The 144179-nt window shown below is 43.7% G+C and overlaps 3 protein-coding genes, 1 long non-coding RNA gene and 1 pseudogene across 6 annotated transcripts in view; 1 reads left to right on the top strand and 4 right to left on the bottom strand.

Moving 5' to 3' along the window:
* Positions 1-14143, top strand: part of LOC110522744 (potassium voltage-gated channel subfamily KQT member 1-like) — a 276958-nt gene extending 262815 nt beyond the window's left edge. The window contains exon 19 of the mRNA XM_036969009.1: positions 13376-14143. Coding sequence (XP_036824904.1) covers positions 13376-13552 — 177 coding nt within the window. The 3' untranslated portion in view covers positions 13553-14143. The remainder of the gene's footprint in view (positions 1-13375) is intronic.
* Positions 14144-30798: 16655 nt separating this feature from the next.
* Positions 30799-36816, bottom strand: cdkn1bb (cyclin-dependent kinase inhibitor 1Bb). Its single transcript, XM_021598926.2, has 3 exons — positions 34718-36816; positions 34185-34302; positions 30799-33313 (listed from the first exon to the last, which is right to left on the bottom strand). The coding sequence occupies exons 1-2, from the start codon at positions 35169-35171 to the stop codon at positions 34196-34198; spliced, it is 561 nt and encodes a 186-aa protein (XP_021454601.1). The 5' UTR covers positions 35172-36816; the 3' UTR covers positions 30799-33313; positions 34185-34195.
* A 4-nt stretch (positions 36817-36820) lies between these two features.
* Positions 36821-43630, bottom strand: LOC110521396 (annotated as a pseudogene).
* An 8164-nt stretch (positions 43631-51794) lies between these two features.
* LOC110521393 (peroxisome proliferator-activated receptor alpha) lies at positions 51795-118069 on the bottom strand. 3 transcript variants are annotated; one of them, XM_021598925.2, is made up of 7 exons: positions 117911-118069; positions 88172-88420; positions 84319-84476; positions 79870-80008; positions 72247-72446; positions 53356-53812; positions 51795-53134 (listed from the first exon to the last, which is right to left on the bottom strand). In XM_021598925.2, the coding sequence occupies exons 2-7, from the start codon at positions 88410-88412 to the stop codon at positions 52890-52892; spliced, it is 1440 nt and encodes a 479-aa protein (XP_021454600.1). In that variant the 5' UTR covers positions 88413-88420; positions 117911-118069; the 3' UTR covers positions 51795-52889. The 3 variants fall into 3 exon arrangements, with proteins under 3 accessions (XP_021454600.1, XP_036824433.1, XP_036824434.1); XM_036968538.1 differs by having other exon boundaries at positions 117916-118069; XM_036968539.1 differs by lacking the exons at positions 84319-84476; positions 88172-88420; positions 117911-118069 and adding an exon at positions 80158-80858.
* An 8188-nt stretch (positions 118070-126257) lies between these two features.
* LOC118945780 lies at positions 126258-137851 on the bottom strand. The gene is made up of 2 exons (XR_005040879.1): positions 137167-137851; positions 126258-127596 (listed from the first exon to the last, which is right to left on the bottom strand). It is a non-coding gene; the product is annotated as an uncharacterized LOC118945780 (long non-coding RNA).
* Between the last annotated feature and the right edge of the window lie 6328 nt (positions 137852-144179).

Genomic DNA, 144179 nt, shown 5'->3' with positions numbered 1-144179 from the left:
TCAAACATGACTGGAAAAGTCACGTTTAGTGTGTGTATTTACATCGAATGTGTCATCAAAAATGGAATGAGACGGAATTCACGACACAAGCGGTTCACAAAATGTTTCGTGTTAGGCTGTAAAAATGGATTTTATCAAACAAAAGACCATTCATTGTGTAACAATGAGCTTTGGGATTGCAAACAGAGGAAGATCGTCAAAGGTAAACAATTTATTTTATTGCAGTTTGTGATTTTGTTACGCCTGTGCTGGTTGAAATAGTTGTTTTTTATGGGGCTCTATCCTCAGATAATCGCATCATATTCTTTCGCAGTAAATCCTTTTTTAAATCTGACAACGCAGTTGGATTAGCAAGATTCTAGGCTTTCGATACATGTGAGACACTTGTATTTTCATGAATGTTTAATATGACTATTTATGTAGCGATCACCGTATGTTGTCGAATTTCATCCCGCTAACGGGTTCGGTGCGCAGAGGTTAAACATTATCCACTACCTTTAGCCACCGTCAGTGAAACCCACATATATTTATAATTGTCACTTTAGTGTAAGTTTCCTTTCATTTTGTATAATTGCATTACATAATTAGTTAACCTTTCTTTCTTCTGCCACATTCGTGTGGTTGTTCCTGAGGATCGCTAGCAATAGTGGATCATATTAGGCTAACGTATTACAACTTGTGAAATAATTTGGGACTTGTAGCCTATTTGAATCATTATGGAACACAGACCATACTTACCTGGCGCACAGTTCACAGCGACTGGACTGTCGTCATCAAAGTTCCATGATTAGTGAGGATTGTTAGGGTAGATTTGAAGGACTACTGTTCAATCCCTGTTGTCCACTTTTCTCTCCTTCCAATATTTCATGGATTGAACAATTGAATATGGCAGCTTTTCAGGATCAACATTTTTGATTCTCCAATATAATTTGTTTATAACGGCTCTCCAGACCTGTTTTTTTATTATCCAGAAATACTTTCCTAACCCTAAATAATATACAAGATCAGAGTATTTTTTTATCTACCAATATGTGTTTTAAAGAAGATGAATATGTGTGTATTTAGGCCTACATGGCTTTTTGTCATTGATCCCTAATATTCGGAACTGTTCTATCTATTTATTCTAGTAAATCAGTCAAGAACATTAAAATGAAAGGTACACCAAATTTAAAGTGATGGCTTTAGATTATTGTACTGAAAAGCCTATTGAATGAAAACGCCACAAGAAAATCTGTTGGCCTCGCAAGTGGGAGCGTTTTCAGGTTTAATTAAATGTAATCAGCGCGTGCAAGGGAACCACGCCTACAAAGCCCGTTATGCATCTGCATAAGGTAAGTCGTGCATAAAAAAGGCGCAGATTTCCTAAGTCTGAATCGGGCCATAACAGACTCTCATTCAGTGATGCAGACTTACAAGTCGACATGCATCCACATTACTGTGAGAACAACAACAACATGAAGCGTTCCCTAACACACCACCACCTCATCAGTCAGAACACGTCTCATAATTCACCTCTTCATCCAGCTACTAGCCTGTTTATTCCACCGCATGTATTTGGTGTTCAGTAACATTTTGCCGTCTCTCACATCCCACAAGGTAAAAAAATGGACCACCACCGTGACTTGAAAGCCATCTAACTTCTCTCTCCATCTGAATTTACTCTACATGAAAGTCTTAACTGTTCCCACACATTCCCTCTCAAAGCTCCTCCATCATGTCTGAACAGGGTGATCAGTAAATAAAGTAAAATGCCCCTGTCCCTCTGTGCACCCTGTGTATGGGCCCTGATGGCACAGACCTGGGGACTAGGAAAAGGGCACTCCCAACAACAGAGTGCTACGGTCGGTGGAGAGAGGAGAGGGATGAGGGGTAGAGAGAGAGAGGCCACCCTCCCAGTATGGAAGGTGATTGTACCTCCTTGTGAAAGTAGCTCTGAAACGCTCTGAAACAAAAGCAGCTTTGAGAGCACGCCCACTCAGCAAAGGAGATTAGGTGGTGGCGAGTGCCTGCTCCCCCCCCCCCCCCCCGGAAAGGCTTTGGTTACAGTGTAATGGCACGTGGCAAAGGCCTTGATATTTATCATGTGCGTCAGGTGCTCTCGCTTGATTTCCTGTTCTTTTAAGCACCCCCCAGCACCAAATCCCTCTGCTCAAACACTACACCACCCTCCCTCCCCTCTCCCTCCCCCCACTTTCTCCTTTTTACAAATACAAAGAACATATTGTAACTGCCAATGTTAAACTGTATCCATTTATCTTGGCAGGGGTCGGCCGGCTCTGTGAATCTGAGCTGTACTCCTTTGGCTTCCAGTTGGTCGTAGTTACTGCTTGGTTGGTCCTTTGATTGATTGGTTGGTTGGTTAGTGAATTGGATCTGTGAACACACACATTTGTTTAGGATCCTTTCTCTCCTGCACTGGACTCAAATAAACACACAAAACATGCAGATGCATTGCTCAAGTCAAAATACAACCCTTGACACAAGTCTTCTGAATCTCACACACACGTACAGTACACACACACTTTACCCAGATTGTACCAGCTTTTTAACAAAACACAACACACTATCAACATACACACACACATGCACACACTTCAAATATACAAGTGATGAGATATGAGTATCTGAAAAATCTCATGACAAACAATCTCCCAGTCAACACACAGAAAGGAGGAAGAACTAACTCCAAGCCAGACAAACGCTGGGCTAGGTCTGCTTTGATGTGAATCTGTCTGTTCTCCCTCCCTCCTCCCTCCATCACCCCCTCCTCCCTCTGTCTCCTCAGGCCCTTTCTGTCCTATGCTCCGAGAGAGAAGCAGACATCAGAAAACAGCCCGTCCTCTCTCTCTCTCTCTCTCTCTCTCTCTCTCTCTCTCTCTCTCTCTCTCTCTCTCTCTCTCTGTGTGTATGCTGAGGGAGAAGGCAGATGTCTAGGAGGTAATATGGTACACTAGATCCCATAGGTTATCTGAGGCTTCATATGTGCTCGGCCTCTCTCCTCGCTCCATTGCTCTTCTCAAGGCCCAACCCTGGGAGGCTGGGAGGCTGGGAGGTGGGAGGCGGGGAGATGGGGGAGGTAAGGCTTGGTCAGGGGCTGTGGTCGGGGAAACTGCACACAATGAGGAGGCAGCTAGGGCAGTGTAGGCCTGGGCAGAAGCTCCCTCAGGGCCGTGCCGAGCTTACCTGACCTGACCTTGTGTTGTTGTTCTTTACAGGAAGCTCCACTGACATTCCCTCGGCTTCAGACCCAGGGTCGAGATATATATATATATATATATATAGAGAGAGAGAGAGGGAGGAGGGAGGGGGGGGGCACCGGCTGTTGGATGGGGCTGGCTAGGCTGATACGCAGGGGCTCCAGTCAAGGGTCACCAGAGGGAAAATAAATGTCACGTATATCATGATGGGCACTGATTGTGACGTGTGGAAATGTTTTCTTTTGCCCATTGTCTCCCACCATTTTGTCCCTCCTCTCTCCTCGTTGTCAATTGCAATGGAGAGCTACAGCAGTTCAATGATGGGAATCTTGTTTTTGAATGAAGCTGACTCCTATTAGATGCCAAGGAATTCCTGGAGATGGTTGTTTCCCCCTTGCAGTCTTCTCCTCTCTATTTGACTGTCAGAGTCACAGAGAGAGGTTGGACAGTGAGAGAGAGAGAGAAAGAGAGAAAGAGCGAGAGAGAAAGAAATAAATAAAGGAGAGAAAGAAAGAGAAGAGAGTGAAAAAGAAAGGCAGAGAGGGTGAGTGGGAGAGAAAAAGAGAGTGGATATTGTGGTTTCATTCATCTGGTATATATTCAGTGAGTTATCTGCTCACTTAGCCAAGACCCCAATATATATGACACCCTTGTTCCTGTTCAGTCCTGTGTTTTACTCCTGAATAAGAGCCTACTTTATGATTTCACCTAATAACACTGACATAATGTGGCTTTTCAGACACACACATGGCCTTTATTTAGACTCAAATTTAACCATCCTATTAGACGAGGCGGACCAGTCTTTTAGTGTCCAGTCTGTGAGTAGAGAACTGACCTGAGGACGTATGTTAGATGGGCTAATTAACTGTAGCAACAGCTACTATCCTTTTAGACTATTTTTGTCTCTTGTTTATTTTTGTTTACTAGTGTTTAGTAGGGTGGCTAGGGTCACACATGAGAATGATTTGGATAAACTGAGTCCCAAGTCATTGTGACAAGCCTGAGCTCTGGACTGGACTGATTCGCTGTTATTGTTGTTGTTGTTGTCTTCCCAGTGACAAACAAGCACAAACAAACAGAGAAAGGGGTGTTTGGCGTTCAGCACTGTTTAGCGACTGGGTTAGGCTGCCCTGCAGATAATACAGCTGGTCCCAGGGGAGGGCGGAAGGTAAGCTAGGAATGGAAGGGTGTTCCTCTGTTAACAGCCATTGTGTCCTGGTCCCCTGTCTCCAGTCAGTCCCCACCAAGCCCATGTTCCCACCACTGTTATACCCCTGTGAGGAGACACTTTGGGACAGACAGGGATGCAGAGGGAGGGTTGGGCCACGATGTTTCTCAGAACAGTGTTTTACCTACCTCTGCTTAGGCTTGGCGGGGTGGGCTCCCAGTCTAGCTCTGTTGTCCCCCACCTGCACACGTTTAGCCCCGCTTGATTTCAGTTGAACTTTCAACTGAAAATTGTTGTGTTTTTCAGGCTACTGTGTTATCCTAAGGGCCTTGGTGCCCCGCCCTAGAAAAATAAATTGTGCCACATAGAATGAGTGGGATAGGCTGTTTGTGGTCATGTGTTGTTTGGGAGGGTGGGGTGTTGGGGAAAGTTGAGGCTGTCCCTGTATCACCTGTCCCTGTATCATATGTCTTTTGACACAAGGAGGTTGACAGCATCATCATTAGCTGTCCCCCCCTCCATTGATCCGGTGGAGCTAGGGTTGGGGTTATGGTTGTAGTTGAGACTAGGGTTGGGGTTATGGTTGTAGTTGAGACTAGGGTTGGGGTTATAGTTGTAGTTGAGACTAGGGTTGGGGTTATGGTTGTAGTTGAGACTAGGGTTAGGGTTGTGGTTGTAGTTGAGACTAGGGTTAGGGTTATGGTTGTAGTTGAGGCTAGGGTTTTGCTTATGGTTGTAGTTGAGGCTGGGGTTGGGGTTATGGTTGTAGGTGTAGTTGAGACTAAAGTTAGGGTCATGGTTGTATCTGAGACTTGGTTTGGGGTTATGGTTGTAGTTGTAGTTGAGACTAGGGTTAGGGTTGTGGTTGTAGTTGAGACTAGGGTTTGGGTTATGGTTATGATTGTAGTTGGGGTTATGGTTGTAGTTGTAGTTGAGACTAGGGTTAGGGTTATGGTTATGATTGTAGTTGAGGCTAGGGTTGGGGTTATGGTTGTAGTTGAGGCTAGGGTTGGGGATATGGTTGTAGTTGAGGCGAGGGTTAGGGTCATGGTTGTCGTTGAGACTAGGGTTAGGGTTATGGTTGTAGTTGTAGTTGAGACTAGGGTTATGGTTGTAGTTGAGGCTAGGGTTAGGGTCATGGTTGTAGTTGTAGTTGAGTCTAGGGTTATGGTTGTAGTTGAGGTTAGGGTTAGGGTTAGGGTTGTAGTTGTAGTTGAGACTAGGGTTAGAGTTATGGTTGTAGTCGAGACTAGGGTTGGGGTTATGGTTGTAGTTGAGACTAGGGTTAGGGTTATGGTTGTAGTTGAGGCTAGGGTTGGAGTTATGGTTGTAGTTGAGACTAGGGTTGGGGTTATGGTTGTAGTTGAGACTAGGGTTAGAGTTATGGTTGTAGTTGAGACTAGGATTGGGGTTATGGTTGTAGTTGTAGTTGAGTCTAGGGTTATGGTTGTAGTTGAGGTTAGGGTTAGGGTTGTAGTTGTAGTTGAGACTTGGGTTGGGGTTATGGTTATAGTTGAGACTAGGGTTAGGGTTATTGTTGTAGTTGAGACTAGGGTTGGGGTTATGGTTGTAGTTGAGACTAGGGTTAGAGTTATGGTTGTAGTTGAGAGTAGTGTTGGGGTTATGGTTGTAGTTGAGGCGAAGGTTGGGGTTATGGTTGTAGTTGAGACGAGGGTTAGGGTTATGGTTGTAGTTGTAGTTGAGACTAGGGTTAGGGTCTTGGTTGTAGTTGAGACTAGGGTTAGGGTTATGGTTGTAGTTGAGGCTAGGGTTAGGGTTATGGTTGTAGTTGTAGTTGAGTCTAGGGTTATGGTTGTAGTTGAGGTTAGGGTTAGGGTTGTAGTTGTAGTTGAGACTAGGGTTAGGGTTATGGTTGTAGTTGAGGCTAGGGTTGGAGTTATGGTTGTAGTTGAGACTAGGGTTGGGGTTATGGTTGTAGTTGAGACTAGGGTTAGAGTTATGGTTGTAGTTGAGACTTGGGTTGGGGTTATGGTTATAGTTGAGACTAGGGTTGGGGTTATTGTTGTAGTTGAGACTAGGGTTGGGGTTATGGTTGTAGTTGAGACTAGGGTTAGAGTTATGGTTGTAGTTGAGAGTAGTGTTGGGGTTATGGTTGTAGTTGAGGCGAAGGTTGGGGTTATGGTTGTAGTTAAGACGAGGGTTAGGGTTATGGTTGTAGTTGTAGTTGAGACTAGGGTTAGTGTCTTGGTTGTAGTTGAGACTAGGGTTAGGGTTATGGTTGTAGTTGAGGCTAGGGTTAGGGTTATGGTTGTAGTTGTAGTTGAGACTAGGGTTAGGGTCATGGTTGTAGTTGAGACTAGGGTTAGAGTTATGGTTGTAGTTGAGACTAGGGTTATGGTTGTAGTTGAGACTAGGGTTCGGGTTATGGTTGTAGTTGAGACTAGGGTTAGGGTTATGGCTGTAGTTGAGACTATGGTTAGGGTTATGGTTGTAGTTGTAGTTGAGTCTAGGGTTAGGGTTATTGTTGTAGTTGTAGTTGAGACTAGGGTTAGGGTTATGGTTGTAGTTGAGGCTAGGGTTAGGGTTATGGTTGTAGTTGTAGTTGAAACTAGGGTTGGGGTTATGGTTGTAGTTGTAGTTGAGACTAGGGTTAGGGTTATGGTTCGAGTTGAGGCTAGGGTTAGAGTTATGGTTGTAGTTGTAGTTGAGACTAGGGTTAGAGTTATGGTTGTAGTTGAGACTAGGGTTAGAGTTATGGTTGTAGTTGAGACTAGGGTTGGGGTTATGGTTGTAGTTGAGACTAGGGTTGGGGTCATGGTTGTAGTTGAGACTAGGGTTAGGTTGTAGTTGAGACTAGGGTTATGGTTATGGTTGTAGTTGAGGCTAGAGTTGGGGTTATGGTTGTAGTTGAGTCTAGGGTTGGGTTCATGGTTGTAGTTGAGACTAGGGTTATGGTTATGGTTGTAGTTGAGACTAGGGTTGGGGTAATGGTTTTAGTTGAGACTTGGGTTAGAGTTATGTTTGTAGTTGAGACTAGGGTTGGGGTTATGATTGTAGTTGAGACTAGGGTTATGGTTATGGTTGTAGTTGAGACTAGGGTTAGAGTTATGGTTGTAGTTGAGACTAGGGTTGGGGTTATGGTTGTAGTTGAAACTAGGGTTAGAGTTTTGGTTGTAGTTGAGACTAGGGTAATGTTAAACCAGGATGGGTACATGAAGCTAGGGTTAGAGCCCTGTAAAAGGAGGAAAAACACTGTAATGAGAAAGGCTTGTCCCTAAACCTAACCTTAACCCTAACTCCAACCCTAACCTTGTTCAGAGCTCTTACCTTAACCCTAACCCTTACCTTGTTCAAGATTCTAACCCTGTTCAGAGCTCTTACCTTAGCCCTAACCCTAACCTTGTTCAAGATTCTAACCCTGTTCAGAGCTCTTACCTGGGGTTATGGTTGTAGTTGAGACTAGGGTTAGGGTTATGGTTGTAGTTGAGGCTAGGGTTGGAGTTATGGTTGTAGTTGAGACTAGGGTTGGGGTTATGGTTGTAGTTGAGACTAGGGTTAGAGTTATGGTTGTAGTTGAGACTAGGATTGGGGTTATGGTTGTAGTTGTAGTTGAGTCTAGGGTTATGGTTGTAGTTGAGGTTAGGGTTAGGGTTGTAGTTGTAGTTGAGACTTGGGTTGGGGTTATGGTTATAGTTGAGACTAGGGTTAGGGTTATTGTTGTAGTTGAGACTAGGGTTGGGGTTATGGTTGTAGTTGAGACTAGGGTTAGAGTTATGGTTGTAGTTGAGAGTAGTGTTGGGGTTATGGTTGTAGTTGAGGCGAAGGTTGGGGTTATGGTTGTAGTTGAGACGAGGGTTAGGGTTATGGTTGTAGTTGTAGTTGAGACTAGGGTTAGGGTCTTGGTTGTAGTTGAGACTAGGGTTAGGGTTATGGTTGTAGTTGAGGCTAGGGTTAGGGTTATGGTTGTAGTTGTAGTTGAGTCTAGGGTTATGGTTGTAGTTGAGGTTAGGGTTAGGGTTGTAGTTGTAGTTGAGACTAGGGTTAGGGTTATGGTTGTAGTTGAGGCTAGGGTTGGAGTTATGGTTGTAGTTGAGACTAGGGTTGGGGTTATGGTTGTAGTTGAGACTAGGGTTAGAGTTATGGTTGTAGTTGAGACTTGGGTTGGGGTTATGGTTATAGTTGAGACTAGGGTTGGGGTTATTGTTGTAGTTGAGACTAGGGTTGGGGTTATGGTTGTAGTTGAGACTAGGGTTAGAGTTATGGTTGTAGTTGAGAGTAGTGTTGGGGTTATGGTTGTAGTTGAGGCGAAGGTTGGGGTTATGGTTGTAGTTAAGACGAGGGTTAGGGTTATGGTTGTAGTTGTAGTTGAGACTAGGGTTAGTGTCTTGGTTGTAGTTGAGACTAGGGTTAGGGTTATGGTTGTAGTTGAGGCTAGGGTTAGGGTTATGGTTGTAGTTGTAGTTGAGACTAGGGTTAGGGTCATGGTTGTAGTTGAGACTAGGGTTAGAGTTATGGTTGTAGTTGAGACTAGGGTTATGGTTGTAGTTGAGACTAGGGTTCGGGTTATGGTTGTAGTTGAGACTAGGGTTAGGGTTATGGCTGTAGTTGAGACTATGGTTAGGGTTATGGTTGTAGTTGTAGTTGAGTCTAGGGTTAGGGTTATTGTTGTAGTTGTAGTTGAGACTAGGGTTAGGGTTATGGTTGTAGTTGAGGCTAGGGTTAGGGTTATGGTTGTAGTTGTAGTTGAAACTAGGGTTGGGGTTATGGTTGTAGTTGTAGTTGAGACTAGGGTTAGGGTTATGGTTCGAGTTGAGGCTAGGGTTAGAGTTATGGTTGTAGTTGTAGTTGAGACTAGGGTTAGAGTTATGGTTGTAGTTGAGACTAGGGTTAGAGTTATGGTTGTAGTTGAGACTAGGGTTGGGGTTATGGTTGTAGTTGAGACTAGGGTTAGGGTTATGGTTGTAGTTGAGACTAGGGTTGGGGTCATGGTTGTAGTTGAGACTAGGGTTAGGTTGTAGTTGAGACTAGGGTTATGGTTATGGTTGTAGTTGAGGCTAGAGTTGGGGTTATGGTTGTAGTTGAGTCTAGGGTTGGGTTCATGGTTGTAGTTGAGACTAGGGTTATGGTTATGGTTGTAGTTGAGACTAGGGTTGGGGTAATGGTTTTAGTTGAGACTTGGGTTAGAGTTATGTTTGTAGTTGAGACTAGGGTTGGGGTTATGATTGTAGTTGAGACTAGGGTTATGGTTATGGTTGTAGTTGAGACTAGGGTTAGAGTTATGGTTGTAGTTGAGACTAGGGTTGGGGTTATGGTTGTAGTTGAAACTAGGGTTAGAGTTTTGGTTGTAGTTGAGACTAGGGTAATGTTAAACCAGGATGGGTACATGAAGCTAGGGTTAGAGCCCTGTAAAAGGAGGAAAAACACTGTAATGAGAAAGGCTTGTCCCTAAACCTAACCTTAACCCTAACTCCAACCCTAACCTTGTTCAGAGCTCTTACCTTAACCCTAACCCTTACCTTGTTCAAGATTCTAACCCTGTTCAGAGCTCTTACCTTAGCCCTAACCCTAACCTTGTTCAAGATTCTAACCCTGTTCAGAGCTCTTACCTTAGCCCTAACCCTAACCTTGTTCAAGATTCTAACCCTGTTCAGAGCTCTTACCTTAGCCCTAACCTTAACCTTGTTCAAGATTCTAACCCTGTTCAGCCCAAAGAAATTAAATGGTTTCCTGATCCATGCTAAAAACCACAGGAATGCTGATAAGTAGATTACTGCTGGCATGTTTATTACACTGTTATACACTACTTTGCCAAAAGACACTACACACCTGCTCGTCAAACATCTAATTCCAAAATCATGGGCATTAATATGGAGTTGGTCCCCCTTTGCTGCTATATCAGCCTCCACTCTTCTGGGAAGGCTTTCCACTAGATGATGGGACATTGCTGCGGGGACTTGCATCCATTCAGCCACAAGAGCATTAGTGAGTTCGGGCACTGATGTTGGTCGATTAGGCCTAGCTCGCAGTCGGCGTTCCAATTCATCCCAAAGGTGTTCGGTGGGGTTGAGGTCATGGCTCTGAGCAGGCCAGTCAAGTTCTTCCACACCGATCTTGACAAACCATTTCTGTATGGACCTCACTTTGTGCACAGGGGCGTTGTCAAACTGAAACAGGAAAGAGCCTTCCCCAAACTGTCCCCAAACTGTTGCCACAAAGTTGGAAGCACAGAATCGTCTAGAATGTCATTGTATGCTGTAGCATTAATATTTCCCTCCACTGGAACTAAGGGGCCTAGCCCAAAACATGAAAAACAGCCCCAAACCATTATTCCTCCTCCACCAAACTTTGCAGTTGGCACTATGCATTGGGGCAGGTAGCGTTCTGCTGGCATCCACCAAACACAGATTGGTCTGAGATATTGAAGTGAGATTCATCACTCGCCAACGGCAGTGAACTTTACACCACTCCAGACGACGCTTGGCATTGCACTTGTTGATCTTAGGCTTGTGTGCGTCTGCTCGGGCATGGAAACCCATTTCAGGGTCCCGTTGGTAGAGCACGGTGCTTGCAACGCCAGGGTTGAGGGTCCTATTCCCACGGGGGACCAGTATGAAAAGGTAGGCACTCACTACTGTAAGTCGCTCTGGATAAGAGCATCTGCTAAATGACCAAAATGTAAATAATGCTCCCGACGAACAGTTCTTCTGCTGACCTTGCTTCCAGAGGCAGTTGGAACTTGGTAGTGAGTGTTGCAAACGAGGACATATGACAGCACTTGGCAGTCCTGTTCTGTGAGCTTGTGTGGTCTACCACTTTGCGGCTGAGCCATTGTTGCTCCTAGACGTTTCCACTTCATAATAACAGCACTTACAGTTGACCGGGTCAGCTCTAGCGGGGCAGAAATTTGACGATTTGACATGTTGGAAAGGTGTCATCCTATGACGGTGCCACGTTGAAAGTCACTGAGCTCTTTACTAAGGCCATTCTATTGCCAATGTTTGTCTACGGAGATTGCATGGCAGTGTGCTCTATTCACCTGTTAGCAACGGGTGTGGCTGAAATAGCCGAATCCACTCATTTGAAGGGGTGTCCACATACTTTTGTATATATAGTGTATGTTCCTCCCCCTGACCAGGCAGCGAGTACTCCGTTTTCTTAAAACAGCTATTTATGTCATGAAAAACCTTGTAGTCTAATCCAGGGCTTGTTCTAACTATGAGTCTATGATACCTGTGAGTCATTGGTATGGAGTGATCTTATTTGATGTAATTGAATAGGCTTCATCCATGGTTTCATATCTCAAGAACAATGACTGATGCTCAATGTCCTGTTGTACTGTAAAATTGTCATGGCCACTCTCACTAAAAGAGGGAGGAGCCCAATCCTCAACACACAAACATACCAGTGGATTCTGCGATGTGAATGTCAGACAAAATACTGCAGTTCCTCAGTATCAGTTATGACTGGAATGAACGTTGGCAAATGTCTGTCTGTCTGTCTGTCTGTCTGTCTGTCTGTCTGTCTGTCTGTCTGTCTGTCTGTCTGTCTGTCTGCCTGCCTGCCTGTCTGCCTGTCTGCCTGCCTGCCTGCCTGTCTGCCTGTCTGTTGTGTGAGATGCCATGGGTCTTTCATGAACTATGATGTACACATAACCTCTCCAACTTTATCGGAATCCATTACCATTACCACTTATCTCAATGATTATTACATTTACAAATCAGGTTAACAAGATAAGTTAAGCCAAAGATAATTAATTCCTGAAAGTATAACTACATAACTTCAATGTCAAGGCAGAGGGCAGGACGATAACTATTTGATGTTTAGAAAGGTGTGTGCGCGCAAGCGTGTGTGTCTGTGTGTCGGCAGACAGCCTGGCTTGTTTACCTTTGCCATACAGGGCGTGTGCGCTGATCTGTACACACAGGGGTTAGAAATACTAAGGAGGTTCCCTGCTTGAGATGCCTTTGTCTGTTGGGTGACAGACACACCTGTGTTTACAGTTGAGTCCCTGGTGTGCGTGTGCATGCGTTTGTGCGTGTGCATGCGTTTGTGTGTGCACATGCGTTCATGTGTTTGCGTGCGTGTGTGTGCATGCATTTGTGCGTGTGCATGCATGTGTGTGTGTATGCATGCGTTCGTGCTTGTGCAAGCGTGTGTGCATGCGTTCATGTGTGTGCATGTGTGTGTGCATGCGTTCGTGCGTGTGCATGCGTGTGTGTGTGCATGCGTTCGTGCGTGTGCATGCGTGTGTGTGTGTGTGTGTGTGCATGTGTGTGTGTGTGTATGCGTGTGTTCTTAAAGCCCTCCCTCCTACTCCTGAATCATTGCGCCGGGCTAGCTGCTTTAATGAGTGGCTTCTGCAGGTATACCATGACAGACAGACAAACATGTTATTATACACTAGAGGTCTGTCATTGGGATGGGGCCATATTATAATAATAATAATAATAATAATACATTTTATTTTAAGCGCTTTTCACCAAACCCAAAGTCACATAAGTATATAAAAGAATAAGGACAGACTAATCAGGAAGTGAACTAGAGGGAGGATAAAAGTTAAGATGACAAATAATCCGGATAAGCCTGTGTGAAGAGGTGTATCTTTAGTGTGGACTTGAAAATGTGTATTCGGTATTGGAGGCCTGGCAGACAAAAGAAAGGCTGAAACTCAGTGACACTGCTCAAATGCTTCACCCATTTAAATGTCCTCACTGACTGACTTTAGTCTTGCACATATAATTACTACAGCAGTATATCTCTACAGTCACGAATGTATATAACATGTTTCAAGTTTCAAGTTGTACTAGTCGTATGTACAGGAGACACATGGTATAGACCGTCCGATGAAATGCTTACTTGCAGGTTCCTTCTCGACAATGCAACAACAATAAGAAATAGTAAAAAATAAGAATAGGAACATAAAGTAAATGGCTCAGTAGAATAGACATTTTAACATGGTCCTCCCTGTTGTTTGTGAAATGTCCTCACTATAGTCACCCATCTATAACCTAAAACATGTACCTTTGTTTGCTGTGTGTTGTATAAATAGATGGACCAGATGAGCCATAAGATGGAGGCGGTGCTGAAGATCTTGGTGGACCAGTACAAACCCAAGGCAGAGCTGCTCCAGAGGGCCCCAGCCCCTCCACTCCCAGCCCCCTACAGTTCTCGCATCAGCATCATGAGGCGTCAGAACATGGGCGTCAGCTTGGACGAGGGACGGTGATGTCACAGTGGGCAGAAAGGCGCCAGGGATGGAACCACCAGGGACTAGTATGACCAACCGTGAGATATCAGTTGCAATGAGAAGATCAATCATTTTTAAATTCATTGTCAGCTGCTTGACCAGGAGGGCACAGACTCCAATAAAGAAAAGGGTGCACTCTTTTTACCTTATTAAAAAGATGGTGTCATTTGGCTACTTTTGCCCTCTGTTTTATAATCCCCAAAACCTTTACATCACTGTCTTTGACCGCTGACCTTAGAGAGAGAACGTGAACAACTCAGCTCCTGCTTCTGTTCTCCTCTGCTGAAGAGGCATGCTTGTCTGAAAGTGAGGGCTATAGAGAACTATGAGAGGGGACATGGCAGCAGTTTACTAACAGCTAGAGATGTACGGTGATGCCGTGCATCCTCCCTCCCCCCATCATGGTGAATGGGCATACGGGGTCCTCTTCTTCAGAAGCTTCTTTCTCCCTCTTTAATATCAGCACTATGAAAACATACCACACTCTTCTTTCTTTTTTTAATTTTACCCCCTTTTCTCCCCAATTTTGTGGTACCCAGGTGTTAGTAGTTACTATCTTGTCTCATCGCTACAACTCCCGTACGGGCTCGGGAGAGACAACCCGGCCCGCCACAGGAGTCGCTAGTGCGTGATGAGACAAGGATATCCCTACCGGCCAAACCCTCCCTAACCCGGATGACGCTGGGCCAATTGTGCGTCGCCCCATGGACCTCCCGGTCGCAGCCGGCTGCGACAGAGCCTGGGCTCAAACCCAGAGTCTCTGGTGGCACAGCTAGTACTGCAATGCAGTGCCCTAGACCACTGCGCCACCCGGGAGGCCCTAAAACATACTAGAGTCTTAGAAAAAAAGGTGCTATCTAGAAGCTTAAAGGGTTCTTCGACTGTGCCCATAGGAGAACCCCTTGAAAAAACATTTTTGGTTCTAAGTAGAACCCTTTTAGTTCCAGGTAGAACCAAAAAGGGTTCTCCTATGGGGACAGCCGAAGAATGCTTTTGGAACATTTTTTTCCAAGAGTGTACTGAAACTTCCACAGCATACATTGTAGCGAAAGCATACATCAATTCCTTTTTGTTTTATAAGATTAGCCTGACACTTTCACTCCTCAGCACATTATCACGTAAGATATGAGAATGTATTCAACTGTGTTCATTCAGTGAGGCACATCCAAGCACTAAAATATTATTTCCAAGCAAACCATCACACTAATGATATTATTTGGAGATTGTGCAGTCAAAGTGCTAAAGCACTTGCTAAAGGGTACAGCACAGAGAATGAGGAGACCAGCAAAGATCAAATCCTGATCTTGGCACCATTCAAACCAAAATACAGCACCACTATTTCTATATAGCCACCAATTCATCTCACCTTACTGTATTTAGTTGCTGGCGTATGTTTGTTAGTAGTAATCGGGTGACATAGAGAAGGACCAGGAGATGATCTGCTGGCTTTGCCCAGGGTCTGCCTCTGTTAGTGGCTGGGCCTAGGCTGCTAGAGCAGAGAATAGTGGTGAAACAGCTCTGCAGGAACTAATCTGCCGCTGATTTACGGCTATGGTTAAGCTAATAAAAATAGCAGAACAGTCGTGACAAGGCAGAACTCAGTATTACAGAAATACAGTGAGGGAAAGAACAGTACGGAGAGTTATGGTAAGAAGTTAAAGTTGACTCAACACCCTGTGCCAAGATTTTCACTAGGATATTCCAATGAACCACTTCACCCCACCACCCATCCCACTCAATGCTAAAACACTTTCATTTTCCCTCTTTGGACTTAAACTACAGTGTGCAATTTGTAATTAATTTGCCCCATTAGAGCACAAATTATTTATCTGTCTATTGCTAATTAAGTGCTGAATTCCTGGTAAGGGGAGTTAACAATGTATGTGAGTTGACTAATGAAAAGGACACTGGAAAATGTGTACAATTTAAACAGTAGGCTTTGAATGGCTCACTCCATAATTCAGTGTGAAGGGTCTGAAATATCAGGTTACCTCTAAGAGAGAGAGAGAGAGAGAGAGAGAGAGGGACGTACCAAGCTTCAGCTTCAGCTTTGACTTTAAAGCCCTTTAAAGCGTTGAATATAATTAATGTCTCTCTTTTTGTTCTCACTCCATGTATTTGTCGTACGGCCAGGACCCAGCTGGGTTTAGCCAGTTGAAAATAGAAAACAATAACTAAGCTATGTGTGCAATCCCTTCCATAATTATAGTGTGCACATTCCTCGAAAGATGGCAACACAAAGGAGGGGTGAAATGAGAGAGAGAGGGGAGGAAGAGAAAAACACTGAACAAAAATATAAACGCAACATGCAACGATTTTACCACAGTCACAGTTCATATAAGAAAATCTGTCAATTTAAATAAATAAATCAGGCCCCAATTTATAGATTTCACATGACAGGGCAGGGGCACAGTCATGGGTGGGCCTGATAGGGAATAGGCCCAGCCACTTGGGAGCTAGACCTACCCTCTGAGGTGCCAGGCCCAGCCAATCAGAATGAGTTTTCCCCACAAAAGGGCTGTATTACAGACAGAAATACTTATCAGTTCCATCAGCTGTCCGGGTGGCTGGTCTCAGACGGTCCCGCAGGTGAAGAAACTGGATGTGAAGGATGTGAAGGTCCTGGGCTGACATGGTTACACGTGGTCTGCGGCTGTGAGCCGGTTGGACATACAGCCAAATTCTCTTATGGTAGATAAATTAACATTAAATTCTATGGCAACAGTTCTGGTGGACACTCCTGCAGTCAGCATGCCAATTGCACACTCCCCCAAAACTTGTGTTGTGTGACAAAACTGCACATTTAGAGTGGCCTTTTATTGTCCCCAGCACAAGGTGCACCTGTGTAATCGTGCTGTTTAATCAGCTTCTTGATATGCCACACCTGTCCGGGTGGCTGGTCTCAGACAATCCCGCAGGTGAAGGAGCAGATTATTTTGGCAAAGGAGATATGCTCGCTAACAGGGATGTAAACAAATTTGTGCACAACATTTTAGAGAAATAAGCTTTTTGTGCGTATAGAACATTTCTGGGATCTTTTATTTCAGCTCATGAAACATGAGACCAACACTGAGTGCGTTTATATTTTTGTTCAGTATGTTTTATTATTTTGCCGTGGTTGAAGATTTGGAATATGTATTTTATATAACAGGCTGCTTTTTAAAGCCAGTTTCTTTGAGATAAGTGCTTCACATACTGGCTGTCTGACCATTCTCCTGTACAGTTGTATAAGAGTTGTAAATAGCAACATTGACTTCTATTTATTATCATGTGGAACGAATGATCAATCTGGGAATACTCCTGGTCTGCAGAGTGATGATGAGAAATAAAGAGAAGTGTTGTAAAATGGATTGGAATGACTGTAAATTATATTCACAACCCTCTGTAAATCTGGTGTAAATAAAAATCCATTTCATTTTCTGGGCTCTCCTTGGGCTCAGTGTGTCTTGATTACCAGTTAGTCTATAATTTCCTTTCCTTGGATTCAACTCTTCTCTCTTGGCTGTCTGTTCGATTTGCAGGCCACATCAGGTCAAGGTAAGCCATATCCTCTCAATCCCACAAAGTTTAGAATTCTTCAATTCAGAATTTTTTTACACTGCAATCAGGGGACAGAGAAAAATAAATATTTTTGTTGTTGTTGCTGTGCATACTTTGAACTTCAATATTCCATAACCATTGAGGAGCGAGGGAGGCATGTGGGAGAAAGACAGAGAGACAGCGAGAGAGAGAGACAGAGAGAAAGAAAGAGAATACGTCTCAAATTACCACTCAATTATATTTCCCTTCAAAGGCCAAGAAATACTGGGGATGTCCCAAAAACAGCACGGCCAGAGCGGGGAGAGAGAGGTCTCTAGGGAGGGGTGGATAGAGGGGAGAAGGGCAGGAGAAGGCTGACTGGGAGGGGGTGGAGGGAGTAGAGGAGCAGCCCAGAGCCATTTTCAATTACCCAGAGAGCCTTGTCTCCACAGCCCAGCCATGGTGTTATGCTGCCTTTGTCCTCCCCTGGTTTATATCACGGTCTCCCCCTGGTCTAGTTGCTGTTTACTGAGCCAGCTCAGCTCTATACCACTGAGATCCTGCTACTTCACTTTCATCTCTGACTCCCCACTTCAAACGAGGGTTTGATGTCAGAAGAACACAAGAGCAAGAACACAAGCTAAAAGGGAACATCAAGAGAGAGCCAGGAAGAAAGTTGAATAGAATGTAGCTCTGTGTGGTCAGTGAGACATGCTAGTCAATACCTCCATATATACCCTATACCCTCATATATACCCTATGCCTCCATATATACCTTATACCCCATATACTGTATACCCTATACCCTCATATACACCATATACACTCACATACCCCCATATATACCCTTATATACAGTGCATTCGGAAAGTATTCAGACTCCTTCCCTTTTTCCACATTTGTTTTCACTTTCCGAATGCACAGTACACCCTATACCCCCATATATACCCTATACTCCCATATACCCCATATATACCCTATACCCTCATATATACCGTATTCCCTCATATATACCCTATATGTCACGTTCTGACCATAGTTCTGTTATTTTATTATTTGTTTTAGTATGGTCAGGGCGTGAGTTGGGGTGGGCAGTCTATGTGTGTTTGCCTATGTTGGTTTTTGTGTTCGGCCTAGTATGGTTCTCAATCAGAGACAGGTGTCGTTAGTTGTCGCTGATTGAGAATCATACTTAGGTAGCCTGGGTTTCACTTTTGGTTTGTGGGTGTTTGTTTCCGTGTGAGTGTTTGGGCCACACGGTACTGTTTCGGTTTTGTATATTTCACGTTTATTATTTTGTTCCAGTGTTCAGTTGTGTTTTTGAATAAATGAATATGGACACTTACCACGCTGCGTTTTGGTCCGATATATACCCCAAACCCTCATTTATACCCTATACCTCAATATATACCATATTCCCTCATATAAAACCTATACCCTATATATACCCTAAACCCTCATACAGCGAGGGAAAAAGTATTTGATCCCCTGCTGATTTTGTATGTTTGCCCACTGACAAAGAAATGATCAGTCCATCATTTTAATGGTAGGTTTATTTGAACAGTGAGAGAGAGAATAACAACAACAAAAATCCAGAAAAACGCATGTCAAAAATGTTATAAATTGATTTGCATTTTATTGAGGGAAATAAGTATTATATACCTCATATATACCCTATACCCCCAGTCAAAAGTTTTAGAACACCTAATCATTCAACGGTTTTTCTTTATTTTTACTATTTTCTACATTGTAGAATAATAGTAAAGACATCAAAACTATGAAATAACACATATGGAATCATGTAGTAACCATATAGTAACCATAAAAACTATTCAAAATATATGTTATATTTGAGATTCTTCAAAAAGCCACCCTTTGCCTTGATGACAGCTGGATGATGCCTTAAATGCTTTTCCAACAGTCTTGAAGGAGTTCTCACATATGCTGAGCACTTGTTGGCTGCTTTTCCTTCACTCTGTGGTCCGACTCATCCAAAACCATCTCAATTTGGTTGAGGTCGGGGGACTGTGGAGGCCAGGTCATCTGATGCAGCATTCTATCACTCTCCTTCTTGGTAAAATAGCCCTTACGCAGCCTGGGAGTGTGTTTGGTCATTGTCCTGTTGAAAAACAGGAAGAAAGAGAGCTACGCAGCAGGTTTTCATCAAGGATCACTCTGTATTTGCTCCATTCATCTTTGCCTCGATCCTGACTAGTCTCCCAGTCCCTGCCACTGAAAAACATACCCACAACATGATTCTGCCACCACAATGCTTCACCATAGGGGGGTAACAGGTTTCCTCTAGACCTGACACTTGGCATTCAGGCCAAAGAGTTTAATCTTGGTTTTATCAGACCAGAGAATCTTGTTTCTCATGGTCTGAGAGTTTTTAGATGCCTTTTTGAAAACTCCAGGCTTCCGTCTGGCCACTCTACCATAAAGGCCTGATTGGTGGAGTGCTACAGAGATTGGTTGTCCTTCTGGAAAGTTCTCCCATCTCCACAAAGGAACTCGGGAGCTCTTTCAGAGTGGCCATCGGGTTCTTGGTCACCTCCCTGACCAAGGCCCTTCTCCCCCGATTGCTCCATTTGGCTGGGCAGCCAGCTCTAGGAAGAGTCTTGGTGGTTCCAAACTTCTTCCATTTAAGAATGATGGAGGCCACAGTGTTCTTGTCGACCTTCAATGCTGTAGAAATGTTTTGGTACCCTTCCCCCGATCTGTGCCTCGACACAATCCTGTTTCGGAGGTCTACGGACAATTCCTTCGACCTCATGGCTTGTTTTTTTCTCTGACATGCACTGTCAACTGTGGGACCTTATATAGACAGATCATGTCCAATCAATTGAATTTACCACAGGTGGACTCAATGAACCTGAGGTCAGTTACAAGTCTCATAGCAAAGGATCTGAATACTTGTGTAAATAAGGTATTTCTGTTTTTTATTTGCAATCAATTTGCAAAAATACGAAAAACCTGTTTTCGCTTTGTCATTATGGGGTATTGTGTGTAGATTAATGAGATGTATTTTTATTTAATTCATTTTAGAATGAGGCTGTAACGTAACAAAATGTGGAAAAAGTCAAGGGGTCTGAATACTTTCTGAAGGCACTGTATATACACTATACCCTCTTATACACTACCGTTTGGGGTCACTTAGAAATGTCCTTGTTTTTGAAAGGATAGCACATTTTTGGGGTCACTTAGAAATGTCCTTGTTTTTGAAAGGATGTTTTTTGTCCATTAAAATACATCAAATTATATCAAATTGATCAGAAATACAGTGTAGACATTGTTAATGTTGTAAATGACTATTGTAGCTGGAAAAGGCAGAATACAGACGCCCATCATCAGCAACCATCACTCCTGTGTTCCAATGGCACATTGTGTTAGCTAATCCAAGTTTATCATTTTAAATGGCGAATTGATCATTAGAAAACCCTTTTGCAACTATATTAGCACAGCTGAAAACTGTTGTTCTGATCATTAGACTAGTTGAGTATCTGAAACATCAGCATTTGTGGGTTCGATTACAGGCTCAAAATGGCCAGAAACAAAGACCTTTCTTCTGAAACTCATCAATCTATTCTTGTTCTGAGAAATGAAGGCTATTCCATGCGAAAAATTGCCAAGAAACTGAAGATCTCGTACAACGCTGTGTACTGCTCCCTTCACAGAATAGCGCAAACTGGTTCTAATTAGAATAGAAAGAGGAGTGGGAGGCCCCGGTACACAACTGAGCGAGAGGACAAGTACATTAGAGTGTCTAGTTTGAGAAACATCTTAATCTTTTAAGCCTCTTCACTGTTGACGTTGAGAATGGTGTTTTGACTTTTAAAATGCTAAACTTGGATTAGCTAACACAACATGATATTGGAACACAAGAGTAATAGTTGCTGATAATGGCCTCTGTACGCCTATGTAGATATTCTGTTAAAAATCAGCCGTTAACAATGTCAACACTGTATTTCTGATCAGTTTGATGTTATTTTAATGGACCAAAAAAAAATTATTTCAAAAACAAGGACGTTTCTAAGTGACCCCAAACTTTTGAACGGTAGTGTATACTCTATAGCCCATATATACACTTTACCCTCTAGCCTGTAAAACTCTCTTTCGTATCGTCTGAGATCCCCAAAGATTGGAAAGCTGCAGTGGTCATCCCCCTCTTGAAAGTGGGAGACACTCTAATCCCAAACGGTTACAGACCTATATCTATCCTACCTGCCTTTCTGAGGTCTTCGAAAGCCAAGTTAACAAACAGATCACCGGCCATTTCAAATCCCACCGTACCTTCTCCGCTATGCAATCTGGTTTCCAAGTTGGTCATGGGTGCACCTCAGCCACGCTCAAGGTCCTAAATGACATCAAAACCGCCATCGATAAAAGACAATACTGTGCAGCCGTATTCATTGACCTGGCCAAGGCTTTCGGCTCTGTCAATCGTCGTATTCTTATCGGCAGACTCAACAGCCAGAGTTCAGTGTGTCAAATTGGAGGGCCTGTTGTCCGGACCTCTGGCAGTCTATATGGGGGTGCCACAGGGTTCAATTCTTGGGCCGACTCGTTTCTCTGTAAACATCAATGATGTCCCTCTTGCTCAATGATGTCGCTCTTCAACCTATTGCTACCCGCACCTGCCCGCCCGTCTAGCATCCCTACTCTGGAGGTCTCTGACTTAGAATATGTGGACAACTACAAATACCTAGGTGTCTGGTTAGACTGTAAACTCTCCTTCCAGACTCACATTAAGCATCTCCAAACCCAAATTAAATCTAGAATCAGCTTCCTATTTCGCAACAAAGCATCCTTCACTCATGCTGCCAAACATACCCTCGTAAAACTGACTATCATACCGATCCTTGACTTCGGCGATGCCATTTACAAAATAGCATCCAATACTCTGCTCAGCAAATTGGATGCAGTCTATCACAGTGCCATCCGTTTTGTCACCAAAGCCCCATATACCACCTACCACTGCGACCTGCATGCTCTCGTTGGCTGGCCCTCGCTTCAGATTTGTCGCCAAACCCACTGGCTCCAGGTCATCTATACGTCTTTGCTAGGTAAAGCCCCGCCTTATCTCAGCTCACTGGTCACCATAGCAGCACCCATCCGTAGCACGCGCTCCAGCAGGTATATTTCACTGGTCAACCCCAAAGCCAACTCATCTTTGGCTGCCTTTCCTTACAGTTATCTGCTGCCAATGACTGAAACAAATTGCAAAAATCACTTAAGCTGGAGACTCACATCTCCCTCACTAACTTTAAGCATCAGCTGTCAGAGCAGCTTACAGATCATTGCATCTGTACATAGCCCATCTGTAAATAGCCCACCCAACTACCTCATCCCAATATTTTTTTTCTTCTCCTTTGCACCCCAGTATCTCTACTTGCACATTCATCTTCTGCACATCTATCACTCCAGTGTTTAATTGATAAATTGTAGTTATTTCACCACTATGGCCTATTTACTGCCCTACCTCCCTAATCTTACTTCATTTGCACACACTGTATATAGACTTTTCTATTGTGTTATTGACTGTACATTTGTTTTTTCCATGTGTAACTGTGTTGTTGTTTGTGTCGCACTGCTTTGCTTTATCTTGGCCAGGTCGCAGTTGTAAATGAGAAATTGTTCTCAACTGGCCTGATTAAATAAATAAAAATGTATACCCTATACCCCATATATACCCTATACCCTCATATATACCCTATACCCCATATATACCCTTTACCCTCGTATGTACCCTATACCCTCATATATACCCTCTAACCCATATTCATGATGGAATGTTACAGAATCTGAGAAAGCTACTGTATATCTATATCTATGGGTTGTCACGTGAAGTATACTGTGAAGATTCACCACTCCCAGCTACCAAGTAGACTTTGCATTCCTTGTATTCCCAAACATTCCTTTACCAATTGTTTTTATTCTTGTGTAGTCATGTAGTCTTCACTAACATTAGATTGTAGGTGAGATCTCCTTATGCATGTTAGGCTGGACTGAGAACAGTGGAGACATGCAATATGTTTTTTAAGTCTACCGGGAGGAGGGGCTTTGCAGCACCCTAAGGGGCCACGATAGCCCACAGTGAGGCCCCAGCAGGGCCACCTGTCTGGTAGGCAGGCATTATGGAGGCCCATCAATGCCATATGAAAGCAGATACCAGAGAACAGGTGTGTGTGTGTGTGTGTGTGTGTGTGTGTGTGTGTGTGTGTGTGTGTGTGTGTGTGTGTGTGTGTGTGTGTGTGTGTGTGTGTGTGTGTGTGTGTGTGTGTGTGTGTGTGTGTGTGTGTGTGTGTGTGTGTGTGTGTGTGTGTGTGTGTGTGTGTGTGTGTGTGTGTGTGTGTGTGTGTGTGTGTGTGTGTGTGTGTGTGTGTGAGAGAGTGCGTGTGTGTGCGCCTGCATGTGTGTAGGAGAGAGACACAGACAGTGTCAGCAGCAGCTGATGTTTGACACTCCATCGAGAGTCCCTAAATAGTGGAGGGGAACAGTTGGGTTAGAGACAGTTGGTTTTCTTGCTACTGATTGTAGTAGTAGTTAGTGTTGAAGCATAATTCTAAATCCCCTCACCCAAGGGCTCCTTCAAAATATATAAATGTCACATAAAACCAGTGCAGGACAATGTGCTTCATGAAAAAGCAAGTAAAGGGGAATAAAAATGGCATACACCGTTCAGGAATATGTGTAACATAGTAATGTGTAAAGCAGGCCGCAGTAAGTACTGTCCTCAGGGAACCTGGCCTTTGACCCACTACAACTTAAAAAGAGGCCTCCCTCGCCCCAGCCTCCTTCTGCTGAGCACAGGATAATGGTTTTCCATGTAATCATTTACAAGAGGAACCGATACAGTGCATGAGCTTTGACCTCTGCTGTGGTTGGTATAGCTAGTTGCTACATCACCCCTGGGAGACAAATCACCAAGAGGTTAAAGGGTTAGTTTGGCCCTCTGTGACCTTCGCCCTCTGAGATTTCCTTCGGCCATATGTCTGGTGTTCGTCCTTCCCAGTAACCAGGGTAAGTTCAACAACAACAACAACAACAATCAGATCTCAAGATCCCTCTGCAACGTCCCACGCTGCTCTGCTTCATGTCCAGGCCAGGGCATGCAGGCCGGCCACAATAACCCCACCCAAGACTGGCCAAGTAAGCCAACAGCAGCTGCCGAGGAGAAGGAGGTGCAGGAGAAGGAGAGGTCCGGGGTAGTGTACACATGCTATGTAAAGAGGGCAGTGGACAGAGAGGCTGTCCGTTGCTTATCTAGGTTACAGCAGGGGCGCAACTTTCACTGGGGACGTCTCCCCAGTTTTATCAATGGAATGTGATACAAAACGAGGCAACGGTGTGCTTTAGGACCATGCGGGTGGCTCAGAACAGTCGGATAGGCTTTTTTGAGTGTTAATCCGACTGGATTTAAATATATATATATATATATATATATATATATCTGAGTCAAGGGTTTTTCTTTATTTTTACTGTTATCTACATTGTAGAATAATAGTGAAGACATAAAAACTATGAAATAACACATATGGAATCACATGTTAACCAAAAAATGTGTTAAACAGATTCTTCAAAGTAGCCACCATTTGCCTTGATGACAGCGTTGCACACTCTTGGCATTATCTCAACCAGCTTCATGAGGTAGTCACCTGCAATGCATTTCAATTAACATGTGTTCCTTCTTAATGCGTTTGAGCCAATCAGTTGTGTTGTGACAAGGTAGGGATGGTGTAAGGAAGATAGCCCTATTTGATTAAATATATTATGTCCCCCCCACTTCTAAAACCAAAGTTGCGCCCCTGGTTACAGTATTGGGGACTTTTCCTCCAGACAGCCTGAGATTCCTGGCTGGAACTGGAAGGACTTCAGTGGTGTGGTGGGGTTTGGCCAGCCAGAACAGTATGTGAGGCTTGGAGGACAGCTGCAGCTAGGAGCTTCAGTGGAGTCAGAGACTGAGCAGGGCCAGAGAGGAGAGGAAGGGACAGGGAGCCATAGGCTAGGAGGAGGCATGGCGTTATGTCACACACAACACATTCTGATACAATAGCCAAGAAATATACAAGGGTTATTCTGCAAGCTTTACCTCCATGTTTCCATGTCCCTCCCATTATGTAAAATTACTAAGAAGGCATAAGTATTGATGCATACAGGTTGCTGCCAACACATAACAGAGTGAATATTGAAGTACTTGTGGCCAATGGAGATAAGTCCACACACAGAAAGAGAGGAGTGTGTTCTATTTTTCTCATCATGCTGTGTGTTTGAGAACATGTTCATTCCTCCCTACAGCAGCCATGTTCTCTGGACCCCACTAAGCCAGGATTCAGGCCTGCTGAGGCTCCTAGGGACACAAAGATGCAAGAGACCCGCATGTATAAGAAAAGCCTTCTTCTGAGTGCTGCAGATGTGTGTCATAAACCTCTACTATCTTTTGAAGTGCTGCCTGGTAGCCTTGGGAAGGCCTCAGTTATAGCCTGAATCAGCTAGAGTCATTGGCTGCTTGATTGATCAAAGGAACACTCAAGTGTTTAAATGCAGTTTCAAGAAATGCTGATTTATTTTAATTGTGACACAAAACAGATTGGCTGTGGTGTTTAGGGGGGAAGAGAGAGAGTGGCATTTTAGTGTGCCTTGGCCCTTCTTCCTCTATGGATGTGCCAGATGTGAGATAATTTATTTATTGGTGTCTCTAGCTCCGTTTATACCTGGTTCTAACATGCGTCCTTCGTCCTGACATTGTACTGATCTTGTACATTTCTACTTATAATATCTGATCACAATCTTACCCCAAAGCGTATTTTAATCGTCTACACCTGTCAAAATTTGTGGGCACAATCAGAATGTGGATAAGATCAGAACAAAGGACATGTTAGAACCAGGTGTAAACAGGGCTTCTGTTTCATTATGACATGTTCAACGCTTACTGGATTACTATGATTATGTTCCTTATCCTCATATATAGTAATGTATTTATTTATACATCTCAATCTTATTGAAATGTTCTTTTCACTGTTCATTTTTTTTGTATTCCACAATCAACTTTCTATCTGGGACAATAATGTAACAACCATCATTACTACTACTACTCCTCCTACTACTACTACCACTATGACAACCACTACTATTACAATGACTACAACTACTACTACCATTACTATGACTACTACTACTACTATAACTATGACTACTACTACTATTACTATGACTACTACAACTATTACAATGACTACTACTACTACTACCATTACTATGACTACTACTACTAATATTACTATGAATACTACTACTATTACTATGACTACTAGTACCACTACTACTACTATGACTACTACTACTATTACTATGACTACTACTACTACTTCTACTACTACTATTACTACTACAACTACTACTACTACTATTACTATGACTACTACTACTACTTCTACTACTACCACTATGACAACCACTACTATTACAATGACTACAACTACTACTACCATTACTATGACTACTACTACTACTATAACTATGACTACTACTACTATTACTATGACTACTACAACTATTACAATGACTACTACTACTACTACCATTACTATGACTACTACTACTAATATTACTATGAATACTACTACTATTACTATGACTACTAGTACCACTACTACTACTATGACTACTACTACTATTACTATGACTACTACTACTACTTCTACTACTACTATTACTACTACAACTACTACTACTACTATTACTATGACTACTACTACTATTACTATGACGACTACTACTACTACTATGACTACTACTACTACTATGACTACTACTACTACTATGACTGCTATTACTACTACTACTATGACTACTACTACTGCTATGACTACTACTACTACTATGACTAATATTATTACTACACGATGACTACTACTACTACTACTATGACTACTATTACTACTATGACTACTTCTACTACTATGACTACTATTACTACTACTACTACTGTGACTTCTATTACTACTACAACTACTAATACTACTAATATTACTATTACTACTATGATTACCACTACTATGACTACTACTATGACTACTACTACTCCTCCTCCTACTACGTCTACTATAAATATTATGACTATGACTACTACTACTACTATGACCACTACTACTACTATGCCTACTACTACTACTACTATGACTACTATTACTACTATGACTACTGCTACTATGACTACTATTATTACTACTACTACTATGACTACTATTACTACTGGTACTATGACTACTATGACTACTCCTCCTTCCTACTACTACTAATATGACTACTACTACTACTATGACTACTACTACTACTATGACTACTACTACTACTATGACTCCTCCTCCTACTACGACTATGACTACTACTATTACTCCTCCTCCTCCTACTACTATGACTAATATTACTAATATTACTACTACTTCTACTACTACTATGACTACTACTCCTCCTTCTACTACTATTACTACTATAACTATTACTTCTCCTCCTACTACTACTACTACTGCTATGACTACTACTACTATGACTACTATTACTACTACTGCTGTGTAATAGCATTTGACTGACAGGAATGATTGCCACATACACTTCTTTAGAATGTTGCTGCGTTTTGCATCATTGTGGTGAAGTGATGTCACACACCACCACACTCTGTCTCATCATCATGCCCAATAAACGACAGACCAGCTAAGCATGTCAACTCTGATTACATTTAACCTCTGTCATATTTATCTTCAACAAACAGCTGTATACAGCATAGTAATACACAGTGGTTGAACCTCTTATTGCTTCAGTAGCGTGGACATTTTTCAAAATGTGAACAGTACACCCTCCACCCACCCCACCTACTGCTGAACAAATAGTTCCTTTGACTACAACCTGTTGAAATATCTCTGCCCTGTATATGTACTGTAGAACAGCTGGTTGTATCAGGTGTGGTCCTTCTCTCTAGCAGTCATCTGCAGGTCTTCACCCCTGATGATATCCATGAGCTTGCAACTTCATTAGCTTTTAGCTCCCTCCAATCCCTGTCTGTCAGAACTCTGTTGCCTATCTGCACTTCACAGATGTTTGAGAGGCTCTCCTTTCCGGCCAACAGCATTTGAATGCATCCGTAAGACATTCCTGACGAGATTAGGCCAGGTACCACAGACAGACAGACATACTGGTCATGGGGTAGGAGGTATGTAGGAGAGGGCCTAACTTGTTTTCGCGTTCTATCTGAGAGTTTGAGCAGATTTGCGGCGATAACAGATAAAGGCTATTTGATGAAGCGGCAGGTGCGCTATTTTAATGAGCATTATGACCTACCCATTGCTCCCCCCAAAGCCAAACATGCCACAGACGCATCTGTACATCTACCATTTGATGCTATACAGCGTCTCATTTCTACACAGCATACATCCCTGTCTGCCTGCCCCTCTCTCTCTCTCGCTCTCCAATCACTCATTTCCAACAACTGATTTGTCATTATTGTGCTCTGTGTTTCAGAGAAAAGGGAACACACGCACGTGTTTGCAGGCGCTCTTCCTTCGTAGGAAATTGTGCCAGCGAATTGGGTTATGACGTTGGTTGTGGCCAGTTCAGGAAACATGGGGAGGAACCAGTGGTTTTATATTAAGTGCTGGGGTGGTTAACAGGAAAAGATAACCTGTTGATGTTGATATAGCTAGGAAGTGTGATTGTCTGTCTAGCTTGGTACATATAACACTGAGACAAAGACATTTTCTCAATTTCTGATACACTGGATGTCTGCTATTTACCCAACTTCATAGTTGTGGTGGTCAAAGTGAATAAGAATAAAGTTTTAAAAAATATGTGTTGTTTTGTGTGTGAATTTAAAACATTTCAAGAAGATAGCAAAGCTGAAAGTTAGGACTTACAAATTGACTATATTATTTGGCCTCCACGGCTCTGGGTATATGAAAGGTGGCAGCCAGTTGACAGCAGTTCAGATACAATATATTTGGACTCATCAGGTATGGCTCATTGGATGACTGTCTTTGTCTAAACTTAAAACCTTGTTTGTCAAACCACAGATAATAACAATGTAATAACAGTGTAAGCTACTTTTATGTTGAACATTTCCAGTCCAGCCTTTGATTGGGCCTCTGGAGAATAGCCAGGATCAACTGCAAGGTCAAACTTACCATTTAGATGGATAGAAATGTATTATACAGAAATTATAGAATTCCAATTATACAATTTATTGCTGGTAAGCTTTATAAAAAAACAGGGGCTCCTGTTTTAAATGAACCAACCAATTAGTGTAATAAATGTTTTCCACCTATAACCCCACATTGAGCTTGACCAATATCCATGTCAATATGACTTAATGACACAAACCACCCCCAACGGTACTCTCAGTGTGGTATTCTCAAACTGCAGACACCACTTCCTTTTCCCCCTTCATCCACTCCAGTGTTTCAGCCGGCAGGCCCTTTGTCTGAATGGGAGCCCCAGACACAACAGTGCTGAGCGCCCGCACCTCACAATGGCCCTCTGCACAAAGCCAAACACACAGGGACAATGGGCCCAGCTCTGAGTGGGGGGTAAACAGCAGAGCTAAGGTTACCCACCTGCACACTTCAGAATGAATCAGGAGCCCCCTAAGAGCTGCTGCAGGTGTCTTCCTGTTGCATCCTGCTTCCTGGTGCTCGAAGGCTGTAGTGGGGTGAGGAGAGGAGGTTAGGCCTTCATGGTGCTTGAAGGCTGTAGTGGGATGAGGAGAGGAGGTTAGGCCTTCATGGTGCTCGAAGGCTGTAGTGGGGTGAGGAGAGGAGGTTAGGCCTTCATGGTGCTCGAAGGCTGTAGTGGGGTGAGGAGAGGAGGTTAGGCCTTCATGGTGCTCGAAGGCTGTAGTGGGGTGAGGAAAGGAGGTTAGGCCTTCATGGTGCTCGAAGGCTGTAGTGGGGTGAGGAGAGGAGGTTAGGCCTTCATGGTGCTCGAAGGCTGTAGTGGGATGAGGAGAGGAGGGAGCCCTTTACCAACTCAACACTAAATATTCTCTTTAAAAATACATCTTTGGTGTGTGTGTGTCTGTGTGCGCGCATGCTCACACGCAAGACAAGGCCTGAGTAATTCCAGACTAATGGATTGAATTGACCCCTTCACAAAGTCAAGATTATATATTGCCTTGGGATTGATCTGATGAAATTTGGTAGTGAAAGTGTGCATCTTAACAAATGCATGAAAAATGATGCAATAGATAAGTCAGAGAAAGACACAATGTAATTCAGCAGTGAACATGTTTTTATGGCTCTGCTTTGGTGCTAATCTTTACAGTGAAAAATAATAATAATAATTGCTGCTACAGAATTCCTATATGTAGCTGACCGCTATTTGTGTAGGCGAATATGTTGGTAAAAAAAAAAGTATGGTTAAAAAAAAAACGTATAGTTGTACAAAATAGTAGGCCTATAAATTGTTGCAGACAACTCTCCAAATGAGGCTGGAATTGTATTTGAAGTAGCCCAGTAAAACGTGTGACAAAACATAATTCTGGTGTAAAAATTTGAATAAATATACACCATTGTGCCTTAATGATAAAAACATTAGTAAATTATTTTTAGTTTCAACTCATTAGCAAATATACTAAAACATAAGGCAAGTGAACAATCTACATCAAAATATTGTTTGCATAGCTTTGATCTATAAAGAAATCAATCAAATGAAACTATATCATAGAGTTGTTTTATTAAAAATGCTCATTACAGTATCAGGGATATATTTCTACATCCTTTTTTCTATAATTAATTCAAACTACAGTTAAATCATCTATATGCATGCAATTACAGTATTTGTTGGATGTAGGCTACACTAGCGCATTCTCTGTGACCAAATATAACAACATTCATGCAGTGACTAACCTTATATAATTTCAACTGTGGACCTGTGGGGAGTTTTTTTTCACCGCTAGAAACAATTGCAGTTCAAACCTTCCATAAGACAAATGTAACTGGCTGCAACAGTGGTGTGCTTTACTTAGACATAACCGGATTGGAGGAGCCAAACGTCAATCACCAGGCATTTTTCAAAATACTTCACGATTTCATCATATTGGGAGTGCCACTGCGTAGACGGCGGCATATTTGGTCAACAGTGCTATAGTGGATTAACACAGGCTAAACTATTTTAAAATGGACTGATTTTGCAACCATAGAAGCAATAACATCGTTTGTATTTACCGGACCCTATTACGTGCTACTTCAAGCTTGAAACATGCGTAATGTGCCAAATGGTACCGAATGCGCACGGGTTAGTTCCAGTTTGTCCGCGAGCCGAAGAGGATACACCACATTGATATAAAAAAAATGACATCAATTACTGAAATACTGTATCTACTCCTAACTGCTGTGAAAAGCACTAGAACTACAATAACTGTTTTTAAAGTTAAATCTCTTCATGCTTTTATTCCAGGATGATAATGTATAAACTCCCAACCTAAAAGCAGTGGGTATGAAGAGAACCGAGGTATGACAATCTCATCAATCTATTAAACTGAAATTTAAGGCCGTTTTGCCTGGAGTCCTGAGAGGCATTTTTACTTGTGATTCACCAGTGGGCTATATAGGAACATACCTCATATACGATTCCTCCCGCCCCATGAGAGCACATGCAGGTTCTGTGCAATTTATAGTATGAAACATCAAGTTATGAAGGCCACGGATATGGATTATGTATTAGCTGAATCGAAATACATTAAAATCGTTATGCTGTATACTTGCTGAGAGAAAGAGTGTGACCGTGTGCAGGCTGAAGAGGTTCCTTTCAACAGTGCAAACATGACCAACAAATCACATAACGATTTATCTTCTGTTTTAATTGATTGCAAGACATCTTAATCACACATTGAAAAATGCACATAAAATATTTTAAATCAGGCTCAGGTTGCAACCTTTTTCGATAAAATAAAAACTACCAAAAATATGCTTACAAAAAAATATATGTAAATGCCACTTTGGATAACCTTGATCAAAACCCCATTTTATTCTACATAAAAAAGCTTGACATAAATAAGTTAGTATAATTTCTCAGTGTTTTTACAAAGTTATGTACACTTAATAGATTTACACGGGCAGTGACTACTTTGAGACAATTCTTAGCCTCTGAACAAAGGCTGATTGAAACTGGGCGAAATTAAAGTTATTTTAGAAACTACATTTGCATGATCTGCACTAACAATGTCTGGGAGAAGGGGGAGATTAACAAATTAAATTATCTTTCTGTATCAAACAGGAGTACAATGCCAAGGCAACCTGATGGTGAAAGCGTCGACAGACGTATTGAAGCAACCATGTATTTGGTATTGTAGGACATTTCAAACATAAAAAGGCCTAATTGTTTAAAAAAATATTAAGAACCGTTAAACACGAGTATGAAGTTGATTAATACTACCAGTACAGTTAACAGATATTTTATCCTTCAGCAAATTAGTACCCTATACCACTTCAGAAAAATAAATTAGCTACACTTTGTTTTTTAAATGGTGAAGAGGAAGACTTGTAAAAAAATTTAAAAAAAAAAAAGATTCCAGAATTTAAGTGACCGACATAGGACTACAGATCTTCAACAAAATACAATAAATATTGGCTGACTTCACATATTACTTTTTTAGTCATAACAGAAATGTATCATTATTTGAGGCATTGTTTTCGTGGGGTGGCTGAGAACCCACGTTGTGTGACACTTAAATGACCCAAAATACAAGGCTACACATTATGTACCATCAATCTCTCCCTACATACAGATGACCTATGAGGATACTTCGATGAGGAACAATTATTTAATCCAATCATTTTTTAAATGGATCAGGATTTATAAACAGCATTTAGGAAACAAAACTACACCGCAATTCTTCAAGTCAAATTCATGCCTTTTACATCGTTTTTTTCCCCTCCCCAATCATAATATGTTTTATGTGCTACATATGAAAATAAATATATACACAGGTAGTTAAAAAAAGAAAAGAAAAAAAAGAGCAAAAAAGGAAATAAAACCTAATTGCACACTGCTACATCGACTGCTTTTAGAGGCAGTAACTTTATGAGTGCCAGAACTTTAGTGTTTATATTCAGTGCTTGCACAGCGTCCCCATCCTTAGGGAGAATTGATATGTTTCCTTTTCTTTGTAGTTCCTCTTCAAAATCACCGAACACTTAGGTTTCCATGACAAAAAGGGGAAATACATTTTCAGCTCTGCAGAGAGAAATAAAAACAAAGTTGTGAGACCAATGCTAATTTACACCAGTAAACATGACCACATACAAATGCATCAAAACCATTCCTGGCCATTTCTTTTTGCAGACAAACATAGATGTGGCAACATGTAATAGCTTTGACATGACAAAACAATGCTAAGAACAGGCTAATGCTAGTCAAAGACACCCTACTGACTCATTCAAAGCAGCAGAATACTTTCATTTTCCAAAATTATAAATTATATCCATAGCTACACACACACACTTCATTGCAAATTACAGTAAACATTTAGGCCTATTCAAAAACGTGCATACTGTGCTTTCATTCACTAGAACGGACAGATGTTTTGATAGGGGACTAGCGTGCATAGTGCACTGCTGAGGAGACCGGCCCCTTCTCCCTCTCACGAGGGCAGTGGTTGCTGACGTGTTACTATAGTGTTGTTCTGAGGACTTGTTTACAGTTTCGTTGGAAAATGAACCTCACCGTGGCAGTGGTTGTAGTAATGTCGCCTATATTTTGTGTAGCCTTTTGGACTTTAACCCTTTACTAGACCGCACTGAACGTCACAACGATATAGTTAAGCACACATTTCGAGCTTCAATAAAACAAATAGCTACTTAGTTGGCAATTGCGCATAGGTTACAAGGTGGGAAAATCACAACTGCTCAACACGTTATTTAAACAACACGTCTGAAATGCTTACAAGAATACCAACGTGATGTGTTCAGCTTCACCGAACCTAACAGTTTACAAACTGCTTTATGTAGGCAATAAAAAAATATATTGGGTTATTTGGGAAAATAAGTCCACACCAGTATAACATATCTCACTAAAGCCAGACAAAAGTAGCAGATAACTATCTCACCTTTGTCATCTTCACGTTTGAGTCCTGGGACTGGCTTTCCTGGGTGTGTATTCTAAGCCTGGGCAAGGAGTAACTTCATTCGAACTACTGTGTGACCTTTTATTTTGGGACGAGGGGTCTGGAAGAGAAAGACAATTTTAATAAGAATATAGGTTCAAATGTTATTCTCGAAAATGAAATATTGTGAATAGTCCACTCTACGTCATTTAAATGAGTAAGACAATTTAGGCTGTTACATTCCTCTATCTATAGTGATTTGCCTTATCAGGTCTTATCTTTACAACTTGACTTGCTTACTGAAAACATTAATGAAAACGATTAGAATGGTTGTATCGCTTTTCTTTAGAATAACTGATAAGTGGGCACATCTATTTGGTAACTAGGCCTACAGTCTTCTACAATTTTACGTCGAGTCTGGCTGATACAAATTACATAGCTGAATAGGCCAGCACGTCAAACTGTAGGCAGAAAGACAAAGTAGCCAGACTGATGATTATCTATAATTTACATAATTCATAAAGGCGTAGGCCTACATTCATGGCAGGCTGGTCTTTTTCTCCGCCCGGTGCACTGCTCTTTACTCTCCATTTGGCTCTCTGACCTCTCCGTGTTGTCGGAGGGCTGCCGTGGAGTCACCATCACACAACTATGATTCCCATTTAGATCCATAGTGTTATTCCCAGAGGGGCAAACGTCTTTCACTGATCGTTGCGTTCTGGTGTAGAAATTTGGAATGTCTTTACAATCCATTAATTCCCATTTGAATCTCCCGTTCGATAGAGGTGTGTGGCTTGAAAAATCGAAGTTCCACTTCGCTGAGGCCGCCGCTTCCATCTCTTGCAAATGTCCCTTTAAATCCCGCCTTAACTCTTCGCGATCCGGCGAGCCGAAAATTATTCTGCAGGCTGACGGTTTGGGGTGATCCGCCAACCGAGCATCCGTCCTTTCCAACGTCGGGCTCCCATTTGAAAGTCGAACATCTGACATTTTCGGAGAATCAATTAACGTCCAAATAGAACACTTAAAAATTCGTATTTCCTCCTTTCTCACCGCGATCCAAAACAAGCGTAAAACGAATGATCAACACTTTTATGCCATGCATAGGTCTGGATAGAAACGGTAATTTCCAATATGGCAATGCGAGCTAAAGTAGTCAGATCATCAAAACAATGTGCAGTAACTGAAGCCACTCCTGTCAATTTATTCTCGTAGTAAGAGAGAAGAAATAACAGACAAACCTTTTCAGTACCCAATATGGCGATTGAGGGGAGGCTGACTGGGGAAAAAACTGATTGACACAGAGAACTATTTAAAACGAAGAAGGGAATTCATTGGTTAAAAAAACGTAAGCCCGCCCAATTCTCTTAAGGCGATCATATCATGCACGTTACAAAGGCTTTGCAACATTGTCACATTTCTATACATGTTACTTTGTAACGGCTATAGCCATAATCACTATAGGTATCTACCATTTTAGCTATGGATGTAAATAAAATAAAGGGCCATTATAAGGAAACTTAGTGTATGCATTATTCATTTGTTTATGTTGAGAAAATATTTTAATATCAGTGGTCTCGATCTTCATGTCATAGTTTTTTTGCACCAAAATAGAACAATAAATATAGAGAGGGAAATCTAATTTTATTTGAAAATTATAGTCGTTTTTCAATAAAAGTGGAATTGTAATACCACCTTAATGATTTGAAACATTTGAAAATACACAAGCCAGTGTGAAGCATTTTGTCGTTGGAGTAGGTTATCATTGTCATGAATCTGTCAACCATTTAAAAGGCTAATAAAATCTTAACATTTTCATTATTTTGCATGGAGGTGACCAGTTTTTTCTCTCTATGATACAGATGTGAATATTGACTTATCTGAGCTCAGTCAAGGTCACCAGTGTACACCCCAGCAAAAGGAGGGATGGTATTAAGAGTAGTGGCAAGCATTTCTCACTGGGAAAACAATATTTTCTGCAGGATAACGCAATTAGACAATTTACAATTTATTATCAAACATCAATTAATAACTACTTAAATTATAACTCATTGGCCATTTGCAATAGAACGACTACAGTAAGAGTGAATCATTTTTTATAAATGTGACAACACTACACATCTTGTCCACATGTTTTTAATTACCTATTGCTTTTGCCCGTTTTAAAATGTCAAAATATTCATCTATTTTAGCTGTAAGATATTTTGCAATTTAAATTTAATTCCTGGATGTAACTAGGGTCTTATGAATCAAGCTTTGGTACAGGGTGTCTGAAGGAGCTTTTACTCAGTTCTGATTTAAAGGGAAGACTGCACTGACCCCTTGTTGTGAAATTAGGTATTAGGCAAATCGGTTATCTAATATCTAACGATCACAAAAATAAAACCGTTTACATACACAGTACGTAACATACAACTAACAAGACAAAAGCCTTTCACCAAATATATGTTATATATTACAGCATCATTGAATCCACACACATATAGTGCACTAAATCCTCTCCTAGATATCAGCAGGGATATATTGAAACAATGCAGGTCTATTTCCAATATCCAGCTCTCTTCACCTAAGTCTCCCAGCTTGCTGTCCTACCTCCAGTACACAAACAGTGCATATAAGTGATATGGTCCGAGCTCCACTCACAGATTGAGCCACCTGATGACATGGAAGTTATTTTTTCCCACTCTGAGGAGAGACAGTACATTGGTCAGGATGTGCTGGCCAGGGATGAGTACCTGTTCTGCGTTGTCTGTCTTACTGTGGTTGATCCATACAGTTCCTTCTGAAACCATGCGATACCTGCAGCACAACACAGAGACAACCCATCACAGAGACAACATAAAAACATCACAACACAGAGACAACACAACACAGAGACAACACAACACAGAGACAACATCACAGAGACAACATCACAGAGACAACATCACAGAGACAGCACAACACAGAGACAACACAACACAGAGACAACATCACAGAGACAACATCACAGAGACAGCACAACACAGAGACAACACAACACAGAGACAACATCACAGAGACAACATCACAGAGACAACATCACAGAGACAACACAACACAGAGACAACACAACACAGAGACAACATCACAGAGACAGCACAACACAGAGACAACACAACACAGAGACAACATCACAGAGACAACATCACAGAGACAGCACAACACAGAGACAACACAACACAGAGACAACATCACAGAGACAACATCACAGAGACAGCACAACACAGAAAAACAGTTAACACATTTTGATACGTTACGGCCTTAATCAAAAATGTATTAAATAAAAAAAAATCCTCAATCTACACACAATACCCCATAATGACAAAGCGAAATCAGTTTTTTAGAAAATGTTACTAATTTATTCAAAATAATAAACATAATTTATTTAACCTTTATTTAACTAGGCAAGTCAGTTAAGATCAAATTATTATTTTCAATGACGGCCTAGGAACAGTGGGTTAACTGCCTAGTTCAGGGGCAGAACGACAGAGTTTTACCTTGTCAGCTCAGGGATTAGATCTTGCAACCTTTCGGTTACTAGTCCAACACTCAGACCACTAGGCTGCCTGCCGCCCAAAATAATAATAATAAAAGTCTGACATAAGTATTCAGACCCTTCGCTATGAGACTCGAAATTGAGCTCAGGTGCATCCTGTTTCCATTGATCATCCTTGAGATGTTTCTACAACTTGATTGGAGTCCACCTGTGATAAATTCAATTGATTGGACATGATTTGGAAAGGCACACAACTGTCTATATAAAGGTCCCACAGTTGACAGTTCAAAAACCAAGCCATGAGGTTGACGGAATTGTGCGAAGAGGTCCTAGACAGGATTGTGTCGAGGCACAGATCTGGGGAAGGGTACCAAAAACAATTCTGCAGCAAGAACACAGTGCCTCCATCATTCTTAAATGGAAGAAGTTTGTAACCACCAAGACTCTTCCTAGAGCTGGCTGCCTGGCCAAACTGAGCAATTGGGGGAGAAAGGCCTTGGTCAGGGAGGTGACCAAGAACCCGATGGTCACTGACAGAGCTCCAGAGTTTCTCTGTGGAGATGGGAGAACCTTCCAGAAGGACAACCATATCTGCAGCACTCCACTAATCAGATATTTATGGTTGAGTGGCCAGACAGAAGCCATTCCTCAGTAAAAGGCACATGACTGCCCGCTTGGAGTTTGCCAAAAGGCACCTAAAGGACTCTCAGACCATGAGAAAAAAGATTGAACTCTTTGGCCTGAATGCCAAGTGTCACATCTGGAGGAAACCTGGCACCATCCCTACGGTGAAGCATGGTGGCAGCATCATGCTGTGGGGATGTTTTTCAGCGGGAGGGACTGGGAGACTAGTCAGGATCGAGGGAACGATGAACGGGGGAAAGTACAGACAGATTCTTGATGAAATCCTGCTTCAGAGCTCTCAGAACCTCAGATTGATGAGGGGGGGAAAAAACAATTGAATCAATTTTAGAATAAGTCTGTAATGTAACAACATGTGGTAAAAGTGAAGGGGTCTGAATACTTTGCGAATGCACTGTATGTTTTAAAGTCAAGACAGATTTGAGAGAGAAGAGAGGGAATGAAAGAAACAAACATGGAAAGCAATAAAGAGAGAAATTAGGGGAAAGGAGAAATATAGAGAAAGTGTGAAAAAGCCAATGGGGTGGGAGTGGTGAAATAGAGTGAGTGACCTTCCGTGTGAGGTAGTCATGTCAGGGATGATAAGGAACAGAGGAATATAAAGGGACAGCCCTACCCTTTGGGCCCCTGAGGGATGTCCTCTGCCCTGCGGCAGGCATCCAGTATTGTGGGCCCTGGCTCCAGCAGCAACTCATGGAATGGGGCATCTCTGAAGAGCTCCTGCAGCTCAGCATCACTTATCAGCTCCAGGGCCTGAAGGTTACTGTGGTACCGGGCATTGGTGCACCTGGAGAGAAATACACACACACACAACATTACTAATTGTACCAGGCGACACCTCATTAATGACACCCAAATGACATATGCACATTCTTTCTCTGACTAATTATCTATTGCATCATTTTTCACGCATTTGTCAAGATGCACACTTTCACTACCAAATTTCTTCAGATCAATCCCAAGGCAATATATAATCTTGACTTTGTGAAAGGGTCAATTCAATCCATTAGTCTGAAGTTACTTAGGCCTTATCTTTTTGTGAGCATGCGCGCACGCACGTACACACACACACACACACACACACAGACACAGAGCACCTTATGCCCTCATTGCCGTGTTACAGTTTGGTGACTTCGGCGGCGAGAGGTTTGTGTGCGGCCCGTTTGCCTGGTTCCTGTCTCTGCTGCTCCATCACCCGCTCCACCTCGGCCAGGGGTAGGAAGGTGAACAGCTTCAGATACCTGCAGGCAGCACAACCAACCCCAACTCAGTCTCCAACATCACCATGGATAGGCTAAACTCAGGTACTAATATCAGGTCCCGTGTTCACAAAGTGTCTCATAGTAGGTTTGCCGCGCACATTTACAAAGAAAAATAACCTACAACGCTCCCCTTGTCTGTCATAAACAATGACAGGACGGTGTGTGGCAAGCAAAATGTGTTTGCCTGTGCATGCATGCTGACCGAAGTGCTTGCAACGCCAGGATTGTGGGTTCCCATGTGGGACCAGTATTAAAGAGTATGAAAATGCACGCACTCTATTGTAAGTGGCTCTGGATAAGAGCGTCTGCTAAATGACGTGAAAGTGACATAAATTTATTCAGCAGTGCTGGGCTCTCAGGTAAATAATACTTTCTGGGCTCTAAAGTCAGGTAAATAATACCTTCTGGGCTCTAAAGTCAGGTAAATAATACTTTCTGGGCTCTAAAGTCAGGTAAATAATACTTTCTGGGCTCTAAAGTCAGGTAAATAATACCTTCTGGGCTCTAAAGTCAGGTAAATAATACTTTCTGGGCTCTAAAGTCAGGTAAATAATACTTTCTGGGCTCTAAGGTCAAGTAAATAATACTTTCTGGCCTTAAAGTCAGGTAAATAATACCTTCTGGGCTCTAAAGTCAGGTAAATAATACTTTCTGGGCTCTAAAGTCAGGTAAATAATACTTTCTGGGCTCTGAAGTCAGGTAAATAATACTTTCTGGGCTCTAAAGTCAGGTAAATAATACTTTCTGGGCTCTAAAGTCAGGTAAATAATACTTTCTGGGCTCTAAAGTCAGGTAAATAATACTTTCTGGGCTCTAAAGTCAGGTAAATAATACTTTCTGGGCTCTAAAGTCAGGTAAATAATACTTTCTGGGCTCTAAAGTCAGGTAAATAATACCTTCTGGGCTCTAAAGACAGGTAAATAATACCTTCTGGGCTCTAAAGTCAGGTAAATAATACTTTCTGGGCTCTAAAGTCAGGTAAATAATACTTTCTGGGCTCTAAGGTCAAGTAAATAATACTTTCTGGCCTTAAAGTCAGGTAAATAATACCTTATGGGCTCTAAAGTCAGGTAAATAATACTTTCTGGGCTCTAAAGTCAGGTAAATAATACCTTCTGGGCTCTAAAGTCAGGTAAATAATACGTTCTGGGCTCTGAAGTCAGGTAAATAATACTTTCTGGGCTCTAAAGTCAGGTAAATAATACTTTCTGGGCTCTAAAGTCAGGTAAATAATACCTTCTGGGCTCTAAAGTCAGGTAAATAATACTTTCTGGGCTCTGAAGTCAGGTAAATAATACTTTCTGGGCTCTAAAGTCAGGTAAATAATACTTTCTGGGCTCTGAAGTCAGGTAAATAATACTTTCTTGTGGATAATTTGTCACCAAATTCGACCCACTGAAGAACACAGACAAACTGGTAGACTGTAATGTAATTCTATTGAACAGTCTGGCTTGTTAAGGAAACTTAGTTTCAGGCTGTACACCAGAAAATTATATCACAGTCTGATTTATCAGCCTAAGAGGTGTGCGGATCGATTTGGCCTTTTAAATCATAGAGGGGGAGAGCTGATCCTAGATCAGCGGCAGGTATCCTCGAGGTTAGAGCATTGGACCAGTAACAGAAAGGTTGCTGGTTCGAATACCGGAGCCAAAAAAATCTAACGCTATGTCCTTAAGCAAAGCACCTAATCCTGCAGGGAATCTGATTTCATTGGTCCTCAACTCGCGGAAAAGTAATTTCATTCAGGTTAAGCGGAGTTAGCCTGCCCCGGAGCAGGTTAGTTCTAAAGGATTTGTTGCCATAGATATTTTGCTGGCTAAAAGGTGAGTCACTTTCTTATGACCGGATATCCCGAATTGTACTCAGAGTTGACCAAAGTTACCTCGCTAACTCCTCAAACCTAGGACACCCCTCTGTTTAGTTCTAAATAGAGGCTCTGATAAGCAGGACCAGTTCCACTGGATTCTCCAGCAGGGTTTCCATGTCCGTATGTTTCCCGCTAAATTTGGCTACTTTAATGAAAAAAATTTTGGGGTCAAAATGTATTAGTTGCATTTTTTTGGGCTACTTCGAAATTGCACCGCAGCTGCCATGGCATTTCTCTTAAAAAAACATGATTGATTTCACTGTGACCTGCTGCTGCAGACTATTAGGCAGTGAGGCAGGCAGCTGAGTGAGTGGAGGGGAGGGCCGGAAAGATGTGAGTTGAGAGTGTTGCAGGCCACAGGCAGCTGAGTGAGTGGTGGGGAGGGCCGGAAGGATGTGAGTTTAGTGTTGCAGGCCACAGGCAGCTGAGTGAGTGGTGGGGAGGGCCGGAAGGATGTGAGTTTAGTGTTGCAGGCCACAGGCAGCTGAGTGAGTGGTGGGGAGGGCCGGAAGGATGTGAGTTTAGTGTTGCAGGCCACAGGCAGCTGAGTGAGTGGTGAGGAGGGCCGGAAGGATGTGAGTTTAGTGTTGCAGGCCACAGGCAGCTGAGTGAGTGGTGAGGAGGGCCGGAAGGATGTGAGTTTAGTGTTGCAGGCCACAGGCAGCTGAGTGAGTGGTGGGGAGGGCCGGAAGGATGTGAGTTTAGTGTTGCAGGCCACAGGCAGCTGAGTGAGTGGTGGGGAGGGCCGGAAGGATGTGAGTTTAGTGTTGCAGGCCACAGGCAGCTGAGTGAGTGGTGGGGAGGGCCGGAAGGGTGTGATTTTTGTGTTGCAGGCCACAGGCAGCTGAGTGAGTGAGAGGAGAGCAGCACCAGCACGCACACAGGTAATGAATGACAAGTGATGTGAGAACAACTCACAGCACTAGCTAGCTACATACTTCTCCCTCATGTGGCAACTACTCTCTTCCTATGAACATTTTGAGGGGGCTAATTTTAAGGCCTTGTATGTGGGTTTTGAGTGGTCATTGTCCTGACATTCTAGCTCGTCATGGGCCGCCTGGCAACCCTGCTCTCCAGCCACCTACCATTCTACACTGCTGACAGGCTGCCTGAGGAAGAACTGACAAAGGACAAACGGAGACGTCTTGACCCTGTTCAGCCACACTGCCTGCCGTCTCCCCCAGTTTGTTCAACACAGAGCTGGCCACCAGTGGGAGGGTCAGCCCATACACCTCCTGTCCAGTCACTGGTTGGTTAATGTTGAGGCAAGGTATGTGCATGTTTATTATATTCATTTGTGTTATTATTATTATTATTGTAGGTTATTAATGGGCATGATGCGTCACTTTAGTGTCTGATGCATCCTTAGATGCTTGGCTACAATATCCGGAATCAATGTGATAATTGGTCAATATATTTGGAAATGTGTGTCCCCCCAATGAATGACGCAACATTACTTTTGTATGAACTTGTGCCCAGACATCTGGTTGCCCAGCTGGTCTGTCCCTCCCAGCTGGATCTTACAGCTGGTTCAGGTGGTAGGAGAACTCAGTAAGGCTCATGCCTTCTGCACTCTTCAACCTGGACTGGACACGGCATGCCAACTGAGCAGATTCCCCATTCGGAAATGTCTGCCAACTTCTGCCAGAAAAGAAACCATTCCAGTCTTTGTACAAAGTTAACTTGTTCAATACGGTTACAGTGCCAAACTTCTTAGAGTCGTTGTGGAAAAGTCAGTTCATGGTTGGTGAAGATTAGCTACACGCGCTCTCTCGCTTGGGTCTCCTTCCTACCAGTGCTGTTGCACCACCGACTAGAGCGACGCCAGTGTGTCCTGCGCTTTGAAAATTCAGTAGCCCGATGATGGCGAGTAAATTGCCCACATGAAGGCTGTCTGCCGTGGGGTCGAATCCGCAGTACTCGGTCTAGCAACAAGACTGCAGTAGCTAAGGAAGTTGATCTTGGGCTGATTTTTCAGGGAAACCATCCTTAAAAATGCCCCGTTTATTTAGAGACAATATAAATCCACTCTGGGCTGTTGCAGAGCGATGAAACCTGTATCTTAACGTTACACATGGGAGTGTGTTTATCAAAAATAATACAATAATCATGCCGAGATGTACAAGCAAAATATCTTGATAGACGTCGCCATAACGGAAACTGTGCGACACACTGGACAGGAAGATGAAATACGGGACTGATGTATGACGGTAAGAATATAGCGCCATCTAGTGTATTGTGTACATTTACCATACCTTGCCTGTTCCTCCTGACCTGTGACCTTTTTCTTATCATTTGGGATTTTAATGTCACCTCATCCTCTTATTATCCTTTTAGGTTGACGATTAAAAAAAAAGGTTTTGGTTACCTATTGTGAGGATGAATCTCCCGAATTTACATCTGGTGTAACTTGGAAAGTGGGAATAATGATAAAATCCAAAGAAAGTAAAGTCATACCCTTACCTGCTTAGTACTGGATTCACTTTTTGGTGTTTATAACGATATAAAATGCATGCTGACAATGTAAGGCAAAAAATAGGCCATGTGGTTAAATAACTACAATTTATCAATTAAATACTGGAGTGATAGATGTGCAGACGATGAATGTGCAAGTAGAGATACTGGGGTGCAAAGGAGCAAAAAAACAAAACAATATGGGGATGAGGTAGTTGGGTGGGCTATTTACATATAGGCTATGTACAGGTGCAATGATCTGTAAGCTGCTCTGACAGCTGATGCTTACAATTAGTGAGGGAGAAATGAGTCTCCAGCTTGAGTGATTTTTGAAATTCGTTTCAGTTATTGGCAGCAGAGAACTGGAAGGAAAGGCGGCCAAAAGAGGAATTGGCTTTGGGGGTGACCAGTGAAATATACCTGCTGGAGCGTGTGCTATGGGTGGGTGCTGCTATGGTGACCAGTGAGCTGAGATAAGGCGGGGCTTTACCTAGCAAAGACTTATAGATGACCTGGAGCCAGTGGGTTTGGCGACAAATATTAAGCGAGGGCCAGCCAACGAGAGCATACAGGTCGCAGTGGTGGGTAGTATATGGCACTTTGGTGAAAAAATGGATGGCTCTGTGATAGACTGCATCCAATTTGCTGAGCAGAGTGTTGGAGGCTATTTTGTAAATTACATCGCCGAAGTCAAGGATCGGTAGGATAGTCAGTTTTACGAGGGTATGTTTGGCAGCATGAGTGAAGGATGCTTTGTTGCGAAATAGGAAGCCAATTCTAGATTTAATTTTGGATTGGAGATGCTTGATGTGAGTCTGGAAGGAGAGTTTACAGTCTAACCAGACACATAGGTATTTGAATTGTCCATATATTCTAAGTCAGAACCGTCCAGAGTAGTAGTACACAGTGTCCAAAGAAGGGCCAGAAGTATACAGAATGGTGTCGTCTGCGTAGAGGTGGATCAGAGAATCACCAGCAGCAAGAGCGACATCATTGATGCATACAGAGAAAAGAGTCGGCCCAAGAATTGAACCCTGTGGCCCCCCATAGAGACTGCCATAGGTCCGGACAACAGGCCCTCCAATTTGACACACTGAACTCTGTCTGAGAAGTAGTTGGTGAACCAGGCGAGGCAGTCATTTGAGAAACAAAGACTGTTGAGTCTGCCGATAAGAATGTGGTGATTGACAGAGACGAAAGCCTTGGCCAGGTCAATGAATAGTGCTGCACAGTACTGTCTTTTATCGATGGTGGTTGTGATATTGTTTAGGACCTTGACCGTGGCTGAGGTGCAAACCATGACAAGCTCGGAAACCAGATAGCATAGCGGAGAAGGTACGGCGTGATTCGAAATGGGCGGTGATCTGTTTGTTAACTTAGCTTTCGAAGACCTTAGAAAGGCAGGGTAGGAAAACTGCTGCGGTCTGTAACAGTTTGGGTCTTGAGTGTCTCCCACTTTGAAGAGGGGGATGACCGCAGCAGCTTTCCAATCTTTGGGGATCTCAGACGATACGAAAGAGAGGTTGAACAGGATAGTAATAGGGGTTGCAACAATTGCGGCGGATAATTTGGCAAACTATAGTTTTTTCAAGTTGGTTAGGACATCTACTTTGTGCATGACACAAGTGATTTGTCCAACAATTGTTTACAAACAGATTATTTAACTTATAATTCACCGTATCAGTAAAAATACAGGCTATATACAGTAGCGAGGCTATAAATGTAGCGAGGCTACATACAGACAACGGTTAGTCAGGCTGATTGAGGTAGTATGTACATGTAGATATGGTTCAAGTGACTATGCATATATGATTAACAGAGAGTAGCAGTAGCGTAAAAGAGGGGTTGGCGGGTGGTGGGTGGTGGGTGGAGGGACACAATGCAGATAGCCTGGTTAGCCAATGTGCGGGAGCACTGTTTGTTCGGCCCAATTGAGGCAGTATGTACATGAATGTATAGTTAAAGTGACTATGCATATATGATAAACAGAGAGTAGCAGAATTGCAGGTGTACCTGTGGATGTATTTCAACTATGTATTTCAAGGCCTACCTTCAAACTCAGTGCCTCTTTGCTTGACATCATGGGAAAATCAAAAGAAATCAGCCAAGACCTCAGAAATAAATTGTAGACATCCACAAGTCTGGTTCATCCTTGGGAGCAATTTCCAAATGCACAAAGGTACCGCATTCATCTGTACAAACAATAGTATGCAAGTATAAACACCATGGGACCACGCAGCCGTCATACCGCCCAGGAATGAGACACGTTCTGTCTCCTAGAGATGAATGTACTTTGGTGCGAAAAGTGCAAATCCATCCCAGAACAACAGCAAAAGACCTTGTGAAGATGCTGGAGGAAACAGGTACAAAAGCTTCGATGTCCACAGTAAAACGAGTCCTATATTGACATAACCTGAAAAGCCGCTCAGCAAGGAAGAAGCCACTGCTCCAAAACCGGCATAAAAAGCCAGTTTTGGAGGAATGTCCTCTGGTCTGATGGAACAAAAATAGAACTGTTTGGCCATAATGACCATCGTTATGTTTGGAGGTAATGGGGGGTTCTTGCAAGCAGAAGAATACCATCCCAACCGTGAAGCACGGGGGTGGCAGCATCATGTTGTGGGGGTGCTTTGCAGGAGGGACTGGTGCACTTCCTTCATGAGAAAGGAAAATTCTGTGGATATATTGAAGCAACATCTCAAGATATCAGTTAGGAAGTTAAAGCTGTCATAAACCTAACCCCAGGCCAACTTCATGACACAGTGAAGGGAAATAGTAACGCTACAGCATACAATGACATTCTAGATGATTCTGTGCTTCCAACTTTGTTGCAAAAGTTTGAGGAAGGTCCTTTCCTGTTTCAGCATGACAATGCCCCTGTGCACAAAGCGAGGTCCAAACAGAAATGGTTTGTCAAGATCGGTGTGTAAGAACTTGACTGGCCTGCACAGAGCCCTGACCTTAACGAAATCGAACACCTTTGGGATTAATTGGAACGCCGACAGTGAGACAGGGATAATCGGCCAACATCAGTGCCATACCTCACTAATGCTCTTGTGGCTGAATGGAAGAAAGTGCCTGCAGCAATGTTCCAACATCTAGTGGAAAGTCTTTCCTGAAGAGTGGAGGCTGTTATAGCTGCAAAGAGGGGACCAAGTCTATATTAACGCCCATGATTTTGGAATGTGATGTTCGACGAGCAGGTGTCCACATACTTTTGGTTGTGTAGTGTACACACTTCGAAACCCAGAACAGAAATCGTGTTTAATTGCGTCAGTTGCTCAATTTAGTTCTGGGGGTAGGTATGTTAGAAAATATACTAGAACGAGGGCCGTAGCCCCACCCCCTCTCTGTGCAAGTTTCAGGAAGGTCTATGGGCCACATGTCAACCTTCCCTTCTGAAATGTAAAAGATGCGAGCATCTGCAATATCGTGATTTGTGAAAAATGATCAGTGAAGAAAGATCTGAGTACCGTAACAAACTTCATCCTGATCCCACAGTCTGTTGAGAGACGCTATGATACCATTTATGTTACGTGCATCTGAGAGATTGCACAATTTTAAGACATCATTTGCAGTTGTTTCTGAAGACCAGCAGATGGAGTCCTCAATCTCAACATCCCATGGCCTCATACATTTACAGGTAACTGCCAAAATAAAGAAAACACTTGAGTTGTTTGAGCTTTTATGGTGTGGGGTGTATTGTCCTGGCATGGTTTAGTTCCACTCAACCTCTTAGAGGGCAAGGAAAACGGCAATAAATACACAGCCATTCTGAGTGATTGCTTTCAACCTAAGGTGAAACATTTCTATCCTGATGGGAGTGGTCTCTTCCAGGATGACAATGCCCCAATCCACAGGGCACGAGTGGTCACTAAATGGTTTGATGAGCATGAAAACGATGTCAACCATATGTCATAGCCGTCTCAGTCACCAGATCTCAACCTAGTTTTACACCACCATCAAAAAAACTATTCCTTGTGGAAGAATGGTGTTGCATCCCTCCAATAGAGTTCAAGACACTTGTAGAATCTATGCCAAGGTGCATTGAAGCTGTTCTGGTGGCTCGTGGTGGCCCAACGCCCTATTAAAAAGCTTTATGTTGGCGTTTCTGTTTCCTGTATTTTGTCAGTTACAATACCTTTAATTTATTCAGCTCTCACTGTCAATCACATGTTATTATTGACTTGAAATAGATGGACAATAACATTGAATTTTTTAAAATGTTTTTATTTGTCAATCAAGTCAACTTGTTTGTTGTTTAAATTACTAGATAAACATTCATCAAAAATGTACTTTATTGTTACCAAGCCACAGTATACATAAACAAAGCATCCAAAGACTGTCTCCAGTCTCTTTGCATGACACTAGCCATAAAAACACTGCATCAACTCTTTACTACAAAATACAAACCTTTTCCTATATCTTCTGCACTCATCATCTCTGCAGAGTTGTATTTATTATTATTATTATTATTATATGTGTGCTGTATGGCAGGGCACTATAAACTCACTTGAAAAATAAAAGAAGAACAGTACCTCGCTATGTCCTGAGCTAGTATAAACTAAGGGACACAATATTTTCCCTGATACTTGTCAATAGTCCCTTGTCAATTCAACACAAAACAATATAGATCCTTAAGGGTAGCAGACATCTTCAATTTACCAATCACATAACTTCTCCTCTGAGTTTTTCCTCTAGTGTTTGAACCATTATATAATCTTGTTTGTATTTACACTATTGCAAGAGAGCAACCTCTCTAATGTGGAGGAATGTACTTCCAAACAGTCGTTATGTACCACAGATTCAACAATGGTCTGTCTGCCTATCACAATTTTGAAACCTTCCGTAATTCTGTCATGACGCCATATCCTCTCTTTGTGTATCTCTGTACTGTGTAGTATCATATCCATACCAGCAGCTTCTGGCAGGAGAACACATAACTGTACAGAACTGTGTGCAGCTTTACTTTACTCCATTGTGTCTAGTGTTGTATGTCATAGGTTAAGGCACGGGTTGAGTTTAATCCCTAATGTGTTCTGTTCACCTTGCGATTCTAGAATCTAGTGGATTAAAGCAGCGTTGCATTTCGCAGAGGTCTGACAATCCAGACCAATAGATATTGTAGAACTGCCATTACAGGCAGCTTGAAATTCAGTCATCTAACATATGGCATGATTATAATGATTATAATTAAGTAAGTTAGAACACAGCAGCGAGTGAGGAGGGCAGCCAGTAAAACGCTTGATACAGCAGAAGCATGTTAATTAAGCAATAAGGCCAGAGGGGGTGTGGTATATGGCCAATATACCACGGCTAAGGGATGTTCTTATGCGCAACGCGGAGTGCCTGGATACAGCCCTTAGCTGTGGTGTATTGGCCATATACCACAAACCCCCGAAGTGCCTTATTGCTATTATAAACTGGTTACCAACGTAATTAGGGCAGTAAAAATACATGTTTTGTCATCATACCCGTGGTATATGGTCTGAAATATCAGCCAATCAGCATTCAGGGCTCGAAACACTCAGTTTCTAATAAACAATATACTGCATCTTTACTGCATTTAGTTGTGATGAAATCACTGTTCATTGTGGACAAGTTATGAGTGTGTAATGTTCTATATACTGTACATGTATCAGAACAGAGAAGGGATATAGTAGGGCCACAAAAACAACAAACCGTTTGGCTTGAAGAACATAATGAGGCAGTTATGGAGCATTTATGTTCTGAATAGTGAAATTACGCCCTAATCATCCCCTTTATTACCTAATCTTCCACCTGAGACCATAGCATAGAAGGAAACCTGCAGTATTGATGTGGAATCTGTGACACGATAGCTTATTACCAGTCTTAACGCTGATGATTTACTTATGCATGTTCAAGACGAATAATATATCCAGATCATGTTGTTGAGTGAAAATAGTGTCAATAACCCATGAAAGGTTTTGTGTTCAAGTGTTGATATTTGCTATGAGTGCTTTTAGTATCCCTACACCGAAGCACAGCACATAGAGAACATGTTAACTCTCCCTCTTTCTCTCTGTCTCTCTCTGTCTCTCTCTCTCTCTCTCTCTAGTGTGGGAATTAACCAAAGGAATGTCCCCAGTGGGAATCACATCTATGGTTGTATCACCAGATACTTAGCTATTCTATTTACATTGCATTTTTCAGCCTAGTTATTCAACGAAACAATTTCTGATATACTCATATAAAAATATGATCCAACTCAACTATAACATTGTCAAATTAGGTAGCGCTTAATCAAAAACATACCTACATTTCTGTACCATTTAAAACATTGAAATGTATTTACCTGACAAAAAGGAATACAAAACATACCCAATAATAGTTAGTATCTTGCAAACCTCTGGTTATAGTTGGGGCAAGCAATCACATAATCACTGAATCTATGTACAAAGCATTAATAGAACGTGGTGTAGAGAGAGAGTGAAGCTAGGTCCATTACACCAATAAAAAAACATTCATTTGTGGATTCATGAGAATTTGCTACGGTAAGCAAAGAACAAAAAACATTCCCTCACGGAAAATACACACACGTACTGTATATCCTTTCCATCAGAAAAGCATTCCTGCACACAGGAAAGATCATTTCATTCTGTCTTTGAAACATTCTCAACAGTTCTGGGAAGGATTGATGGCTGGTTTGATGAGGCAGCTTTAGTATTTCATCTATAAAACAAACAGTGTAAATAGTAGCAAAATACCCACTGAACCCTAGTCTATGGAGTAATTACAGAACGAGAGAGAGAGAGAGAGAGAGAGAGAGAGAGAGAGAGAGAGAGAGAGAGAGAGAGAGAGAGAGAGAGAGAGAGAGAGAGAGAGAGAGAGAGAGAGAGAGAGAGAGAGAGAGAGAGAGAGAGAGAGAGAGAGAGAGAGAGAGAGAGAGAGAGAGAGAGAGAGAGAGAGAGAGAGAGAGAGAGAGAGAGAGAGAGAGAGAGAGAGAGAGAGAGAGAGAGAGAGAGAGAGAGAGAGAGAGAGAGAGAGAGAGAGAGAGAGAGAGAGAGAGAGAGAGAGAGAGAGAGAAAGGCTGTCCAGTTAATGGCTTAAAATGCTGTAAATCTGCTCTCAATCTGCCTTTGTTAAGGTTTTAATATAGTTTGAAGTCATATTAGCCCTTTAATACCAGTATACAAAACAAGATGGAGTGCCGAATATAACAGTGTATGAAAGAGTCTCATATCATATCTCGTAAGCACACTGTGCTTTAGTGTTGCGTTGTGGGTGCATTTACACAGTGAATCTCTGATTGGTCATTTCCAAATCAGTCTGTTTTGAATGAAATCAAACCACCAGCCATGTTCTGAACGGTGGGGGGAACACTATTGACATGGTAGTTTGTTTACTTTTGTTTGTGAAAGTATTGAAAATGAAACATCTTTGAAATCATTGAGCTTCACCATGGTTTTATAAAATGAATATAATGCACACCAAAGCCTCCATGTTAGAGTTTGGTCTAGATAGGAGAGGAAAATGAGATGACGGGCAAGGTATGTGAAAACCATCACTAAAAAGCACATAGTGAATTCTCGGTCGAAGTATGACTGATGAGTAACTGACGTTTGAACAACGGAGACCTGTGGCAGCCAATAATGTGTCCCTCCAACTGAGGCTGTGGGTCTTTGCCCAAAAGAGCAAAGGACTAAAAACTCAGTGGGATATATGGGGAGAACTTTCTGAAACTCTGTAGCCTCATTCATGATAACATTAGCAAATTAACAATTATAGCTAAAATAATTTTTTCCCCCAGAGGAATCCAAATTTCTTAGATATGATAAGTTATAGCCTAAGCAGGAGCAAGAGCTTAGAAACAGACAGGAGAGGTTTCCCCAAATGAATTAAGCAATATGTTATATTTACTTGTACTGTGAGTTGGATTTTGAGCCTCTGCAGCCACATCTGAGGGACAGTAACCTGGTACAGTGTTAGGAAACTGAATATAGGAGAGACACACACACCGGCAGTGAGAGAGACAGAACCTCATGAGGACCTTATTGACCATGCAATCCCATAACCTCACTGGGGGAGAACATCCAATCGCTAAAAAGCTGCCTTACAGGGAGACACAGTCACTCACATCTGAAGTCTGTATTCGGCATTGAAGTCGCTTGGGTGTCTTTACTGCAAAATAGGTGTGCAACATTATCATTCTTTTCTCTCACTCTGAAGTTAGTTACAAAATGACATAGTTATAAAGATACTGCTGGAGTGGTGATTCTGTCGATACGTCCTGCTGTTCAACACTCAAGGGCCTGATTAGGTCAGAGATGTGTGTACCGTATAGGAAAGAGATGCCCTCTAGCAGGGACTCTTGTGGCAATAGTCTGACTTAATCATGTGCTGCATTTAGACAGGCAGCCCAATTCTGATCTTTTTCCCACTAATTGGTCTTTTGACCAGTCACATCAGATCTTTTCATATCAGATCTTTTTCAGAGCTGATCTGATTGGTCAAAAGACCAATTAGTGAAAAAAATATCAGAATTGGGCTGCCTGTCTAAACACAGCCACTGTTATCTAAACAAGCAATTGATTATTTGATCCGTGTACTTATTTCTGACGTTGGCCAAAGGTGTCTAAACCCAGCCCAATACATGTTCTCTAGTTAGGACAAACACCGGAACAGGACACTCAGTTCAGCTTCACATTGCCCATCCACACAGGTAATATGACCCTATAGGTCCCTGTGGGAGTAGTGGACCCCACTACAGGTGCCCAGAATATAGTCCTATTGTCCTGACCGGTCCTGTCTGAAAGATGAGCAACCCTGCATCTGGGGGTCCAGTGGTCCAATCCTTTCATGGTGGGACTATTCAGAGAGACTGTTCACGCATGTGTCCCCAAAATGGAGGGCAACCTCCTTTCTAGACTCAGTACATGTCCCCAAGATGGAGGGTGAGGAGGGTGTGTGACCCAGCCCCCACCCTCCTCTCTGGGCTCAGTGTCTCAGTACATGTCTCTGTAGATCTCCTGCAGCAAGGGGTGGAGTGACATGTCCTCTGTTTTCTTGATCTCCTGGACCAACTGAGCGTGCTCGGTGACCAGCTGCCGGAGGTCGGACAGTTTCTGCAGCAGCTTGGGGAAGAGGAAGGTGTCGTCTGGGTGGTTGGCCAGCAGGTGGAGCCGCAGCACCTGAACAATGTTCTCCTGCATGCGCTCAATGTGGCCAACGTTCACCAGGCCGGGACGGTCTGAGGGAGAGGAAAGAGGACAGCAAAATTAGAGAAAGAAGGTGGATTATGCCAATCCAAGAAGAGACATTATGATTGGCATAGAGCTGAAGAGCAAATCCATCAAGAAGATAAGTAATAACACTAGTAATTAACTACCAATTAGTGGCAACTACCAATTAGTGTACCAATTAGTGGTCATTAACCCCGGATCCCAGCCTCTACCTCTCTCTCTCTCTTACCTCCACAGCAGATGATGGCGGCCACAAACAGGGCCAGGTCACTGTCATCCAGCTCCAGCCCGTTGAACTTCATGGCGAACTGGAACTTGGGTTCCATCATGTCGCTGAAGGGCCTCCTCAGACTCTTGAGAAACTCCCTGGTGATGAATCCCGATCCGTAGGCCACCAGGAGGCCGTCCTTGTTCATACATGAGGCCAGCAGGGCGAACAGCGCCTCGTACACTCCATACTTCAGCAGAGTCACCTGGTCGTTCAGGTCCAGGCTGGAGAAGCCGGGGACAGACTTGGCGAACTCAGTCAGCTCTGTGACCGTCTCCACAGAGGTGCACTGGCAGCAGTGGAAGATGCGGACCTCAGCCTCCTTCTCCAGCAGATGGCCCCCAGCCGTGCCCACCATCTTGGCAACGAGGGTCTGCTCTGCCAGCTGGAGGGTATCCATGTCGTGGATGACAAATGGCTGCAGGGGCATGAAGGGAGACAGGGTGGTGAGGAGACATACATTTTGATTGAGCTAAAGCACGGATCTTCCACGCTCCGGTTTGAATCTTGGCCATAGTCTGTAGTCATGTGTAATGAATGCCCATTATGTAGCAACGTTGCCCCTAGAAAGGTTACTGTTGGACTAGTAACCGGAAGGTTGCAAGTTCAAACCCCCGAACTGACAAGGTACAAATCTGTCGTTCTGCCCCTGAACAGGCAGTTAACCCACTGTTCCTAGGCCATCATTGAAAATAAGAATTTGTTCTTAACTGACTTGCCTAGTTAAATAAAGGTAACATACATAAAAAAGACCCTGTGGAAAAGGTAGGTATTTGCAATATTACTACTACTAAAGTGAGGAGAGGAAATATGTTATTTCAGGAAGTTTAAATCCTTATTGTGACATAATCTGATCCCTGTCCTTGACCCTAGAGTAAGTTAAGAACTCCCCCGTCTCAAAACCTAAAATGTATTTTATTCCATTATGAATCTGGCGAGGTTAACTTGTTTCTACTGAAATATGTTTAGGGACAGGGCAAACAGGTCTAGATGTCCTACGCTGTAGCAAAACAAACAACAGGCAAATCTAATATACAGTAATCACGTGTGTACCCTTAGACACGGAGCCATGTCTTACAAAAGCACTGCTGCATGTGCTTCCTCAACAAGCACTGCAAAGACACCAACTCAACATGTTTCCAACAGGAAATACACAAGGACTGTGTTTACTTAAATAAACTCAACAGTTATCTAACTCTACTTTGCAACGGGTTAAAAAAGAACACGTTTGTTTTTAGATTGTAAGGCTGCTAAACAACTGTCTCTGGGTCACTGTTTTGGTGGGGCTGTTTTGGAAGTAGGCTACACTACCATAGATGCAGTGGTGAAAGTTCCCACAGACGCCAATCCAGCACCTGCTCCTGTATATCAAACCCAGAGCTCTGATACGTTAATGCTGCGCAAACGATAAACTACATGCTACACACAGTTTACTCAACTCACAATATGATACGCTCCCAACATTTGACTGGCAATGCATGCCAAAATAGCATTGTTGATGGTGGCAACTGGGTGGAAGGTGGAGCCGCTTGATCAAAAACAGAAAATGTGTTCAATCTGTGCATACTGTATGCAGAAGGCACTACACTGTAAATAGAATGAACAAATATTCAACATATAATTGTAAGGCAACCAGCTGCAATGGGATTGTGTTTGCTCAACATTTGGGAATATTGCTGAACCAATATACAGTTGAGTGAACAAACCTTAGCTCCAATTCTTGCCCATTTGAAGTCCACTCAACTCACAGAATAATGCCGATTAAACCGTTGATTAAGTTAGCTTTTTTTCTTCTTTTTTTTTGACAGTGTAAATTGTAAAAAAAAAAAAAAAGTGTTTGGGTAAATTGAGAATTTTTTTTACATTCAGCATCACTCCGTCAAGGGAAATATAGTATGTTTTTTATAAAAGAGATATCTATATACACTGAGTGTACAAAAGATTTCCATGACAAAGCTATGATCCCTTAACTTGTTAAATCCACTTCAATCAGTGTAGATGAAGGGGAGGAGACAGGTTAAAGAAGGATTTTTAAGCCTTGAGAGAATTGAGACATGGATTGTGTATGTGCCATTCAGAAGATGAAAGTTCAAGACAAAATACTTAAGTGGCTTTGAACGGGGTATGGTAGTACGTGCCAGGCACACCGGTGTGTGTGTGTGTCGAGAACTTCAACACTGCTGGGTCTTTCACGCTCAACAGTTTCCTGTGTGTATCAAGAATGGTCCACCACCCGGACAACCAGCCAACTTTACACAACTGTGGGAAGCATCGAAGTCAACATGGGCCAGCATCCTTGTGAAACGCTTTCAACACCTTGTAGAGTCCATACCCTGATGAATTGAGGCTGTTCTGTGGGCAAATGGGGTGTAACAAACAAACACTTTGTACTTTTTAATTACACTTTTAACATAGGCCAGGCCCTGTTGTTACCTGATATCCCTGCAATAATTCCTTGCATTACGCCTGGTAAGAAAACACTTTAATTTGCTTAACTTGCCATTGGTCCCAACATTGGCAAACTTTTCTCCATGGCCATTGGCTCAACTTACGCCAAGGCAAACCTTTTGACTATATTAGCTCACACAGCTACAAGGATGCACTTTCATGCTAGGTTTAGGACCTCATATGGTAGCTTATAAAGACCCCAACTGATGTATAGAACAATCTTCAAATGATCTACTTTGGTTTAGATCACCAACAACTGAATTTGGCTCTGCCCGGAGTATCCCTGAAGTACCCTTCATGTGCATTTTACCAGTAGGTCTATGGTCTCATGAGTTTTCTCAAGTACCCCGAGCTGATAGGCCAAGTACCACCAGGGGTCCTAGTACCCCTGGTTGGGAACCACTGGTTTAGATACAAACATCATCAAACCTCTAACACAATAAATTCATTTGACTTGGCGAAAATCTGTTTTTTGGAACTAACTTTTCAATGTGGTTTCTTCCTCCACAGACTCCATGAAATGATGACCTCTTCCTAAATATTTGGTCACATGATTCATTTTGTGTACAGTGCATTTGGACCCCTTCCCTTTTTCGAAATGTTGTTACAGCCTTATTCTAAAATTAATTAAATAAAAAATGTCCCTCATCAATCTACACACAATAACCAATAATGACAAAGCAGTTTGTCATTTTTTTTTGCAAATGAATGAAATATTCAAAACAGAAATACCTTATTTACATAATTATTCAGACCCTTTGCTATGAGACTCGAAATTGAGCTCAGGTGCATCCATGTTTCCATTGACCATCCTTGAGATGTTTCTACAACTTGATTAGGTCCACCTGTGGTAAATTCTATTGATTGGACATGATTTGGAAAGGCACACACCTGTCTATATAAGGTCCCACAGTTGACAGTGCATGCCAGAGCAAAAACCAAGCCATGAGGTCTAAGGAATCTTCCTTAGAGCTCTGAGACAGATCTGGGGATGGATACCAAAACATTTCTGCAGCATTGAAGGTTCCCAAGAACACTGTGGCAACTATACTATTCTTAAATGGAAGAAGTTTTGAACCACCAAGACTATTCCTAGAGCTGGCCACCCGCCAAACTGAGCAATCGGAGGAGATGCGCCTTGGTCAGGGAGGTGACCAACAACGCTATGGTCACTCTGACAGAGCTCCAGAGTTCCTCTGTGGAGATGGGAGAACCTTCCCGAAGGACAACCATCTCTGCAGCACTCCACCAATCAGGCCTTTATGGTAGAGTGGCCAGACGGAAGCCACACACATGACAGCCTGCTTGCAAAAGGCACCTAAAGGACTCCCAGATCATGAGAAACAAGATTCTCTGGTCTGATGAAACCAAGATTGAACTATTTGTCCTGAATGCCTAGCATCACATCTGGAGGAAACCTGGCACCATCCCAACGGTGAAGCATGGTGGTAGCATCATCATGCTGTGGGTATGTTTTTCAGCAGCAGGGACTGGGAGACTAGTCACTCGAGATTCTTGATGAAAATCTTCTTCAAAGCGCTCAGGACCTCAGACTGGGGCAAATGTTCACCTTCCAACAGGACAATGACCGTCAACATACAGCCAAGACAATGGAGGAGTCTCTAAATGTCTCTAAATGTCCTGAATAAATGGGTCTGAATCCTTTATGAATGCACTGAATGGCTTCCTACAAACAAGGGTGGCTCAACTTACCCCTTGGGCTCACTCTCCCCTCAAGACATTGCTAAAAGGCTATGCTAAAGGCTATGCTAAAGCTAAACTGAGTGTCTATCCATACAGTGTAGTTGGTCCACAGTTTCTGCTCACTGTTTACAACACTGTGATACCATGAGCTCATTGGGAAACCTGGAGAAGATCAAACCATGCTCTTAGCTGCTTGGACTGAATCAATTCTAACAACTGGACTAGACTATCATTAACTCTAGTAACTAGTAACTGGACTAGACTACTGAACTCTGAGTGGATACTCAATGGATAATGCCAGAGAAGCCGGTGTTTGCAAGATATATTGGCACGCCTGCAAACAGTGGCAGCTCTGCTTCTAGCTCCTAAGCAACTTTGCTGTATTTAGTTTTTTTAGTGTGTTATTTCTTACATTATTAGCCCAGAACGTTTGAAAAATATATATATTACATACAGCCGGAAATAACTTTTGGATATCAGAGCGGTGGTAACTCACCAGCATTACGGCCAGGAATACGACTTTCCTGAATTGGATCCTTTACTTGTGTCCCCCAGGGCAATTGAACTTATCCCAGAGGCTGACGTGGCCAAGACGTGGCCGGAAGAAAATAGGTATTCGGAGTGGACTTCTAGTTCGACTCAGGAGGAGGGCACACAATCCACCGTTTCCGAGTGTATTACTCGCTAATGTTCAGTCTCTGGACATTAAGTCGACGAGATCAGGGCAAGGATCTCCTTCCAGAGAGACATAAGGGACTGTAACATACTCTGTTTCAGGGAATCATGTCTCTCGGGATATACTGTTCCCGTCCATGCAGACAGGAGTAAAGAACTTTCTGGGAAGAAGAAAGGCGGGGGTGTATGTTTCATGGTTAACTACTCATGGTGTGATAACATACAGAAACTGTATATTCCCACTCAAGCCGATACCACAACAGCCCTCAAGGAACTACACTGGACTTTATGGAAACTGGAAGCCACATATCTTGAGGCCGCATTTATTGTAGCTGGGATTTTAACCAAGAACATTTTAAGAAAACGCTATGGAAGTTCTATCAACACATTGGCTGTAGTACTCGCTTAGGAAAAACACTAGACCACTGCTACTCGCCTTTTCGAGATGCCTACCTTCGGCAAATCAGATCACTGCTCCATTTTGCTCCTCCCTTCCCTTTCCCATCTGGACAAGAGTAATACCTACATCAGAATGCTGTTCATTGACTATAGCTCAGCCTTCAACACCATAGTACCATCCAAGCTCATCATTAAGCTTGGGGCCCTGGGTTTGAACCCCACCCTGTGCAACTGGGTCCTGGAGTTCCTGATGGGCCACCCCCAGGTGGTGAAGGTTGGAAACAACACCTCCACTTCACTTATCCTCAACACAGAGGTTCGTACTCAGCCCCCTCCTGTACTCCCTGTTCCCCCATGACTGTGTGGCCATGCACGCCTCCAACTCAATCATCAAGTTTGCAAATGACACTGATTACCAACAATGACAAGACAGACTACAGGGAGGAGGTGAGGGCCCTGGCAGAGTGGTGCCAGGAAAATAACCTCTCCCTCAACATCAACAACATGAAGGAGCTGATCATGGACTTCAGAAAACAGCAGAGGGAGCACGCCCCTATCCACATTATCGGGACCACAGTGGAGAAGGGGGAAAGCTTCAAGTTCCTCGGCGTACACATCACAGACAAACTGAAATGGTCCACCCACACAGACAGTGTGATGAAGAAGGCGCAACAGCACCTCTTCAACCTCAGGAGGTTGAAGGAATTTGTCTTGGCCCCTAGGACCCTCAGAAACTTTTACAAATGCACAATTGAGAGCATCCTGTTTGGCTGTATCACCGCCTGGTACAGCAACTGCACCGCCCGAAACCACAGGGTTCTCCAGAGGGTGGTGCTGTTTGCCCAACGCATCACCGGGGGCACACTACCTGCCCTTCAGGACACCTACAGCACCCGATGTCACAGGAAGTCCAAAAAGATCATCAAGGACATCAACCATCCGAGCTATCATCCAGAAGACGAGGTCAGTACAGGTGCATCAAAGCTGGGACCGAGAGACTGAAAAACTGCTTTTCTCTTAAGGCCATCAGACTGTTGAATAGCCATCACTAGCCGGGCACCACCTGGTTACTCAACCCTGCACCTTAGAGGCTGCTTTCCTATATACATAGACATGGAATCACTGGCCACTAGTCACTTTAATAATGTTTACAAACTGCGTTACTGATCTCATATGTATATACTGTATTCTATTCTAATGTATTTTAGCCATTTATTTGATTTAATTTTCGGTTGCCAGAGACGCGACCCAGTCATTGTCTTTTTGTTCTGTATCTATGGACATGACCGAGTAGTTCGTTCTAAATGTTCCATTGCCATATTGGCTGCCAACGTTCTTATCCCTTGCTTGCTACCGTAGCTAGCCAACTACGGCTAACTTCCAGTCACGCCAAACAGTGCAGCCAGAATAACAATAGTAGCTGCATTTGCGTTTGTTTAAGCTGTTTTGTAGTGACATTTTATTTGGATACATCCATAACAATGAGCTAATGAGGCGCGATTTCGCCTGACATAGAAAATGTGCTCACTCGTCAGGATACAGTTGTTCAGAGGAGCTAGCCAACAACACAGCCAACACAATCACTTCAAACTTAAACTGGAAAGACTGCAAACTAGCTGCACTTTGTTTATTTTTACCTTTTTTCAATTTACATTTCTTTGTACATGCAGTTGAAGTCAGAAGTTTACATATACCTTAGCCAAATATATTTAAACTCAGTTTTTCACAATTCCTGACATTTAATCAGAGTAAAAATTCCCTGTTTTAGGTCAGTTAGGATCACCACATTGTTTTAAGAATGTGAAATGTCAGATTAATAGTAGAGAGAATTATTTATTTCAGCTTTTATTTCTTTCATCACATTCCCAGTGGGGCAGAAGTTTAGATACACTCAATTAGCATTTGGTAGCATTGCCTTTAAATGGTTTAACTTGGGTCATACGTTTTGGGTAGCCTTCCAGAAGCTTCCCACAATCAGTTGGGTGAATTTTGGCCCATTCCTTCTGACAGACCTGGTGTAACTGAGTCAGGTTTGTAGGCCTCCTTGCTCACACACGCTTTTCCAGTTCTGCCCACAAATGTTCTATAGGATTGAGGTCAGGGCTTTGTGATGGCCACTCCAATACCTTGACTTTGTTGTCCTTAAGCCATTTTGCCACAACTTTGGAAGTATGCTTGGGGTCATTGTCCATTTGGAAGACCCATTTGCAACCAAGTTTTAACTTCCTGACTGATGTCTTGAGATGTTGTTTCAATATATCCACATCATATTGCCTCCTCATGATGCCATCTATTTTGTGAAGTGCACCAGTCCCTCCTGCAGCAAAGCACCCCCACAGCTGCCACCCCTGTGATTCATGGGTGGGATGGTGTTCTTCGGCTTGCAAGCCTCTCCCTTTTCCTCCAAACATAATGATGGTCATTATGGCCAAACAGTTCTATTTTTGTTTCATCAGACCAGAGGACATTTCTCCAAAAAGTATGATCTTTGTCCCCATGTGCAGTTGCAAACCGTAGCCTGGCTTTTTTATGGAGGTTTTGGAGCAGTGGCTTCTTCCTTGCTGAGCCGCCTTTCAGGTGATGTCGATATAGGACTCGTTTTACTGTGGACATAGATACTACCTGTTTCCTCCAGCATCTTCACAAGGTCTTTTGCTGTTGTTCTGGGATTGATTTGTACATTGATTTGTACAAAAGTACATTCATCTCTAGGAGACAGAACGTGTCTCCTTCCTGAGCGGTATGATGGCTGCATGGTCCCATGGTGTTTATACGTGCGTACTATTGTTTGTACAGATGAAGGTGGTACCTTCAGGCGCTTGGAAATTGCTCCCAAGGATGAACCAGACTTGTGGAAGTCTACAATTTTATTTCTGAGATCTTGGCTGATTTCTTTTGATTTTCCCATGATGTCAAGCAAAGAGGCACTGAGTATGAAGGTAGGCCTTGAAATACATCTACAGGGACACCTCCAATTGACTCAAATGATGTCAATTCACCTATCAGAAGCTTCTAAAGCCATGACATAATTTTCTGGATTTTTCCAAGCTGTTTAAAGGCACAGTCAACTTAGTGTATGTTTTCTTCTGACCCACTGGAATTGTGATACAGTGAAATAATATGTCTGTAAACAATTGTTGGAAATATTACTTGTGTCATGCACAAAGTAGATGTCCTAACTGACTTGCTAAAATTATAGTTTGTTAACAAGAAATTTGTGGAATGGTTGAAAAACAAGTTTTAATGACTCCAACCTAAGTGTATGTAAACTTCTGACTTCAACTGTATCCATAAAAACTATGCCAGCTGATTGATGATTTCGACTGGCTGAGAAACACTGCCTGCCTGTCTGTCTTGTCCCGTCAAAAGACACGCTCATTACTATGGGAGATCGAATTTGAGATTGAATTTGAATATTGAAACAATGTTGCAAATGTCACAGAGACAGACAGCAAGGTTTATACAAATATCCACTGTTAAAAACGAAATGTTAGTCTAAAAGAAATATGAGATAATGTATAGATTACTTTTATAGTGGAGATCAAGTACATAAATAGCCTGGCTGGGCTGATGAGACAGTGGATTGCGCAGTCAGATGGAACAGAGTAAATAGGCATTTTAACATCATATATCTTAACTTGTGGAATAGACACCGGCTGGAATGAGGTTTTAACCAATCAGCATTTAGGATAAGAACCACCCGTTGTATAAAGAGAACTAAAGACTCACCACTGAACAGAGAACTACAGACTCACCACTGAACAGAGAACTACAGCCTAACCACTGAACCGAAGAACTCAGATTCACCACTGAACAGAGGAACTACAGACTCACCACTGAATAGAAGAACTACAGACTCACCACTGAACAGAAGAACTAAAGACTCACCACTTTTTTATTTTTTCACCTTTATTTAACCAGGTAGGCCAGTTGAGAACAAGTTCTCATTTACAACTGTGACCTGGCCAAGATAAAGCAAAGCAGTGCAACAAAACCATCAACACAGAGTTACACATAAACAAACGTACAGTCAATAACATAATATAAAAATCTATGTACAGTGTGTGCAAATGTAGAAGAGTAGGCAATAAAGGCAATAAATAGGCCATAGAGGTGAAATGAATTACAATTTAACACTGGAGTAATAGATGTGCAGATGAGGATGTGCAAGTAGAGATACTGGGGTGCAAAAGAGCAAGAGGGTAAGTAATAATATGGGGATGAGGTAATTGGGTGGGCTATTTACAGATTGGCTGTGTACAGGTACAGTGATTGGTAAGCTGCTCTGACAGCTGATGCTTAAAGTTAGAGAGGGAGATATAAGACTCCAGCTTCAGAGATTTTTGCAATTCATTCCAGTCGTTGGCAGCAGAGAACTGGAAGGAAAGGCAGCCAAAGGAAGTGTTGGCTCTGGGGATGATCAGTGAAATATACCTGCTGGGTGTTGCTATGGTGACCAGTGAGCTGAGATAAGGTGGGGCTTTACCTAGCAAAGACTTATAGATGAACTGGAGCCAGTGGGTTTGGTGACAAATATGTAGTGAGGGCCAGCCAACGAGAGCATACACGTCGCAGTGGTGGGTAGTATATGGGGCTTTGGTGACGAAACAGATGGCACTGTGATAGACTACATCCAGTTTGCCGAGTAGAGGGTTGGAGGCTATTTTGTAAATTACATCGTCAAGTTGCTGCAGGGGGTGCTGAGATGTTGGTCGGGGTAGGGGTAGCCAGGTGGAAAGCATTGCCAGCCATAGGAAAATGCTTATTGAAACTATCGATTATTGTAGATTTATCGGTGATTACAGTGTTTCCTATCCTCAGTGCAGTGGGCAGCTGGGAGGAGGTGCTCTTATTCTCCATGGACTTTACAGTGTTCCAAAACTTTTTGGAATTAGTGCTATAGGATGCACATTTCTGTCTGAAAAAGCTAGTCTTAGCTTTCCTAACTGACTGAATATATTGGTTGCTGACTTCCCTGAAAAGTTGCATATCGCAGGGGCTATTCGTTGCTAATGCAGAATGCCACATTATGTTTTTGTGCTGGTCAAGGGCAGTCAGGTCTGGGGTGAACCATGTCTGTTCTTAGTTCTACATTTTTTGAATGGGGCATGCTTATTTAAGATGGTGAGGAAAGCACTTTTGAAGAGCAACCAGGCATCTTCTACTGACGGGATGAGGTCAATATCCTTCCAGGATACCTGGGCCAAGTCGATTAGAAAGGCCTGGTCGCTGTGTTTTAGGTTTTAGGGAGTGTTTAAAGGGAGCGTTTGACAGTGATGAGGGGTGGTCGTTTGACCGCGGACCCATTACACATGCAGGCAATGAGGCAGTGATCGCTGAGATCCTGGTTGAAGACAGCAGAGGTGTATTTAGAGGGCAAGTTGGTCAGGACGATATCTAAGAGGATGGCCATGGTTACGGATTTAGGGTTGTACCTGGTAGGTTGCTTGATAATTTGTGTGCGATTGAGGACATCTAGCTTAGATTGTAGGACGGCCTGGGTGTTAAGCATGTCCCAATTTAGGTAATCTAACAGTACGGATTTTTAGAAGAAGCTTGAATTGTTTGGGCACAGACCTGGATAGTATGACAGAACTCTCCAGGCTATCTCTGCTGTAGATTGCAACTCCGCCCCCTTTAGCAGTTCTATCTTGTCGGAAAATGTTATAGTTAGGGATGGGAATTTCAGGATTTTTGATGGCCTTCCTAAGCCAGGATTCAGACACGGCTAGGACATCCGGGTTGACGGAGTGTGATAAAGTAGTGAACAAAACAAATTGTGTGGGTATGTTTTTCAGCAGCAGGGACTGGGAGACTAGTCACTCGAGATTCTTGATGAAAATCTTCTTCAAAGCGCTCAGGACCTCAGACTGGGGCAAATGTTCACCTTCCAACAGGACAATGACCGTCAACATACAGCCAAGACAATGGAGGAGTCTCTAAATGTCTCTAAATGTCCTGAATAAATGGGTCTGAATCCTTTATGAATGCACTGAATGGCTTCCTACAAACAAGGGTGGCTCAACTTACCCCTTGGGCTCACTCTCCCCTCAAGACATTGCTAAAAGGCTATGCTAAAGGCTATGCTAAAGCTAAACTGAGTGTCTATCCATACAGTGTAGTTGGTCCACAGTTTCTGCTCACTGTTTACAACACTGTGATACCATGAGCTCATTGGGAAACCTGGAGAAGATCAAACCATGCTCTTAGCTGCTTGGACTGAATCAATTCTAACAACTGGACTAGACTATCATTAACTCTAGTAACTAGTAACTGGACTAGACTACTGAACTCTGAGTGGATACTCAATGGATAATGCCAGAGAAGCCGGTGTTTGCAAGATATATTGGCACGCCTGCAAACAGTGGCAGCTCTGCTTCTAGCTCCTAAGCAACTTTGCTGTATTTAGTTTTTTTAGTGTGTTATTTCTTACATTATTAGCCCAGAACGTTTGAAAAATATATATATTACATACAGCCGGAAATAACTTTTGGATATCAGAGCGGTGGTAACTCACCAGCATTACGGCCAGGAATACGACTTTCCTGAATTGGATCCTTTACTTGTGTCCCCCAGGGCAATTGAACTTATCCCAGAGGCTGACGTGGCCAAGACGTGGCCGGAAGAAAATAGGTATTCGGAGTGGACTTCTAGTTCGACTCAGGAGGAGGGCACACAATCCACCGTTTCCGAGTGTATTACTCGCTAATGTTCAGTCTCTGGACATTAAGTCGACGAGATCAGGGCAAGGATCTCCTTCCAGAGAGACATAAGGGACTGTAACATACTCTGTTTCAGGGAATCATGTCTCTCGGGATATACTGTTCCCGTCCATGCAGACAGGAGTAAAGAACTTTCTGGGAAGAAGAAAGGCGGGGGTGTATGTTTCATGGTTAACTACTCATGGTGTGATAACATACAGAAACTGTATATTCCCACTCAAGCCGATACCACAACAGCCCTCAAGGAACTACACTGGACTTTATGGAAACTGGAAGCCACATATCTTGAGGCCGCATTTATTGTAGCTGGGATTTTAACCAAGAACATTTTAAGAAAACGCTATGGAAGTTCTATCAACACATTGGCTGTAGTACTCGCTTAGGAAAAACACTAGACCACTGCTACTCGCCTTTTCGAGATGCCTACCTTCGGCAAATCAGATCACTGCTCCATTTTGCTCCTCCCTTCCCTTTCCCATCTGGACAAGAGTAATACCTACATCAGAATGCTGTTCATTGACTATAGCTCAGCCTTCAACACCATAGTACCATCCAAGCTCATCATTAAGCTTGGGGCCCTGGGTTTGAACCCCACCCTGTGCAACTGGGTCCTGGAGTTCCTGATGGGCCACCCCCAGGTGGTGAAGGTTGGAAACAACACCTCCACTTCACTTATCCTCAACACAGAGGTTCGTACTCAGCCCCCTCCTGTACTCCCTGTTCCCCCATGACTGTGTGGCCATGCACGCCTCCAACTCAATCATCAAGTTTGCAAATGACACTGATTACCAACAATGACAAGACAGACTACAGGGAGGAGGTGAGGGCCCTGGCAGAGTGGTGCCAGGAAAATAACCTCTCCCTCAACATCAACAACATGAAGGAGCTGATCATGGACTTCAGAAAACAGCAGAGGGAGCACGCCCCTATCCACATTATCGGGACCACAGTGGAGAAGGGGGAAAGCTTCAAGTTCCTCGGCGTACACATCACAGACAAACTGAAATGGTCCACCCACACAGACAGTGTGATGAAGAAGGCGCAACAGCACCTCTTCAACCTCAGGAGGTTGAAGGAATTTGTCTTGGCCCCTAGGACCCTCAGAAACTTTTACAAATGCACAATTGAGAGCATCCTGTTTGGCTGTATCACCGCCTGGTACAGCAACTGCACCGCCCGAAACCACAGGGTTCTCCAGAGGGTGGTGCTGTTTGCCCAACGCATCACCGGGGGCACACTACCTGCCCTTCAGGACACCTACAGCACCCGATGTCACAGGAAGTCCAAAAAGATCATCAAGGACATCAACCATCCGAGCTATCATCCAGAAGACGAGGTCAGTACAGGTGCATCAAAGCTGGGACCGAGAGACTGAAAAACTGCTTTTCTCTTAAGGCCATCAGACTGTTGAATAGCCATCACTAGCCGGGCACCACCTGGTTACTCAACCCTGCACCTTAGAGGCTGCTTTCCTATATACATAGACATGGAATCACTGGCCACTAGTCACTTTAATAATGTTTACAAACTGCGTTACTGATCTCATATGTATATACTGTATTCTATTCTAATGTATTTTAGCCATTTATTTGATTTAATTTTCGGTTGCCAGAGACGCGACCCAGTCATTGTCTTTTTGTTCTGTATCTATGGACATGACCGAGTAGTTCGTTCTAAATGTTCCATTGCCATATTGGCTGCCAACGTTCTTATCCCTTGCTTGCTACCGTAGCTAGCCAACTACGGCTAACTTCCAGTCACGCCAAACAGTGCAGCCAGAATAACAATAGTAGCTGCATTTGCGTTTGTTTAAGCTGTTTTGTAGTGACATTTTATTTGGATACATCCATAACAATGAGCTAATGAGGCGCGATTTCGCCTGACATAGAAAATGTGCTCACTCGTCAGGATACAGTTGTTCAGAGGAGCTAGCCAACAACACAGCCAACACAATCACTTCAAACTTAAACTGGAAAGACTGCAAACTAGCTGCACTTTGTTTATTTTTACCTTTTTTCAATTTACATTTCTTTGTACATGCAGTTGAAGTCAGAAGTTTACATATACCTTAGCCAAATATATTTAAACTCAGTTTTTCACAATTCCTGACATTTAATCAGAGTAAAAATTCCCTGTTTTAGGTCAGTTAGGATCACCACATTGTTTTAAGAATGTGAAATGTCAGATTAATAGTAGAGAGAATTATTTATTTCAGCTTTTATTTCTTTCATCACATTCCCAGTGGGGCAGAAGTTTAGATACACTCAATTAGCATTTGGTAGCATTGCCTTTAAATGGTTTAACTTGGGTCATACGTTTTGGGTAGCCTTCCAGAAGCTTCCCACAATCAGTTGGGTGAATTTTGGCCCATTCCTTCTGACAGACCTGGTGTAACTGAGTCAGGTTTGTAGGCCTCCTTGCTCACACACGCTTTTCCAGTTCTGCCCACAAATGTTCTATAGGATTGAGGTCAGGGCTTTGTGATGGCCACTCCAATACCTTGACTTTGTTGTCCTTAAGCCATTTTGCCACAACTTTGGAAGTATGCTTGGGGTCATTGTCCATTTGGAAGACCCATTTGCAACCAAGTTTTAACTTCCTGACTGATGTCTTGAGATGTTGTTTCAATATATCCACATCATATTGCCTCCTCATGATGCCATCTATTTTGTGAAGTGCACCAGTCCCTCCTGCAGCAAAGCACCCCCACAGCTGCCACCCCTGTGATTCATGGGTGGGATGGTGTTCTTCGGCTTGCAAGCCTCTCCCTTTTCCTCCAAACATAATGATGGTCATTATGGCCAAACAGTTCTATTTTTGTTTCATCAGACCAGAGGACATTTCTCCAAAAAGTATGATCTTTGTCCCCATGTGCAGTTGCAAACCGTAGCCTGGCTTTTTTATGGAGGTTTTGGAGCAGTGGCTTCTTCCTTGCTGAGCCGCCTTTCAGGTGATGTCGATATAGGACTCGTTTTACTGTGGACATAGATACTACCTGTTTCCTCCAGCATCTTCACAAGGTCTTTTGCTGTTGTTCTGGGATTGATTTGTACATTGATTTGTACAAAAGTACATTCATCTCTAGGAGACAGAACGTGTCTCCTTCCTGAGCGGTATGATGGCTGCATGGTCCCATGGTGTTTATACGTGCGTACTATTGTTTGTACAGATGAAGGTGGTACCTTCAGGCGCTTGGAAATTGCTCCCAAGGATGAACCAGACTTGTGGAAGTCTACAATTTTATTTCTGAGATCTTGGCTGATTTCTTTTGATTTTCCCATGATGTCAAGCAAAGAGGCACTGAGTATGAAGGTAGGCCTTGAAATACATCTACAGGGACACCTCCAATTGACTCAAATGATGTCAATTCACCTATCAGAAGCTTCTAAAGCCATGACATAATTTTCTGGATTTTTCCAAGCTGTTTAAAGGCACAGTCAACTTAGTGTATGTTTTCTTCTGACCCACTGGAATTGTGATACAGTGAAATAATATGTCTGTAAACAATTGTTGGAAATATTACTTGTGTCATGCACAAAGTAGATGTCCTAACTGACTTGCTAAAATTATAGTTTGTTAACAAGAAATTTGTGGAATGGTTGAAAAACAAGTTTTAATGACTCCAACCTAAGTGTATGTAAACTTCTGACTTCAACTGTATCCATAAAAACTATGCCAGCTGATTGATGATTTCGACTGGCTGAGAAACACTGCCTGCCTGTCTGTCTTGTCCCGTCAAAAGACACGCTCATTACTATGGGAGATCGAATTTGAGATTGAATTTGAATATTGAAACAATGTTGCAAATGTCACAGAGACAGACAGCAAGGTTTATACAAATATCCACTGTTAAAAACGAAATGTTAGTCTAAAAGAAATATGAGATAATGTATAGATTACTTTTATAGTGGAGATCAAGTACATAAATAGCCTGGCTGGGCTGATGAGACAGTGGATTGCGCAGTCAGATGGAACAGAGTAAATAGGCATTTTAACATCATATATCTTAACTTGTGGAATAGACACCGGCTGGAATGAGGTTTTAACCAATCAGCATTTAGGATAAGAACCACCCGTTGTATAAAGAGAACTAAAGACTCACCACTGAACAGAGAACTACAGACTCACCACTGAACAGAGAACTACAGCCTAACCACTGAACCGAAGAACTCAGATTCACCACTGAACAGAGGAACTACAGACTCACCACTGAATAGAAGAACTACAGACTCACCACTGAACAGAAGAACTAAAGACTCACCACTTTTTTATTTTTTCACCTTTATTTAACCAGGTAGGCCAGTTGAGAACAAGTTCTCATTTACAACTGTGACCTGGCCAAGATAAAGCAAAGCAGTGCAACAAAACCATCAACACAGAGTTACACATAAACAAACGTACAGTCAATAACATAATATAAAAATCTATGTACAGTGTGTGCAAATGTAGAAGAGTAGGCAATAAAGGCAATAAATAGGCCATAGAGGTGAAATGAATTACAATTTAACACTGGAGTAATAGATGTGCAGATGAGGATGTGCAAGTAGAGATACTGGGGTGCAAAAGAGCAAGAGGGTAAGTAATAATATGGGGATGAGGTAATTGGGTGGGCTATTTACAGATTGGCTGTGTACAGGTACAGTGATTGGTAAGCTGCTCTGACAGCTGATGCTTAAAGTTAGAGAGGGAGATATAAGACTCCAGCTTCAGAGATTTTTGCAATTCATTCCAGTCGTTGGCAGCAGAGAACTGGAAGGAAAGGCAGCCAAAGGAAGTGTTGGCTCTGGGGATGATCAGTGAAATATACCTGCTGGGTGTTGCTATGGTGACCAGTGAGCTGAGATAAGGTGGGGCTTTACCTAGCAAAGACTTATAGATGAACTGGAGCCAGTGGGTTTGGTGACAAATATGTAGTGAGGGCCAGCCAACGAGAGCATACACGTCGCAGTGGTGGGTAGTATATGGGGCTTTGGTGACGAAACAGATGGCACTGTGATAGACTACATCCAGTTTGCCGAGTAGAGGGTTGGAGGCTATTTTGTAAATTACATCGTCAAGTTGCTGCAGGGGGTGCTGAGATGTTGGTCGGGGTAGGGGTAGCCAGGTGGAAAGCATTGCCAGCCATAGGAAAATGCTTATTGAAACTATCGATTATTGTAGATTTATCGGTGATTACAGTGTTTCCTATCCTCAGTGCAGTGGGCAGCTGGGAGGAGGTGCTCTTATTCTCCATGGACTTTACAGTGTTCCAAAACTTTTTGGAATTAGTGCTATAGGATGCACATTTCTGTCTGAAAAAGCTAGTCTTAGCTTTCCTAACTGACTGAATATATTGGTTGCTGACTTCCCTGAAAAGTTGCATATCGCAGGGGCTATTCGTTGCTAATGCAGAATGCCACATTATGTTTTTGTGCTGGTCAAGGGCAGTCAGGTCTGGGGTGAACCATGTCTGTTCTTAGTTCTACATTTTTTGAATGGGGCATGCTTATTTAAGATGGTGAGGAAAGCACTTTTGAAGAGCAACCAGGCATCTTCTACTGACGGGATGAGGTCAATATCCTTCCAGGATACCTGGGCCAAGTCGATTAGAAAGGCCTGGTCGCTGTGTTTTAGGTTTTAGGGAGTGTTTAAAGGGAGCGTTTGACAGTGATGAGGGGTGGTCGTTTGACCGCGGACCCATTACACATGCAGGCAATGAGGCAGTGATCGCTGAGATCCTGGTTGAAGACAGCAGAGGTGTATTTAGAGGGCAAGTTGGTCAGGACGATATCTAAGAGGATGGCCATGGTTACGGATTTAGGGTTGTACCTGGTAGGTTGCTTGATAATTTGTGTGCGATTGAGGACATCTAGCTTAGATTGTAGGACGGCCTGGGTGTTAAGCATGTCCCAATTTAGGTAATCTAACAGTACGGATTTTTAGAAGAAGCTTGAATTGTTTGGGCACAGACCTGGATAGTATGACAGAACTCTCCAGGCTATCTCTGCTGTAGATTGCAACTCCGCCCCCTTTAGCAGTTCTATCTTGTCGGAAAATGTTATAGTTAGGGATGGGAATTTCAGGATTTTTGATGGCCTTCCTAAGCCAGGATTCAGACACGGCTAGGACATCCGGGTTGACGGAGTGTGATAAAGTAGTGAACAAAACAAATTTAGGGAGAAGGCTTCTAATGTTAACATGCATGAAACTGAACAACTGAACAGAGGAACTACAGACTCACCACTGAACATAGGAACTACAGTAACAGTTTGGTCTGTGTTACATGTGGATGTGTATTTCAACTGACCTGTGACCACTGACCGCTTACTGACTGAATCCTTTCTGACATCTTCTTTATGACCCTTGCCACACCTACACCCACCGATGATGGAATTCACCAATTTACCAGAAACATAACACTTATCCCACCCATATAGTCTACTCTTGGAGTCCACAGATCTAAGGGCATAATCTTTAAAGAAAGATGGAAGGAGTTTTTTTCCAAATACTGTTAATAATGGTCCTTTATGAGTCAGGATCATACAGAGTGTCTCTTCATAAAGTATATTCAGACAGATGTTTCCTAGAAATGTATTTCTGTCGTTGCATGATTCTTTGGCTCCTATTGGGTAGTTGTTGCCAGGTTATATTGACACATAAGGACTGTTTGATTGCCCATTTCATCACATTTAAACTGGATCCAAATGCAGCCTACACACTCCAAAGGGAATCATTCAAAATATAATATTGGACCCTTCTGGTTGCACAAAAAATACATGGTGTAATCATTAGGGTTGGAACAAATAGTATGGCATTTCCAATATTTGAATTATTGCCTTTGGACAGTGAGTTTCAGTTTGGTCCAACATGCTCGCATGCATGCAAGCAAGCCCCAATCCCCCCCACTTCCACACACTGCTCTTACTGGAGTGCTGGTCTTTCCGGTGAGGATGGTGCGGGCTTTGGCCTTGTTCATGTTGAAGTTTTTGAGGTAGGCCTCATAGATGTGCCTGGCCAGGGTCTTCTGGTCAGCTTGCTCGGGGTCCTCCACCTCCCTGTCCCCCGTCTGGATCTCTGCCTTCAGCTTCAGCTTCTCTGACTGGGGCATCCGACCAAAACGGATCGCTAAACAGAGAGCACAGAGGAGAGGAAGAAAACACATTAGGTGCAGCATGGCAGTGACGTGTCATTAAAAAATTAAACTGCAACGGACAAAGATGTATCTGTTTTGCTGAGACAGATATGCAGACGTGTAACGGATGTGAAACGGCTAGCTTAGTTAGCGGTGCGCGCTAAATAGCGTTTCAATCGGTGACGTCACTTGCTCTGAGACCTTGAAGTAGTAGTTCCCCTTGCTCTGCAAGGGCCGCGGCTTTTGTGGAGCGATGGGTAACGATGCTTCGTGGGTGTCAGTTGTTGATGTGTGCACAAGGTCCCTGGTTCGCGCCCGGCTATGGGCGAGGGGACGGTCTAAAATTATACTGTTACAGACGCATGCCAATTGTACGGTATATTGTTTATCAAATCAACATAAGAAAGATATGGAGGTTCAAGACAATTGACTACTGTTTGCCAAATCATGAACACTGTTGTTTTAAGTTTTCTAGATATAAAGACAGGTTATGGATCCCTGGAGACATGAGTTTAATGTCCTGTATGTTCCAGGAACAGTTGAGAGAATTGGGGCAGGATGAGGGCTAGTTGAGGATTAATGTGTTAGCACACTAAAGAAAATAGGACAAATCAGGTAGCTAGTGTGTGTGTGACTCTGATCCTAAGTGTCTAGCTAATCAGATTACAGTTGCACTACCAATAACCCCTTCCCTCTGACACACACACACACACACACACACACACACACACACACACACACACACACACACACACACACACACACACACACACACACACACACACACACACACACACACACACACACACACACACACACACACACACACACACACACAACAGCAGGTGCACCTATTACATATATTTATGGTACTCTAAAGGGATACAGCTGGGCTCAGATTTCACTGGCTTCTATAGCACAAATGTGTTCTATTGTGATTAACCACACCACACACACACACACATTCACTGACTGGTAAATTACAGTAAAACAAGCCGGTGTTCAGAATGGGGCCATATTAGATTACTGTATAAGTTAATGGTTCCTCTAAACTTGGCAGATCCCTGGGAAGGATGGCAAACCTGGGTTCAAATACTATTCAACATCATTTCAAATACTTCGCTTGGGCTCGATTGAATTTACCTGGCAGACTAAAGCAAACGCTTAAAGTATTTGAAACATTTCAAATAGTAGTTGAACCCACGTCAGGAGGATGGGGATCCTGAGGCAGCAGCCAACTGTCATTAGAGAAAGAGGAAATGAGAGATACTCTGAGCGGGGCCCAGGAGACTCGGGATAAGAACATCAGACTAAGAGGAGGATGAGGATGAGTCTCTGACTCACTAAAGCAGAGCACAGGGACGGTGTGGGACAACAATCTGTCAGAGCGTCTGTCAAACAAACAACAAAACCCAATCTATGCTGCTGAAAGGCTTAAGGAGCAGGGAGGAATTTAATCGATAGTTCTGGAGTGCTGTAGTCCTGCTGGCCATCAGGCAAACAAAAGTCTACCAAGGCAAGAGTGACTACCAAAATAAATTGCACACAGAAATCAGACTTTTGTGCAAATCTTCCATTGAAATCCATGCATGATTTATGCAAAAGGTGGAGAGAGAGAGAAAAGGGGGGGGGTCTAAAGCCTCAGTGTATCAGTTTCTATATGTTCCATGACCCTCTCCCATGTCATTCTCCTGTATACTGTTACATTTAGGTAACATATGAAACACCCCTAAAAAATATATAAAATAAATAAATAAACATGAAACACAATACACATGCACAGATAGAGGGATTGTGTGTACAGATAGAGGACTGTATGCACAGATAGAGGACTGTATGTACAGATAGAGGACTGTATGTACAGATAGAGGACTGTGTGCACAGATAGAGGGATTGTGTGTACAGATAGAGGGACTGTGTGTACAGATAGAGGACTGTATGCACAGATAAGAGGGACTGTGTGTACAGATGGAGGACTGTATGCACAGATAGAGGGACTATGTGTACAGATAGAGGGACTGTGTGTACAGATAGAGGACTGTATGCACAGATAGAGGGACTATGTGTACAGATAGAGGACTGTATGCACAGATAGAGGGACTATGTGTACAGATAGAGGACTGTATGTACAGATAGAGGAAGTGCAGATAAGATAAGTGAACACCCACTTTATTGTTCCTGGGGGGAAACTGGTCTTGAACACACAAGTGCTGGTCCCACATAAACATTTTGAAATGAATACTAATATTGAGCATCAGTCCCAGACCTGGGTTCAGATACCATTTGTGGTATTTCAATCACTTTAAAAGACATTTGGAAGTATTTATTTATTTTTTATTTGAAAAGACTAGTTGAATATTGGAATGTATTTAGAAATATACGTGGCAAGTATTTGAAAATACTGAAATACACTGACTCAAATACACTCCCATGCATTTAACCCATTATTTGAAAATAGCATTTTAAATGTGTATTTGAAAATACTTTCAAATAGTAGGCTATTTATAGTTAATTATTTTAAAATACTGTCAAATAGTTCCAATAGAAGCAGTTGATTTTGTGCTAGACATGCACATGTCTAGGCTAAATAAAATGTAGACAAATCTCGACCCTGTATGTGACCGATGTAGACGCTTCTGTAGGTCTTAAGCATATGTTTTGATCTAGTGTTTTTGCCACATCTGTAACCAGTGTAGTTTTTGGAGTCAACGTAGAATTGTGCCCCCTGGTGTCCCTTTTTGGTCTACCACCTACTGCCTTAATGCTGTCCAGACCAGTGCAGGATGCACTTGCTTTCTCTACTATCATCTCCAAGAGACATTCAGTTCTTAAGTAGAAAAACGTCCACCGTCCATTGCACATTCGACAGTTAAACGATTTTATTCACTTTTTAAAACTAGAAAAAAAGATGTTATACTTTAAAAGGGAAAAATGATGTATTTCATTCCACCTGGGTACTCTTTATAGATCTTCTACTAGGGCCAGAGGGTATGACTTGATTGTCTGGCTTACTGATGTTGTTGCCATTTGTTGTTATTTATTTTTTAAATATTTGATTTGCATCCATTATGTGTGGATGGCTTGGTCTGGAAACAACCTGTCACCATACCTGTCTGTATACATCTGAGTTGTGATAGAACCTATCTGTAGGGTTAGGTGGGGGCTGAGTTGTGATAGAACCTATCAGTAGGGTAAGGTTCATCTTTCCCTCGATCCTGACTAGTCTCCCTTTCCCTGCCGCTGAAAAACATCCCCATAGCATGATGCTGCCACCACCATGCTTCACCGTAGGGATGGTGCCTGGTTTCCTCCAGACATGACGCTTGGCATTCAGTCCAAAGAGATCAATCTTGGTTTCATCAGACCAGAGAGTCTTGTTTCTTATGGTCTGAGAATCTTTAGGTGCCTTTTGGCAAAATTAAGCGAGCTGTCATGTGTATTTTGTGGCTTCCGTCTGGTTGGTGGAGAGCTGCAGAGATGGTTGTCCTTCTGGAATGTTCTTCCATCTCCACAGAGGAACTCTAGAGCTCTCTCAGAGTGACCATCGGGTTCTTGGTCACCTCCCTGGCCAAGGCTCTTCACTCTAGATTGCCCAGTTTGGCTGGGCGGCCAGCTCTAGGAAGAGTCTTGGTGGTTCCAAACTTCTTCCATTTAAGAATGACGGAGGCCACTGTGTTCTTGGGGACCTTCAATGTTGCTGAAAGTTTTGTGGGAACTCCTTCAAGACTGTTGGAAAAGCATTCCAGGTGAAGCTGGTTGAGCGATTGCCAAGAGTGTGCAAAGCTATCATCAAGCCAAAGGGTGGCTACTTTGAAGAATCTAAAATCTAAAATATGTTTAACACTTTTTTGGTTACTGCATGATTCCACATGTGTTATTTCATAGTTTTGATGTCTTCATTATTATTCTACAATGTACAAAATAGTAAAAATAAAGAAAAACCCTTAGTAGATGTGTCCAAACTTTTGACTGGTACTGTATACATTATTTGAAAATACTCAAATACACAGAAAATAGGTATCCTCTCCAGCATGATGGTGTTCAGTTCAGTGGTATCACAACCTGAATTTTGTCCATGAGTTTACTGCCACCAGTCCCCAGGTCTATGTCTGTCTGTCTGTCTGTCTGTCTGTCTGTCTGTCTGTCTGTCTGTCTGTCTGTCTGTCTCCGTCAACTCTGACCAACTACTACAGTGACCTTGCTAAGCTCCTCTTCACATCACTCCACACCACGCACAAAGTCACCCCTTAATTCTATTTCAGTCCATTGTAAACAGCAGGACATGGACCTTAGGGTCAGAATGCCATGCTGTATGTTGACACAAAACACACAGGTAAACATCATCCTTCAAATAGGGCCAAAGACTTCAAATCAAATTGTATTGGTCACGTACACAGTTTAGCAGATTTTATAGCGGGTGCAGTGAAATGCTTTGACCTCATTACCCTATATCTGTCTGTCTGTCTGTCTGTCTGTCTGTCTGTCTGTCTGTCTGTCTGTCTGTCTGTCTGTCTGTCTGTCTGTCTGTCTGTCTGTCTGTCTGTCTGTATGAGAGTGATTGTCTGTGATTTTTGTCTGGACAGTGGACCCTGTTTTTAGTAAGGTTCCACAAGTAATGTATCCTATTGAAAGAGCCCCTGCTCTACACTGCACAGCTCACTATCAGTCTAAATGACCTTAAATTATCCACTCGGTCAGTTCATTGATCAGTGGGCAGCCCTGGTCATGTGACCTGTAGGCCCAGACTGAGACTCACACTGCTTGTCTCTGTTCACACCTAAAGGGTGACAGGGTTCAGCCAATGCAATACAGCCCCACCTTACCGTTCTACTGACCTTCACAATTACACACCACCACGCAGAGAGACTGCATAGAGTCTTGATAGAGACCGCACAGAGACAGCGTAGAGACCGAGTAGAGACCGCACAGAGACAGCATAAAGACAGAGTAGAGACCGCGCAGAGACATCGTAGAGACAGTGCAGAGACAGTGCAGAGACAGCGTAGAGACCGTGTAGAGACAGTGCAGAGACTGCACAGAGACAGTGCAGAGACCGCGCCGAGACCGAGTAGAGACAGTGCAGAGACAGCGCAGAGACCGCGCAGAGACCGTGCAGAGACCGCGTAGAGACCGTGCAGAGACCGCGTAGAGACCGCATAGAGATCGCGTAGAGACAGTGCAGAGCAGCGCAGAGACCGTGCAGAGACCGAGTAGAGACAGTGCAGAGACAGTGCAGAGACAGCGTAGAGACCGCGCAGAGACCGCGCAGAGACAGTGCAGAGACCGCATAGAGACCGCGCAGAGCAGCGCAGAGACCGCACAGAGACCGCGCAGAGACCGCGCAGAGACAGCGCAGAGACCGCACAGAGACCTCGCAGAGACAGTGCAGAGACTGCGCAGAGACCGAGTAGAGACCGCGCAGAGACAGTGCAGAGGCAGTGCAGAAACCGTGCAGAGACTGCGTAGAGACCTCGCAGAGACAGTGCAGAGACAGTGCAGAGACAGTGTAGAGACAGTGTAGAGACTGCGCAGAGACAGTGCAGAGACAGTGCAGAGACCGCACAGAGACAGAGCAGAGACCGCCCAGAGACAGGGCAGAGACCGCGTAGAGACCGCGCAGAGACAGTGCAGAGATGGCGCAGAGACCGCGCAGAGACAGTGTAGAGACAGCGCAGAGACCGCGTAGAGACCGCGCAGAGACCGCATAGAGACCGCGCAGAGACAGTGCAGAGACAGTGCAGAGACAGTGCAGAGACCGCGCAGAGACCGAGTAGAGACCGCGCAGAGACAGCGCAGAGACAGTGCAGAGACCGCACAGAGACCTCGCAGAGACAGTGCAGAGACTGCGCAGAGACCGCACAGAGACAGTGCAGAGACAGCTCAGAGACCGCATAGAGACCGCGCAGAGACAGTGCAGAGACAGTGCAGAGACAGTGCAGAGACCGCATAGAGACCGCGCAGAGACCGCACAGAGACAGTGCAGAGACAGTGCAGATACCGCACAGAGATCGCGCAAATACCGCATAGAGACAGTGCAGAGACAGTGCAGAGACAGTGCAGAGACAGTGCAGAGACAGTGCAGAGACCGCGCAGAGACCGCGCAGAGACAGTGCAGAGACAGTGCAGAGACCGCACAAAGATCGCGCAGATACCACGTAGAGACAGTGCAGAGACAGTGCAGAGACAGTGCAGAGACAGTGCAGAGACCGCACAGAGACCTCGCAGAGACAGTGCAGAGACAGTGCAGAGACCGCACAGAGACCGCGCAGAGACAGTGCAGAGACAGCGCAGAGACCGCATAGAGACCGCGCAGAGACAGTGCAGAGACAGTGCAGAGACAGTGCAGAGACCGCATAGAGACCGCATAGAGACCGCGCAGAGACAGTGCAGAGACAGTGCAGAGACCGCACAAAGATCGCGCAGATACCGCGTAGAGACAGTGCAGAGACAGTGCAGAGACAGTGCAGAGACAGTGCAGAGACCTCGCAGAGACAGTGCAGAGACAGTGCAGAGACCTCGCAGAGACAGTGCAGAGACAGTGCAGAGACCGCGTAGAGACCGCGTAGAGACTGCGCAGAGACAGTGCAGAGACAGTGCAGAGACCTCGCAGAGACAGTGCAGAGACCTCGCAGAGACAGTGCAGAGACTGTGCAGAGACCACGTAGAGACCTCCCAGAGACAGTGCAGAGACAGTGCAGAGACAGTGCCGAGACAGCGCAGAGACCACATAGAGACCGCGCCGAGACAGTGCAGAGACAGTGCAGAGACAGTGCAGAGACAGTGCAGAGACAGTGCAGAGACCGCGTAGAGACTGCGCAGAGACAGTGCAGAGACAGTGCAGAGACAGTGCAGAGACCTCGCAGAGACAGTGCAGAGACAGTGCAGAGACCTCGCAGAGACAGTGCAGAGACTGTGCAGAGACCACGCAGAGACCTCGCAGAGACAGTGCAGAGACAGTGCAGAGACAGTGCAGAGACAGTGCCGAGACAGCGCAGAGACCACATAGAGACCGCGCCGAGACAGTGCAGAGACAGTGCAGAGACCGCGCAGAGACAGGGAGACTTATGCATCAATTGCAATTCTGCATCGTTTCCTTCTAGATACAGCAAAATATGAAATGGTGCAAATGCTTACATGGGTTTATGAATGAATGCTATAGGATTCACAGCTGTCACTCATTCATCTTGAAAAGCAACCACAAAAAATGTGGTGAGTGCGTGTGTGTGTGCGTGCGTGTGCGTGTTATTGTGTGTGTGAGCATGCACACTCCTTCCTGTTCCTACAAGAGTGTGGTTTTGAATGGCGTACATGTGTGTGTGCATATGTCCACGTGCAAATGTCTCTGGTTGCTACTGGCAGGTTGTGCTGTAAGCAGTAAGCAGTACTCAGGGCTCTGGCTTTGTCTGTGTTCCTCACCATTGTGGGACATGCCCACAGACAGGCACTTCTGGAAGCGGCAGTATTGGCATTTGTTCCGGTTCTTCTTCAGGATCTTACATCGGCGTTCACACTTGTCATATTCCAGCTTGAGGCGGATGGTCCGCCGAAAGAAACCCTGCAGGGAGAGAATCAGGAGAGAGATAAATGTTCAGGTTGAGACCCAATAGACTGCACTCATGATAAAACTCACCCTCGACTCAGTAGGGTAACTCAACCACATACAGTATTGTGACTTGGTAAAAGAAAACAATTGCCAGTTTGTACCTGGTATCTTTATATCTCTCAACCTCGGCGCAAACTTTATTCATCTGAGACTCTCTCAACCTAAGTGAACTATCAGCAAAGCAACGGCAGTATCCTGACCTACAACATGCCACTAGGAAACCCCATTTTCCTCCAATCAGCCAACAGACACTTTCTCTGCAGAAAAAGTGAAATACAGAGAATGGACCCAATGACTGGAGCATGACACTATCAGCCTGGACATACATGCTTATCACGTTCCAAATGGGATTTCACTAGTGTTACACAACTCTGACAAACAGCAGTGTCTGGTTATGGGCAGCTTTAGACGTACTGTCCTGAGTGGTTTAGGGCTTGGACTGGGATTGGGAGGGGGGGTAGTGAATTGCTTAAGAAGAACATTTAGCCAGCCCCATCCCAAGATGTTGATTTCATAATTCTTGTGAAAGATCTCTTTAATGTGTCCCTACACACGACATGCATTAACGCTTGCAAGGACACGCCACATGCACGCAAGTACGCACATACACCCCTCAAGGGTGACGTGAGGGCAGAATGCTTGTCAGACACAACGACCTCCTGCCAGGCCTGTCTCTGCCTCATGTTTCCGTCTCTGCCTCATGTTTCCGTCTCTGCCTCATGTCTCTTTCACAGTCTCATGTCTCAGTCTCTGTCTCTGTTTCTGTCTGTGCCTCTTGTCTCTTTCACAGTCTCATGTCTCAGTCTCTGTCTGTGCCTCTTGTCTCTTTCACAGTCTCTGTCTCTGTTTCTGTCTGTGCCTCTTGTCTCTTTCACAGTCTCATGTCTCAGTCTCTGTCTCTGTTTCTGTCTGTGCCTCTTGTCTCTTTCACAGTCTCATGTCTCTGTTTCTGTCTGTGCCTCTTGTCTCTTTCACAGTCTCATGTCTCTGTTTCTGTCTGTGCCTCTTGTCTCTTTCACAGTCTCATGTCTCTGTTTCTGTCTGTGCCTCATGTCTCTTTCACAGTCTCATGTCTCTGTTTCTGTCTGTGCCTCTTGTCTCCTTTCACAGTCTCATGTCTCAGTCTCTGTCTCTGTTTCTGTCTGTGCCTCTTGTCTCTTTCACAGTCTCATGTCTCTGTTTCTGTCTGTGCCTCATGTCTCTTTCACAGTCTCATGTCTCTGTTTCTGTCTGTGCCTCTTGTCTCTTTCACAGTCTCATGTCTCTGTTTCTGTCTGTGCCTCATGTCTCTTTCACAGTCTCATGTCTCTGTTTCTGTCTGTGCCTCTTGTCTCCTTTCACAGTCTCATGTCTCAGTCTCTGTCTCTGTTTCTGTCTGTGCCTCTTGTCTCTTTCACAGTCTCATGTCTCTGTTTCTGTCTGTGCCTCTTGTCTCTTTCACAGTCTCATGTCTCTGTTTCTGTCTGTGCCTCTTGTCTCTTTCACAGTCTCATGTCTCTGTTTCTGTCTGTGCCTCATGTCTCTTTCACAGTCTCATGTCTCAGTCTCTGTTTCTGTCTCTTTCACAGTCTCATGTCTCTGTCTCATGTCTCTGTTTCTGTCTGTGCCTCTTGTCTCTTTCACAGTCTCATGTCTCAGTCTCTGTTTCTGTCTGTGCCTCTTGTCTCTCACAGTCTCATGTCTCTGTTTCTGTCTGTGCCTCTTGTCTCTTTCACAGTCTCATGTCTCTGTCTCATGTCTCTGTTTCTGTCTGTGCCTCTTGTCTCTTTCACAGTCTCATGTCTCAGTCTTGTTTCTGTCTGTGCCTCTTGTCTCTCACAGTCTCATGTCTCTGTTTCTGTCTGTGCCTCTTGTCTCTTTCACAGTCTCATGTCTCAGTCTCTGTATCTGTTTCTGTCTGTGCCTCATGTCTCTTTCACAGTCTCATGTCTCAGTCTCTGTCTCTGTTTCTGTCTGTGCCTCATGTCTCTGTCTCTTTCTCTGTGCAGGGGTCACTCTCAGATGACCAGACAGCTGAGGAGCAGGGCGCTTGTAGGACACATTGCTGGAGTTTTACTCTGGGACAGCTATGACCAGTATTACTCTGTGACAGCTATGACCAGTATTACTCTGTGACAGCTATGACCAGTATTACTCTGTGACAGCTATGACCAGTATTACTCTGTGACAGCTATGACCAGTATTACTCTGTGACAGCTATGACCAGTATTACTCTGTGACAGCTATGGCCAGTTCTACTCTGTGACAGCTATGACCAGTATTACTATGGGACAGCTATGACCAGTTTTACTCTGTGACAGCTATGACCAGTATTACTCTGTGACAGCTATGACCAGTATTACTCTGTGACAGCTATGACCAGTATTACTCTGTGACAGCTATGACCAGTATTACTCTGTGACAGCTATGACCAGTATTACTCTGTGACAGCTATGACCAGTATTACTCTGTGACAGCTATGACCAGTTTTACTCTGTGACAGCTATGACCAGTATTACTCTGTGACAGCTATGACCAGTATTACTCTGTGACAGTAGGTAGGGTAGGGGAGGGTAGGGAACACTGCGGCCCACTCTGCTCTGCTATCGCCTGCCATCTGGAACTCAGTGTAACAGTGTGTTGACATGAGGGGGAGGAGCACCGCCAACTTCGCCAAGTGACATCCATTTTCAGACAAAGTCCTGGCACAGGGATAGATGGGCTGGCCATGGGTCCAGAAGACATCGCCCACGCGTTCAGAGTGAAAGAGTATGTAGGAAATGTAGTGGATGACAAAGCAATTATATTTGCCTGGCTTTCACAGCAAGGTGAGAATTGACTCTTCTCCTTCGGGCCGAGGCATGCAGTCACAGAAGTCATACAGCAGCGATGGACCAGCACCATTACCAGTTCCTTCTGGGTCACAGCTAACAGACTGGGTTATGTTTTCTTTGGTGGTTAGTGGTTTGTGGGTCATAATAACACCAAAACTACATTATCTTACCTTTCCAGTGGCACATTAAGATCTGCTCTGTCCTCCAGTGACTTGTGACAAAACACATTAGCCTTGGGTTGCTCTTCAACAGGCTCATAAACAATTAACCAAGAGAGCATTCACACTGTGTTGGAGGGCACATTCTTGTGTCCTGTTTGTGTGTTCAGTCATTATTATTATCTCCAATCCAAAGTTAAATCTAGATTGGCTTCCTATTTCGCAACAAAGCATCCTTCACTCATGCTGCCAAACATACCCTTGTAAAACTGACCATCCTACCAATCCTCGACTTCGGCGATGTCATTTACAAAATAGCCTCCAATACCCTACTCAATAAATTGGATGCAGTCTATCACAGTGCCATCCGTTTTGTCACCAAAGCCCCATATACTACCCACCATTGCGACCTGTACGCTCTCGTTGGCTGGCCCTCGCTTCCTACTCGTCGCCAAAGCCACTGGCTCCATGTCATCTACAAGACCCTGCTAGGTAAAGTTCCCCCTTATCTCAGCTCGCTGGTCACCATAGCATCACCCACCTGTAGCACGCGCTCCAGCAGGTATATCTCTCTGGTCACCCCCAAAACCAATTATTTATTTGGCCGCCTCTCCTTCCAGTTCTCTGCTACCAATGACTGGAACGAACTACAAAAATCTCTGAAACTGGAAACACTTATCTCCCTCACTAGCTTTAAGCATCAGCTGTCAGAGCAGCTCACAGATTACTGCACCTGCACATAGCCCACCTATAATTTAGCCCAAACAACTACCTCTTTCCCTACTGTATTAATTGTATTTATTTATTTATTTTGCTCCTTTGCACCCCATTATTTGTATTTCTACTTTGCACATTCTTCCATTGCAAATCTACCATTCCAGTGTTTTACTTGCTATATTGTATTTACTTTGCCACCATGGCCTTTTTGCCTTTACCTCCCTTATCTCACCTCATTTGCTCACATCGTATATAGACTTGTTTATACTGTATTATTGACTGTATGTTTGTTTTATTCCATGTGTAACTCTGTGTTGTTGTATGTGTCGAACTGCTTCGCTTTATCTTGGCCAGGTCGGAATTGTAAATGAGAACTTGTTCTCAACTTGCCTACCTGGTTAAATAAAGGTGAAATAAAAATAATAATAATTTTTTATCGTTAGACTGTCTGAAGGTTGGTCCAGTGAATCTCACTCTGACTGGGTGTGTTATGTATGCGTATTTTAATGTTTGTGCGGGCATGCGCTTGTGTGCTTCACATACTTGGACGTGTGTGATGGCTGGTCCATCTCACCTTGCAGCCCTCACAGGCGTGAACTCCATAGTGGTATCCGGAGGCGCGGTCGGCACACACCCGACACTCCAGGTTGAGAGAGGTAGAGGAGAACTCTTCCTGCCCTGCAACCGCCCCATACACTCCCGACGATGGGCTGGAGGCTGGGGTCAGCGCATCTGTAGAACACACACACACAGTGTACACATTCATGAACACACTTATGCATGCACAGACAACACACACACACACGCACATTAATAAACTCATTGCACAGAAAACAGACACACACTCATAACTGTTGTGAAACAATAAACAAATGAACCTTTTAACTGTGAAGCCTCTTTGCTCGAGCTGGCAGATGAGTACTGTACCAGTGGAAAGTCTCTGTAGTCTCAGGCCTTTGGCCCGACACAGAGGAAGACCACATGTAATATGTGTTCCATTACATCTCTATTAATACGTACAGACCGCCATGCACACCACTGAGAGTGGATCAGCAACACTTTTAAATTCAGGGGATGAGTCGAATATTGGCCCAAGATACACACACTGTGTCTATTTTAATACCTGAATACGAAACACAGCAAACACACACCAAACACACACCAAACACAGCAGCGCTAAGTCAGCCCACATGAGTTGGGTGAGAGAAGCCAAAACAGGCTTATAAATATTAAGGCCTTGGACCACCTGCACGTGTCACACAGACCACACTCTACAGCCTACACCGTAGACAGGAAAATAATATGATATCACAGATACTCAGTGTCTGCTTCTCTCTCTTCCTCCCTCAGTCACCATTCCATCAACAACCATAAACAGCCAGCACTTCTCAACACACTCGCCATTACTTTTCCATGACATCATCAATGCTATTTTCCATGATGCTCCCCCCTCCACTCCTCTTCCCCTAAAACCTCTTCCCCCTCTTCCATTTTGTCAATACACCATCCCCTCTTTTCCTCTAGATTTAAATTCTAACACCGGTCACTCTTTCAATGCCTGTTGCATACTAACTACTATGTAGTAACATATTTGCTAACACATCCAGGTAGTTTCTATTGGACACAAACAAGTTATTGTTTACACAAATATAGTGTGTCTGTGTCCAAAATGGCACTCTATTCCCTATATAGACTAGGGCCCTGGTCAAAAGCAGTGCACTCTTTAGGTAATACAGTGCCATTTGGTACACAGATTGTGAGTTGAGGAATGTTTGTGGATTGAGGAAGTCTTCAGTGGAAGTGTGGGGAACAGGAACGTGGCCTTGGGGTGTAATGTATGTCAGACAGACAATCTGTTGGGGGGTGGGGTGTAACATAACAGTTAACCCCTCTGCCAAAAACATCTCTGTTACCCTGGGTAAGGTCAGAGGTTAAACAAGCCGGGTGTCCTCTCTGAACCCTCTGAGTCAGGGTGAATTAGCGATGAGCTATGTGAGGAGGGCTCCTGAATGATCAGGAAACACATGGTCAAACAATAACAACATAGAGATACTACTGCACTGTTGGAGCTAGGAACACAAGCATTTCGCTACACTAGCAATAACATCTGCTAAATATGTGTGTGTGACGAATACATTTTGATTTGATTTGATTTAGAGCTGGTTTACAACAGGATTACTACACCGTAGACTACTCATTCTTACTTTTAGGAAAACTAAGAAACTATTAGACAGGCCCACTAGGAAAAAACCTGGCTCTAAGTATAAGGCACTTGAAGTCTCAACATTTCTGTAAGGGAAGTCTCAACGTTTATATAAGGGAAGTCTCAGTGTTTCTATAAGGGAAGTCTCAACGTTTCTATGAGGGAAGTCTCAACGTTTATATAAGGGAAATCTCAGTGTTTCTATAAGGGAAGTCTCAATGTTTCTATAAGGGAAGTCTCAACGTTTCTATAAGGGAAGTCTCAGTGTTTCTAGAAGGGGAGTCTCAACGTTTCTATGAGGGAAGTCTCAACGTTTCTATGAGGGGAGTCTCAACGTTTATATAAGGGAAGTCTCAGTGTTTCTATAAGGGAAGTCTCAACATTTATATAAGGGAAGTCTCAATGTTTCTATAAGGGAAGTCTCAGTGTTTCTTTAAGGGAAGTCTCAACATTTATATAAGGGGAGTCTCAACGTTTATATAAGGGAAGTCTCAGTGTTTCTATAAGGGAAGTCTCAACATTTCTGTAAGGGAAGTCTCAACGTTTATATAAGGGAAGTCTCAGTGTTTCTATAAGGGAAGTCTCAACGTTTATATAAGGGAAGTCTCAGTGTTTCTATAAGGGAAGTCTCAACGTTTATATAAGGGAAGTCTCAGTGTTTCTATAAGGGAAGTCTCAACATTTATATAAGGGAAGTCTCAGTGTTTCTATAAGGGAAGTCTCAACGTTTCTATAAGGGAAGTCTCAACGTTTCTATAGGGGAAGTCTCAGTGTTTCTATAAGGGAAGTCTCAACGTTTCTATAAGGGAAGTCTCAACGTTTCTATAAGGGAAGTCTCAGTGTTTCTATAAGGGAAGTCTCAACGTTTATATAAGGGAAGTCTCAGTGTTTCTATAAGGGAAGTCTCAACATTTATATGAGGGAAGTCTCAGTGTTTCTATAAGGGAAGTCTCAGTGTTTCTATAAGGGAAGTCTCAACGTTTATATAAGGGAAGTCTCAGTGTTTCTATAAGAGAAGTCTCAACATTTATATAAGGGAAGTCTCAGTGTTTCTATAAGGGAAGTCTCAACGTTTCTATAAGGGAAGTCTCAACGTTTCTATAGGGGAAGTCTCAGCGTTTATATAAGGGAAGTCTCAACGTTTCTATAAGGGAAGTCTCAACGTTTCTATAAGGGAAGTCTCAACGTTTCTATAAGGGAAGTCTCAACGTTTCTATAAGGGAAGTCTCAACGTTTCTATAAGGGAAGTCTCAGTGTTTCTATAAGGGAAGTCTCAACGTTTATATAAGGGAAGTCTCAACATTTCTATAAGGGAAGTCTCAGTGTTTCTATAAGGGAAGTCTCAACGTTTATATAAGGGAAGTCTCAACATTTCTATAAGGGAAGTCTCAGTGTTTCTATAAGGGAAGTCTCAACGTTTCTATAAGGGAAGTCTCAACGTTTCTATAAGGGAAGTCTCAACATTTCTATAAGGGAAGTCTCAGTGTTTCTATAAGGGAAGTCTCAATGTTTCTATAAGGGAAGTCTCAACGTTTCTATAAGGGAAGTCTCAGTGTTTCTAGAAGGGAAGTCTCAACGTTTTTATAAGGGAAGTCTCAATGTTTCTATGAGGGGAGTCTCAACATTTCTATAAGGGAAGTCTCAGTGTTTCTATAAGGGAAGTGTTAACGTTTCTATAAGGGAAGTCTCAACGTTTCTATAAGGAAAGTTTCAACGTTTCTATGAGGGCGGTCTCAAAGTTTCTATGAGAGAAGTCTCAACGTTTCTGTAAGGGAAGTCTCAACGTTTCTATGAGGGAAGTCTCAATGTTTCTGCAAGGGAAGTCTCAACGTTTCTGTAAGGGAAGTCTCAACGTTTCTATGAGGGGAGTCTCAACGTTTCTATGAGGGAAGTCTCAACGTTTCTGTAAGGGAAGTCTCAACGTTTCTCTAAGGGAAGTCTCACCGTTTCTGTAAAGGAAGTGTTAATGTTTCTATAAGGGAAGAGAAGTTAAAGGGAAGGCATAACGTGTGTGAGACAGCAGTAGGCAATAAACCAAGCACAACACACTACCATCACACTACTATCACACTAGCATCACACTACTATCACACTACCATCACACTACTATCACACTACTATCACACTACTATCACACTACCATCACACTACTATCACACTACCATCACACTACTATCACACTACCATCACACTACTTCGAACCATTGAAGGTATGGCTCTATACCTAGAATGGTGGATCCTTCAGAGCCAGAGCAGTTACTCGACTGGGACTGGTACTCAGGGACGTCAAAGGAGCTGTGGGCATCACCGTCGATGGATTGGGAGATGTCCTGCAGCTCCTCCATGCCCCCGATGAAGTCCCCACACAGCGGGCTGCCCAGCACCGAATCCTCTAGGGGGGACGGAGGCCGGCAGTGGCTCTCCATGTCGACCATGACGGAGGACGGGACTAGGGGGAGGATCATTCATCAGACTGAAGAGAGAGAAACGGAGAGAGGAAGGGAGAGAAAGAGGGTTAGTAAAAGCCCCCAGTGCAGCCATTTTATATATCAAATAATTTCTGGGCAACAACTTACTATAATAGTTATCCAATAAAATTGACAAAAAAAACAAAAATAGATTTTTTGCAAAAAACTATTTCTTAATAAATAATTTTGCCAAGACTATGGTCTGAGTTTTGAGGGGAAAACAGAAAACTAGCTGTGATTGGCAGAGAGGTTTGGAACTCTCTTTGTTATTGGTCTATTAACTAATTTATCTCCTGGTGATGTCACCAGCCAAGCCGAAACTCCACCCATGCAAGGTCCTGTGTAGATTGTATTTTCAGCCAGCAATTATGAAGGACACTGATAAAGAAAATCACACTTTTACAGTGTTAATTTCATCAATTATTGTACAGTATGATACAACAACAACAACAAAAACTTCATGTTGACTGCACTGAGCCTTTAATGGAATGTCCAGATCATAGGAAAGAGTAAACAAGAAAATCTCACTCCTGTTCTTACATCATTGCACTCTTTCCATCACCAACAAACATCGCATCAACACATGAAGTGTTAACAACACTGATACGAGTTCCTAATGAGGTGTATCCTTGAAGCCAAGGGTTGAACTGAAGCTGTTCAGCCTGGTCTCATAGACTTAACAAAGTAAATGTAAAATCTAACCCCATCCTTCACCCTTTAACCCTTTAACCTAACTCCTAAACCTAACCGTAACCTTAACCCTAATGTACTGGAATGTAGGGCCCTGTGCCGGGCTAAATTGGATGACGTGGTGGACGTTTGAGGGGTAGAACAGAGAGAAGGTATCAGACCTCATGGTTCCAGGTAGAAGCTACCCTAAGTCAAAGATCTAGGATCAGCTTTTCCTCACCAAATCCTAACCTGAAATTGACCTTAGATCCGTCTGTAGGGGCACCAACCCATATATCCACACCAAAACTGGGTCAAGCTAGAGTAAAGCTCCCTGGTCAGGCCTGGTGTAGAGAGAGGGGTGTGGGTGCTGAGTATTTGCGAGGAGGGCATGGAGCAAGGAGACAGCAGCTGCTCCATCTGAGACCAACCTGCAGTAAGCTGCCAGGGCTTGATCCTATGGAGTCTAAGTCTAACCTAACAGACCCCATACAGTACTCATGTCTATTTTGTGCTCTGGTCAATGACTCTGTCTAATGGACGTGTCTAACAGTACGTGCATGTTCACGTTCAAAGATGAATTCCAGCCCCACACCTCTCAATGTATTCCAAGGTCGCAGAGGAGAGAAATGCATGTTATTTCATTGAAGCATAGTGTCTAGCCGTAGGTCTAAGCTGGCACTGGAGCAGGTGTTTTGAACACAGAGAGAAAGAGACAGAGTGTTTATTTACCCAGGAGGAATAGAGCTGGCCTCTTTAACATAGTCCTATGGCTCCCAGAGGTCTTCATTTAGAGGACATCCTGTTTCAGGACATTCACTCATCACTATGTCATTACAACACTGGGCCTCTCCATGGCAACCACAGTACCAAGTACAACAGTACCTAGGCTAGACACTGCTGTGCCAATGTAGATAATAAACTATTTGTTTCAAGAGTAACAATTGGCCCAGCGTCGTCTGGGTTAGGGGAGGGTTTGTTTCGGGGGTACGCAGTGGCTGTACAGTAACATGCTATAAATGACGTCAGAGCTCAGGTTGTGTGCTTCACAGCGCTGTATGTGTTTTGACTGACAGCCGTTCTGAACTTCAGCACCACATGCGACAAGAAGCTGCCCCCATCCCTCCCGCTAATTGAGCAACTTTTGCTAATTTGTTGTTGTCTGAGTGAGGGAAAAGCTGTACATTAAGATGACAGGATGTATTCTGAAAGATGAGACTTTGAGGATTATAATAAAAAACGCTTTGATGTCAAACAAGCTGGCCAAATGTGCACTTCACATTTCCATATCATAAAACTTATGTCATATACAGTGTCAACGTGTTTGATATACAGTTACATAATGACATGGTGTCATTGGGCGGTTTAAGCGGTTTAAGGCACTGCATCTCAGTGCTAGAGGTGTCACTACAGACCCTGGTTCGATTCCAGGCTGGCCGTGATTGGGAGTCATGGGGTAGGCCATCATTAAGAATTAGTTCTTAACTGACTTGCCTCGTTAAATACATTTAAAAAAATACCCTGGGTTGTTCTGAACAGAATGAGCCTATGTTTGTCTATTGTGAAGAAAATGTGACGCGCAACAGACATCTGAGTTCACACATGACTCCTTTCTATTCGCACCAAAACTGAATTGCCCCGTGAAACCCTAACACTCTACGATCATATTTAATAACTTAGCTAGTCATGTCGGCAATAGAACAAGCTTTCAAACGATGCCCACCTGACCTAGATTGAGATTTATAATGGTGTGATTTATAACAATGCACAGTAATTGTGTGATAGGGTTGTGTTCCAAACAAAACAACTACAAGTGTGCTTGCTCTAGTTCCTCAACGGCAGAGCTAAGAGAGCTAAAAAAAAGCACCTTATAGTTGAAGATTTCTTTGTGTCATAAAAGTGCATTGAAATTACTTAGGAACTGTGCACACTTTAGAGAGGTGTGTGTCCACTTGGAGACACCAGTTAGTCCTCTCCCTCAAACCCTTCTCATTTGTATTGTCTTATGTTGCACCTACAACACATTTTCTTATCATGTTACTGAATGTTTCAGAATATTTCCAGATTTTGTTATCAACAAATGTGGCAAAAAGTACAGTAAATGTAAAATGCACATATAATCAACAGTGTAATGTCTTGTGTCAGGTGAACTGTTGCATCCTTGGTCTAATAATTTTCCCATAATCTCCAAACTGTTCCCTCTCAAATGCTACCATGCTTAATTGTTACCAGACTAACTGACTGACTGGTTGGCTGACTAACTGTTTGACTGTTTGACTGATTGACTAGTTAGCTGACTGACTAACTGTTTGACTATCAGACAGACTGACTGACTGATTGGTTGGTCGGTTGACTGACTAACTAACTTTTTGACTAACAAACTGACTGACTGACTGACTGGCTGAGTGACTGGTTGAGTGACTGACTGACTGGCTGGCTGGTTAACTGTTTGACTAACAGACTGACTGACTGGTGGAGTGACTGACTGGTTGGCTGACTGACTAACTGACTGGTTGAGTGACTGACTGACTGGTTGCTAACTGACTAACTGTTTGACTAACAGACTGACTGACTGACTGGCTGAGTGACTGACTAGCTGACTGGCTGGCTGGCTGACAGAGTACACACATTGGGTGTTTCTTAAAATGTTCCGAGCACACAAATTGGAGCACGGGAAGGTCAGAGTATGAGTCCAAATCAAAGTTTGCGAAACAGAGCACGGAGGGCACTATTCAAAAGTGTTCTCCGTTTGTACATTTGATGCAAGCTTCAATGGAAAGTATGCAAAGAAATATGACGCAACCACATCAAAAATGAGGCAACAATTCTTGAAATCAATGGCGGCCATTATCTGAGCTGAAGCGAGAGAAATGACACCCTGATTTCGAAATGAAATGTTGTTTATTCACATCTCATATGTTGCTTGACTACAATATTTTATCTTGATACGTTAATAAATACATACAGTACTGTGTTAATTTTGGCATGTTTATTTTGGCTAATTGGCTAGCTAACAAATAGCAAATTGACACCTATCTTGCATAATATTAATTTTAAGTCATTTTTGCCTGTTAAACTATCTGGTGATCTACATTATTACGATTCACATATAACTAACTAGCTGATAGTTATGAAGTAAAATGGTTGCTTTGTGTTTATCTTGTTTTGTATCTATTGCCATTGTCCTGGCTGGAAGAAGGTTCAGTGAATGGGGAGGTGAAGTGTGAGGTAATACAGTAGGGGGAGTGCGAGTGCTTCTCAAATGTAATGTTTAATGCGTTCTCCACACTCATGTCCTCACAAGAACGTACTCAAGTGAATGTCGTCGGAGAACGCACTCGGAGCATGAGAGTGTGGAGCACGGTAGTATGCATATTGAGAAACACCCATTGTGTAAACAGAGACCTGTTACACAGGGACATAGACCCTGGTCACAGCTGAGCCTGCATGTTTAGTCTACTTATAGACATGACTACTGATACCATCACTGAACGCATGACCCCACCAGCAGCGGCTATGCTGTACAGTACTGCCTTTCTCCACTATGCCCTAGTCATGGCTGAATCCCAATTCACCCCCTTCACCTTCCCCTTGCCCCTCCATTTGTGTGTTCATGTGCGCCTCTGTTCATGTGAGCCTCCGCCAAAACGGAGGGAGTGAAAATTATGGAGGGTGTAGGGGCTAATTAAACCCTTTGATAGCTAGCCACTTTGACCGAGCAAGCTACGCTGCAGGCTTCAGAGCGAAGTGGTATGCCAAAATGCACGCATCATTTTGGAGTTTGCACAAAAATAACGGAGCTGCGTACCGAATTCTTATATTGGTTTGTGTCTGATTTTGAGGCTTGAAACATGAAATACGTCCCAAATGAAATGCTTAACTGTTACTGAGGTTTTCAGTGCATTTGGAAAGTATTCAGACCCCTTAACTTTTTACACATTTTGTTATGTTACAGCCTTATTCTAAAATGTAGTACATTTTTCCCCCTCATCAATCTACACACAATACACCATAATGACAAAGAGAAAACAGATTTCAGATTTTTTTGCTAAATGTATTCAGACCCTTTGCTATGAGACTTGAAATTGAGCTCAGGTGCATCGTGTTTCCATTGATCATCCTTGAGATGTTTCTACAACTTGATTGCAGTCAACCTGCGCTAAATTCAATTGATTGGACATTTTTTTATTTAACCTTTATTTAACTAGGCAAGTCAGTTAAGAACAAATTCTTAATTACAATGACGGCCTACCCTGGCCAAACCTTTCCCTAACTTGGACGATGGTGGGCCAATTGTTCACCCCTTATGGGACTCCCGATCACAGCTGGTTGTGATACAGCCCCGGGATCGAACCAGGATCTGTAGTAACGCCTCTAGCACCGAGATGCAGTCCCTTAGAATGCTGCGCCACTCGGGAGACATGATTTGGAAAGTCACACCCTGTCTATATAAGGTCCCACAGTGACAATGCATGTCAGAGCAAAAACCAAGCCATAAGGTCAAAGGAATTGTCCGTAGAGCTCTGTGACACAAGATTGTGTCGAGACAGATCTGGGGAAGGGTACCAAACAATATGTCTGTAGCATTGAAGGTTTCTAAGAACACAGTGGCCTCCATCATTCTTAAATGGAAGAAGTTTGGAACCACCAAGACACTTCCTAGAGCTGTCTGCCCGGCTAAACTATGCAATCGGGGGAGAAGGGCCTTGGTCAGGGAGGTGACCAAGAACCCGATGGTCACTCTGAAAGAGCTCCAGAGTTCCTCTGTGGAGATGGGAGAACCTTACAAAAGTACAACCATCTTTGAAGCACACCACCAATCAGGCCTTTATGATAGAGTGGCCAGACGTAGGCCACTCCTCAGTAAAAGGCACATGATAGCCTGCTTGGAGTTTGGCACCTAAACAAGATTCTCTGGTCTGGTGAAACCAAGATTAAACTCTTTGGCCTGAATGCCAAGCATCACGTCTGGAGGAAACTTTGCACCATTCCTACGGTGAAGCATGGTGGTGGCAGCATCATGCTGTGTGGATGTTTCTCAGCTGCAGACACTGGGAGACTAGTCAGGATCGAGGCAAAGATGAACAGAGCAAAGTACAGAGAGATCCTTGATGAAAACCTGCTCCAGCGCACTCAGGACCTCAGACTGGGGTGAAGGTTCACCTTCCAATAGGACAACGACCCTAAGCACACAGCCAAGACAACGCAGGGGTGGCTTCGGGACAATTCTCTGAATGTCCTTGAGTGGCACAGCCAGAGGCCGGACAGTTCTGGAGAGACCTGAAAATAGCTGTGCCGCAACGTTCCCTATCCAACCTGACAGAGTTTGAGAGGATCTGCAGAGAAGAATGGGAGAAACTCCCCAAATACAGCTGTGCCAAGCTTGTATCCCCATACCCAAGAAGTCGAGGCTGTAATCCCTGCCAAATGTGCTTCATCAAAGTACTGAGTAAAGGGTCTGAAAACGTATGTAAATGTGATAGTTAAATTTAGTCATTTTTATCAAATTTCACAAATGTCTAAAAACCAATTTTTGCTTTGTCATTATGGGGTATTGTGTGTAGATTAATGAGGGGGGAAAACTATTTCACTAAATTTAAAATAGGGCTGTAACATAACAAAATGTGGAAAAAGTCAAGTGGTCTGAATACTTTCCGAATGCACTGTATTTCTTGTCGAAAGCCAGGTGAAATTTCCTCATTTGAATTTCATGCTTGTTTTATTATTTAATAATGTGGAACAAGAATTGCATCATTCAAGTCACAAGTGTGTTCCAAAGTTGATGGTTTTATTTGATCCCCTCACCACTCTTTAAGTCACCCTCAGAGTTGTGTTAGCAACACAGAACAATGGAGGGCCCTCCGAGCGAGTTGCTAGGGGAGAAAGGGTTGGTTTGGCATTCACAGCATGTCATCAACAGAGAAAAGGGGGTAAACAAACACATAATTAGTCACTCTATACAGATGTAGGATCTTAATTTGATCACTCTTTTGATGCTGAGAACGTGTTGTGTATTCAAGGTTTAAAACGGGTTCTAAAGTTTGTCATTTCCACTTTAAAATGTCAGACTTGATTTGCCCTAACGAAAAAGGTATCAACCCCTAAACGTTTTTCCATTAATTATAATCCACATAATAATTCACATTTCTTGTTGCTGCAGGATTATTTTGCTGCTCTAGCAAACTGTCTTAAATCAATATCCTACTGTACATCTTTACAGGCTCCCCATATCAGCCATGTATTACTTTAACCTAGGCAGACAGATGAGAGGGTGGGTGGGTCAGATGGACTGAATCAGAGCGCTGGAGTCAGATTAAGACAGACCATAAGGGGCAAATAGAGAGAGTGAGAGTAACAGAAAGAAAAAAAGATAACATATGGAGACAGCGAGAGACAGGGCAAGGGGGGAGAGAGAGAGGGAGAGGAGGGAGAGAGACAGGGAGAGGAGGGAGAGAGAGAGGGAGAGGAGGGAGAGAGACAGGGAGAGGAGGGAGAGAGAGGGGGAGAGTAGGGAGAGAGAGAGGGAGAGGAGGGAGAGAGACAGGGAGAGGAGAGAGAGAGGGAGAGGAGGGAGGTGGTTCCAACAGTAACAGAGCTCAAGCCCCTCTTGTGCTCGCTCAACCAAGCCTGCTGAGGAAGGCACTGCACCGAGGACAGGCAAGGTCATCTGTGTGCATGCATGTGTGTGTGCCTGTGTGTTTGTGTGGACATGTTTAACTATACTTGTGGGGAACAGAAGTCCACACAAGAATAGTAAACAAACAAAAATTTGACCAACTGGTGTCATTATATTAGTCTTCACAAGGCCAAATGCTATTTATAGGGCATTTAGGGTTAAGGTAGAATTAGTGTTAGGATTAGAATTAGGGTTAGGATTAGAATTAGGGTTAGGATTAGAATTAGGGTTAGGAATTCGGGTTAGGTTTTGGGGTTAAAGTTAGAGCTTGTATTTGTATTTATTAAGGATCCCGATCGGCTTACTCTTCCTGGGGCCATCAACATTAAGGCAGTTATATACAATTAAAAAGATGACATGATATTACATTTCATAACACTTTACCCAATACATTTAGTGTGTTCCCTCAGGCCACTACTCCACTATTACATGTTTACAATACAACATCCATATGTACATGTGTGTAGAGTGCGTGTCTTATCATGTGTATGTGTGTCTGTGCCTGTGTGTGTCTCTTTACAGTCCCTGCTGTTCCATAAGGTGTTTCTTATCTGTTTTTTAATCTCATTATACTGCTTGCATCAGTCACCTGATGTGGAATAGAGTTCTATGTAGTAATGGCTCTAGGTAGTACTGTGTGCCTCCCATAGTCTGTTCTGACTTGGGGACTGTGAAGAGACGTTTGGTCATGGCATGTCTTATGGGTATGCATGGGTGTCTGAGCTGTATGCTAGTAGTTTGTCAACACTTCTTACAAAAACAAGTAGTGATGAAGTCAATCTCTCCTCCACTTTGAGCCATGAGAGATGTACATGCATGTTAGTAATGTTAGCTCTCTGTGTACATGAAACGGCCAGCCGTGCTCCACTGTTCTGAGATAATTGTAATTTTCAGGGGTCCCACTTTGTGGCACCTGACCACATGACTGAACAGTAGTCCAGGTGCGACAGAACTAGAGCCTGTAGGACCTGCCTTGTTGATGGTGTTGTTAAGACGGCAGAGCAGTGCTTTATCATGGACAGACCTCTCCCCATCTTAGCTACTGTTGATCCAACATGTTTTGACCATGGACAGACCTCTCCCCATCTTATCTACTGTTGATCCAACATGTTTTGATCATGGACAGACCTCTCCCCATCTTAGCTACTGTTGATCCAACATGTTTTGACCATGACAGTTTAAAATCCAGGGTTACTCCAAGCAGTTTAGTCACCTCAACTTGCTCAATTTCCACATGATGTATTACAAGATTTAGTTGAGGTTTAGGGTTTAGTGAATGATTTTTCCCAAATACAATGATTTTTAGTTTTTGAAATATTTAGGACTAACTTATTCCTTGCCACCCATTCTGAAACTTATTTTATTTAATTTTTATTTCACCTTTATTTAACCAGGTAGGCTAGTTGAGAACAAGTTCTCATTTACAACTGCGACCTGGCCAAGATAAAGTAAAGCAGTTCGACACATACAACAACACATGGAGTAAAACAAACATAGTCAATAACACAGTAGAAAAATAAGTATATATACAATGTGAGCAAATGAGGTGACAAACTAACTGCAGCTCTTTGTTAAGTGTTGCAGTGATTTCACCCACTGTAGTAGCTGACGTGTATAGTGTTGAGTCACCTGCATACATAGACACACTGGCTTTACTCAACGCGAGTGGTATGTCATTAGTAAAGATTAGGGTTAGAGTTAGGTTTATGGTTAGGGTTCAGGGAAAATAGGATTTTGAATGGTAAATTGCGTGTCCCCACAAGGATAGTTAAACAATACTGTATATTAGGGTTAGGAATGTGAGGGGGAGGGGAGGGCTCAGCTCTATCCCCGGGGGACTGACAAAAGGACTTCTCCCGTCAGCTACTGAGATCGCCATGACAATGTCATGAAAATTCCGCCACACAGATCATGTTCAAAATCGTGAGGAGACAACAATCTACTACCACTGGTTCCATTTGCTCTCCAATATGATGTATAAATGAGTCTCAGGAAGGTGTATTAGCAACACTATCTATTGACACCCACAGCAACCCACAGCTACACTCTAAGACAGGTGACCAGAATGGATCCATTTACTGAAATACAGGCATTAACCAGTCTGAGCCAATACTGATGTAGGACTAAGACAGCCCCGGGTTTAGGTTCCCCTAAGGAGGAAATAGAACAGCAGTCTGATAGTTAAGAACATGATAACAACGCTGGCAGCAGATCAAGACAGGGGTGTGTATAGGCGTGTTTGCTGCAGGTAGAACTCAACTGAACACACAGTAACATATTGCTGGCCCAGAAAACCAAGAATTCAATGGTAGACAATCGCCTTATCAAATCATGCTGGTCTAATTCTCATTGAATACAAAATATGTCTCAAATGCAATACATGGCATATTCTGAAAGAAAGCATAGCAGTAATCTCATACCAGTATAAACCAATCACAAAGTACACAACCCCTTCCATTCCTAATCCCAACACACAACGTCTCCATTCCCGGCCCTCGTCTTTGACTAAATGCCATGTCGATGAGTGTGTCTATGTGAATGACTATGTGTGACTGGGGTTGTGTGTGTGCACGTGTGTGTGTGTGTGTGTGTGTGTGTGTGTGTGTGTGTGTGTGTGTGTGTGTGTGTATGCACATGTGTGCAAGCAAAGCTAGCATTAATGTTTAGAGACAGGGCTGTCCTCACCAACCCACTACACTGAAGAATATATGGAGAGATAGGGCTGGCCTCACCAACCCACTACACTGAAGAATATATGGAGAGATAGGGCTGGCCTCACCAACCCACTACACTGAAGAATATATGGAGAGATAGGGCTGGCCTCACCAATCCACTACACTGAGGGATATATGGGGAGATAGGGCTGGCCTCACCAACCCACTACACTGAAGAATATATGGGGAGATAGGGCTGGCCTCACCAACCCACTACACTGAGGGATATATGGGGAGATAGGGCTGGCCTCACCAACCCACTACACTGAGGGATATATGTGGCGATAGGGCTGGCCTCACCAACCCACTACACTGAGGGATATATGTGGCGATAGGGCTGGCCTCACCAACCCACTACACTGAGGGATATATGTGGCGATAGGGCTGGCCTCACCAACCCACTACACTGAGGGATATATGTGGCGATAGGGCTGGCCTCACCAACCCACTACACTGAGGGATATTTGGGGAGATAGGGCTGGCCTCACCAACCCACTATACTGAGGGATATATGGGGAGATAGGGCTGGCTGGTAGAAAAGCGGAGCTTTGGCCAGCCCTATTTCCTATATAGTGCACTACTTTTGACCAGGGCCCACATAGAGCTCTGCTTAAAAGTAGTACACTTTGTAGGGAATTGGGTGCCATTTCGGACGCACACAATGGGTTTGCAGTGTTTTCTTTAAAGGTCTTGGAGTTGAACCGTGCCCAATGAACAAACAGCAGAGTGGTCCTTATCTGAGCCCAGTGATACGCCGGCTGCTTAGCACCCTGCCATCTCTAAGGAGACCGGTCAAAGGGCAGGGTACTGGGTAAGGTGATGGACACTGCACTGGCTGGGGTGATTTTCTTTCTGCTGGAGTTGAGTAAGTTTATGATGGGGTCATCCATGTGGTGTGATATCTAAAGGCTCAAACATACCACTAATGGGTTGTTTATCTAACCCATGTCAAGGACAGGACAGTTTATTGAACATGAACAGAAACTCAGTGCTCTGCTAAATGGGGTCTGTGTCAAAGGGAGGCAGTAGTAGACAGTAGCAGCCAGGTTACTGGGACACCACTATCTGTGACCATGATACACTTCACTGCATTTAAACTGTCATTTCCTCTGCTGGAGTCATAAGGAGTAAGCAACATAATGTGCTGAAGTAATTTCTTTCCCAACAATTTTCATTTCCAAACAGAATAAAATTAGACCTGTCATTTGCATGAGATATTTACTTTGCTTGCTTCATTTGATGAGGGGCCAGGATTTGGGTCAGACCATTATAGTTAGTCAAGATATGCCGTTGCCTCTCCTTACGACCAATTGTCATGTGCAGTCAGCTGCTGGTGCATAGAAGCACTGGGAAAGAAAACATTACATCGAACGTTACATAAACTCCTCCACTGGACTTGAGTTGCCAGCAGGTCCAGTGTCAGACTGATAACAACGCTCACACTACAAGAGGTGAGAGAGAGGGAGGGAGAGGTCATGGGCAAACAGGTCCTACTTATGATGCGTCCACGTCGGTGCAGATGTGGTGTGGTTAGTGACACTGAGGGTACATGGGGTAACAACACACCTACACACACACATACACACACACACACACACACACACACACACACACAGCCTTTCTTTCACCCTTTCTCCCCCTGTATTTACCCCTTTCTTTCACCCTTTCTCCCCCTGTATTTACCCCTTTCTTTCACTCTCTCTCTCTCTGTTGCTCCAATAAGCACTTAACAACAACTTAAGCCACAGTACACCTCAGCTCTGTTCCAAATTCTTGGCTGCTGCCATGCCGAGCTTACTTCCAAATCAGTCAGCAGGATCCGACACAAAGCACCGTTAAAAAACACTCAGTCCAAAATGTACTTTACATTTCAGAGTGGGAAAACCAATCTATCCAAGCTGTTTTATCCACTGGACATCTGGAGGACTAGCTGAAGAGGAAGGAATTATATCTGTGTAGCACAGGCAGTCTCTATGCACTATATTCTCCAGAAAGAGCAGTACAATAGCCACAGAAGGCCAAATATCAAAACCATAATACACTATTGCCCACATCCACACAAGTCACTTACTGTAAAGTAGGTTTATATGATCTGTTTACAACGTTCACTGTTTACTACTTCCTCTGTCTTTACGGATTATATCCCCTCTCCCAGATACACAGCTGGAAGAGAGAGGCGGACAAGACAAGTGCACATACCTCCTCCCCTGCCCAGTTGAGAGACGTGCAGGAACGTGTCCCTCCCTTCCCCTAACCAGATGCTGTCCCCACTGTGCCAAGCTGCTCAGGCCTGGAAACAGTGGCACAGGAGGGTCAGGGCAGACAATGTCCCCATATCTATGTACCAAGATCACCAGTCTGTGCCCATGCGGATTGGGTTGGCAGGACTCCTGGCTAGCAGCTGCCAGCCAAACTTCATCAGCCGTCTGATTGATGAGGATGGAGTAGCATATTTAACACGGATAAGAACGCTTTACGGTAAAGCTTAGCATTTGACTGGTAATGATGGGGCAAGTTGTGCAAAGCGAAGGAAGTGAGGAGGGAACATAGTTTGCTGTCCTTGCATGAAGGGCAGCATTCAGTGAAGGTCATCTTCATACTGTGGAGCGTGTGAATGATGGTCACTGGTCACACATTTAAAGCAAGCTCACCTCATTCTTTCTTGCTTGTTCAATGCCTTAAAACACAGCCGACAGGGGTAAAACAATAGCAGACACACAACAATGAGCTTTTCTGCCCTCCGTATTACAGCAGGGACAGCATGTGCATGAAAACAAACAGGGGGCTTAGGACAGAACAAGGTTCCACCTCGATCGCAGCGTGACTTCTGTCTGTTTCTGAAGTAAATACTACCATAAGGACAAACATTGGGAGATGGACGTTGAGAGCACTTCTCCCTGCTAGATCAGCTGTGTGGGTCCTGTTACATTTTCCAGCATGACATTGGAATCCTGTACTCCCCCGGTGTGGCTGCCAAGTCAGCCTACATGTTTGTTGGGTTGGGAGTTAGGCATGCAGTGGAAAGCAGAGCGGTACAGTAGTGTTTGACAAAATTGCACTACCCAAAAGACACTCTTCGTGGAATGAGACAGCTTCCGTTTGCTACACACTGTTACAGCTAATGTTGCAACCTGAGGGAGTTGTGATAGTTTAGGTTGCCCCTACTCACTGGTTCACTAACCGTAACGGTTGGAGTTGACAAACTGTTCCTGGGCCAGCCTAATTTCACACTTCAACACGCTAACAGTGTGTGTGCCTCTCAAACACACATAAACTACAATTTTGTCACCTAATTCATTCTATTTATTCTGAACAGCATTCATTTGCCAAGTAGGTGTCAAGATTATTTTAACTGCAACAGTTTCCGTTTAAATACACTACCGTTCAACAGTTTGGGGTCACATAGAAATGTCCTTGTTTTTGAAAGAAAAGCTAATTTTTTGTCCATTAAAATAACATCAAATTGATCCAAAATTCAGTATAGACATTGTTAATGTTGTAAATGACTATTGTAGCTGGAAAGGGAAGATTTTTAATGGAATATCTACATAGGTGTACAGAGGCCCATTATCAGCAACCATCACTCCTGTGTTCTAATGGCACGTTGTGTTAGCTAATCCTGTCACGTCCTTACCTTAGTTCCTTTTTTATGTCTCTATTTTAGTTTGGTCAGGGCGTGAGTTAGGGTGGGCATTCTATGTTTGTTCTGTGTGTTATAGTTCTATGTGTTTGGCCTGGTATGGTTCCCAATCAGAGGCAGCTATCAATCGTTGTCTTTGATTGAGAACCATACTTAGGCAGCCTGTTTTCCCACTATGGGTTGTGGGTAGTTGTTTTCTGTGTCTGTGTTTTCCCCATACAGAACTGTTTAGATTTTCGTTGTTTCACGTTTGTTATTTTGTGTTCAGTTGTAATAAATTTAACATGGACACGTACCACGCTGCATTTTGGTCCGATCTTGACTACTCTTCCTCAGACGAAGAGGACAATCGTTACAAATCCAAGTTTATCATTTTAAAAGGCTAATTGATAATTAGAAAGCCCTTTTGCAATTATGTTAGCACAGCTGAAAACTGTTCTGATTAAAGAAGCAATAAAACTGGCCTTCTTTAGACTAATTGAGTATCTGGAGCATCAGCATTTGCTGATCAGCACTACAAACAAAGACCTTTTTCTGAAACTTGTCAGTCTACTTGTCAGTTGAGGATGCCTGGTCTTTCTTTAAAAGTAACTTCCTCACCATTTTAGATAAGCATGCTCCGTTCAAAAAATGCATAACTAAGAACAGATATAGTCCCTGGTTCACTCCAGACCTGACTGCCCTCGACCAGCACAAAAACATCCTGTGGCGGACTGCAATAACATTGAATAGTCCCCGCGATATGCAACTGTTCAGGGAACTCAGGAACCAATACACACAGTCAGTCAGAAAAGCTAAAGCCAACTTCTTCAGGCAGAAGTTTGCATCCTGTAGCTCCAACTCCAAAAAGTTCTGGGCCACTGTGAAGTCCATGGAGAACAAGAGCACCTCCTCCCAGCTGCCCACTGCACTGAGGCTAGATAACACGGTCACCACCGATAAATCCATGATTATCGAAAACTTCAACAAGCATTTCTCAACGGCTGGCCATGCCTTCCGCCTGGCTACTCCAACCTCGGCCAACAGCTCCCCCCCCCCCCCCCCCCCCCCCCCCCCCCCCCGCAGCTACTCGCCCAAGCCTCTCCAGGTGCTCCTTTACCCAAATCCTAATAGCAGATGTTCTGAAAGAGCTGCAAAACCTGGACCCGTACAAATCAGCTGGGCTTGACAATCTGGACCCTCTATTCCTGAAACTATCCGCCGCCATTGTCGCAACCCCTATTACCAGCCTGTTCAACCTCTCTTTCATATCGTCTGAGATCCCCAAGGATTGGAAAGCTGCCGCAGTCATCCCCCTCTTCAAAGGGGGCGACACCCTGGACCCAAACTGTTACAGACCTATATCCATCCTGCCCTGCCTATCTAAGGTCTTCGAAAGCCAAGTCAACAAACAGGTCACTGACCATCTCGAATCCCACCGTACCTTCTCCGCTGTGCAATCTGGTTTCCGAGCCGGTCACGGGTGTACCTCAGCCACGCTCAAGGTACTAAACGATATCATAACCGCCATCGATAAAAGACAGTACTGTGCAGCCGTCTTCATAGACCTTGCCAAGGCTTTCGACTCTGTCAATCACCGTATTCTTATCGGCAGACTCAGTAGCCTCGGTTTTTCGGATGACTGCCTTGCCTGGTTCACCAATTACTTTGCAGACAGAGTTCAGTGTGTCAAATCGGAGGGCATGCTGTCCGGTCCTCTGGCAGTCTCTATGGGGGTGCCACAGGGTTCAATTCTCGGGCCGACTCTTTTCTCTGTATATATCAATGATGTTTCTCATGCTGCGGGCGATTCCCTGATCCACCTCTACGCAGACGACACCATTCTATATACTCCCGGCCCGTCCTTGGACACTGTGCTATCTAACCTCCAAACGAGCTTCAATGCCATACAGCACTCCTTCCGTGGCCTCCAACTGCTCTTAAACGCTAGTAAAACCAAATGCATGCTTTTCAACCGTTCGCTGCCTGCACCCGCACGCCTGACCAGCATCACCACCCTGGATGGTTCCGACCTTGAATATGTGGACATCTATAAGTACCTAGGTGTCTGGCTAGACTCTAAACTCTCCTTCCAGACCCATATCAAACATCTCCAATTGAAAATCAAATCAAGAGTCGGCTTTCTATTCCGCAACAAAGCCTCCTTCACTCCGCCAAACTTACCCTAGTAAAACTGACTATCCTACCGATCCTCGACTTCGGCGATGTCATCTACAAAATTGCTTCCAATACTCTACTCAGCAAACTGGATGCAGTTTATCACAGTGCCATCGGTTTTGTCACTAAAGCACCTTATACCACCCACCACTGCGACTTGTATGCTCTAGTCGGCTGGCCCTCGCTACATATTCGTCGCCAGACCCACTGGCTCCAGGTCATCTACAAGTCCATGCTAGGTAAAGCTCCGCCTTATCTCAGTTCACTGGTTACAATGGCAACACCCATCCGTAGCACGCGCTCCAGCAGGTGTATCTCACTGATCATCCCTAAAGCCAACACCTCATTTGGCCGCCTTTCGTTCCAGTTCTCTGCTGCCTGTGACTGGAACGAATTGCAAAAATCGCTGAAGTTGGAGACTTTTATCTCCCTCACCAACTTCAAACATCTGCTATCTGAGCAGCTAACCGATCGCTGCAGCTGTACATAGTCTATTGGTAAATAGCCCACCCATTTTCACCTACCTCATCCCCATACTGTTTTTATTTATTTATTTTTCTGCTCTTTTGCAAACCAATATCTCTACCTGTACATAACCATCTGATCATTTATCACTCCAGTGTTAATCTGCATAATTGTAATTATTTGCCTACCTTCTCATGCCTTTTGCACACAATGTATATAGACTCCCCTTTTTTCTACTGTGTTATTGACTTGTTAATTGTTTACTCCATGTGTAACTCTGTGTTGTCTGTTCACACTGCTATGCCTTATATTGGCCAGGTCGCAGTTGCAAATGAGAACTTGTTCTCAACTAGCCTACCTGGTTAAATAAAGGTGAAAAAAAAAATATATATATATATTCTTGTTCTGAGAAATGAAGGCTATTCCATGCGAGAAATTGCCAAGAAACTGAAGATCTCGTACAATGCTGTGTAATACTTCCTTCACAGAACAGCACAAACTGGTTCTAACCAGAATAGAAATAGGAGTGGGAAGCCCCGGTGCACAACTGAGCAAGAGGACAAGAGGACAAGTCTAGTTTGAGAAACAAATGCCTCACAAGTCCTCCACTGGCAGCTTCTTTAAATAGTACCCGCAAAACACCAGTCTCAACGTCAACAGTGAAGAGGTGATTCCGGGATGCTCGCCTTCAAGGCAGAGTTCCTCTGTCCAGTGTCTGTGTTCTTTTGACCATCTTAATCTTTTCTTTTTATTGGCTAGTCTGAGATATGTCTTTTTCTTTGCTTTCTGCATAGAAGGCCAGCATCTCGGAGTTGCCTCTTCACTTTTGACATTGAGACTGGTGTTACGTTACAGCCTTATTCTTACATGGATTACATTTTGTTTGTGTGCATCTGTATGTTGTCATTTGTGTGTGGATGGTTTGTGTTGTAAAAAAAAAAGGTTCATAAAATGTAGATGTTTATTTTTTTGAACAAACGCAGATTCATTGAAAATTCCCTTACAGGCCTTGAGATGGTGGCGGTGGTTAAATGGGTTGCTAACTGTTCATTCTTTTCAGCAAAGACATATGTAATAGTTCCAAATAGTTGCCCCTGGGCCTGTTTGATGAGCAGGCACTCTCCTCGTTGCCACGTAATGCCAACTCCTGTTTATCTACGTAGGTAGCATGATGTAGCATTAATTAGCTAGGTCTTACAAAATCTCACAGTTCTCTTTTACATTTGCATTGTGCATACTGACATTCAATCTCTGTTGTTCATTCAATGCCAGATCTATCTTAAGAGCTATATGGCTTTGGATGTGAGACACAGATTCTTCATGCTTGTTGAGTGCTGTAGGCAAGTTGTCCAAGTCGCAGTAACCAGATGTTGTCCACACGCTGTCACTGGTGGAGAACAGCATGCAGGGGAAGAGTCGGCTGCTAGCAGCTCTGCCACAGAGAAAGGTTTTTTGTTGATACCACTCAGATTGAAATGATCATGTTATTTCTGTCCCTTTCTTTGATGTTGGTCCCTAAACTCAGGTGTTGGTCTTCCTTATCACCCCATTTCGCTAGAAAATCCAACTTTGGAAACTTTCAGATGCAATATTTCAGCCATCCTGATCAGCTTACTTTAGCTAGCAGTAAAACGAACGTAACTGTGAAAAGGCTGCAGATGTGACGTGTGACGTTCTCAGGCAGGATTATTATTCGAGTGCAATGAAAATGAAGGGGACATATTGACACATGAAAGGCAGCGAAGCTGGCAGTATAGGGTAGAAACACGCATGCGCAAGTCATGTCAATGCCTTGAGTTTGGAGTTTGAAGGGCGGGAAAAGGGCACACGTTGAGGCTGACTTTCCCCTAGCATCCTTGCGCATTTTGTACCAGATCACCACAAATGTTCTTTCATTTTTACAGGGTAGGCACTGCCTACCCTCCCTACCCTGACCAGACATCACTACTCCAGGACTTCCCACTGGACACAGACGTCTATTCAGCGTCTATTCCACATTGGTTAAAATGTTTATTCAACCAGTTTGTGCCCAATGATAGATACCATGTGTTTTACCCTCGGAACGTCCTCTGAAACCACAGCCTTCATCTTCACCACCAGGTTCCCTTAGGAATGCATCCCAAATGGTACCATATTCCCTTAATGGTGCACTACCCTATGGGCCCTGCACAACAGTAGTGCACTGCAAAGGGAATAGGGTGCCATTTTTGACGATGGTAAAATCCCTCAGTCCCATCTATAGGATTGGGTCACAGACAGACTTACTGTAAGCTGCTCTGGACAGGAGCTTGTCTGAGCTAAGGATGGGGAGGAGCCATCACCATCATCATGGCCCATTGATGTCAGCTGACTGACTGTCAGGGTACTTTGAACCCCAAGGGGCTTAAATCTATGGGTGCCGGATTGGACTGGTTTGCCTATGATGCTTGTGATGGGCTCACTTGAGTGTCTCTTTCTCGCTATCTCTTTGCTCTGTAGTGTTGGAGTCGGGGTCTACTGTATCTGTCAGAGCGGGGTGTATGTGGCCGAAGGGGTGGGAGGTGGGGTTTAGGCATCCATGTGGCTGGTGAGTCGGAGGTGGAGGTGGGAGTGGGGTTGGGCTCGGCCACGTCTCGCTACGTGAGGCCCGTCTAGAGAAGTCAGTCACCTAGTTTCAGCCTCTTCTGCTCTAGTAATGTCTGATTCCATTACTGGGTAAAGCCCTGACCAATCTTCATAGGTGTTCCGCCATAGACATTCTACTGTAGAGCCCCACTATAAAGCCCCACTGACCAGCTCAGAGTGCCACTGCAGCCTGTTCAGTTGATTGGATGAGCCTAGGTGTAAGTGGAAATTATTCATCAACACTATGCTGTGGAGAAGGGCCTTTTGTTTCTGTCCATCGGCCAGCGCACTTTCAACACAAAGCTGTCATCAAGACAAAGGCTGGCTATTTGAAGAATCTCAAATATGAAATATATTTTCATTTGTTTAACACTTTTTTCTTACTACATGATTCCATATGTGTTATTTCATAGTTTTGATGTCTTCACTATAGTAGTAAAATAGTAAAAATAAAGAAAAACCCTTGAATGAGTAGGTGTTCTTAAACTTTTGACCGGTAGTATATATCTCAATCAGTAGCGCCGTCTACCATTATTACATTACATGTCTATTGTGTTACTATATATCTCAATCAGTAGCGCTGACTACTAGGCATGTTGTGTGTATAGTGCTGTCTACATGTAAGCCTACTTGCTGGCATTTGGGCTGCTGTCTGTAGTGCTGAAAGTCCCCTGTTCGTGCAGGGCACAAGCTATTAGGGCCTGTGAATGTGTGTCTAATATTTGCGTTGCCTATCTGCTGCTGTTTGATGATTGGTTGTGGTTGTTTGATGGTTATCTTTATGATCCTGTCGTACTGATAAACACAGTAGAAAAAAATCCACTTTATGAGTGTGTGTGCGTGCGAGTGAGAGAAGGGGATAGAAAGAGCCTACCCGGCATCAGACCTTACCCGGCATCAGACCTTACCCGGCATTAGACCTTACCCGGCATTAGACCTTACCCGGCATCAGACCTTACCGGGCATCAGACCTTACTGGGCATCAGACCTTACCGGGCATCACACCATACCCGGCATCAGACCTTACCGGGCATCAGATCTTACCGGGCATCAGACCTTACCTGGCATCAGACCTTACCCGGCATTAGACCTTACCTGGCATCAGACCTGACCGGGCATCAGACCTTACCGGGCATCAGACCATACCCGGCATCAGACCTTACCGGGCATCAGATCTTACCGGGCATCAGATCTTACCGGGCATCAGACCCTCCCGGTCATCAGACCTTACCCGGCATCAGTTCTTACCCGGCATCAGACCTTACCGGGCATCAGACCTTACCCGGCATCAGACCTTACCGGGCATCAGATCTTACCGGGCATCAGACCTTACCGGGCATCAGACCTTACCGGGCATCAGACCATACCCGGCATCAGACCTTACCGGGCATCAGATCTTACCGGGCATCAGATCTTACCGGGCATCAGACCCTCCCGGTCATCAGACCTTACCCGGCATCAGTTCTTACCCGGCATCAGACCTTACCGGGCATCAGACCTTACCCGGCATCAGATCTTCCCGGGCATCAGACCTTACCTGGCATCAGACCTTACCGGGCATCAGACCTTACTTGGCATCAGATCTTACCCGGCATCAGATCTTACCGGGCATCAGACCTAACCCGGCATCAGATCTTACCGGGCATCAGACCTTACCGGGCATCAGATCTTACCGGGCATCAGACCTTACCTGGCATCAGCCCTTACCCGGCATTAGATCTTGCCTGGCATCAGACCTTACCGGGCATCAGACCTTACCGGGCATCAGACCATACCCGGCATCAGACCTTACCGGGCATCAGATCTTACCGGGCATCAGACCTTACCCGGCATCAGACCTTACCGGGCATCAGACCTTACCCGGCATCAGACCTTACCCGGCATTAGACCTTACCCGGCATCAGACCTTACCGGGCATCAGACCTTACCCGGCATCAGACCTTACCGGGCATCAGATCTTACCGGGCATCAGACCCTCCCGGTCATCAGATCTTACCGGGCATCAGACCCTCCCGGTCATCAGACCTTACCCGGCATCAATTCTTACCCGGCATCAGACCTTACCTGGCATCAGATCTTCCCGGGCATCCGACCTTACCTGGCATCAGACCTTACCGGGCATCAGATCTTACCGGGCATCAGACCTTACCGGGCATCAGACCTTACCTGGCATCAGACCTTACTTGGCATCAGATCTTACCCGGCATCAGATCTTACCGGGCATCAGACCTAACCCAGCATCAGATCTTACCGGGCATCAGACCTTACCCGGCATCAGATCTTACCGGGCATTAGATCTTACCCGGCATCAGATCTTACCGGGCATCAGACCTTACCCGGCATCAGATCTTACCGGGCATTAGATCTTACCCGGCATCAGTCCTTACCCGGCATCAGATCTTACCGGGCATCAGACCTTACCTGGCATCAGACCTTACCCGGCATCAGATCTTATCGGGTATCAGACCTTACTTGGCATCAGATCTTACCCGGCATCAGATCTTACCGGGCATCAGACCTAACCCGGCATCAGATCTTACCGGGCATCAGACCTTACCCGGCATCAGATCTTACCGGGCATTAGATCTTACCCGGCATCAGTTCTTACCCGGCATCAGACCTTACCCGGCATCAGATCTTACCGGCATCAGATCTTACCGGGCATCAGACCTTACCCGGCATCAGATCTTACCGGGCATCAGACCTTACCCTGCATCAGACCTTACCGGGCATCAGACCATACCCGGCATCAGACCTTACCGGGCATCAGATCTTACCGGGCATCAGACCTTACCTGGCATCAGACCTTACCCGGCATTAGATCTTACCTGGCATCAGACTTTACCGGGCATCAGACCTTACCGGGCATCAGACCATACCCGGCATCAGACCTTACCGGGCATCAGATCTTACAGGGCATCAGACCTTACCGGGCATCAGATCTTACCCGGCATCAGACCTCACCGGGCATCAGATCTTACCGGGCATCAGACCCTCCCGGTCATCAGATCTTACCGGGCATCAGACCCTCCCGGTCATCAGACCTTACCCGGCATCAGACCTTACCCGGCATTAGACCTTACCTGGCATCAGACCTTACCGGGCATCAGACCTTACCGGGCATCAGACCCTACCCGGCATCAGACCTTACCGGGCATCAGATCTTACCGGGCATCAGACCTTACCGGGCATCAGACCTTACCCGGCATCAGACACTACCGGGCATCAGACCTTACCCGGCATCAGATCTTACGGGGCATCAGACCCTCCCGGTCATCAGATCTTACCGGGCATCAGACCCTCCCGGTCATCAGACCTTACCCGGCATCAGTTCTTACCCGGCATCAGACCTTACCGGGCATCAGACCTTACCCGGCATCAGATCTTACCGGGCATCAGACCTTACCCGGCATCAGATCTTACCGGGCATTAGATCTTACCCGGCATCAGTTCTTACCCGGCATCAGACCTTACCCGGCATCAGATCTTACCGGCATCAGATCTTACCGGGCATCAGACCTTACCCGGCATCAGATCTTACCGGGCATCAGACCTTACCCGGCATCAGACCTTACCGGGCATCAGACCATACCCGGCATCAGACCTTACCGGGCATCAGATCTTACCGGGCATCAGACCTTACCTGGCATCAGACCTTACCCGGCATTAGATCTTACCTGGCATCAGACTTTACCGGGCATCAGACCTTACCGGGCATCAGACCATACCCGGCATCAGACCTTACCGGGCATCAGATCTTACCGGGCATCAGACCTTACCGGGCATCAGATCTTACCGGGCATCAGACCTTACCTGACATCAGACCTTACCCGGCATTAGACCTTACCTGGCATCAGACCTTACCGGGCATCAGACCTTACCGGGCATCAGACCATACCCGGCATCAGACCATACCGGGCATCAGATCTTACCGGGCATCAGACCTTACCGGGCATCAGACCTTACCCGGCATCAGACACTACCGGGCATCAGACCTTACCCGGCATCAGATCTTACCGGGCATCAGACCCTCCCGGTCATCAGATCTTACCGGGCATCAGACCCTCCCGGTCATCAGACCTTACCCGGCATCAGTTCTTACCCGGCATCAGTTCTTACCCGGCATCAGACCTTACCCGGCATCAGATCTTCCCGGGCATCAGACCTTACCTGGCATCAGACCTTACCGGGCATCAGATCTTACCGGGCATCAGACCTTACCGGGCATCAGACCTTACCCGGCATCAGACCTTACTTGGCATCAGATCTTACCCGGCATCAGATCTTACCGGGCATCAGACCTAACCCGGCATCAGATCTTACCGGGCATCAGACCTTACCCGGAATCAGATCTTACCGGGCATTAGATCTTACCCGGCATCAGATCTTACCGGGCATCAGACCTTACCCGGCATCAGATCTTACCGGGCATTAGATCTTACCCGGCATCAGTCCTTACCCGGCATCAGATCTTACCGGGCATCAGACCTTACCCGGCATCAGACCTTACCCGGCATCAGATCTTATCGGGTATCAGACCGTACCCGGCATCAGATCTTACCGGGCATCAGACCTTACCCGGCATCAGATCTTACCAGCATCAGATCTTACCGGGCATCAGACCTTACCCGGCATCAGATCTTACCCGGCATCAGACCTTACCGGGCATCAAACCTTACCCGGCATCAGACCTTACCGGGCATCAGACCTTACCGCACACTACTGCTCTGGAGCTAATCAAATGGTTACTAGAGAGAGAGAGATCACTCATGCACAGACAGAGAAGTACATAGATACACATACACACATGTACAAACAAGTGCACACATGTGCATGAATGCATGCACGTACACACACACACACACACACACACGCCTCAACACATACACACGCTCATACGCCTCAACACATACACACGCTCATACGCCTCAACACACCCACACGCTCACACGCCTCAACACATACACACGCTCATACGCCTCAACACATACACACGCTCACACGCCTCAACACATACACACGCTCACACGCTTCAACACATACACACGCTCATACGCCTCAACACATACACACGCTCATACGCCTCAACACATACACACGCTCATACACCTCAACACATACACACGCTCACACGCCTCAACACATACACACGCTCATGCGCCTCAACACATACACACGCTCATACACGTCAACACATACACACGCTCATACGCCTCAACACATACACACACTCATACGCCTCAACACACCCACACGCTCATACACCTCAACACATACACACGCTCACACGCCTCAACACATACACACGCTCATAAGCCTCAACACATACACACACTCATACGCCTCAACACATACACACGCTCATACGCCTCAACACACCCACACGCTCATACACCTCAACACATACACACGCTCATACACCTCAACACATACACACGCTCATAAGCCTCAACACATACACACGCTCATACGCCTCAACACATACACACGCTCATTCGCCTCAACACACCCACACGCTCACACGCCTCAACACATACACACGCTCACACGCCTCAACACACCCACACGCTCATACACCTCAACACATACACACGCTCATACGCCTCAACACATACACACGCTCATACGCCTCAACACATACACACGCTCACACGCCTCAACACATACACACGCTCATACGCCTCAACACATATTTCTCTTCAGAAATTACTCTCAACTGTCTCAACAAAGTCACCTAATGAACATGCATACCAGGCTTCCAAAAGAGGATTCTTGTTGCAAACCTACTGACAACATGTTCTTTATGGACTCACAGAGAAAGACCGGTGATAAATGTAAGAAAGAACGCAGTTAAGAGGAAACCGGAAAGTCCTGTTTGAGGTGAAAAGAGAAATCCCTCCCCTCTGTCTCTCTTTCTTTCTGTCTGTCTCTTTCTTCCTCTGTCTCCTTGTCTCTATGCAGCTGTCTAAAGCAGCCAAGCACAAGCTGATTACAGGTCTCAGGTTCCTAGAGTAGAGACAAGTCTCTCACAGTGCAGCCAAGCCACATAGAAACAGACTGCCTAAGGACAGAGCAGGAGAAGTCTCCCATAGATCTTTAAGAATAGACTAAACATGTACAACACATGGTTAGGAAGGGACTGAGTCCCGAGATTGTGGGTCAAAGACATTATGTAGGAACTATTCATCTGCAGTGTTTCTAAACCATATCTCTGTGGAGTGTGATGTGAAGTTGCATGAAAAGCTCTGATGAGAAACTATACCTTTTTGAAAACTAAAGAAGATCCATTGGGTTCTTTCAGTGCGGTACCAAGTCAATGTGCAGGGGTACAGGTTAGTCGAGCCTTTTGGACCTAAACTTGGTGCTTCAGTACCGCTTGCCGAGCGGTTGCAGAGAGAACAGTCTATTACTTGGGTAACTGGAATCTTAAAAAAAAAAATTGCGCCTTCCTCTGACACGCATAGTAAATAAGTCCTGGATGGCAGGAAGCTTGGCCCCAGGTGATGTATTGGGCCGTACGCTCTACACTCAGTAGCGCCTTACGGTCGGATGCCGAGCAGTTGCCATACCAGGCGGTGATGCAACCAGTCAGGATGCTCTTGATAGTGCAGCTGTAGAATTTTTGGAGGATCTGGGGACCACTGCCAAATCTTTTCACTCTCCTGAGGGGGAGACTGTCTTGGTGTGTTTGAACCATGATAGTTTGTTTCTGATGTGGACACCAAGGCGGCAGGTAGCCTAGCCTAGTGGGCCAGTAACTGAAAGGTTGCTAGATCAAATCCCTGAGCTGACAAGGTAAAAATCTGTCATTTTGCCCCTGAACAAGGCAGTTAACCCATTGTTCCTAGGTCATCATTGTGAATAAGAATTTGTTCCTAACTTACTTGCCTAGTTACAAGTAACTCTAAACTCTTGACCCCCTTTTTCTCCCCAATTGAATGGTATCCAATTGGTAGTAGTTACTGTCTGTCTTGTCTCATTGCTGCAACTCCCGTACGGACTCGGGAGAGGCAAAGGTCGAGAGTCATGCGTCCTCCAAAACACAACCCAACCAAGCCGCACAGCTTCTTGACACAACACAAATGCATGCAGAGGAAACACCGTACACCTAGCGACCTGGACCGCATGCACTGTTCCCGGCCCACCACAGGAGTCACTAGTGCACAATGAGACAAGGATATCCCTGCCGGCCAAACCCTCCCTAACCCACCACCATGGGGTGGTGCCAATTGTGCACCACCCCATGGCCCTCCCAGTTGTGGCTGGCTGCGACAGAGCCTGGGCTCAAACCCAGAATCTCTGGTGGCACTGCAATGCAGTGCCTTAGACCACTGCACCACCCGGGAGGCCTCAACCATGGTAGATCATTGCTGGACCTTAAAACAAGTAGAAACTTTTCAGCGTGAAGAGGGCCTAGGTGGAAAGTTTCACTGATGGAAGGGTGACCTTTGAACTAAAGGCAAACTCCACGTCCACATGGCCCTGGCAGTATGAAGAGGGCCCCAAGGCAGCAACCTGAGAGACTAATGTAACCCTCAACTACCACTACACAGTGCAGTCAGTGACTGTCCAGGCTATCCTTACCAAACCTCACAGAGAACACTGTGATCAACAGTTGTGGTCAAATATATTGGCACCCTTGCACCATTCACTATTTCCTAAAAAATAAGTTAAAATAAAAAAAAACGTTTGATGTTCACATGTGTATTTGTTTGATTTATAACTGTTAAGGTTTAAGAAAAAATATATATATATAATTTAGATTTTCCACTTCAAAGCAAAAAATGGCCTGGACTAAATTCTTCAAAATTCAAATGAATTTGTTTGGAGGCAGGTGATTCTCGTGTATGTCTAATTTACCTCACCTGTGGTAAATTGCAGGTGCCTACAGGGTCATAATAGCCATTCAAGGGCCTCCTGAGTGGCGCAGCGATGCAAGGCGTGACTACAGACCCAGGTTCGATCCCAGGCTGTCTCACAGCCAGCCGTGACCGGGAGACCCATGAGGCGGCGCACAATTGGCCCAGCGTCATCCGGGTTAGGGGAGGGTTTGACTGACCGGGATGTCCTTGTCCCAATCTGCTCTAGCGACTCCTTGTGGCGGGCCGGGCGCCTGCAAGCTGACTTTGGTCACCAGCTGGACGGTGTTTCCTCTGACACATTGATGTGGCTGGCTTCCGGGTTAAGTGTACGGCTTGACTGGCTTGTATTCCGGAGAACGCGTGACTCTCGAGCTTCGCCTCTCCCGAGTCCATACTGGATTTGCAGCAATGGGACAAGACTGTAACTACCAATTGGATATCAGGAAAAAGGGGGTAAAAGTACTACATAATATATATATATATATATATATATATATATATATATATATATATATATATATATATATATATATATATATATATATATATATATAGCCATTCAACCAGTTTTTAAAAGAGAATACTGAACATTCTGCTCCATTGCACTCCGTTGTAAAGTGCAAGGGTGCCAATATATTTGACCGCAACTTGTATGAGTACCAAATTCAGAATTTTTTTAGGTGACTAAAAGAAGGTAATAAGTGGATTAAAATCCCAACCATCTTGGATGTGGAAAAACCCGGGCAGCATTCCTGTAGCTTGGAGGACTGGGGCAGGAACAGGAACGGCAGGATTTGGGTCAAGTTTCAGACTCACAGAGGAAGTGTGCAATTTGGCACTGAAAGGCTCTATTGGTAGGTTGTTGATTCCCTTCATAAGAGATCATTTTACGGCAAGCATTATACACATACTAGGTTACAATTTAGTTTGATTAATATACATTTTGCGTAATGTGCATAACTTTGACCTGCTAAAAAAGCAAGTCATTTCGGCACCACGTTACGTACTAAATGTAGGTATGAACTAACCATTAGCAGTCTAGAAATAACTTTATATTGTACTTGTATATCCTTCACAAACCCTTTATAAACGTATTATGAAGCCCATTATAAAGACCTAACCATTCAGACACACATGTGGGACCCTTTTATCCCATCTGTATATACACATAGAAAAGTATAGATAAGTATAATAGTATATCGTTTATAGATAGTGTGAATGAAGTACATTTATTCTAAAAACAGAGCAAACCTGGAAATGTCCTCATGATTAGAAGGGAGGCAAACCTGCAGGCCAAGACAAAAGGATGATCACCCTGAGCATTGAGCCAACTCTCAACACATGCTTCCTCTTCCCTTACAGTAATACCCATTCACTATCAACAGGCCTACAAGCTTTCTTCCAAAACCTGACCGCCCAGACACACGTTTTAGCGTCATTACTGATTCTGTCCTCAACACTGCCTCTCGCCCCTATTTGCCATATAAAGACCAACTTCAAAGTGTAGGCTAGTCATACTCAACATAATATTATACTCATTCTGAGCAAAATTATTACTACGGAGTTATTCTGAATGAGAAAAGCTGGGAAAAACAAAAACAATTACATTGTAGTAAACTCAACAATGTCATTCATATGCAACTTGCAGCCTAATTATGTATTAGAATGTTACAAAGCTCACATGTTACAAAACTCTCATGGCAATTTTCCAATTCATTATTTATAGAAGTAGCCTAACCCAGGGGTCTTTAACCTTTTCTTGCCCAGAGACCCCCTCTCAGGCAAACTGGCGACCCAGGGACCCATCATACATTAGCAACAATATATATTTTTAAATGCATGTCTTGTCTTATGGTCAGGTGAATGAGAACGTCAAGGAGAAGTAATTCACATTATAAAATAAATAGATTTGGTCGTTTTTTATTATTATTTTTACCTCCCCACATTATAATTGGAAGTGTAAACTCTAACATAGCCTATTAGCTAGAAAGGTAACTTCAAATACATTTTCGCTAAGAACAGCTATTTAGCTGGTTAAACAAAGGTTAGCCGTGTGTTGGCAAACATGTATGTCCAAGTCAAGAAAGCACTTGCCGTACTGGTAGCGGGTACTTTTTCAAAGCCCATGTCAGATTTTCCATTGAGTGTATTTGGCTCCAATGAGTTCAATTTGTTCAACATTAGGAGTTGAGAAATAAAGTTGCCATCATTAGAAGTAAAACATTATCCTCTACTGTAGGTATGTCATTCAACATGGGTTTATTCTGTTGTTGCTAGCGATATTCATTAAAACATTGAAATTATCCAATAATCAAAATCAATTACTTTTTTATATATATATTTTCGCGGACCCCTGCAGTTCGGACCCCTGGAGCTATCAACAGCCATTGGCCTACATCCCAAAAAGCATGTATCATATACATAGGTCGGATGCGCAGGCGTACTCGACTGTACAATAACAATGGCCCCAGATATCTTGTTGCAACATGCATTCATTGATTTTTCAGTTTTTGTTGCTGAAACTATCATGAATGGGATACATTCTTTAAAGATATCAGTCGATGAACACCGGCAAATTTCAATCTTAACACTTCAATTCAATGTCAAAACTATACAGTCTAGAAATTCTGTGATATCAGTCATGAAGCAAGCAATGCATTGAGAGTCACATCGATATGTGCAATAATAAACCTATCAAATCGATCTACCTTACAACGGACAGCCCGATCGGAAACCGACATCCCGTCAGAAACCTCCGTGCGTTGAGAAGCTGTCAGTGCGAGTTCGAGTGGAACAAGGAGGGAAAGAATTGTCCCCTTCAACACGTCCTTGTTTGTCTCCTAAACAACTCTGCTGCTGTCAAAACCGCCCACATACAGCCCACAGAGCACTGCCCACCAGCCGGAACTGACGTAATGATTGACAGCTGGTGTGAAAGAACCACAACCCCCCCCTGACACACCTATCTTTTCAGCGAATAGAAAGAGCCCGTCTTTCCCTTGAGCAGGACGCCCCCTAACAAAGGAATGACATTAGGGAGCAAGGCAATAATCCAACCCAACGCTGCTGCGTTGGCCAATGTAGTAGGAAAAATGTTCACAGAAGCTGAAGACCAGAAATATGGGTATTTTAATAACTTTTAACTCCCTTTATCTACAGTTACTAAAATGTTTTTATATGTATGTATATGTATTACAGGGTTATAAACATAACCTCTGGCTCCTATTATTGTTCCTGTACTACTGTGCATTCCTCTCATCATAATAAAATAGGATCTTATTCTGCATTGAAGGGTGCTGTGCTTTCTCCCGTATTCAGTGCTGCAGAAGGCACACATCCTGTGGTCAGACAACCCCTGAAATGTCATCACACACAGACACGTCATGTGACTCTCCTTCATGTCATGTGTCATGCCCCCCTGCCTCCACAGCTCACCATTGGCCCAAGACATAGGACTTGACATAGGACAAGACATAGGACTTGACATAGGACAAGACATAGGACTTGATTTTACATTTCAGTCATTTAGCAGACGCTCTTTTCCAGTGCGACTTACAGAAGCAATGAAGGTTAAGTGCTTTGCTCAAAGGCACATAGACAGATTTTTCACCTAGTCGACTCAGGGATACGAACCAGCAACCTACTGGCCCAATGTTCTTAACCGCTAGGCTATCTGCCCATAGCATTTTTGACAAGGTCATACTATAGCCTACTGTGCACACAACACAGGCACACCATTGCAGGGATGGAGGACCTGGTCAAAGAACAGCTTGTATAAAATAGGTTTAAAAAATACACTTCATTCAAAAAAACTGTTTTGCTGTTGCCTAAATTCTTCAGCCACACTTCTGTGGATAATATGAAAACCAGTCAATACAGTATCACTGTGAAGAATGCCAAACACATAATGGTGGGGTGTATTAAGTTACCCACAGTTTAACTGATTTAGATACATGTTAATATGATAATATTGACTAGCCAAGCCATGAAGTCCTCCAATAAATTGCTGCAATAAGTTCAACATTAAAGGAGAAGTTTCCTTTGTTACAACCAAATCTCTATTTTTGATATAAATGGCATGTTATGGAAGGTTCCAGACATCTTTTTTGTGATATCGCATGTTTTTGAGAAATTTAACCCAAACAGCAAATCACTTCTTCGTCCTCGTTGTGTAATATGGAGCCCTGAAAAAACATGAACAAAGGCTCCAAAAACACCCAAATACATCCTTTTAGAAACGACAAAGCTCTCAGTATAGTGATGCAGATGTTAAGATGTTGTACGCATGAAATTGTGTCATTCCGAACTTTATCCGCAATGTTATATTCCCTTTTGCACAACTCAAGCCGTTTCCCCTATCCAGCTGTTCCATTTTCCACATAGCCTGCTGCTGCATGTAACTGCCAAAATAAAGGAAACCCGAACATAAAGCATCTTAGCTGTGGAAAGCATGGGGTGCTTCCACACAGGAAGTTTCAGACACTTGTAGAATCTATGGCAAGGTGCATTGAAGCTGTTTTGGTGGCTCATGGTGGCCCAACGCCATATTAAGCAGCCAGGTCACCCGTCATACAAGTCAGTATTCGACATCCATCCATGTCTGAGGACATTGGGCGATGACGTGTAAAATGGCCTCTAGGGGCAACAGTGAATGCTGTTACCTTCAAGTAGGTCTCGGTTTTACTAGGGTGTTGTGGACTGGGATGGTGGATGGGCGTTAACATCTGATTTTAAATGTTGCATGTTGGATCCAGCGATAGAAAGTTGTTGTTTTTATTTTTGTTTTAAGCCTATCCCAAACCTTAACCCTTACCTTAGCCATTCAGAGTTGATGCCTAACCTTAACCTTAAACACTTCGATATTTGACATTTGGAACAACTTCGAAATGTGACGTTTGAGAAACATGGATGAATACTGATAGCTTTGCTGGTTCTGAAAGTGTATCTGGGTGTTTTTGGAGCCTTTGTTCATGCATTTTCAGGGGCCACATACTACACAATGAGGATGAGGATGTGATTTGCTGTTTGGAAGAAGGTCTCTGGAACCTTCCATAACATGCCATTTACATATAAAAATGTTGATTTGGTTGTAAAAAGGAAACATTCCCTTAATGGACCATTTGTGTTTGTACTGGCCTGGTCAGGTGCTGAGTGTGCAACAACCCTCCACTGATTTCTCCTGCAGCCTGTTTCCTCATGTTCTGTCCCCGGTCTGGACTCTATCACACTGTGTCCAGTGCCATTGGCAGAGTGCTGTGTGTTGCTCCATCAGACCTTGGCCCAGATACCCTCCTCCTCTTCCCACACACAAATATATGCACGCACGCGCACACACACACACACACACACACACACACACACACACACACACACACACACACACACACACACACACACACACACACACACACAGAGCCTCATGACAAGCGGTAATCGGCAGCTCTCTGCATTCCCTGGAGTGGCTCCAAGGTCCCAGTCACCAGCCATTGCACTGGAGGTTCCCTGGAGTGGCTCCAAGGCCCCAGTCACCAGCCATTGCACTGGAGGTTCCCTGGAGCGGCTCCAAGGCCCTAGCCACCAGCCATTGCACTGGAGGTTCCTCGCTGTGAGCAAAGGAACATTAGAAGATAAGGCTCATTTCAACACTTTTCAGAGGGGTTGTCAAAAAGTGTCGGGCATTGGATTTTTTCTGTCTGTACCTCTTTATTTGGTTTCACAATCTGAATCTGGGGGATTGACACAGAATGTTTCCCCACAGCTTCTTTATTGAGGAACAACCCATTGACTCCCATTTGAGACAGAATGGCACAATGTCCTGAACCTAATTCCTCAAACCTACTTCATTCACCTCGTTTTGCCCCAAAAAACCCTGGCAGGCATCTTTAATCCTAATCTTCTCCGCATTCTGACTGTGCCCATATTTTTAGACAGGTGTAGACGATTAAAAGACGCATTGTGATCTGATTGTGATCAGATCTACCTGACCATAAATGTATAGGATCATGAATCAGTATGAGGAGATGAGATGCACAGATACTTGCTTACAGATGGCTCATAAATGCCTACCATAAATGTACCCTCAAACCACGGCAGGCTTTGGCATCAGACTGAATCCTACACTTTCTATTTCTTGTCATCCTTTCAAATACAGTTTTTATTTGGTTAATTGTACCTTTATTTTAATAGAGTCCCTCTGTTAAAATAGAGACCAGTCTCTCTTTCACAAGGGAACCATGTATATAAATAGTTTACTAAATACAATATAATGCAAATATACAAAAACTTCAAATACATTCAAGAAACACAATTACATTCATCAGCAAAGTGGGCCCCAATCAGTTTGAACTGCCAGAGAGGCACCAGAACATCCAGCTGTACGAACTCTGTAGATTTTTTCATACATGGTGTGCCAACAAACTAAAAGCAGATTTACCTAACTCTGAGGGGAACAAAGGTATTTCCAGAGTTAACCATCCCTGAGACCATGAACGATAACTCGTATGTCTAAAGGTTATTAACAAAGTTAGATACAGTGGGAGTTTTTGTAAGAGAGCTTTATAAATAAAAAAAGAGAGCGTGACTTCCAAGAGGGCCAGCCTACTTCTGGTAAAGAATGTAGTGATGTGTACTGAACCTGTCTCCCTTAGTAAAACGAAGTGCGCTATGGTAAACTGATTCCATCGGTTTTAATGAAGTGGCAGCTGCCTTCATATAGATCAGGGATGGGAAACATTGATGGGGTGGGGGCCACAAAAAATCTGAACGCATCATGAGGGGCTGCAGTGGCTCAGCGAGTTCCCACATACCCTCCACACACAGTCAGAGCTAGCCCCAGGCTTTTGGAAGCACTAAGCAACAACAAAAAAGATCAGCATGCCTACCATCCCTGATATAGAGGATGTCGTGATACGACCGGTAGGAACGTCGATTGAATGACCTACTTTCTACTATTTAGCGAGTTTCAACTGTTCAAACATTGGAGTAATGTCTTTATGCTGCCAACTGCATAGAAGTTATTACATTTTTTAGTAGAGATCAAATATCAATCAATATCAATTAAATATCTGTGTCTGGACTACTGGCCTGTAGTGGTTAGAGCTTTGGGCCAGTACCTGGAAGGTTGCTGGATTGAATCCCCGAGCTGACAAGGTAAAAATCTGTCGTTATGTCCCTGAGCAAGGCAGTTAACCCACTGTTTCCTGGGCGCCGAAGAAGTGGATGTCGATTAAAGCAGCCCCCCCCCCCCCCCTGCACCTCTCTGATTCAGAGGGGTTGGGTTAAATGACACATTTCAGTTGAATGCATTCAGTTGGACAACTGACTTGGTATCCCCGTTTCCCCCTAGATGGGTCTGGATTTAGTAAAATGGCCCTCTAGTCCCACCTGCTGCTGAAATGCACACTGTGCATCAAAATTTAATTTACTTAAATGTGTTGGAATTCAGATGCACTCTAAAATCTAATTTAACTGCAAAATAGATTGTGCTGAGAAATTGTTTAGCAATTAGGTATATATATATATATATATATATATATATAGGGTTCCCTATATATATATATATATATATATATATATATATATCCCTAATTGCTAAACAATTTCTCAGCACAATCTACTTTGCAGTTAAATTACATTTTAGAGTGCATCTGGATTTCAACACATTTAAGTAAATTTAATTGTGATGCACAGTGTGCATTTCAGCATATATATATATATATATATATATATATATATATATATATATATATATATATATATATATATATATATATATATACATATATATATATATATATATATATATATATATATATATATATATATACATATATATATATATACATATATATATATATATACATATATATATATATATATATATATATATATACATATATATATATATATATATATATATATATATATATATATATATATATACATATATATATATATATACATATATATATATATATATATATATATATATATATATACAGGAGCAATGTAGAGACTGTATGTTATTGTGTGATTGTTGAGTGGCTCTGGTCTACAAGCAGGCACTAGATGGCGATCTAATCACCTTTTTGAATTCAAAGCAGATTTAAATTTCAATGTTCATTTTTTAAAATTGAACCTTTATTTAACTTGGCAAGTCAGTCAAGATCAAATTCTTAGTTTACAATGACGGCCAAACCCTCCCCTAACCCGGACAACATTGGGCCAATTGTGCGCCGCCCTATGGGATAAGGTAATAAGGTGGAATAGATCTTGTTCATCCCAGTAAATTGTGTTTCAAGTATTAAAGTGGAATACAATTTATCTAAATGCAGATTGTGAATAAATGCGATTCTGTTTATAATAGGGGAAAGTCATATTTCAGATGGATGTGTGAGAGGACACCCACTTTGTGGCTTTCTTTCAAGTGAATGCCTTGAAAAGGGTGCAGGTGAAGACAGTCACTGTGGGATTGATATGACCTCATTCCACAGGTAGTCACTGTTACCACTATCTACAGAAAATGAATAATGTAGTCGAAATGCTCAGTGTCTCCCTGAGACAGGGTGAACAGACAGAGAGCCATTGTCTTATGTGTCTTAGTATTCAACTCCCTCTCATTTGTCACAAGGTCCAAGGCTCAAGTCAGTTCAATATGGTGGCCGGTGGGAGGATTGGGAAGAGGTGCAGCATCCATACTAATCTACGCTGCACTGAGGGAGTGAGAAACTACACACTCATACATTTGGGGGATGGAGAATGCTATTTACAGTGCATTCGGAAAGTATTCAGACCCCTTGACATTTCCACATTTTGTTACGTTATAATCTTATTCTAAAATGGATTTAAAAAACTTAAACACTTTTCCCCTCATCAATCTACACACAATAACCCATAATGGCAAAGCAAAAACAGCTTTTTAGAATCTTTTGCAAAAATGCATTAAAAATAAGAAACTGAAATATCACATTTACGTAGGTATTCAGACCCTTTACTCAGTACTTTGTTGAAGCACCTTTGGCAGCGATTACACCCTCAAGTCTTCTTGGGTATGACGCTACAAGCTTGGGACACCTGTATTTGGGGGGTGGCTCTCATTCCTCTCTGCAGATTTTCTCAACCTCTGTCAGTTTGGATGGGGAGCGCTGCTGCACAGCTATTTGCAGGTCTTTCGAAAGATGTTCAACCAGGTTCAAGTCCGGGCTCTGGCTGGGCCACTCAGAGACTTGTTCCGAAGCCACTCCTGCGTTGTCTTGGCTGTGTGCTTAGGGTCATTGTCCTGTTTGAAGGTGAACCATCAAGCCCATTCTGAGGTCCTGAGCGCTCTGGAGAAGGTTTTCATCAAGAATCTCTCTGTACTTTACGCCATTCATCTTTCCTCGATCCTGACTAGTCTCCCAGTCCCTGCCGCTGAAAAACATCCCCACAGCATGATGCTGCCACCACCATGCTTCACCGTAGGGATGGTGCCAGGTTTCCTTCAGACGTGATGCTTGGCATTCAGGCTAAATAGTTCAATCTTGGTTTCATCAGACCATAGAATCTTGTTTCTCATGGTCTGAGAGTCTTTAGCAGTCTTTTGGCAAACTCCAAGCAGGCTGTCATGTGCCTTTTACTGAGGAGTGGCTTCTGTCTGGCCACTATAGAATAAAGGCCTGATTGATTGTGAGCTGCAGAGATGGTTGTCCTTCTGGAAGTTTCTCCCATCTCCACAGAGGAACCTAGAGCTCTGTCAGTGACCATCGGGTTCTTGGTCACTTCCCTGACCAATGCCCTTCTCCCCCGATTGCTCAGTCTGGTCATGCAGCCAGCTCTAGGAAGAGTCTCGGTGGTTCCAAACTTCTTCAATTTAAGAATGATGGAGGCCACTGTGTTCTTGGGGAGCTTCAATGATGCAGAAATGTTTTGGTACCCTTCCGTAGATATGTGCCTCGACACAATCCTGTCTTGGAGCTCTATGGACAACTCCTTTGACCTCATGACTTGATCTTGGCTCTGACATGCACCGTCAACTGTGGGACCTTATATAGATGGGTGTGTGCCTTTCCAAATCATGTCCAATCAATTGAATTTACCATAGGTGGACTCCAATCAAGTTGAGGAAACATCTCAAGGATGATCAATGGAAACAGGATTTTTCGAAAAACCTGTTTTTGCTTTGTCATTATGGGGCATTGTGTGTAGAATGCTGAGGATTTTGTTGTATTTAATCAATTAGAATAAGGCTGTAACGTAACAACATGTGGAAAAGGTCAAGGGGTCTGAATACTTTCCGAAGACACTGTATATCAATGCAAATTGTGTTTGAGTAGTTTACTGGCACATGTACTTGCGATCCGAAACCCTTGGTGTGCCATACGTTTCAAATCTGTACTTGACCTCCTGTTGAGGTAATTTATACTTCACTCTGCAGTTTTTTTCAGATGAACTTTAATAAAGCAAGGACACAGTTAATGAAAACATTTGATTTTGTCATTTAGCAGGTCCCTCTTACCATCATTTGATGCACATACGCATCAAAGACTTTCATATTATAATTTAAGATGAGAAAAAAGAACAAACCCAAACTGCTCTTGCTAGTATGGGCTCCTGAGTGGCACAGCGGTCTAAGGCACTGCATCTCAGTGCCAGAGGCATCACTACAGTCCCTGGTTTGAATCCAGGCTGTATCACATTAGGCCGTGGTTGGGAGTCCCATAGGGCGGCGCACAATTGGCCCAGCATTGTCTGGGTTTGGCCAGGGTAGGCCGTCATTGAAATAAGAATTTGTTCTTAGCTGACTTGCCTAGTAAAATTAAAATAGTATCACTGCTCTATAATAAGGTTTACGTATCAGCCTCAAGGCCTTCGTCAGAGCTTTTGTGAGTTTTTTTAAATTAGCACCCTTATGTAGACATAGCTCCACCCACATCCGTTCAATGCATCGAATGGGGTTGCAGTTTTTTCTCATCTTATTACCATGCACCTGCAAAAAAGATAGCTCAGAAGTGCGAGTGCCATTTGAAAATTATCATTTAACAAATCCAAACACAGCAAAAAGAAAGACAAGGTACGGACGACATTTATAAAATAATTATTTTTATTACTCATTTGAAAACTTACAATTTCAAAGTTATCCAATAACATGTTAGCTACATGGTAATCATAGGTTGTCAGTAGACTTGTACCTGACTAGTACCTGAAATGCTCCTGTGTCCTCTGGAGCTGATTAACAGATAGATAACTATTTTATACCTAGATACCTAAATGCATACCTATTTTTGATGCTAGATTATCATGTGGTGCCAACGGCGGCCTCTGCTGTTGTCTGGTGAAGTCTTGCTGCCCTTCAGGGAAGGCAGTAAATTGTATAGTTATCTCCTGATGGGGCAAAATCACTACCCTGAAACCACACAACCTACTACCTCACCCCGTGCGAACATCATAGAGGCAGAGCAGTTTCACGGCAAAATAATACATATAGTATGCAAAGAGCCAGAACAGAACCAAATGATGCATAGATACAATATAAATGACATTACAAACATGTTATACACTTGAATTAGTACATAATACGTATTCCTATCGAGGTCCGGGTGGCGGGCGCGCTGCAGAGATGAAGGATGATATTACAGCCACCTCAGGAAAGACAGTAAGTTGTATAGTTATCTGACAGGAAGGGAATGACCCTAAAACTATACAACCTACTACCTCACCCCAAAGCACAGTGATAGACCCGTCAGTCTACTCTGGTCCTCCAGTACCATGGTCCCAGTCAGCTAAGTCAGGAAGACAGCTTCAACAACACCTCAGTAAACACAGAAAAATGGTTAGGTGTGACACATAGTGAAAAGCAACCTGGTTCAAGCATTAATGTTGTAACTCCGCGTGCTGCAACGTTGGTTATGGTTTACTCGTTACATATTTGGGAGCAGAGTGTGGAACTTTCTTTCTTTTGTTTAGAAAGAATTAAACATAAACACATAATCACAGATTCATTCACCTCTAACCAGTCTGACACAGAGATACTGGGATTGTCTGAAGTGTCAATGGGACAGTTTTCCAGAAGTAAAAAGCATATTTAATAGAGCATCTCCATTTAAAGAGCTATTTAGTACAGGACAGGGCTTAATGTGTGTCCCGGAAACCTTTACTAAATGCATTCCTGGTAACTGGTGTACACTAGGCATTTCCCAGAAAGGAGTGAGTTTCCACTGGTGGACAGACAGAAAGTGGGGTGGACTAGCTCAAGCCCTCAACCATGTGTGCGGAGCAGTGCAGCTGCTGCTGTTAATGTTTCTCACCTGCTCCCTAATGAACAGAGAGAGAGAGAGAGAGGGGAATACACTGGCCTACCGCCTCCTCCCTCCTCCTCCTCCCTCCATCATGCTCACAGCGGCTTGTCAGGTAGCTCTGTCTGAAAGGAACGAACAGGAGAAATCAGTTAGTTGGAGGGAAAAACATCAACTTGAGCTTTGCGTTCTTGCAACAAAATGCAAGAAAAAGGTCATTGCCGTACAGTAAATGAGTATGTTTTCAATCAATTGCCTGGTGAAATGAAAATAAAATGCAATTTGTGTGTTAATGCATGAGTAAGCACCCAAGGATGCACACACATTCTCTCGTTCACTGTCACAATGCCTGCTGTTCGGTCATATAATCCTGTTGGATGCGTAGCTATATCCCCTATGTCTGATAGGAGCAGGAGAGTACAGTACAGTACAGTAGTACAGTAGTACAATACAATAGTACAGTAGTACAGTACATGAGTACAGTAGGACAGTGGTACAGTACAGTAGTACAGTAGTACAGTACGTAAGTACGGAAGTACAGTAGTATAGCAGTACACTACAAATCACAGTAGTATAGTACAGTAGCACAGTAGTACAGTATAGTACAGCACAGTATGTCTTGAGAGGATCATTGTGTCATATAATCCTGTTGGATGTGTTGCTATATCCCCTATGCCTGATAGGAGCAGGAGAATACAGTACAGTACAGTAGTACAGTAAAGTAGTAAAGTAGTACATCAGTACATTACAACAGTACAGTAGTACAGTACAATAGTACAGTAGTACAGTACATGAGTACAGTAAGACAGTGGTACAGTACAGTAGTACAGCAGTACAGTACAGTAGTACAGTAGTACAGTAGTGCAATACAGTAGTACAGCAGTACAGTACAAATCACAGTAGTATAGTACAGTAGCACAGTAGTACAGTATAGTACAGCACAGTATGGTACAGCACAGTATGTCTTGAGAGGATCATTGTGTCTGCTCAGTAGTGAGTATTTTGCTGCCTGCATTATTAAACATAGCCTTGCTTACTGTTCTGGGATGTGAATCACTGGAGGCTTGGCTTCTAGGTACATACGCATGCACGCACGTACACGCATACACTCACGAACTTACGCAGGCACACACACACAAGGACACACACACAAGCGCAAACACACACACACACACACACACACACACACACACACACACACACACACACACACACACACACACACACATACTCAAAAGCACCAGACATGGTCATGCAATAGAATGTAAACCACCCTGATTAGCAGGAGTGGGGTCACCTGAAGAGAGAGAGTGTCTTTTTTTTCTGTTGTATTTTAGCCCCCTTTTTCTCCCCAATATTAAAATGTTGTCTCTTTGCTGCAACTCCCCAAGGCCTCGGGAGAGGCGAAGGTGGAGTCATGCGTCCGCCGAAACATGGCCCCTCTAACCGCGCTCCTTAACACCTACCAGCTAATCCCGGAAGCCAGCTGCACCAATGTGTTGGAGGAAACACTGTTCAACTGGCGACCGGGGTCAGCCTGCAGGCACCCGGACCGCCACAAGGAGGCGCTAGAGTGCGATGAGCCAAGTAAAGCCTCACCGGCCAAACCCTCCCCTAACCCGGACGATGCTGGGCCAATTGTATGCCGTCCTATGGGACTCCCGGCCACGGCCGGTTGTAGAAAAGCCCGGGAATGAACCTGTGTCTATAGTAACGCCTCTAGCACTGCGATGCAGTGCCTTAGACCGCTGTGTCACTCAGAGTCCCAGAGTGTGTCTTTTTAAAAGTATGCAACCTCAGCAAACACTGGTTCACTCCTAACTGGAGCATCTGTAACTGATATCCCTCCTCTGTCTCCTGCTGCCTCCTCCATTAGCTGTCTGACTACTGGCAGAGGCTCACAGACCTGCATCCTCCATTAGCTCTCTGACTACAGGCAGAGGCTCACAGACCTGCATCCTCCATTAGCTGTCTGACTACAGGCAGAGGCTCACAGACCTGCCTCCTCCATTAGCTGTCTGACTACAGGCAGAGGCTTACAGACCTGCATCCTCCATTAGCTGTCTGACTACAGGCAGAGGCTCACAGACCTGCCTCCTCCATTAGCTGTCTGACTACAGGCAGAGGCTCACAGACCTGCCTCCTCCATTAGCTGTCTGACTACAGGCAGAGGCTCACAGACCTGCCTCCTCCATTAGCTGTCTGACTACAGGCAGAGGCTTACAGACCTGCATCCTCCATTAGCTGTCTGACTACAGGCAGAGGCTCACAGACCTGCCTCCTCCATTAGCTGTCTGACTACAGGCAGAGGCTCACAGACCTGCCTCCTCCATTAGCTGTCTGACTACAGGCAGAGGCTCACAGACCTGCCTCCTCCATTAGCTGTCTGACTACAGGCAGAGGCTCACAGACCTGCCTCCTCCATTAGCTGTCTGACTACAGGCAGAGGCTCACAGACCTGCCTCCTCCATTAGCTGTCTGACTACAGGCAGAGGCTCACAGACCTGCCTCCTCCATTAGCTGTCTGACTACAGGCAGAGGCTCACAGACCTGCCTCCTCCATTAGCTGTCTGACTACAGGCAGAGGCTCACAGACCTGCCTCCTCCATTAGCTGTCTGACTACAGGCAGAGGCTCACAGACCTGCCTCCTCCATTAGCTGTCTGACTACAGGCAGAGGCTCACAGACCTGCCTCCTCCATTAGCTGTCCACCATAATGCTATCAGTACGCCAAGACAAGGTTAATGAGCATTAACGCTACAGTCAATATGAAGTTTTTTCATCAGAAATGATTACTTATGGGTTTCTTCATATGTGCGTAAAATATTACTGTTCTCTGATTTTTAATTCATAGATTTTAGATTTGTATGATTGTTATAATTTATTTTTGCAAAACGCTATATATCCATTGTGCTGGAATAGCTGGAATGGAATGTTGGTATCCTGTATATTTGACTGTGATATGTGGCTATCTTTAGATGAATGCACATACTGTTAATTGCTCTGGACTTACATTTGACTAAAATGTAAAATGTAAATGTAACGTTTAACATCCAGATCTCATATTACTGTTTTGAATTACTTTTTCATTTGTTACATTTGACTGTGTAAAACCCAACAGTACTACTTATTTCTCTGAGTGTGAGGCGGATATATAGCGTTTTACAAAAAAATTATATTATTTGATTCTCTGAAATGAATCCATCAAGTGATAGATTTTAAACAAATACATGTCTGTCATTGAACAACCCTATGCCATGATTAGATAGTGAAAAAAACACTAATCTCGTTCAAAATTTCTTTAAACAATAAAAGCTCATTTACCAACATTTCTGCAAATAGATATATAGCATTTTGGAATGAAAGTCTTCATGCAGTATATCAATCAATATTAGCACAATAAAGCTGAATTTCACTGACCGGTTTAGTGTGGAAACCTGAGCTGGAGGGCATGAAGTGCCTGGACACAGAGTTCAGTGTGTAGGCCAGGTCACCAGTGGGACATTTACATGGTCGGTTAAAGACAGGCAGCGTCTCTACAGTCAAAACGAAAGCCTTTCTCCTCAAACGTACACCTCTGTCTGCACTCCCCCTACCACAGAGCTTCTGTAGACTGATGTGTGTGTGTGTCTGTATGTGTGTGTGTGTGTGTTTGTGTGTTTGTGTGTGTGATGTGTGTGTGTGGGTGTGTGTGTCTATTGGTGTGTGTGTGTGTGTGTGTAGTCCAGAGAGGTAACCAGGTGCAGACAGGAGGCATCCAGACAGACACGTCAGAGTGTTTAAAAAGGGAAGAATGGCTTCTTGGCCCCCTGGGTTAAGGGAGGGAGCAGGCATGGACATCTATTTATACCAGCCCAGAGAGAGGAGAGCAGAGAACAGGGAGGGGGTTGCCAGGCCAGGTCCAGTTACACATGGCTGGGTGGGTGGGTGGGTGGGGGGTGGGGATTCTGGTCAAAGTCAGACAGGCTGACCTCCCTATAACCTCTGGTGCTGATATGGGCCTTGTGAGACATCCTGGTTGTGCTGTAACTGTGTGTCTGTCTGTGGAGTGACATTCTGCTGTACATGTTGAAGGTATGATTTAAAAAAATCACATAAATGCGATCCAGTTCATAGCAAATCCTTGACCTTCACACCCAGAGCCAGAGTTAATATGGCCTGTATGGAAGTAGGATTAACCAAAGTTAGCTGATCTAGCCCCAGTTAGCTGATCTAGCCCCAGTTAGCTGATCTAGCCCCAGTTAGCTGATCTAGCCCCAGTTAGCTGGTCTAGCACTAGTTAGCTGATCTAGCCCCAGTTAGCTGATCTAGCCCCAGTTAGCTGATCTAGCCCCAGTTAGCTGGTCTAGCACTAGTTAGCTGATCTAGCCCCAGTTAGCTGATCTAGCACTAGTTAGCTGATCTAGCCCCAGTTAGCTGATCTAGCACTAGTTAGCTGATCTTGCCCTAGCCTCATCTTTATAGAAGAACAATGGCCTCAGTCATTGCAGTGACAGGGCATGCAGCTGGGATCACCCAGAGGAGGGAGCTTTACCCTCCAGCTGCTTCTCATCACACGCACGCACACAAGCATGCACATAGACATGCACTCAGTAAAGGTCACAGTCCCACTACTACCCATAAGCCACCATGCTAACACCCTAACCCTATTACCCATGCATCTTCCTGATGACCCAGAGGGCCTCTTGTCCATTAAGACAAGTCAACAGATCTGAAACGTCCAGCCCTCTGCCTGCCGGCTGCCTCCTTCAGTTTGACGGTGCCCCAGCCCCTGGCCATCTGACGAGGCTAGCGCCTGCTGTGGAGTGCCCTGCCGACACAAAGCTGCATCTGTCGTAGATCTATTAATAGAGGGTGGGACACATACCTCTCCTCTGCTCTCTCTCCCTGGCTCTGAACATTACTGGACCACTGGCTGGCAGAGTGGACAGACAGGAGGTGTACTACAGTACATACAGTAACCTTGACGAACAGGCTAGCACCTAGGACAGTTAGCTACTGTACAGTTAGCTATGATACAGTTAGCTACTACTGTACTGTACAGTTAGTTATACAATTAGCTATGGTTAGATATAGCCGACAGTTAGCTACCATATAGTTAGCTACAGTTAGCTACTGTACAGTTAGCTATACAATTAGCTATGGTTAGCTATAGCCGACAGTTAGCTACCACAGAGTTAGCTACAGCTAACTATTGTACAGTTCGAGCTTTTGCCAGGATAAGGTCTGCCATGTAAACCATTGCTATCAATGCCAGCTAGCTGTAGAATTGGTCATACAGGACAACCATAAAATGCATTGATAAAGCAGACTAACGCTCCTGTCTAATGTATATCAGAGATAAAATAAAAACCTCTTGAGTCCAACTTGATTTTTCTTCAGGCCTGTGTGTGTGTGTGCGCGCGCGTGTGCGTGTGTGTGTGTGTGTGTGTGTGTGTGTGTGTGTGTGTGTGTGTGTGTGTGTGTGTGTGTGTGTGTGTGTGTGTGTGTGTGTGTGTGTGTGTGTGTGTGTGTGTGTGTGTGTGTGTGTGTGTGGCAGTGCCAGTGAGTGTTAGCGTGAGATATGCAACCATGTTGCGTGGCCATCTGCTCTGTGTAACCATAAAGACACAGGCCCACCAGAGGCAAGGCAGCTTCACAGTATCATTTCCACAAGGTCTGGTCTGGGTATGGATGCATGGGGAAATGGGTGCTTATGTCTCTGGATAGATGATACACAGATAAGGCATGGTTAATGCAATATTTTTAATTCATTCCAGAAACACAATATGGAGGCCATTCTGTGCCATACTGGAGCCCATGGGCAGATTAGAGGAGGAAGGAGAGTAAAGAGAGTGAGAACAGACTAAAGAATTGAGCTACAGTAGGGGGTCTCAGGGGGTGAGACTGTCTGTCCCCAAAGAGAGTGTGTCTAAAGGGTGTTCAACAGCCGAACACAGGCTTCTGTCTAGTCTCTGTGGCTCTAGTCTATGTGGCTCTAGTCTATGTGGCTTCAGTCTATGTGGCTCTAGTCTATGTGGCTTCAGACTATGTGGCTCTAGTCTATGTGGCACTAGTCTATGTGGCTTCAGTCTATGTGGCTCTAGTCTATGTGGCACTAGTCTATGTGGCTTCAGTCTATGTGGCTTCAGTCTATGTGACTCTAGTCTATGTGGCTCTAGTCTATGTGGCACTAGTCTATGCGGGCAGTAGCCTATAGGCTATAGATTCCCACATTGCTAAAAAGAGAGCGCATTCTGAATTTGCTGACATTGCTAATGAAGGAATGATGCACAGTTGTCTTAGCATAGATGAATGGGGCCATACTTACAAACATTAGGAAAATCACGGTTGCCATGATCATTTCCTATAACAAACTGCCCACTTTTTCTTGACAAACCAATGGCATTTCTTAAAATAGGTCAATATCGCCACCAGAGTGATACATTTAAACCTCCAAATTCAAGGTTTACTTTTGTTCCCCTTCACTTGGTCTGTCTCAAGTGTAGAGTGCCAATATTGCATGATCGTCGCATCCTTGACTAGGATAATTATGCTTAGTTTGTAACCAAGTGGGAGGCAGAAATGCACCAGTTGTGAATCATAAATATCAGTTGGATGCATTCACGTGCTTTGAACTCGTTGAGAAATGCCAATTTGCTAATGACCAACAAGCTGCGTAAACCATAAACTAAAAGTACAACAAGAAGTGGGAGCTCAGGATGATAAACAAGTTTCCCACAAGGAATTACCAGTTGTAGGGCCGTTCAAGTGGATTTTTTCCATTCGCATGGGGTAAATTCCCACTTTCCACTTGGTTACGAATGCAGCACTGCTAACGTTACATTTTTGTAAATATGACATAACTGTGGGTTCGAGACCCGTCGCTTTAAACATTTTTATAAATATTAACGAAAACACTGTTCATTGCTTTTAATGCATATTCAAGTTTAGTGTAGGCCTACACATCTATGTATATAGCCTATACTATAGTAGCGTTGATTATTTATGTAGCAGTGTCAGTAGCCTATGTGTCGGTCTGCAAGAAGCTCTGACAAGAAGCTCCTCATGAAATGGACTCACGATAAACTTCTTTAAAATAACTACAATATTGCATCTGTAGGATGATAATGAGAGTGCAACCTGTAATCCTACTGTATTACACTTTGTAATACCTATGTAAGAATGCTGTTCATTGACTACAGCTCAGCATTCAACACCATAGTACCATCCAAGCTCATCATTCATCCAGGTGGTGAAGGTAGGAAACAACATCTCCACTTTGCTGACCCTCAACACTGGGGCCCCACAAGGGTGTGTGCTCAGCCCCCTCCTGTACTCCCTGTTCACCCATGACTGCGTGGCCATGCACGCCTCCAACTCAATCATCAAGTTTGCAGACGACACAACAGTAGTGGGCTTGATTACCAACAAAGACGAGACAGCCTACATGGAGGAGGTAAGGGCACTCAGAGTGTGGTGTCAGGAAAACAACCTCTCACTCAACGTCAACAAAACAAAGGAGACGATCGTGGACTTCAGGAAACAGCAGAGTGGAGAAGGTGGAAAGTTTCAAGTTTCTCGGCGTACACATCACAGACAAACTGAAATGGTCCACCCACACAGACAGTGTGGTGAAGAAAGCACAATAGCGCCTCTTCAACCTCAGGAGGCTGAAGAAATTGGTCTTGTCACCTAAAACCCTGACAAACTTTTACAGATGCACAATTGAGAGCATCCTGTCGGGCTGTATCACCGCCTGGTACGGCAACTGCACTGCCCTCAACCGCAAGGCTCTCTAGAGGGTGGTGCGGTCTGCCCAACGCATCACCGTGGGCAAACTACCTGCCGTGCAGGACACCTACAGCACCCAATGTCACAGGAAGGCCAAAAAGATCATGAAGGACAACAACCACCTGAGCCACTGCCTGTTCACCCCTCTACCATCCAGAAGGCGAGATCAGTACAGGTGCATCAACGAGAGACTGAAAAACAGCTTCTATCTCAAGCCCATCAGACTGCTAGACAGCAATCACTAACTCAGAGAGGCAGCTGCCTACATAGAGACTCACTAGGCACTTTAAACAATGCCACTTTAATAATATTTAGGCACTCTACACAAAGAGCTATTTGACCAGTCAGTCAAACGTGATGTAGTTGCTTTGATTATCAGAAAGTGCTGTTGGACCACGTCCAACTACATTGATGATTTTAACTGGTTTGATACGGACACTTGCTGAGGTTAGCCTAGGGCTAAATGTGCAAGCTTATGTAATGGAAACAGCTAATCACGTGCAACTTTTTCTAATGTTCGTAAGTATTGCCCCCATGGGTCTTTGAAGCGGTTTCCCACATTGCTAAAGAGATCAGATAAGGGGGTGTGTGGTTCCCTATAGCCGTGGTCTTAGGCCTAAGCAACATGGGATCTATACACCATATGCCTGTGTAATCAAATGCCTGGCATGTGCTGACTTCTAGAGCTGTAGGCAGTACTGTCTAAGGATAGCCTGGGTCTGAGGTTGGGGTCAAATTTGGAGCTGGGGCTGAGGGCTTGGCTGAGGATGGGACATAGGGCTTGTACTGGGGGTGAGGTTGGGGTCAGGTTTGGAGCTGGGATTTGGGGCTTGGCTGAGGATGGGGCTAGAACTGGGGCTGGGGTTGAGGTTGGAGCTAGGGCTGGGGCCTGCAACTACAACTAGGGCATAGGCATGGGCTGGGGCCTGCAACTACAACTAGGGCATGGGCATGGGCTGGGGCCTGCAACTACAACTAGGGCATAGTCATGGGCTGGGGCCTGCAACTACAACTAGGGCATAGGCATGGGCTGGGGCCTGCAACTACAACTAGGGCATAGGCATGGGCTGGGGTTGAGGTTGGAGCTAGGGCTGGGGCCTGCAACTACAACTAGGGCATAGGCATGGGCTGGGGCCTGCAACTACAACTAGGGCATAGGCATGGGCTGGGGCCTGCAACTACAACTAGGGCATAGGCATGGGCTGGGGCTGTAGCTCGAGGTAGGGGAAGCAGTTAGGGATGTTGGAGAGAGCTAGAGCGGCCCCTGCTCCTATTCTTCTGCACTGAAAGCATGACAGGAAGGTTGTGTTACGGGCCAGGCACAGGCGGGCTGGGGCAACTGCAGGCTGTAGCACATTTTGGGCCACTAGAAAAGAACAGTTTATGGCGTCTGCCCAAGGTCAGCTCTTTCGGGAAGAGGAGCTGAGAAGGCTCCATAGGCGCTCCTTATTTGTATGCAGTCAGTCAGTCAGCAATTAAACCTCCAATATGAAAGACCCCCCCCAAAAAAAACTCTGGACTAGTGCTCTCCTCTTTTCTACTTCCTTTCTAGCCTAGCCTAACCTAACCCTTGACTTGAACTCTCCCTCTCTCTCCCTCTCCTCTCATCTTGCTATCTGAAAACTTTGACAGTAGCACACAAAATGGATGGGAGAGCTACAAGGAGCTGGAGGCAGAGAGTGGAGGCCATTTTGTAATGGCTCCAGGCACAGCAGAGAGAAAGTGGTGGTCGACTCTGAGGCCGAACTTCGTTTGCCCCAATGGATTCTAAAGATTAGGTACGGTGTGTTTGTGTGTGTGTTTTAACCACCTGCACTTGCTAATTGCTGTTTCAAATTAAGATGGGGCAGTCATAAATACTACACAAATCCAAATCTATTCAATATGATAAAATATAAAATAGCTTACAATATGTTACTTACTGCTAGGGCCATCTGTCTGACCATGGGGTTCTCTGCTTGGCTAAAAGTCCTGTGCCATCGGCCTAAGAGACAGACAGAGAGAGAGAGAGAGAGAGAGACAGCGAGAGAGAGAGAGAGAGAGAGAGAGAGAGAGAGAGAGAGAGAGAGAGAGAGAGAGAGAGAGATCAGCCTGGTTCCAGGGCCTCCCGTCTCTGTAGTCTGTTGACTAATAAGCTCGCCCCATAGTCTCCCCATGGTCTCACCTGGCTAAGGAAATTCATTAGTGAAGCAAGTACCACACCACACGCTCTCTGCTCCCTCTGCTGAACACTGAACACACGACAACTTTCTGTGCCGCATGACCAGTCAACACCAACACAATAACCTGCATCCGCACGAGCACCAACACAATCACAAATCACAGGAACCACAACAACACCACTAATACCAACACTAATGCCGACAACAACCCCAAGACTAACACCAACCCCCACACCACCACACCAGCCTCAATGGATACATACTAACACAGTCTGAGTTAACCCTGTGCTTAAACATTTCAGACCAACTATAGTAGCTGTTAGCATTTCCCACCGACTCGCTGCATATGAGTGTTTGTGTATGTGTGTGTGTGTGTGTGTGTGTGTGTGTGTGTGTGTGTGTGTGTGTGTGTGTGTGTGTGTGTGTGTGTGTGTGTGTGTGTGTGTGTGTGCCTATGGACCTCCCATGTGAGAGCGAGTGTGTGGCAGTCAAAAGGGGAAAGGATGGAGGATGGGGCTGGTTGCTTCAACATCATAGTCTCCACAAAGCTAGGAGGAGGAGAGGATCCCTGTGGTAGCATCAGCTGTCCCTAATGGAACGGAGGAGAGGAGCACCAATTACCAGCCTCCACTTAGCCGTGCTGCTGAAGGGTGATCATTCTATACAAGGGCACTACTTGCAGTTGGAGTAAGTAGCCTTGTCGAGTCAGCCAGGGGTCTTTTATATATTGTTTTTAACGTTTGTAATTACAGTAGAGTGAACTGGTTCTACGCCAGTGCACGTTTATGGCCCTGATGTGAGTAACCCAACTCCTGTAACCACGGAGAAACATGGGTGGAGCAGAGGCAGTGGAACTTAATGTTTGACAGTTTACTAAAGTCTACTAATTTGGAACAGTTTACTAATTTGGAACAGTTTACTAATTTGGAACAGTTTACTAATTTGGAACAGTTTACTCATTTGGAACAGTTTACTAATTTGGAACCATGGAGTTACAGCAAGTCAGCACAAAGACAACAGCAGTACCGTCTCCATTATTCCAGCACCATTTCAACTTAAACAAATAAACATCCTCAAATCAACAAAGCTATACTGTATATGCTTTGTGTAGTAGATTGAAAACAAAACAAAGATACTAAAAACAATTTAGTCCAATCAATGTTGCTAAATATCATGTGGCTGTCGAAGGGCTTGAAGAAGTAGGTGCCGACTGCAGAGGACAGGACACTGACTAAACCAAACATAAAGAACACCACAGTTGTGTCAACTTGACTGGATGTCCTTTAGGTGGTGGACCATCCTTTATACACACAGGAAACAGTTGAGCGTAAAAAAAACAGTAGCATTGTAGTTCTTGACACAAACCGGTGCGTCTGGTGCTTACCTGTTCAAAGGCACATTAATATTTTGTCTTTCCCATTCACCCTCTGAATGGCCCACACATACAATCCATGTCTCAATTGTCTCAAGGCTTAAAAATCCTTCTTTAACCTGTCTCCTCCCCTTCATTTACACTGATTGAAGTGGATTTAACAAGTTACATCAATAAGAGATCATAGTGTTCACCTGGACTCACCTGGTCAGTCTAATGTTTTGTATACTCAGTGTATGTGTGCTGTGTGGGTGAACCAAGACACACTGTAGGATGGCACACTGTTCTACTAGCGCTGCTTAATTTGAGAAAATGGTGGTGAGGAGAGGAGAGGGACTGGAGTAGATAAAATACACTCTGCTCCAGTAGCCTACTTCTAACTTTACACTTCTGCAGAGTCTGCAATTTTTCTGTGACAAAATTGCCATGGTGATGACTGAGGCCAAAAAAGGGAGAGAATATATGAGTGCTGGAAGAAAAGCTAGGAGAGGCTCTCAGCCCGAATGCTATCTGGAATATCGCTCAGCCTGGCAGGTATATAAAACAAGTATCCATCCAAACGATGCATACGGTAGGGGCCCTTTGGACGTGGTATACTACCGATTACAAACTCTCTAAAACATGATTATCTACTATCTGAAACTAGCCCAACTGCAAGAAACTACGTACACACAAGTTTATTTTGCTGGTGATTTGATTCGCTCATTTGACCGTGCTCATTAGGTCTGCTGAGGTAAACTGATCGCGTGCAGGTCAAAGTTAAGACAAAAAGGCCTACACGGAGGACTTATAGTGTTGGGGAGGAATATCTACATCATCCCCAAACTCTCCCCCAGTCAAACATTATGTCATTATTACTGTGCTCAGCGTCTCTGCGGAGCTCGTGTGGTTTCATGGATAAATTGCATGTGACGTCCCAGCTGACATCCCGATAAACGCAGAGAGAATGAAATGGCCCCCAATCCTCAGTGTTGAGCGACGTAATGGGCTAATGGCTTCCATGTGTGAGGAGAAAGGAAAGGAGAGGTAGGGGGTCTGAGGGGAAACCGTCACAGTCTCTGCTCTGCTCCGGCCTTCTCTGGCCCCAGTGTATTGTATAGAATCCTGCTTATTACTGAGACTAGAGGACCTGTAGTGGCCACTGTTACCCACTATTTAGTCTATAGTCTCCTTCATCCTCAGTGCTGTAAGCCTGGTAAGCTAGTCTACACAATATATAACTGAGCCGGCAGCCCAGCCAATTCACTCACATGGCAGGATATAATTGAACTCTAGAATTGCCAGATTAATAAAACATAAATGGTATTGAAAACAAACAAACAAAGAACATACATTTAGGAACATTGTTGACTGCTGGATTCTGTGTATTTAATAGCTAAATACTGGTCGTCCCTGGTGACTTACTGGTCAGTACGATACTGGTCTAAGAACCATGGTTGTTCCTCCTATCAACTAAATGTCATAACAGTAAGAGCTGAAAATCAGAGTCCATTTAGATTCTTCTAACTAGTAGTGACTTGTTTCAGCTGATGAACAACGGACCACAGTGTTAACTTATGCAATCTGTCAGTTACATAGAATGGAACTGCAAGCTCGTCATATTCCTATGTGTATGGGGAAATCAAATCAAATCAAAGTTTATTTGTCACGTGCGCCGAATACAACAGGTGCAGGTGTGTACAGTGAAATGCTCACTTACAGGCTCTAACCAATAGTGCGGGGGGGAAAAAGTATATGTGTGTGTGTGTGTGTAGGTAAGTAAAGAAATAAAACAACAGTAAAAAGACATTTGAAAATAATATAGGCCTACATACAGCACAGGGTTAACTCTTCTCAAAAATATAGTCTAAATATCTAGGCCTAAGTATCGTCACAAAACCTGTAAAGTAAGATATTGTACATCATACTGTACTCATATCTATACTCATATCAAATACTGTACTCATATCAAATACCATACTCATATCTGCACTCATGTAGGCAGGGGCGGCAGGTAGCCTAGCAGGTTAGAGCGTTGGACTAGTAACCGAAAGGTCACTAGATTGAATCCCTGAGCTGACAAGGTAAAAATCTGTCGTTCTGCACCTGAACAAGGCAGTTAACCCACTGTTCCTAGGCTGTCATTGTAAATAAGAATTTGTTCTTAACTGACTTGCCTAGTTAAATAAAGCAACAAAACAATACATCAAATACTGTACTATATCTAGCTGAGGAAACAGGCACAGCTAGCCAAAACCTAAATAACGCTCTACCCAGTGTGGCCAATTTAATAGCTACATTGTTTTATATTCATAACAGTACATTATAGAAATTGTTAATCAAAATAATTCAAACCTAGATTGAAAATGACACTAAACACTTGACTGTATTTAGGCTTACTGGTCTGCTGATCAGATGAAATGAAACATTAAAAAAATGACACAGTGCACTAAATGTCAAAAGGAGCAGGAGCGCAACTTTCCCTGGGGATGGGAGGGATGTCCCCCCCACATTCTGAAATTGCATTTTTGTCCCCCCAGTTTTATCATTGAAATGTGATACAAAACTAGGCAACTGTGTGCTTTAGCACCATTCAGACGCCCCCGAGTGGTCGGGTAGGCTGTTTGGAGTGTTTATCTGACTGGATAAAAACTAATACTAGTTGAACCAGTCAAATCATTTCTAGTTTCGTTATTGCAGAAATATAATTTGTGGTGAGCATTTTGGTTCAATGATGGCCACCATCCTCAGATCTGTACTTAACAGCTGGAATGGAACATATTGGATGAAAATCACTAATACTACAACCTCTGTAATGAACAGAAATCAAATTATTCTAAATACCAATTTCTCCATTCAACAAATTAAGCAAAGTACTGGTGGTTTATGGTTATGTTGTGCTGGTGGATGATTCACTTTCAGTATGAGTACCATTGGTAAGAAAACATTGAACAATGTGTCACATGAGTCAAACCACAGACTCAGAGCCCCAAAAGACCATTTGGGTAAAAATACACATCATATGTTGAAACCTAGCTACTGTGGACAAAATGTAGGCCTAACTGTCAACACAGGGTTACATTTATTTAAACTTTTTTCCAGCCATCAATCCAATTTACTCAGGACAAACATACTTTTCAGATTAATACATATTTCTCAATAACCAAAACGTTATGTGTTGAAATGAATTATGATTCCCAGCGTCGTAGGAATTATGAATCCGAATTGTACAGTAGGCCTATTCTTTACATTAAGTAACAATGTACACATTGCACTAGGCTCTCGATGCCAAACAAGATGATAATCTCCTTCTTCCACCAAAATCTATTTAATCAACTGAGAATGAATGGTTTTATTGTGACAACTAAATTCAGTAAGAATTACAAACTATTGGCAACAGTTAAATAGCATTAGCTGAAATGTGGGAGCCAATATGCAGTAGTCTATATTTCCGAACCCTGAGTTACTACTAAAGACCCATTTTAACTTAAACAGAGATATATATATATATATATAGACAAGCAGATATAGATAGACAAGCAGAATTGTGATGACTGTGAATTATTAACTAGGGATGCACAATATATCGGTGAACATATCAGGATTGGCTGATATTAGCTAAAAATGCCAACATTGGTATCGGCCCGATGTCTAGTTTAAAACCGATGTGCAAAACCGATGTCAAAGCTGACGTGCATACCTATATAACGTAGGTACATGACTTGATGACGCCACGTAAAACGTTGCGCTACACGTGCAACACAGCATTCCTAAACTAGCCCACCATGTCTGCTGTGTGGATCGAGCAGTCAACAAGTCAAGCAGTCATTTGAAAAAGTAAGAATTTCAGCGAGACAACTCAAAGGCGAAATCCATTAACGTCAAGATAATGGAATTCACTGCCCTTGACAATCAATCGTTCTCTGTCGTGGGTGATATTGGCTTTTGCCGACTGGTCGAGCACCGGTATACATGTTGCCCGCTGAGTTACACAGTAACTGTTATTAGCTTCATGACATACTATGGAACGCCATTTGGGTCATTGTGTGTCAAAAAAGATACACGTCAAATAACTGCAAACTGCAGAAATCACTAAAGCTGGAGACTCTTACGTCCCTCACTAGCTTTAAGAACCATTTGTCAGAGAAGCTCACAGATCATTGCATCTGTACATAGCTCATCTGTAAATAGCCCATCCAACTACCTCATCCCCATCCTGTATTTATTTATTTATCTTGCTCCTTTGCACCCCAGTATCTCTATTTGCACATTCATCTTCTGCACATTCTACCATTCCAGTGTTTAATTGCTATATTGTAACTACTTTGCCACCATGGCCTATTTATTGCCTTACCTCTCTTGTCCTACCTCATTTGCACATGCTGTATATAGATTTTTCTACTGTATTATTGATTGTATGTTTGTTTATTCCATGTGTAACTCTGTGTTGTTGTACTTGTCGAACTGCTTTGCTTTATCTTGACCAGGTCGCAGTTGCAAATGAGAACTTGTTCTCAACTAGCCTTCCTGGTTAAATAATGGTGAAATAAAATAAATATAAATAAAAATAATACTATTTGACGAGTCAAATAAGCTTTTAATTTGACACGTCAAATAACACAGTTCTATTATAGAATGTTGTGTTCTGAATTTGCACATGCAAGCCAAGCGCCACCACTACTATCAGTAGCACTGTCAAAGCTGTACAAAAAAGTCTGCAAACAAGCAAACACCGGTCATGAACGATGTGTTTACAATACCGCGGTGGTAATAAAGCATTATTTGTTTGACCACAACTTCTGGGGGTAGCTAGCTAGCTTTAGCTTGGTACCTAGCTAGCACCAATACAACCAGCCTCAAAAAACAATGACTAGTAGAAACTGCAGTAATTCTTATTATTTCTTAGCAATGATTTAGGAATCCTTGTGAGTCCTTGTGAGTAAGTATTAGCTTGGTAGCCACTTGTTCACATATTGAAATTAAACTTCAGTTCATGAAAATAAATAGCTAGCCAGCTACTTAACCCTGTTGCCCAAAGCTAACATTATAAGCAGCCAGCTAGCTTCATCTTGCTAGTGAGGCTCGACCGGACCGAATTATGTGTTGTGAAGCTAGCCAAGTTAAGGATTAGGCACAATAGTGGAATTTGCGGTTTGCCTTCAAAATAAAGGTACCTCTTTGAAAGTAATGCAGAAGGTTACAATTGGTGGAATCATGCCATATTTAGACTAGATAATGTTAAACAAGGTTGGAATGTGAAGCAATGAAATGGGGTCATGAAATCAGTGTCAGATGAAATCAGTGTACTCGGTGATAACCACAGAACACAACTGTGAAGAGTTTACGCAAATATTAGCATTTTAGCTCTTATCGCAGGACTGTGACCATGTGAAATCACCATCCCAGTTAGCCTATTGTGTGT

This window comes from Oncorhynchus mykiss, chromosome 30 (genome assembly GCF_013265735.2).
Source record: "Oncorhynchus mykiss isolate Arlee chromosome 30, USDA_OmykA_1.1, whole genome shotgun sequence".
NCBI classification, from domain to species: Eukaryota; Metazoa; Chordata; class Actinopteri; order Salmoniformes; family Salmonidae; genus Oncorhynchus; species Oncorhynchus mykiss.
This window is presented reverse-complemented; position numbering and strand designations above follow the sequence as displayed.

Coding starts and splice junctions, on each gene's coding strand:
- cdkn1bb (XM_021598926.2), bottom strand. CDS start 35,171: ATGTCAGATGTTCGACTTTCAAATGGGAGCCCGACGTTGGAAAGGACG. Junction 34,303..34,717: donor AAGACCAGCCTGCCATGAAT/GTAGGCCTACGC, acceptor TTTCTCTTCCAG/ACCCCTCGTCCCAAAATAAA.
- LOC110521393 (XM_021598925.2), bottom strand. CDS start 88,412: ATGATCCTCCCCCTAGTCCCGTCCTCCGTCATGGTCGACATGGAGAGC. Junction 84,477..88,171: donor TGAAGGATCCACCATTCTAG/GTATAGAGCCAT, acceptor TGTGTTCTACAG/ATGCGCTGACCCCAGCCTCC. Junction 80,009..84,318: donor ACGCCTGTGAGGGCTGCAAG/GTGAGATGGACC, acceptor CTCTCCCTGCAG/GGTTTCTTTCGGCGGACCAT.